Source organism: Bos taurus, chromosome 9 (genome assembly GCF_002263795.3).
Source record: "Bos taurus isolate L1 Dominette 01449 registration number 42190680 breed Hereford chromosome 9, ARS-UCD2.0, whole genome shotgun sequence".
In the NCBI taxonomy this organism is placed as follows: Eukaryota; Metazoa; Chordata; class Mammalia; order Artiodactyla; family Bovidae; genus Bos; species Bos taurus.
Genome location: NC_037336.1, coordinates 52,957,630 through 53,101,808, shown reverse-complemented (window position 1 = coordinate 53,101,808; position 144,179 = coordinate 52,957,630). Strand labels below are relative to the sequence as shown.

General features: G+C 39.2%; 1 protein-coding gene and 1 non-coding gene across 2 annotated transcripts; one reads left to right on the top strand and one right to left on the bottom strand.

Moving 5' to 3' along the window:
• Positions 1 to 48,656: 48,656 nt before the first annotated feature.
• TRNAC-GCA (transfer RNA cysteine (anticodon GCA)) lies at positions 48,657 to 48,728 on the top strand. Its single transcript has one exon. It is a non-coding gene; the product is annotated as a tRNA-Cys (tRNA).
• Positions 48,729 to 75,106: 26,378 nt separating this feature from the next.
• On the bottom strand, positions 75,107 to 143,502 carry GPR63 (G protein-coupled receptor 63). Its single transcript, XM_005210862.5, has 2 exons — positions 143,270 to 143,502; positions 75,107 to 80,603 (listed from the first exon to the last, which is right to left on the bottom strand). The coding sequence occupies exon 2, from the start codon at positions 80,448 to 80,450 to the stop codon at positions 79,191 to 79,193; it is 1,260 nt and encodes a 419-aa protein (XP_005210919.1). The 5' UTR covers positions 80,451 to 80,603; positions 143,270 to 143,502; the 3' UTR covers positions 75,107 to 79,190.
• Positions 143,503 to 144,179: the final 677 nt, after the last annotated feature.

The window sequence follows — 144,179 nt, the reverse complement described above, 5'->3', positions numbered from 1 at the left end:
GGCTCGATTGTTAATTACCTAAGTTCTTAAACCGCTTAAAAACCATGCAATTCTCAAATTGTGGCTAAATTCATGGAAGAGTGGTATATTTCATTAATAAATAAAAACGTAAGAATGTGGCCTTTAATACAAAGACATATGCTACCTTCTTGGGTTCAAAGAAATATCGCAAACATAGATGGCAATTCAAAAAGCCTGTGCTTGGAACATTATGCTTCTAGAAAACAAGTTTGCTCAGGAATCAAAGAGAAATTGAGAGCGATTAAAAAAAAGTTGATTTAGTATTATACTCAGAAAAAGGGCCGTGGAAGAATGAAAACAAATCAAGGAAGATAGACTGATTAAACTGAAGGAAGAAAGAAATTTCTTCAGGAGAAAGGTTAAGATCTGAGGAAACAGATGCAGATATTAAAGGAAATATGAGATTTTGAAGGCCAGAATAGATCAATAATGAGAATATTATAATAAGTAATATATAATTATAACAAAAATAACAAGCATTATACCAGTAAAGAATAAATAATATATTATACCAAAATATAATTCAGTTCAGTTCAGTCACTCAGTCGTGTCCAACTCTTTGCGACCCCATGAATCGCAGCACGCCAGGCCTCCCTGTCCATCACCAACTCCCGGAGTTCACTCAAACCCATGTCCATCGAGTCGGTGATGCCATCCAGCCATCTCATCCTCTGTCATCCCCTTCTCCTCCTGCCCTCAGTCCCTCCCAGCATCAGAGTCTTTTCCAATGAGTCAACTCTTCGCATGAGGTGGCCAAAGTACTGGAGTTTCAGCTTCAGCATCATTCCTTCCAAAGAAATCCTAGGGCTGATCTCCTTCAGAATGGACTGGTTGGATCTCCTTGCAGTCCAAGGGACTCTCAAGAGTCTTCTCCAACACCACAGTTCAAAAACATCAATACTTCAGCGCTCAGCTTTCTTCACAGTCCAACTCTCACATCCACACATGACCACTGGAAAAACCATAGCCTTGACTAGACGGACCTTTGTTGGCAAAGTAATGTCTCTGCTTTTGAATAAGCTATCTAGGTTGGTCATAACTTTCCTTCCAAGGAGTAAGCATCTTTTAATTTCATGGCTGCAGTCACCATCTGCAGTGATTTTGGAGCCCAAAAAAATAAAGTCTGACACTGCTTCCACTGTTTCCCCATCTATTTCCCATGAAGTGATGTCATGATCTTCGTTTTCTGAATGTTGAGCTTTATGCCAACTTTTTCACTCTCCTCTTTCACTTTCATCAAGAGACTTTTTAGTTCCTCTTCACTTTCTGCCATAAGGGTGGTGTCATCTGCATATCTGAGGTTATTGATATTTCTCCCGGCAATCTTGATTCCAGCTTGTGCTTCTTCCAGCCCAGCATTTCTCATGATGTACTCTGCATATAAGTTAAATAAGCAGGGTGACAATATACAGCCTTGATGTACTCCTTTTCTTATTTGGAACCAGTCTGTTGTTCCATGTCCAGTTCTACCTGTTGCTTCCTGACCTGCATATAGGTTTCTCAAGAGGCATGTCAGGTGGTCTGGTATTCCCGTATCTTTCAGAATTTTCCACAGTTTATTGTGATCCACACAGTCAAAGGCTTTGGCATAGTCAATAAAGCAGAAATCGATGTTTTTCTGGAACTCTCTTGCTTTTTGCATGATCCAGCGGATATTGGCAATTTGATCTCTGGTTCCTCTGCCTTTCCTAAAACCAGCTTGAACATCAGAAGTTCATGGTTCACATACTGCTGAAGCCTGGCTTGGAGAATGTTGAGCATTACTTTACTAGCGTGTGAGATGAGTGCAATTGTGCGGTAGTTTGAGCATTCTTTGGCATTGCCTTTCTTTGGGATTGGAATGAAAACTGACCTTTTCCAGTCCTGTGGTCACTGCTGAGTTTTCCAAATTTGCTGGCATATTGAGTGCAACACTTTCACAGCATCATCTTCCAGGATTTGAAAGCGCTCAACTGGAATTCCATCACCTCCACCAACTTTGTTCATAGTGATGCTTTCTAAGGCTCACTTGACTTCACATTCCAGGATGTCTGGCTCTAGGTGAGTGATCACACCATCGTGATTATCTGGGTCGTGAAGATCTTTTTTGCACAGTTCTTCTGTGTATTCTTGCCACCTCTTCTTAATATCTTCTGCTTCTCTTAGGTCCATACCATTTCTGTCCTTTATTGAGCCCATCTTTGCATGAAATGTTTCCTTGGTATCTCTAATTTTCTTAAAGAGATCTCTAGTCTTTCCCATTCTGTTGTTTTCCTCTATTTCTTTGCATTGATTGCTGAGGAAGGCTTTCTTATCTCTCCTTGCTATTTTTTGGAACTCTGCATTCAGATGCTTATATCTTTCCTTTTCTCCTTTGCTTTTTGCTTCTCTTCTTTTCACAGCTATATGTAAGGCCTTCTCAGACAGCCATTTTGCTTTTTTGCATTTCTTTTCCTTGGGGATGGTCTTGATCCCTGTCTCCTGTACAATGTCACGAACCTCCATCCATAGTTCATCAGGCACTCTATCTATCAGATCTAGGCCCTTAAATCTATTTCTCACTTCCACTGTATAATCATAAGGAATTTGACTTAGGTTATACCTAAATGGTCTAGTGGTTTTCCCTATAATTATTATTATAACACAATATAGTATTATGACAAAAATAATAACAAAGAAGGTGATATGAGGATAAAATGAGTAATTACAAGAGAAGTCTTTAAAAAGAAGTCTTCAGATAAATGTCTGCATAGGGTAACGATCTTACTACTCTCTATTGTCATTATTATCATTACTGTTGAGAGGTGTAAAGACACTAACATAGCAAGCAGAATAAACAGTTAGATGCCACAGAGACTTCCTAAAAGAGGAGCAGCAGAAAGGAGAAGGAAGAGCAGTTAACAGAAACAAATTCCACTTGGACTGAAAACAAGAGGGTGAAATGGCTAGTCAAGGTCTCTGATGTCTGAACCCTGAGAAGCAAAAATGTAGATGTGGATCCTCACACGGCTTCTTGAAGGAAGCTTCTATGCAGAAACAGGGTTCTCCAGCTGAAATAACTGTGAATTTGATGGAGAAATTTTTCCTAAGAATCAGTTTTCATGAATGAAAGCAACTTTATAAGAAGAGGCAGAGGCCACAGCCCCTGAGGCAAAGGACTGAAATGGCCACTCACAAAAGGGAGACTCCACCCTTGTTACAGCACTGAAATCCAGAAATACCATTCTGGATAATAGAGACCTGTACTGTTTTTAAAAAATAATTTCAATTTTTTGGTCACACAGCTTGGCACATGGTATATTAGCTCCCTGACCAGGAATTGAACCTGTGTCTCCTGCATTAGAAGCATGGAGTCTTAACCACTGGACCACCCGGGAAGTTCAAGTTGTGTAATTTTTTTTTTTTTTTTTTTTACCCTAACAGCCTATGGCCTTTGATTTCATTATCTAGTCACTATTTCTGCCCATATCCTGCCCTAGATTCCACTGGGACATAAGTCTATCTTATTCATTCCCAGATTTCTAACATTTAGCACAGTGCCTCGTATATATTTGTTGGACAAATAAATAAATTGATAGGTGTGGAGGATACTAAAGAGTTCACTTTTCTTTTGGTTCTGACCATTACAAAGCATATAATTAGAAGCATAAGTATCCTTTGAAATTTTAAATGTATATTGTTTTCCCTTGTCCTACTGTATATTGAACACAGGCCTCATGTTCTAAGGAGGGTGGGGCACAATCACCGTTGTCTGCAAGGACAGCAAGTTAACACAGATGCCAAAAATTGTCTGCCCTAAAAGATCACAACAGAAAAACTCTGCCTGGTACCAAACCTAATATCTGAGTAATTACATTTTCCTGCTTCATTGCATGTCTTTCCCTATCTTTTTTTATTGCAGACATTTGCATATAACAGGATAGCAGTAATTGAAGTCAGTATTATCCCCACCCACATTCTTCCAAGAAGGCTTGCCTTTTCTCTGTGCAGCAAATGAAGTGAGGTTGACCCCCAGGCTCTCAGAACTGAGTTGACTCAAGATGGATGGAGTTTTAGATACAACTCAGTTCATCTTAGTGTCAAATGTCTGAGGCTGAACCTGTGTTTATGACAGCCCCATGGCTCCAGCAGAGCTTTTTTCTACTGAAGCCCCAGCAGACTGGGAAATTTCACTTTACTTTTCAGTCCAGGCCCCATCGTGCCTGTTGCCCTGGCACTTGGGAGATCCCTGCATTCACAGTGTTCCTCCAGACTCCAATTCAAGTCATCTCATTGTCAGTCACTCCATTCCTTTGACCAAAAGAATGTGAGAGGAATTTATGTCAGTTAGTTACAAGCAGAAACTTTAAAAGTCACTACATGCTTCCTCATACATACTTTTCCTTCTTCCATGAGATTGGTGTGACTGTATTAGTTTCCTAGGGGTCTCATTACAGGGAGCCAGAAATGGGGGGCGGGGAGGAGCTGCTTAACAGAGTTTCTTGTCTGACAGTTCTGAAATCTAGAAGTCCAAAGTCAAGGTGTTGGCAGGGTGCGAGAGAAGGATCTGTTCCAGGTATCTCTTGCTGGATGACAGATGGCTGTCTTCTTGTGTTTTCATATCACTTTTCTCTCTGTGCATGTCAGTTTCTATGTCCGAATTTCCCTTTTATAAGGACTCAATCACATTGGATTAGGGCACACTCTAATGATCTCATCTTACCTAATTACATCGGCAATGTCCCTGTTTCCAAATAAGGTCACTCTGAAGAATTCAGGGTTAAGATGTCAACATATGAATTTGGAGAGACATAATTCAATGCATAACAATGTTCCACACTGTTGCAGGAAGGCAGACCCCTTCCAGGGCCCAAAACTGGGCTCTTGTCTAACACTCGGAAATGAATTGTCCAAGAAGACACATGTGCTGACAAAGCAAGAGATTTTATTTGGAAAGGGCACCCAGGCAGAGAGCAGTAGGGTAAGGGAACCCAGGAGAACTGCTCTGCCGCGTGGCTCGCAGTCTCGGGTTTTATGGTGATGGGATTAGTTTCCCGGTGGTCTTTGGCCAATCCTTCTAATTCAGAGTCTTTCCTGGTGGCGCTCGCATCGCTCAGCCAAGATGGATGCTAGCGAGAGGGATTCTGGGAAGTGGACGGACACACGGTGTCTCCTTTCAACCTTTCCCTAAGTCTTCCGGTTGGTGGTGGCTTATTAGTTCTGTATTCCTTATCAGGATCTCCTGTCATAAAACAGCTCATGCAAATGGTTACTATGGTGCCTGGCCAGGGTGGGCGGTTTCAATCAGTGTGCTTCCCCTAACAACACCACAACTGCTTTTTCATCCTGAATCCAAGAATGAAGGAGATACATGAAGGAAAGCCTTGTCGCTCCATAGTTGACATTCAATACAAGCCACAAATAAATCTTTATTATTGTATGTCACTGAGATCTCAGGGCTGGTTTGTCATCACTGTTCTACTTAACAAAAGCTGACCAACTTAGGCTCTAGTATGCATTCATTTGATGTATTCCCCTGGTTTCAGATAGTGTGGTATGTTGAATTGTGTCCACCCCGTCCCCCAGAAAGCAAGTTTAAGTTTTAATCCTCAGTGCCTGTGAATATGACCATATTCAGAATTAAGGTCTTTGCAGAAGATGAGGGCATATTGGAGAAGTGTTGGCCCTAAATCCAATGACTGCTGTCCTTTTAAGAAGAAAAGGACACACAGAGATACAGATGCAGGGGAGAAAGCTATGTGAAGGCAGAAGGTTACGTGCAGAGGCTGGAGTGATGCATCTAAAGGAACACCCAGGATTATTGGAAGCTAACAAAAGCTAGCAAGAGGGAGAGGAGAATTCCTCCCCGGAAACTTCAGAGGGAGCACAGCCTTGCCAACACTGTGATTTGAGACTTCTATTCTCTAGAACTATGAAAAAAATAAATTTACTCTGGCTTAAGCCACCCAGCTTGTGGTATTTTGTTATGGCAGCCCATTATGTTTGTTCCAGTGGGATCAAATGTTATTTTCATGGCAAAGCTTTTTTAATACTCTGTCTCATGAAAGCCAGTAATTCTTAATGCTGTTTCCTCATCTTTTTCTCTTAATGAAATGCCACCAAAATATGGCAAGAACTTGTCTGAAACTGTCTTAGTGGTGGTGTATGCTTTATTTTGTCTTTTTGCACATTTCATGGATATTTCAGTGGGAAGTTAAAAATGCATGCCAAGTACTCCTAAAGCTAACACTCTATTAACTCTCAAGTCTAATATGTTTAAGCATTGAGAAAGAGATCTTCTGTTGAAAAGTTAATCTCCTAAACCAACAAAGGAGAAGTAAAGTTGACAGTGTCAAGAAAGTCCAGTAGGAAACAAATACCTAAAAACCAACCTCTCTGAATCTTAAAATCTGATGTGCTCAGCTATAAAGAAATTCCAACTGCCTGCACAGAGCTGGCCTTACCTACGATGCCCCTAAGGTACTAGAAGAGAAGGAATCATTTTATCATTAATTTTATAGCAGTGGCTCAGGGTCACCATTTGGTGTGCACTCAGGGTAGACTCTTGCCAAGATAACTCCTGTTAGATCTCAAGGAGGGCCGAGTGGGGAATCTAAACGTGAAAGCCAGAGTCACCTCATTGACCTCTCATTGAACTGGCATCAGCAGCAATAAAAAGCATCAGCATTTACCACAAGTGGGAAGGCACCTGTAACCTTTGCAACCTTAGGGAGAGTGATTCGACAACTGGGGGCTGTGTTGAGCAGCAGAAAGTGACAGGCTGACTATGCCCCTTGCAGAGGCAGCAGGAAATAAGGATTTGCAGCTTTGGAAGAGTAACCCAACAAAAGGGACTAATTACTGGGGATGGGATTGCTTATTATTTATATATTTACCATACTTAATACTTATAAAGGAATGATACAATCATTGAAGAATCAAACAACACAGAAATTAAGCCAGCATAATTCCCAGAAGTTATCTGTTAATATATATATAGATGTCTAGAATTTTTCCATTTCTCTAATAACATAGTTTTCCCTCTCTGTTTACTATTTATTTATAAAATGGGATTATAATATATTTTTTTACAATTTGTTTATTGGATTTAACAATATGGAAATACTTTTACAATATTATACATCTACTTGTCTTTTTTTTACTTTTTAGAGCAATGCTATTATTTTAATAAATATGAAGCATTCTCATTCCAAAATATTGAAATTCTCTAAAAAGTACAGAAACAGTAGCAAAAAATATATACAAAATGTAAACAACTAAAAATAACTCTCAATAACATTACATGAGCTTCATTCTAGATATTTATTTATGTATAATAACCTCGTGATGTATGTATGTATGATACCTTATGTATGATATGCAGATGACACCACTTCTTCTGGAAGAAAGTGAAGAGGTGCTAAAAAGCCTCTTGATGAAAGTGAAAGAGGAGAGTGAAAAAGTTGGCTTAAAGCTCAACATTCAGAAAACGAAGATCATGGCATCTGGTCCCATTGCTTCATGGGAAATAGATGGGGAAATAGTGTAAACAGTGTCAGACTTAATTTTTTTGGGCTCCAAAATCACTGCAGATGGTGATTGTGGCCATGAGATTAAAAGACGCTTAACCCTTGGAAGAAAAGTTATGACCAACCTAGACAGCATATTGAAAAGCAGAGACATTACTTTGCCAACAAAGGTCCATCTAGTCAAGGCTATGGTTTTTCCAGTGGTCATGTATGGATGTGAAAGTTGGACTGTGAAGAAAGCTGAGCGCTGAAGAATTGATGCTTTTGAACTGTGGTGTTGGACAAGACTCTTGAGAGTCCCTTGGACTACAAGGAGATCCAACCAGTCCATTCTGAAGGAAATCAGTCCTGGATGTTCATTGGAAGGACTGATATTGAAGCTGAAACTCCAGTACTTTGACCACCTCATACGAAGGGTTGACTCATTGGAAAAGACTCTGATGCTGGGAGGGATTGGAGGCAGGAGGAGAAGGGGATGACAGAGGATGAAATGGCTGGATGGCATCACTGACTCGATGGACATGAGTTTGAGTGAACTCCGGGAGTTGGTGATGGACAGAGGGGCCTGGTGTGCTGCAATTCTTGGGGTTGCAAAGAGTTGGACATGACTGAGCGACTGAACTGAACTGATATATAAAATAATAGAGATATGGATATATATACAAAGTTTTTAATGTATGTAATATTTTAAGAAATATTTTACTTGAATTTAAACAACAGGATAATTTTTAAAACTGAAACAAAATAGAAGAATGATGAAATAGACAAATATCCCTTCTGACAAAGGGAATTAGTTGGTTAAGTTATAAGGAAAAATATAAAACCATTAAAGAAGTTAGTTTTATTATGTTTTAAACTACCTACTTCAAACAAGCCTACAAATATTTAGCTTTAACTCCACATACAAATGCATTTAGTGATGTAGCAGACATTATCAAGCATCTATTTCTGCTCCCTCCCATCTTCCTCTCCCCCTAAAATCTGTTTATTCCAGTTTCCCTCCTTCTCATAACCATGTGCTTTAGGACAGGACAGAGGGTGAGTCTTCATTGGTCAGCATGGGGAAGCCCATTCTCCCCACCAGTGATTGGTGAGCACTGTAGGCATGTGATCTGACCAATGAGACATGAAGGTAACTTTGCTGGAGGACTTCCAGGAAATATTTCCTAATTTTTAGAAGGAAACACATAGAAGCAAATATTCTATTCTTCTGAACATTGTTGTATTTGGTTGTAATGACTGGATTGTTGCAGCTACTTTAAAGCCTTAGAACAAATCTGGTTCTTTTAAGAATAGAAGCAGAGAAAGATTCAGAGAATCTGGGTCCATATCATTGTTGGATTCCCATATTAGAGAGTGGGCTTCCCAGGTGGCTCTAGTCATAAAGAATCCACCTGCCAATGCAGAAGACATGAGAGACTCAAGTTTGATCCCTGGGTCAGGAAGATCCCCTGGAGGAGGTCATAGCAACTTACTCCAATATTCTTGCCTGGAAGAATCCTATGGACAGAGCAGCCTGATGGGCTACAGTCCACCGAGTCTCAGAGAGTCGGACATGACTAAGCAATTTAACACACACATACACTAGACAGTATTGGGAAACACTGCTCCTGGAACCTCTTGTTATATAAAGTTATAAGCACTATTGTTTAAGCCATTTTGAGATGGATTTCTGTTTCTTGAATCTAGTATTATCTTCAAAGTTATCCTTATGGACATAAGCATTTCTCACTGATCATTTCCTGATCTTGTGTGTGGATGTGTTTGTGTCCAGGTCTATAATCTAACTTAATCCAAAATAATCTAATTTAATCCTGGGGTGATTTCAAGGCAAGTTTATTTTGGGGTGGGAAAGTTCTAGAATTACTCATATAACCAATCCATGTTTTATTATTCATTCATAAATTTTTTATTAAAAATGTGCATCTGTGCATGCATATATGCATAAGCATGTATTTACCATATGTAGTCAGACACTATTGTTAATGCTATGACATAACTGGCATAGTTAAACATGAAAAATCTCTGTTCCTATGAATTCATAGCTGAGGCTGTGGGGGAAGAAAAGCAATAAAGTAAACAAGGATATTGTATTATCTATAAGAATGTGATAATTCTTATGGAGGAAAAACAAGAGCAAGAAAAGGTAGGGAGAACCACAGACAAAGGATGGAGTCAGGGTTGCAATTTTAAGTAGGGGGGTTGGGCACGTCCTCCCTGTTCTGTGCATTTCTCTTCACTGCATGCCATTTAATCACATGACTGTTCTGTAGGTGAACAAAGTTAGCTACAGAAATGAGGCCGTATCATGTGAAACTTTTTTGTTGTTCAATTTTAGATTATAAAAATCCCTTGAAATGAGAACTCGGGTCCACAATACATCATTTGAGCAGGTATATATTTATCACCATCTGACAGCTTGTGCCCATCAACACAGCCTCCTGAGAAGGTAATTAGATGTTTGATAGAGACACATTTGTGTGTATGTGCGCGCCTTGAAAGTGAAACACAATCTCGCCCCTCCCACCCAAGTTCTGTTTCCAGTGTCAATCCAAAGACAAAAGAATGTAATATGTGCTAGTTTGTCCACCTGGTTATTTACCCTTAAATACATTATATAATAGCTATTATTTTTGAGGATAAGATACGTCTCAGATGAGGTAGCAAACTTACTGCAAGATCCTTCTACATTATTACAGCTATTTTACTACCCTTTATACTTATCTCTCTCACACAGAATTCTACAAAGATTTTGCTCAATAAAGCATTTATTTTCCTAAAAAGCCATAGCTCTCTTTTTGCAATTCATATTACATTGCTTCCATATTATTTAATTAAACAATTACAGTAACAAGTCTAACTGATTTAAACCAACAAATGAAACCCCTGATTATTTCACAAGCAAATAAAGAGTACGACTGGACATTTTTCTTTGGATAATTAGTGCTTATTTCCTAGGACTGTGTGGCCCCATCACACAGTAGAACTAAACGTGAAAGCACTAACACTGATAGATGCAATTTGTCAACCCCACCCCCTTCACCACCCTGACTTTTTCCTCCCATCTGGCCACTATTCATGTGGGAAGCTTTGCTCCATAGGTTAGCAGTCTGTTCTTTACTGTCACGCTGGACTGTGGGGAGGGTGAGCCTCTGTTAGCCTCAGGCAGGGAGAAGTTATGGTTTATGACAGAAGAACAGAGAAACACCAGGATTCAGGAGCTGGCTGACTTGTCACATACATAAAGAAGGTTGTAAGTACAAGCACAGTCAGATAAAGTGAGCCAATCTGAAATCTTTTACGGGTGTATCCAATGATCAGGCTTAGAGAATATTTCTTGAAGACTGGACAGAAACCAGGAAGTACAAAAACAAAAGAAGACAAAGCCAGGGATGAATGGAAAAACACATCAAGTCAGTGCCTTGAAGGCTGAGGCAAGTTGGATGCCACCATTTAGTCTGAATCATTCTTTCCATATAGGAGAAGCCAATCCCTATGATAGAAAACGCAAGGAAGCAAACAATGAGCTCTGCGTAAGCTGATAAAAAGGAATACATCACACACTGAGATTTACCCCAGTTAGATCAATAGCGGTTCCCTTTCTTCCAGGAAAAGAGTATTGTATCTCTGTCCAACTTCACAAGCAAGGCTTTCTCTAGTCTTGGTAATGATACTTGTCACCAGTTAAACACAGAAGTTGAAAGTGTTAGTTTCTCAGTTGTGTCTGACTCTCTGCAACCCCGTGGATTGTAGCCTGTCAGGCTCCTCTGTCCATGGGATTCTCCAGGCAAAAATATTGGAGTGGATTGCCATTCCCTTCTCCAGGGGATCTTCCCAACCTAGGGATTAAACCTGGGTCTCCTGCATAGGGGAGAAGGCATTGGCACCCCACTCCAGTACTCTTGCCTGGAAAATCCCATGGATGGAGGAGCCTGGTAGGCTGCAGTCCATGGGGTCACTAAGAGTCGGACACGACTGAGGGACTTCACTTTCACTTTTCACTTTCATGCATTGGAGAAGGAAATGGCAACCCACTCCAGTGTTCTTGCCTGGAGAATCCCAGGGACAGGGGAGCCTGGTGGGCTGCTGTCTATGGAGTCGCACAGAGTCGGACATGACTGAAGCGACTTAGCAGCAGCAGCAGCAACAGCAGCTCCTGCATTGGAGGCATATTCTTTACTGTCTGAGCCACCAGGGAAGCCCGTAGTTAAACACAGAGGAAACAATGTTTAATATTATTTTGTATATGCTTGCTGAAGCTCAGAAATAGAAAGAAAATCACAGGAAAAATTAAATTTACATTCTCAGGAATACAAAACATAGAGGTATGAAAGGTAGGGGTGGTCCAAAGGAGAAAATTTGATATTCAAACACCTTGCCTTCAGAATACTGAGAGACCTACATAAATATTTGTTGGATTATCAGTTTCATCTGCATCTATTCCTCCCATGGCCATGTTAAGACAAGGCCACAAATACTTCCATCTTTCTCCAATCAAGAGGAGGGGTCTATGTTCCCTCCCCTTGAATGTGGTAGGTTGCAGCTTCTTTGACAAATAGAGCATGTAGGAAGAGACACCATGTGACTTCTGAGGATAAATCACAAAATCATGGCACTTCAGTCTGATTTGCTGGAAACTTTCCTGGGGGAGCTCTCACTCATCAGGTAAGAAGTCCAGCTACCCCAAGGACACCATGAAGACACTACATGGAGGGGAGCAGCTCCCCAGACACAGCCTTTGAGCCCTCCCTGGTGATGCACCAGATATGTGTCTACAGCCCCAGCCATTTGAGTCAACCCAGCTGAGGTCCCAAAGCAAAGACAATGCCTTGTGTGAATTCCTGACCCTTAGGAAGTGTAAGATAAACAAGATGGTTGTTGCTTTATCCCACTAAGTTGGAGGCGGAAGGTGTTCCCTTGCACAGAAAGAGATAACTGGAATAATTTCTAATCCTCTGGGATAGTGGAAGAGAAAAGAAAGAAAAATACTATTTTTGCTGAGTTTTCTCTATAACACTTTTGCAGTTGTAGTTATGAGGAACTACTCAGGAGTCTTAAAAACAATATGTAATTAATTTTTAAGGAATATAAGTTCTTCAAACTGGACATAATTGGGGCTTGTTACAGAAACCAAAGGTTAAATTAAAAGATTCTATCATTTAAAGCACTAAAAGATGAGAGGAAGCACCCATACACTCTTACATCTTTCTGTCTGCCTTTCCCCTGCTCTTCTCTGCCTCTCAGTAAACTTGATCAAAGATTATCTGCCACTCTCAGTTCTGCAAGAGACAGAATTCACCTGTGTCTTATACCTGGATTTGGAGCTGCCAATACTTCTTACTATGAACCAAGCAGAAAGCCACAAACCCAAAACTAGGGGGAAAATGGCTTTGTAGAAAAGCTACTTTTAAATCATCCAATATGTCATTTTCCTATGGGTGACTTTCTTACAAATATTCTCAGCAACACCTTCATAGATAACTTTTTAAGAGAAAGCTGAAAGTATATTTTCTTTTTAAATTTAAGCTCAAAATAGATAATCTCCAAAAATATGAAAAAGAATCATTTTGCTCTACAGTAGAAATTAACACAATATCAACCAACTATACTTAAATAAAATATATAAAAATAAATGATCCAAGATCTAGAAGATTGTATGACTTTCCCATTTTGTATTTCTTGAAGAAATATTTTAAAAGTAAAACAAAGATCTTTCAGCTAATTTAAAAATCCCTATGTGAGAATAAATATTCCTAAGCTTTACTCAGATCCACCAAATGTTAAAAAGAAATATTTTTTTCACTCTAAATTAGAAGTTGTCAATTTCTTTCCTTCTTGAATATGAAGTATACTATTAAATGAAATTGTATAAAAATAATCCAGGTTTCATTAAGAATTTTATCAATATCTCTGCACCATACAAAAGTAAATACTGGGACTCAAACACTTACAAATAAGAAAATTAATGAAGTTATTTTACCAGCTTTATATTTACTGGCCAAAAAAAAAAAAAGTGCTAATGGGTTTTAAGTATCAGCTTAGCTAAACTTCTTAATTTGTCCATTTGTGATGGTTTTGACAAGTCACTTCAAACTAGTTGGCTCTCTGCTGTGCATTCAAGGCAGGATATGTGGTGTGGCTTTTGTTGGTTAGAAAAGGCACCTCAGAAGCACAGGTGAAGAGACAGCAAGGGACAGGATATCCCAGACCCTGCCCCAGCTCATTGAACAAAGGAAAAAGTGATGAAATCTGTGAATATATTTTGATGCACATGCCAGTATTGCTTCCCAAGGCTGAACCGTCTGAAGAAGGTGGAATTTCCTTGACTTTTGAAGTCTTCCATCCCTTAGGATTATCCTTTAGGATAATCCTTGACACAAACAACATGTAAATTTCAGCAGCTTAACACAAAATTTCTTGCTCAAGTAACAGTATGGTGAGGGGAGGTGGTAGACTCTGTTTTATGGAATGATTCCAGAACTACATATACTTCTCTCCACCATCTTTCCTTTGCTAGGTCCTCTCCATCTGGACAACTGACAAGTGATAAGAGAAAGAAGGAGACACCTGCTCTGATCATCTCAGCTTCAATAGTGATACTTACAACTTCTCATGTTCCAGTGGTAAGAATCAGTCTCATGATAACCAGCTAAATGCAGGCTTTGCCACATATGTCAAAAAATAGTTTTCTATATTTCCCCAATTCCATGACCATCTTTCTTTTTTTTTCCACTTCTGGAGTGGCTACTTCCCTAATCCTGAGTAACATTATTAATTTAAAATTTTATGTATCCTTTAAGATGTAGCTGGATATGGGGGAAATATACCAAGTAACGTTTGATGTAGATACCATTGATATCCCAATAACTTGCTTCCATTATCTGCGAAAAAATGCAAAATTTTGGCTTAACAATTATACAAGGCATTTAAACCTTTTTATCTACCAACCTCCAGTCTTAGAAATCATATTTAAAGAAAAACTCTCAACATGTTACGCTATTCTTAGCTCAGATAGAAAATGATGCTGATTATAGCAGTGTAACTATGGTGTTGCCATGGTTATCTACCTATTAATGATTAAACTTGCTTCCTTATGCTGGTTAGAAAGTATATTTTAAAAGTAGAAAAGAAGTTTATTAGCAGATTATAAGACCCAAAGTTCTCAAACAAAAGTTTGGATATCAGAAACCAATTCAGGCTCTGATATCCAACAGATTTTTCTCTAGTGTCCATGATGTGGGTTTTTTTGCCCTTCATCAACTCAGCAGTCAGTCGTCAAAGAAATAAGCATTTTATGCATCATACAGTCATTATGACTTCCTGGGCAGAGAGAAACTTGATGAGAGATAGTATGAATTATGCAAAATATAAAATTGTTTAAAACCATAAAGCATCAGCAAATTGAATCTGTTTATTCTTTTCAATTATTTATGAAACCCATCCTCCTGAGTCCATATACAAAACTATCACCATAAATTATCAAAGCACTCAAAGTTTCAGAATCATATGAAAAAGATAAATAGCTAATAGTTTTTCACAGAAATGACTTTGAAATTTAAAACACAAGATATTTCTGTTTACTGTATTTTTAATAGCACTCAAATGTTTGTAGGTATTTCCAGCTTCCAACACAATAGATAATTTATCTCTTTACATTTATAGTCCTCACTATTTGTTTTTAGTAAGAGCGAAAACTTGGAAAAGATATACAAGTTATCTCTGTCTTCAGATAATTTTGTTCTGTACTAGAGGAAAAAATAATAATTATATGGTAATGTTTATCTTCCTGTGCTTATCTATTTGTTTATTCAATAGACATCTCTGGAGTGCTTAATTTCATGCCAAGCTCTGTCCTCATGTGAAATGCACAAGACAGATATGGTTCCTATCATCATAGAGCTTTTAATAGTATAGGTAAGAAATGATGAAGCCCTAAACAAAGGCTTCTGAATGAAATCACTCTTTTTTGACAACAGGATGAACCCTTAGCCCATCCTTCAAATTCTTCAGCCTATATTTTAAGCGTTACTTGCAGAAGGGTACTGTGCTTACGTGCTGAACCCCCCTACACACACACACAGAAATGTTTGTTTGCATACATCATTTGGAACCAAATTTCCATGTCCAGGATTGTGTTATCTATCTCCAAGAAGTAAATTATATCCAGATTTCAAGTCCTAACTCAAATCTCACTTTCTCCACAAAGCCTACCCTGACTGATTGAATGGTCTCTCTGTCCTCTGAACACCTGTAGACTTTTTTTTAAGTGTTAAAAACTTGCATTGGAAAATTTATTGAATTGATATTATGAACCAGATATTTAGTTTTATGACAATTAGTTTTTTTTATTTTGAATCTTAATGGTGAAAAATCTGTATTTCACAGATGAGAAGACTTGAATTACAGTGGAGATAAATAAGTTGCCCCAAGTTAGAGCTATAATTCAACTCATGATGTTATGATGAAAAAACATCTATGTTCTTTCCCAACACATCACATTGGCCTAGTAACATTTTTTTATTTCTTATCAGAGTATAAATTCTGTTAGGTCAGGAATCACCTTTATATATGTCTACATTTCCCTTAATATCTAAACTTAATGTTTTATCCATTGTATGTCTTGATTAAATTTTTTCATGATAATTATAATAAAAATGCAAGATATAATACAGAAAACACCTTCATTCACACATGTATGAAATAACAATTACAAGAGGTTAGAAAGACAGAAACACGGTGGGTTGAGGTAGTGAGAAAGGAAGCTGAGAACTAAAGGATGAGTGGAATTTCAGTGGCTGCTGCCATTAAATAAAAGCATTCATTCCAGACATGGGAAAAGTAAAGAGCAAAGGTGTTGAATTGAGAATGCACAGGGTCCATCCATGGGACGGTAGTTGGAAGTCTCTGGCTACAGCAGAGGTTGATACAGTGAAAGACAGCTTAGAATAGTCAGTGTGGGATACACAAAATAAGGGCCCCCAAAAGACATCCATGTCCAAACCCTGAAACGTGTGTTTGTTACCTTATATAGCAAAGGGACCTTACAGAAATGATTCAAAGTAAAGATTTTGAGAGATTATCCTGAAGTATCCAAATGGGCACGGGGTAATCACAAGGGTCCTTATAAAGGGATGTAAGGAGATCAGAGTGAGTAGAAAGAAATGTTACGAGGAAAGCAAGAGGTTTAATGATAAAAGACTACTACTACTACTAAGTCACTTCAGTCGTGTCCGACTCTGTGTGACCCCATAGATGGCAGCCCACCAGGCTCCCCCATCCCTGGGATTCTCCAGGCAAGAACACTGGAGTGGGTTGCCATTTCCTTCTCCAATGCATGAAAGTGAAAAGTGAAAGTGAAGTCCCTCAGTCGTGTTCGACTCTTCGCAACCCCATAGACTACAGCCCACCAGGCTCCTCCATCCATGGGATTTTCCAGGCAAGAGTACTGGAGTGGGGTGCCATTGCCTTCTCTGATGATAAAAGAAAGGACCATAAACCAAGAAATGTAGGTGGCCCAGGTGACCTCTACAATCTGAAAAGAAAAGGGAACAGATTCTCCCACGAAGGAACCCAGCCCTGCCAACCCCTTGATTTTATACTTCTGACCTCCAGAACTGGAAGACATTGAATGTCTCTTTTCTTAAGTCACTCTGTTTGTGGTAATTTGTTACCTAAAAAATAAGGTATCAGGAAATTTGAGGGCTGTACTAAATAATCAGGAATATCCCCTGCATGCATTGAGCATTTCTAAGATAGGGATGGAAATAAAATCATATGAAGATAAATCATGATGTTACATTTATTCACAGCTTTCTAAACAATTGTGGAAGCAATGAGAAAGGAACCCAGGGAGATGCTTGGAGATTATCTCCGAGGAACTCAGAAAAAGAAAGAAAAATTCAAAGAAGATACATAAATTATGAGTGTAAGAAGATCAATTGAAGTTACAAGGATTTACTGCATAGCACAAGGAACTATTAATATATTCAATATGTTATATAACTTATACTTGAAAATAATCTGAAAAAATATATATCTATATATATTTGCCTTGCATCTAAAACTAATACAATATTATAAATCAACTATACTTTAATTTTTTTAAGTATAATTAGGAGAATAAGAGAATTTAGGCAGAATAGTAAGTGCTAAGGAAGATTATTAGTTAAGTGTTGCACACATTGAGTTTAGCATGCTGATGTCATACCCATTAAACAAATAAGACCTTACTACTAGAGAGACAAAGATGACTTGGAAACAGTGCCAACTAACTGTGAACTCCATGCAAGCAAGAATATAGTCTTTTTCTCTTTACCACAAATCTAAGTACACACAGCCAACTACACATAGTAGATGGTGGACATGTTTGTGGATGGGGAACATGTCTGCTCTTGTTAATCAAATGTATTGTAGACATTTCTGATTTAAAAGAGCCTCATTGGGATAAAAATCTTGGTATAAAGATTTCTCTCTCTCTTAGTTGATCTCCTTTCCAATTTTGCATCTGGATTCTAGAATCCATATATATCCATGTGGCTTTGACAGGGAGGAATGCCCAGTCCTTATGCCACCTCCTGAGTCTTCGTATGTCCGCTGAACTCTGCCATGGCCCACCAGGTCCCTGGGTGTCTTTAACTGATGTCTGCTGAGTTGAGACCATCCCATGTGGACATCTGAGCATCACTATGGCACTGTTGCAGGTGCCGTGGCCTCCAGCTGCAGGATGATGCAACCACTTCATGCTCATTCTAAACACCTCATATCTCATCCTTATGAAAGGTCTCCTGTGTTCCTCCCAGCCCTTCTATGTCCTCTGCCTCTTAGAGACCTTGGGATTCTCAGTTGCTTTCTCTGCATCATTACAATGTGTACTCAATCCAGTGTAGTTTTTATCAGGCCCAACTGCCTCGGCCACCTGCCTTCATCTTTGTTACTATTCATTCTAGTATTCAATGTTGACTTTTCTGAGACTCATGCAGGTTCCCTTAGGCTATACATTTGGGAACCCTGAATTTTCCAGATTTATCTGAGTTTTTAAAAACAATTCCTTGGCTTTTAAACCTATTGCCTCTCTATGGCTTTTTAAGTGTCAGATTTGAAATTAAAAGGTGAACAAAGACATTTGAGTTGTAGACAGTATCTCTTCCTTCCTTCCTTAGAGCAATAATTATTGGTCTCTGACTTTGCCTTAGCAAGACTGGACCAGAGAATGAAAAAGAAATATTTGAGAAAGGAAAATCCATTGAAAACCATTTCAAAAGCTTTATATATAGAAGCAAAAGAGAAAGCTGAAGACAAGTGCATGAATGACAGCTGAAGGAGTGAGAAAAAGAAACAGTAATGGTCTGAGGGCTTAGCTGGGCAGCAGCTACAAAGCAGGACCAGGAGACAAAGAGGAAAGAATGCAGAGTGAAAACGCAGTGGTAGAGACAAGGAGAACCACAGTGTCAGAGACCCAAGTCCAAGAGAAAAAGAACATTTCCCAAGGAGGAGAGGAAGAGAGAAGTAAAAAAGCAGAGATCAAGGAGAACAGACATCTAAATGGAGCCCCAGGATCTGACATATGCAAGGTAACTAACATTTGACAGGTGTGGGTTAGGGGTAGGGTTTGGATTACAACCTCAGAGACTACCCAGGTAAGGACTTGATAAAAAAACATCATCCTCTTAGTCTACTCCTGTGCCAAAATATTAATAAACCATAATAGATCTTATATATATAAACAATATATATAAGCTATATATTAATAAAGCTGGATATTTCTTTTTATTATCCCTATGGAAATATCACTCATTATTAATTTCATGTTTACCGCTAAACTGGTATATGGCCACTCTACTAAAGTGCATCCTTTTCCTATGTGTAGAAATTCATTTTTTACACATGTTTTTACATGTTACACAGAAAAAAAACATGTTTTCTGTACATGTTACATAATTCTCCATTTAAAGCACACCAAAGTTATTGTGAGTTCAAAAGATAGTCATTGTAGTTCCTACTATAAAATTCCAAGGCTGGAAAAAATTCTTATTGTTCTGCTGAGCTTACTAAATATAAGAAACACTTTTGCTGTCTCAAGAATTGCTAAGCTTTAAATAAGGGAAAGATGTCAGTTTGCAAGTTCAAATGAGGGCCTATGCTACAAAAATACTGTATCAGTTCCAAAGAGAACTAAGGAGAAAGTGGACTGTATACCATGTGTATGTAAAGCTCACTTCAACAGGTACTCAAAGAACTGAATTTTATACTTAAGTTACTTTATTGGTCACTGAAAAGTTCACTATTATATTGTTTCCATTAAGTATTTCATCAACAAAAATGTGCTCAATAAAGCAGGCAGATTATAGTTGTGTGTATATATATATATATATAGAGAGAGAGAGAGAGAGAGATGGATATCAAAGAGAAAAGGATCTCTCTATGGGACTTTATATATTTTTAATAAATATAAATATATAATTTAAAAGATACATATTAAAAAATAAATAAATAAAAGATACATATAAAGTAAAATGGCCCAGACTATAAAACTACCTGAAAGTCACAGTGATCAACCTAGCAAATACTTAAATAAAAAGACCTGAGTTCTAGATGAAGTGACTACAGGTACAATGTTTAAGTTTTCTGAACCTCAATTTCTCCATCTATTAAATACATATGAATACTATAAATATTTAAAAATAGTGATAGGCATAACACATATGCTCAAGCAAGATATGGCATATTAATCTTAAGTGGTAATATGCTACTCTTTTACTGCTGGTGTTACAAAACTGTAGAGCTGAAATATAGCTAAGTCATGGAGTGAAGAATCAGCAAAATACTCCTAGATTCCTCCAGAATAATTTTCTCTCCATTTAATGTAATCTCTTCAGCATGTCATTCCACTGACATATTCTCTGAGTATACAGAATATCAATGAAGCCTCTGTGTCAGATTTTAAAAAAATAAAAATTGAAGCTGTTTTCCATTCTCTTTCATTTATTTAATTTCTGCACAAAAGCTCATCCTCCTGATCCATAGGACAGTTAGGACTGTCAATCTCATTTCTTTCACCAAAACTGAATAAAGCCCACCTGAGCCTTCACAGCAACAAACAAACATTAGGTTTTGAATAGAAAGTGTATCTGAGGGTGATGGACTCATCCAAAGCTTGGCACATTCTCGAGAGGCAGGCGGGAGCACAGAGGAAGACCCTGTTACCAAATCTGGCAGGCAGAAAGAGGACACAAGATTTGCAGCTGATACCATCTAATTCACTGACCTGATTGCACTTCCAGAGGAAGACTCAGATTTCTGAGGTAAAAAAGACTAAGATAGAACAAACAGCTCGGGTAGCCCAGGGCATGCAGTGCTCTGCGCAGGAACACTAGCATCCTGCAGCACCACACTTAATGCGGAAGCCAGCTGGTGAAGGCACAGAGTTTAGTCTTACATAATTATTGTTTAAAAGAAAAGAAAATAGAGATGTATTTTTATGGACCTCTCACTGATGCATTCTGCACTTAAGTAAATAAACATTCATGGGTGATAATAAATAAAAATGGTTTTCTTCTCATCAAGTGTCCAGAGGTCCCAGGTGGAAAAAATAGCCAAACACATTGTCAGAAAAATGGCAGACAACTAACTTCCTCCTCCCCAGAAAAATAATTTGTATGTGAGGAAAACACAATGAAACACATATTAATAATGTAAAATTTAGATTCCAAAATGACTCCAGGGCTTCCCTGAAGGCTCAGTGGTAAAGAATCCACTTGGCAATGCGGGAGGTGCAGGTTCAATTCCTGGGTCGGGAAGATTCCCAGGAGAAGGAAATGGCAACCCACTCCAGTATTCTTGCCAGGATAATCCCACGGACAGAGGAACCTGGTGGGCTGCAGTCCAGGGTGTTGCAAAAGTCAGACACGACTTAGCAACTAAACAACAAGAACAACAAAATGACTCCAGCTTTCATCAGACAGCAAATTATTATTATTAGTTTCCTTCTATATTATCAGAGAAAAATCTGGGAAAGAATTCAGATGCACATTTTCTATCCATCAAATACTATTCATAAGTCTATTTTGCATACCAATTCAAGTTTTACCACATTTTAGACAGAGGAAGCAAATTAATTCATTTTTATATGATTGTTTCCCTCTTTTCTTCAGTTTTCCCCTTGATTTGGACTTATTCTCTCCCCAGTTAAGAACATTCTATTCCCCCTCAAGATGGTCCTGGCGATGCTTCTGTCTGGAGCTATATTTCTGTCCTTGAAACGAAGAGTGATTCAACAATTGGTTTTGTTTGCTTACTTGCTTGTTTGTTTCCATAACATACTGGAATAGTTCTTAACAGAAAAGCCATCTGGATTTCCTCTTTCTTCTGAACTTTGCTTCCCTTTCCTTTAACTCTTTCTATTGTGCTTCTGGCTGTGCAGCTGAAGTATTACAAATACTATTTATATTAGTTGTAAAAAAGGACTATAACCTTCCAAGATACTGTCTAATGATAAGATCCTATGAAAATGTAAGGGCTTCCCCAGGGGCTCAGCAGTAAAGAATCTACCTGCAATGCAAGAGCCATAAGAGACACAGGTTCAGTCCCTGGGTTGGGAAGATCCTCTGGAGGAGGGCACGGCAACCCACTTCAGAATTCTTGCCTGGAGAATCCCATGGACAGTGGAGCTGGGTGGGCTACAGTCCATAGGGTTACAAAGAGTTGGACACTACTGAAGCAACAGCACACGTAAGTGAAAATTTAAACCTTTCTCCCTAGACTCTGCTGCTACTGCTAAGTCGCTTCAGTCGTGTCCGACTCTGTGCGACCCCATGGACTGCAGCCTACCAGGCTGCCCTGTCCCTGGGATTCTCCAGGCAAGAACACTGGAGTGGTTTGCCATTTCCTTCTCCAATGCATGAAAGTGGAAAGTGAAAGTGAAGTCGCTCAGTCGTGTCTGACTCTTAGCGACCCCACGGACTGCAGCCTACCAGGGTCCTCCATCCATGGGATTTTCTGGGCAACAGTATTGGAGTGGGGTGCCATTGCCTTCTCCCACTGTACCTCAAACAGATTTCGTTGTTCTCTTGGTAATTTATTCTGTGCTATAAAATGAGAGCTGTGGAAGCTTGTGAAGTCTGAGCCTGTATCTAACCTTATACATATAGCATCAGAGCTGGGTGGAAGTTCAGGCATCATTTTGTCCTGGGTTCTCAACACTGGCTGAGTATCCCAACCACCAGAGTGAGCTTTCAAATACTGCTGGCCCAGTCCCATCCAGACCTGATATTTCTCAAAGCTCCTCAGATCATTTTAATGTGCAGCCAGGGTTAAGAGTGGCTGGTCTCATCTATCAGACATTACCAAACTGAAGACCAGGAAGCCCCAATCACTAATCTACCTACATAAAATAAAAAACAGCAAAGAAAGGATTAAAGACCCATGTTTTAGTGCAGGGTTCTTTCAACTTCAAGGACTACAGGACTGCAAAGGTCTGAATTTCTTTCTAGCTTAGCTCAGGCCAGAACCAGCTATATAATTTGCAGTGCTAGTGCAAAACAAAAAATGTGAAACCCCTTTTTCATAAATTGCTGAGAACTTCAAAAAGCTGGCAGCAGAGATTTAAACCAGGCTCAGGGCCCTTCTAACACAGGGCCTGATGCTACTGCACAGGACACACACACCCATAAAGCCAGCCCTGGTCCAGGTTTTGAAGATCTCCTGTTCAGTAACAAGGTGAATGAGAAAAAATAAAGTTTTTCTAACTCCACAGCTCCAATACTTTGACCACCTGATGTGAACAACTGACTCATTGGAAAAGATCCTGATGCTGGGAAAGATTGAGGACAGGAGGAGAAGGGGAAGGAAACATAGGGTAAGATGGTCGGATGACGTCAATGACTCAATGGACATGAATATGAGAAAACTCCAGGAGATAGTGAAGGACAGGGAAGCCTGGCATGCTGCAGTCCATAGGGTCGCAAAGAGTCGGACATGACTGAGCGACTGAACAGCAGCAGCTATAAACTGGGAAACAGTGCTGAACAAGTCTTTAGTTTTGTTTCTTGTTTGTGTGCTTGTTTTGTTTGTTTTTTTAACTGCAGGAGTTCTCAGGAGACTTCAGTAAGGTAACGTACATCATGACTGCCCTAGCCTGCCTCTCCCCCTGTCCAAAGCGGAATCTGTGACACAAGGGCTTTAACTTGGGGGAGTGATCCCAGAGAACCAGAGGATGGGAATAGTAACATAGTGAAGGAAGAAATCAATACAAGGGTATGTAATGGAGCCAGCCACTGCAGTGGGAAAGTGGGCTGGATCTCCCTGGAAGCCTCTGAAAAGCCACATAGAATAAGCTTCCCCAGTTCCGAAGGGTGGAGAACAGAGCCCTTATCCTTTAGGTTCTGTTGCCTGTTGGCCCTGAGCATGGCCCTGTAAGGGGTTAGTCCCCTGGCCTCTCCAGACTGCATGTGTCAGGAGAAACTGGATGGTCTATCAGGGTGATACCCTGTAAAGCTGGCTGCCCCAGCCAGGGCCAGAGGGACAAAGAGGCCCTGAGACCGTGACTCTCCAAGCTGGTATTCAGTCAGCAGCAGTCCAGACTGATTTTAGCTAAAACTCTGTACTTCCCCAGAATACCTATTAACATCGTTCTGGACACATGTGCTATCTATGGAGCACACTTTGGAACAAGTAGAGGAGCTATTGTTACAGTTAGATATTCCTTTTCAAAGAAATCACATGCTGAAGAAACCAAGTTAGGTGTTGGAAAGATCAAAGGCCTGATTAGAACAGAGAATCAAAGCCTGCCTCCAGCTGAAGGGCAGTAATTGTTTTGAATGTCCTCCCACAGGTATAAGCTCAAGGATTCAGGTCCCCCCAGCTCAACTCTGTGCCAGCTCTCCTGAAATTCTTTAATGTATATCCAGAGAGTTTTAATAGGGTTGTCATTTGTTATGACATCTAAGTCAGACATTTTTCAAATGAATGCTAGATGAAACAGAAAGCACTTTTGGCCTGAAAACTGGTAACAGTAAGAGGTTTTAAGTGAACTTGGCCACAGCTCACAATTACACAGAGAGAAATCCTTTCCTTGTTCAAGACAATTCTAAACACATGCACTCTCGGTCACTGAGACTGCTGGCAGTCATTTGCACAGACATATTGTGAATAAATGTCTTCTTACTATATTTATTTAGCTGTGACAGCAGACTCGGAGCAATCCTAGCACTGAGAGGAAAAACTCCCTAGATATGTTTGGTAGACATGACACAGTTAACATACAAAAATAGCACAACAACAACAAAATCTTTACATACCCAAGTCATAATTTCTATTTTTACTTAAGAACTCTATACGTTAATTTTTAAAATAGTTTGCTATTTAAAAAAAAAATCCTTTCAAACATCTCTACATCATGTCTCCTATTTTCTGTCAGTCAGGCAATATTTATTTCATGTTGATGATGTCCAGAGCCCTGAATGTGATTGTGTGTATCAGCAGGATGTTTATATAAATTTAGAAAAGCACAAAGAACTCTGTCTCTCAGGGAAGCTAAATTGAAACATCAGAATGACAAAATATCCGGTGTTGCAGAACATTTTTATAAGGTTTTCAAAAACAGATTCGTCTTAAGAGTGATTCAAATTCTTAGAAAGAATGTTTTTATCATAATTTTCAAAATGTAATTGTCTTACTCTGAAATGTTTGTATGTGATTGGAAAACATGACTTTAAATATTTAGTTTTCCATCTGTTTTAAAATACGACCACCCACAAAGGCTGTATGCTGCCAGTTTTCTCTACGTTCCTTTTCATTGCCACACTTATAAACCTGGAAAATTTCACACAAAAACAACTCAATAGCCTGGACTTGCAGAGCAAAATAATTTTAAAATGAGTAATGTAACTCTAAAATGTGTAAATGTGTATATGTAAAAAAAAAAAAGAAAAAGAAAGAAACTAAACAAGGTATCGTTCCATTGCTGTATTATATCTAAATTTATTCTTAGATACAGTATTTCAGTACCATTATTTATATCAGTAGGGGTATTTCTCTGCTCATATCACATTAGCAGAAATTTTCCTTAGGATAAAGGTCACAAAAAAAACCCCTTAAACAAGTATACCTCAAATTTACATCTTTTATACCTCATTTTATTTCTATATCTCATATTTTCTCTTTGTCACATCTCTATTTGTCATTCATTAATATAAAACAAATATGATACAGATTCTATCTCTGAACCTGGGTTACTCTCAGCCAGCGAATGATAACATTTCTTCACCTTAGTTACCTGATCTGTAAAATTAGGATGTTATACCAAATAACCACTATTCTCTTTAAATCTTAAAATTAAATGTAGCTTTAAAATAGGCCTTCTTGTGAAAGAGATGGGCTGAAAACCTTCCTGTACATTCCAGATTAGGACAGCAGATTGAAAACCTTCATCTGATTTCACTCCTTCTCCAAACTCTACTAAAATTACAGTAACTAAATGTTTAAAGAAAAGGAGGCTAAAACATTCCTCCCAATGAATATTCAGGGTTGCTTTCCTTTAGGATTGACTGGTTTGATCTCCTTGCTGTCTGAGGGACTCTCAAGAGTCTTCTCCAGCACCACAGTTTGACAGTATCAGTTCTTTGGTGCACTGCCTTCATTATGGTTCAACTTACATTCATAGATGACTCCTGCAAAAACCATACCTTTGACTATACAGACTTTTGTTGGCAAAGTGATGGCTCTGCTTTTTAACATGCTGTCTAGGTTTGTCATAGTTTTCCTTCCAAGGAGCAAGTATCTTTTAATTTCATGGCTGTATTTACTGTCTACAATGATTGTGGAGCCCAAGGAAATAAAATCTGTCACTGCTTCCCCTTTTTCCCTATTATTTGCCATGAGGTGATGGGACTGGATGCCATGTTCTTAGTTGTATGCTTGTTTTTCTTTAATATTTATTTAAAAAGAAAAAGGCTGAAGACATGAGGCAGAGTGAAGTGCATAAAGTATAGGCAGATTTAGTAACTTTGAACCCACTGAAATTTGACTGCAGATCCCACTTTCCCCTGATCTCATTCAGCTTCCAAAGACTCCAGCAGCTAGGCTTTCACTGTCCAGGCAGAGAAATCGACTTTCTTAAAGGAAATACCTAAGAGAGTTCCCTAACAACAGACTCACTCAGGGTGAAATTTGAGGTTCAAATATGAAAACAGCATCCATGCATTCAAAATCATGAATCATCTTTTTACTCCTTTATCATAAATCACGACTAGATAATCAAGGACTACTAAATATCTAGGCAAAAGCTCAAACAAGAGTGGAAGAGATAAAACAAACAACCTGACATAAACAGCTAGGAGGAAACACAATCTAGGCAACCATCATTGAAAACCTCAGAAATATAAAAGAAGATGCTGCGTTCATGAAACAAGACCAGGAGAACATTTTAAAAGGGAAAAAAAAAAAAACCTTCAAATTTAAAAATATTCTAGCAGAAATTTTTTAACCACTATTGAAAACTTAGAAGATATCTACCCCATAGAGTAGAGCAAAATGACAAAATAATAAAAAAATAATAAAGAAAAAATAAGAAAATGGAAGTACAGTTCTTGATCAAGTGGACTTGGGATGCAAGAATAGTTCAAAAAGAATGAAATTTTGCCATTTTCAGCAATGTGAATGGGCTAGAGAATATTATGCTTAGTGAAATAAGTCAGAGAAAGACAAATATTGTATGATATCATTTATATGTAGAATCAAAACAATAAAACAAATGAATTTATATAGCAAAACAACAACAGACTCACAGATATAGAAAATGATCTAGTGGTTAGAAGTGGGAAGAGGGAAGGTGCAGAGCAAGGTAGGAATATGGAATTAAGAGATACAAAATACTATGTCTAAAATAGAAAACAAAAAAGAAAAAATAGAAATAAAAAAGTGAAGACAAAGAGAAAATTCTATAACTTTTTGTGAAGGCAGGAAAGAAAAAAAGATCACATTAAAAGAAATGAGGCATCATACAGTTTTGAAGTTCTAAGCAGCAACACCAGTAGCAATAATAAATCAACACCTTCAAAATTTTGAAAGCAAATAACTCACTATCTAGAATGCTATACCAAATCAAAGCCATCAATCCAGTGTGAGGTTAGAATAAATATGTTGTTTTAAATTTATTTTTTTATTGAAGGATAATTGCTTTACAGAATTTTGTTTTCTGTAAAACCTCAACATGAATCAGCCATAGGTATACATATATCCCCTCCCTTTTGAACCTCCCTCCCAGCTCCCTCCCATCCCACCCCTATAGGTTGATACAGAGCTCATGTTTCAGTTTCCTGCACCATACAGCAAATTCCTGTTGGCTATCTATTTTACACACTGTAATGTAAGTTTCCATGTTACTCTTTCCATACATCTCACCCTCCCCTCCCCTCTCCCTATGTCCATAAGTCTATTCCCTAACTCTGTTTCTCAATTGCTGCCCTGTAAGTAAATTCTTCATACCATTTTTCTAGATTCCGTATATGTGCGTTAGAATACAATATTTACTTTCTCTTTCTGACTCACTTCAGGCTGTATAATAGGGTCTAGGTTCATCTACCTCACCAGAACTGACTCAAATGCATTCCTTTTCATGACTGAGTAATATTCCATTGTGTATATGTACCACAGCTTCTTTATCCATTCATCTGTTGATGGACATCTAGGTTTCTTCCATGTTCTAGCCATTGTAAATAGTGCTGCAATGAACAATGGGATACATGTGTCTCTTTCAATTTTGGCTTCCTCAGGGTATATACCTAGGAGTAGGATTGCTGCGTCATATGGTGGGTTTTTCCCTTAGTTTTTTAAGGAGTCTCCATACCGTCTTCCATAGTGGCTATATCAATTTACATTCCCACCAACAGTGCAAGAGTGTTCCATTTTCTCCACACTCTTTCCAGCATTTATTGTTTGTAGACTTTTTGATATTGGAGAAGGAAATGGCAACCCACTCCAGTGTTCTTGCCTGGAGAATCCCAAGGACGGCGGAGCCTCGTGGGCTTCCATCTATGGGGTCACACAGAGTCGGACACAACTGAAGCGACTTAGCAGTAGCAGCAGCAGCAGCAGACTTTTTGATAATGGCCATTCTGACTGGTGTGAGGTGATATCTCATTCTGGTTTTGATTTGCATTTCTCTAATAATGAGTGATATTGAGCATCTTTTCATATGTTTATTAGCCATCTGTATGTCTTCTTTGGAGAAATGTCTGTTTAGGTCTTTTTCTCATTTTTTGATTGGGTTGTTTGTTTTTCTGGTATTGAGTTGTATGAGCTGCTTGTATATTTTGGAGATTAATCCTTTGTCAGTTGTTTTATTTGCTATTGTTTTCTCCCATTCTGAGGATTGTCTTTTCACCATGCTTATAGTTTCCTTTGCTATGCAAAAGCTTTTAAGTTTAATCAGGTCCCACTTGCTTACTTTTGTTTTTATTTCCATTACTGTAGGAGGTGGGTCATAGAGGATCTTGCTTTGATTTATGTCAAAGAGTGTTCTGCCTGAGTGTTCTCCTGCTGAGAGGAAAGAAAAGAAAGAATAGCTATGCAAAGTTAAATAGAGGTAGATGAAGAAGGTTTATATAAAGACTAACTGTAAGGGGAAAAGAACAGCAGGAAAAGTAAATAAAGCAATAAATTTAGAAAAAAAAGATAATATATGTTTAAGAAAATTAAAAATTAAAATTTAATTTAATTAAAAATTAAATTTAAAAATTAAAATTATAAAAAAGAGAAAAGAAAATGGAAGAAGAAAGAGAAAAGGAAAAAAAGGAAAACTCCACAGAACTGCAAAGGCCCAACGTAGAAGCAGAGGTTTATAACAACAATAAAAAGTGTGATTGAATATACACATATACATATACACGCATAAGTAAAATCAAAACAGTCCAACAAAAATAAAGTACAACAGACTGACCTGGCAACCAAAGGGAACCAAAAATCATGTCTACCAGAACAACAGTAACTAAAGCACAAACTGGAAAACAAAACTAAAGCAAGGTGCCAATTGGGATATAAAGCAATGAAAATAAAACTAACAAATATGTTAAGACTAAAGGTGAAAAAGAAAAGACAGAATAGATATGCAAAGTTAAACAGAAGTAGATAAAGAAGATTTATATATGATAAAGATTAACTTCAAGGGGAAAAGAACAGTAGGAAAAGCAAACAAAGGAATAAATGTATAAAAAATTAATAATAGGTCTAAAAAATTAAAACTAAAAATATGGGGAAAAAAAAAAAAACTTCCAGAACTGCAAAAGCCCAACATAGAGGCAGAGGTTTATAGTATAGCAACAATAAAAATGTGACTTGAGGGGGAAAAAAAAAAGCTCAAAAGCTTAGATTTCATAGTGCCAATAAAATAAAAAACTACAATAGAAGGAGGGGAAAAGGAAACAAAAGGAAAAAACCCAAAAGAATCTACAGAACAAGTCAAAACATAAGGATAATAAATGTTTTTCTTGAGTCACTGCTGTCAGAGTCTCTTCCCTCGCTGGGAGTCACAGTCCACCTCACCTCCCTAGGATGCCCTCTAACACTGTGCTGATCTCTGGATCTGCTGTGGGGGCAGCTCAGATTCTAATCTGCTCCTAGTCCTCTGTGTTCTTGCCTCCAATGTCCACAGCTATCAGAACTAGTGTGTTTTCCTTTGTGGGAGCTCTCAATGACCTTTTATATATTCCATAGGCACAGAGTCTGTCTAGTTGATTGTGTGGATTTAATCTGCAGCTTGTACAGCTGGTGGGAGGGTTTTGGGTCTTCTTTCTTAGCCACACTGCCCCTGGGTTTCAATTGTGGTTTTATATCCACCTCTGCATATGGGTTGTTAACTGGGATTTGCTCCTGAGGCTGCCCTGAAGAACTTGGGTTTGCCCCTGTGAAGAGCAGGTGTGGAGGTGGTGCAGCTGCTTGAGTCACAGGGGTTCTGGCAGCACCAAATACTCAGGGGAGTTGGCAGCTAGCGCAGCAGGAAATATAGTGCTCTAGAAGGGAATGGCAACCAGTATTGGCCAATACGCTCCAGTATTCTTGCCTGGAGAACCCCCCTCCCTGACAGAGAAGCCTGGCAGGCCACAGTCTACAAGGTCACAAAGAGTCAGACACTACTGAAGCGACCCTACGCACATTGACGCAAGAGTTTTTTAGCCTATGGCAGCTCTGCCCCAGTGAGAGCTGAGTGTGAAGATAGGGCAGCTGCTTGGCTTGCGGGGACCCTGGCAGCACCAAGTGTGCAGGGACATGGACTGCCTCTGCTGTGGGAATTATGGCCCTATCAGAGTCTTTTTTCGAGCCTCTTGTAGCTGGTGATCAGAAGGCCTCTTTGGCCAATCTTTCTCTGTAGCTCCACCCGTTCAGGCACGTAGAGGGCTTCCTGGCCTGGAGTCCTTCTCTGTTGTTCGGCGCATCAGGCGCACCTGGGTGAGGTCCTACTCTGTAGTTCAGTGTGACAGGTGTTTGATGGGCCAGCCTCTCTATTGTTCAGCTGCCAGTGCTGGTGTGTCCGGGGAGAGAGGCTATGGTCATGGCTCCATCCCCTGTGCGTGACTGGGCATATCGCCTCCCTTCCACGGCTGCCTGGCTTTCCTCCACAGGCTTTTCCCACCACAATCTCCTCCTTCACATCCCTCTGTGAAGGATTTGTCTCTGTGTCTCTCTGTGTCTCTGTGTCTCTCCTCAGTCAACAGCAATCCTGCCTGGGGATTGCTCCACAATCCCTAAACTCCAGCTCCCAGCCACTGCACTGTCTGGGATATGTATGGCTGTCACAGGACTGTCTGATTCTCATTCCATTTAGGCTGCCCCAGATCAGCTGCTTCACTCTCAGCCTTAAATGTTTCTCCTCTGATTCAGGAAATTGCCCTGAAGTGGGGATCATACCCCTGCTTCAGTTCCCCCACACGCCAAGGGCAGGCTTTCCCCCCTAGTTCCTTCATCCTACCGAGTTTGCATGGTTCCAAAAGCCTCTTGAGGAAAGTGAAAGTGGAGAGTGAAAAAGTTGGCTTAAAGCTCAACATTCAGAAAATGAAGATCATGGCATCCGGTCCCATCACTTCATGGGAAATAGATGGGGAAACAGTGGAAACAGTGTCAGACTATTTTTCTGGGCTCCAAAATCACTTCAGATGGTGACTGCAGCCATGAAATTAAAAGACACTTGCTCCTTGGAAGGAAAGTTATGACCAACCTAGATAGCATATTCAAAAGCAGAGACATTACTTTGCCAACAAAGGTCCGTCTAGTCAAGGCTATGGTTTTTCCTGTGGTCATGTATGGATGTGAGAGTTGGACTGTGAAGAAGGCTGAGCGCCGAAGAATTGATGCTTTTGAACTGTGGTGTTGGAGAAGACTCTTGAGAGTCCCTTGGACTGCAAGGAGATCCAACCGGTCCATTCTGAAGGAGATCAGCCCTGGGATTTCTTTGGAAGGAATGATGCTAAAGCTGAAACTCCAATACTTTGGCCACCTCATGCGAAGAGTTGACTCACTGGAAAAGACTCTGATGCTGGGAGGGATTGGGGGCAAGAGGAGAAGGGGACGACAGAGGATGAGATGGCTGGATGGCATTACTGACTCGATGGACGTAAGTCTGAGTGAACTCCGGGAGTTGGTGATGGACAGGGAGGCCTGGTGTGCTGCGATTCATGGGGTTGCAAAGAGTCGGACACGACTGAGCGACTGATTTGATCTGATCTGATATATTCTTTTCCACTGGTCAGGTACTCCTGTCCGCTCTCAGCTGGTGTTCTGCATGCACTTCTGTGTCTGAAGGTGTGTTCCTGATGTATCCATGGAGAGAGATGTACTCCACGTCCACCTACTCCTCTGCCATCTTGTTCTCCTCAAAAATATTTTTAATGTATGCTTGGTATCAAAGTATTTGTCACCCATGACCTATTCTTAAGATGTCCTTTAAGGATGTACTTTACCACAATGAGGAAAAAAAACACCAAGAGAGACAAAAAAAGAAATGGGATGCAGGAAACAGGAGATATAATACAGAACAGAGAAATAAAACACAAGGGAGGATAGAAAAGGAAGACCCAAGGATTTCAGCTATGACCAGTTGTCAGTGTGACTTAAGAGACAAACTAGAGCTGGAATCACCCAGACACCCACTGCTACATCTTTGTAACCTGAGACAGAACGTATCTGTGAGGCTGATCCAGATTTTTATCCAAATTTGGATGAGCAGGTACTGATGAAGCTCTTCTACCCCACACCAGGTCCCGCTGCAGGGATTAGCACAAGTACCTGTTTCCCCTACAAAAGTGCTCTTCTCAAACCTATTCCTAAGAGCTAGAGATAGACCACGATGAGTACAGAAACACCAGCAGAGCAGCCCTTTCCTGCTGACTATATTTCTGCTAGACATTAGGTACCTGCCAGCCAGTTGCCTTGAGTATATGAGAGAATGTATAAGCTATGGCAACAGGAACATTCTGTGATATGTGGCCCTTGTCATTTATTATACAACTCAATCAATTGGAATTTTTCATTATGAATTACTGTTCAGAACTTGGTTACTACACACTCACCCTTGAAAAACTAACCTATTCTAGGGGGTACTGACAAGTCAGGCTTCTAACCCTTTAAGGGTGAAGGCCACTTTCTGATAAGTTCACCAAAGAAATACTCATAAGAGCAGCCTTGTAACAGAGGCCAGACCACTAGTTCCTCTTGATGTCTTTTGAGGGTCCCCTTTCTCCTTATTTGAAAACCTCATCTCCACCAAAAACAACAAACCAGCCAAGCAAAATCCCCACTGGGACTACGGAGAATAGTAATACTTTAAATGAGACTATCATAAGAAATCACTTTATTTAGGTTGAGTGAAAAAAAAAAATGCACATTATGTGTATGCAATGCTCTGTGGTGTCCTCAGTGGGAACGATATCCAAAAAAGAGGGGATATATGTATACATAGAGCTGATTTACTTTGCTGTACAGCAGAAACTAACACATTGTAAAGCAACTATACTCCAATAAAAATTAATTTTAAAATGCATATCATGGCCACTAATAGGTAAGAGAAATAAAATACATCTCTGTGAAGATTTCTCAGACCACCAGTGTCCCCCCAAATGACTGAGAATCAAAGTGTTATGAATTCTTCTTTCTCCATGGCAGACAACCTTTCCTTACAGGAGCTAAAGTTAAGAGAACGAGAGACAAAGCAGAAATTGCAGTGAGGTTTTTTGTGTGTGTGTTTGGTACATTTATTTTGCATTTTTTGTTTGTTTCATTTCAGTGATGAGAGAAAGGAATTGAATTTCTAGAAGAGGTTATTTACATTGTAAAAAACAAACATGGAGAGATGGGGGAAGGCAAATAAAGGTGAATAATAAAGATGCATCAAAGATACTTTAGCTGAGCAGGATAATTAGTAGGTTCTAAAAACCAAGTTTAACTTAATAAGAAAACTTGGTCAAGAAGAGATGCCTAACTCCTCATTGACAGATATAATAGCAAAATTCTTATGATCTGCACAGAAAAACTCTATTTCCAACAACTATTATTATTATTACTAATCACATTCATCCTTTTATACAAAATGTTTTGCTCATTCAGCATTATAGTCCAAATCACTGATGGAACATTTTGCTTTTATTCAGAAATATAAAATCTCAGTGTCTCCAATTTTAAATGATAGTCAAAGACATTAATCAGTAGATTATGATTTAGATAAGGCTAGTAGATATTTCAAATTTTCCTTGACTTCTTTCTTCATTATATAAACAAAGTCATGCTCAGAAACAAAAGCACGTGTAAATAAAGAGTGTAAAGAAGGCTAAATAGCTTTCTAAGAACCTTTGTTCTTCATGACCTGGTTGCTTTTCATTCTGTCCATTTACAAATGTGCATGATACATCAAGCCAAGAAATGAGCCCATCGATAGATTCAGTGAATAAAATGATAAAGAACTGTTTCTGTAATACTTAGCTGAAGGTTATTACAACATGCTCCTTTTTATATCAAAATCTGTTCCAATACTATGTCTATTCATGTCAGAAGGCCCTGATGAAGTCCACCTTTCATTTCAATATTAATGGCAACAACAGGAAGGAACTGTAAATTAGGTTTGCAAAACTATTATCTGCTGCAATCAGAAATAGCTTTAAATGACAGAGACTCTTGTTACTCAAGGCTCTGGGGGAAAAGTAAAAATCACAAATACATTTCTCCTAGCAGACTGGACTTTTCCCTTTGTTTTCTATTCCTCCCTAACCCTTCTCCATTTGTCTAAAAAGTGCACTGATGCCTTTCTCTGAGTAAGAAATAGGATGAAATACTCATGGATAATTGGAATTCTGTTGGCCATCACCTTACTACATTCTGAGCTTTGCAGCAGGAACTCAGTTCGTTTTAAGATCAGACTCACATTTCCTTAGTGGTTATTTGCTGTTCCAGTCCAGTGACTACTATTCACTTGGAAGTTGTGAACATTTGGTGACAATAATAACAAAGGTGTCTTAGAGCCCATTTATACATAAACTGGCCTAGTTCACACAGGTTCTCAAATAAGAACAGTCAGGACTCTGTGGCAGGAGGGTGAGATCATCTTTCTGTCATCCGAAAGAGGAGAGTCCAATAGTAAGCCAAACATGATTAGGACTCCAAATAATACCTAAAGGTAAAGAGGCTATCAGCCCCTGGCATGCTCTCATTCTGGCCTGTGATGAACAAGGCTTAGTGTCTTCTGTTGATCTGTGAAAGCTACCGAGGCCATGTTAAAAACCACTGACTCCCAAACACTAAGGTTGACAGTGGTTCTCTCTATATATCAAGCTCTGATTTACTCAGGTATTCCACCGCTTTCCTTTGACATTTGCCAAGTTTCAGCAGTAGAAGCTTTTTTATACCTCAGAAAGCTTAGGAAATGCAAAGAAGACATAGGAACTATGTTTATTCAAAGTTAGCTTTCTAAAAGCAAATAGAAGGGCTTCTGGAGAATAGTTGTTGTTGCCTCTGACCATGGTAGCTTACTAGGAAAGATTATTCACTATTCATTATTAACCTAGCATCACCACACAACTCCCTCCTTCTGTAAAAAAAAAATTCAGGTTCTTGATAATTTATCTTAGGTAAAGGGATGGTGGTGATTTAGTCACGAAGTCATGTTTGACTCTTTGTGACCCCTTGAACTATAGCCTGCCAGGATCCTCTATCCATGGGATTTCCCAGGCAAGAATACTGGAATGGGTTGCCATTTTCTTCTCCAGGGGATGTTCCTGACCCAGGGATCAAACCCACATCTCCTGCATTTCAAAGGAGGCAGATGCTCTGCCACTGAGCCATTGGGGTAGAGGGAGGAGAGTAAAATGTGATTAATTATGCAAATTAAATCCATTTTTAATTATCTACCTATAAAATAATATTTGAGTTGTATTTTCAAAGCAATCACTGGGCTAGGGTACTATAAGTCTTTGTTGAATGTAAACAAGCCAAAATCCATATCTTACCCTGCAACTGATGTAATTTCTAAGCAGTAAAGAGCCATTTAAATTCTCACCATTGCCACTGTCCTACTTCTCAAAATTCCATTTAAATTCACACATCAACAACATCATTGGAGTAAATGAAACCATTGATTAGAAGAAAAACAGATGGCATCCATAATGTAAGAATTTTCTAAACACCATGTGGCCTTGGGTTGATTATTAGCAGTGGCTTCATTACTTTACAGAATAAGACAAGTACTTTATTAGAAAGCAGGCAACCTGGATGTCTAAGAAGTGTGGGAATTACCAGAGAGGATACTTCTAAGGTAGACTACAGTTGGCAATTACAAAGACAAAATTCAAAATATTTACTCAGGGTCCACCATATGTGGGTAACTAGGCCATATTTGATAAAGTCAGGGAAATAAAATTAAAAATCAAAAATCATCTCCCACCCTAGAAATCCTCTTCCAGTAGATAAAGAAAATACTTTATCCAAAGAAGAAACAAATTTCTCATGTTTTTATGACAGGAGCAACTTGGAGCAAGGTGCCCACTGCAGTTGGGCTCCTACCCTCCCTCAGAAACTGGGGAGAAGCTATCTGCTTGATGTTTACTTTCAAAGAGATGGCTCCCAAAACCTTGAGAAAGATATTCCAGGATCATATAGCTGACAAAAAGCCCTACACAGTCTCTAAAAAGATGTACATACTTTTCAAAGAGAGGAGAAAGTACTTAGAATTTTTTAAAGTGAATGTTCTAAGATAAATGAGGAGGGAAAAGTTTCTTCAATTATTTCCAATAAAATTAAATTTATTTTTAATTTTTATTTGTCCCTAAAAGACTAATTCTCAACACAAACTCCGATTTCTTCCAGTATTTCTTACTGTCACATAGATTTCAATTTTGTTCTCCAAGTCACATGTCTTCATCCCTTCCCATTAGTTGCTAGTAAATTTGAGTTTCTTGATGTCTCATCACAGAAACAATTCAGTGAGAGACAAAGTGATAGATAAGAAGTAGATTTATTTAGACAGAAACACACCCCACAGGTAGAGTGTGGGCCATCTCAGAAGGTAAGAGAGAGCTTCGAAATATGGGGTAGTTGTATTTACGGCCTGGGAGGATTATTCCTATTATTCTGGAGAAGTGGTGGGGATTTCCAGGAATTGGGCCACCACCCACTTTTTGGCTTTTTATGGTCAGACTCAGAACTGTCATGGCACTGGTGGGTGTATCATTTAGCATGCTAACATATTACGATGAACTTACGATAAGGCTCAGGATCTGCTGGAAGTTGAATATTCCACCATCTTGGACCCAGCTGCTTCTATGGCTGCTTTTAAATGTTGTGCCCTGCCGCCTTCTTTCCTGTTTCACATTCAAACCTTCACAGTGTTCACTTGCCTCGGGGCTTTTATGCAGCAGGGCAAAACTCAGCAGCTGGCCTGTGCCAGTAGGAAAAAGGATAATGCAGTCATTTACTCAGAGACTGGGCAAAGGATTGGTTGTTGGATCCAGAGTCTGTAGAGTGTTCCAAGTATTTGGGAAATATAATTAAAAACAAAATCTCTTCTTAACCGAGAAAACCTCTCCACAAAGACTGAAGAGAAAGAAAACAACTTTATTATTGAATACTCATTAGCCAGAATGTAATGCTCATCACAGGCAAAAGAGAATCCATGAGATCCATATGCTTGTTCTCTATGTCTGTGTCTCTAATTCTGGTTTATAAATAAGATCATCTATACCAGTTTTTCAGATTTCACATATTTGTATTAAAATACACTTGTTTTTCCCTTTCTGACTTTCTTCAGTCTGGAAACAACCTAAATGTCAATCAACATGGGAGGGAATAAGAAGGTGTGGTACACATATACAATGGAGTATTACTCAGTCATAACAAGGAACAAAATTCAGTCATTTGTACAGACGTGGATGGACCTAGAGACTGTCACCACGACTGCTTCTGATCACATCCATTTAAAGGTAGCTAGCTATGTATTCTTACAGTGTATATCTTCAGCTCTCCCCTCACTTAAAGAAAAAAGGAATAACCTACTGACAGTCTCAGAAAAAACTTTTTTCATGTGCGTAGGTACATTTTCTACTGAAAACTCTTTTTTAAAATTAAGACAATATTTTGCCTCTGTTTTTAATTTAAGGGCCTCCCTCATGGCTCAGACAGTAAAGAATCTATCTGCAATGCAGGAGACCCGGGTTTGATCACTGGGTTGGGAAGATCCCCTGGAGAGAAGGGAATGGCTGCCCACTCCAGTGTTCTTGCCTGGAGAATCCCATAGACAGAGAAGCCTGGCAGGCTAGAGTCCATGGGGTCGCAAAGAGTCAGACATGACTGACTCACAACTTTAATTCAAAGATGAGAGGAACTATGGACAGAATACTGTAATTCAAAATCATACAAATGTCTTTAATAGGTATTTTCCTAATAGCTTAACCTGGAGAAATAAGTCCCTTATTTCAGTTATTCATTCAATTATTTTATTCATCATATCCATAAACATTTACAGTAGAAAAAATTCTCAGAAAGAGAGTGATACATTGTTCCATTTGAAAGAATCATAAAGTCAAATGTGCTTAATTCATTGACTGGAAGTTATATAAAGTATTCTTAGATTCCATAGGAAGTTCTTTAGTTGAGTTTCTGAAAGTTAAATATTAATGTGTACTGATGCTACAAGGAGATCCAACCAGTACATCCTAAAGGAGATCAGTCCTTGGTGTTTATTGGAAGGACTGATGTTGAAGCTGAAATTCCAATACTTTGGCCACCTGATGTGAAGAGCTGACTTATTCAAAAATAACCTGATGCTGGGAAAGATCGAGGGAAGGAGAAGGAGATGACAGAAGATGAGATGGTTGGATGGCATCACCGACTCAATGGACATGAGTTTGGGTAAACTCCAGGAGTTGGTGATGGACAGGGAGGCCTGGCGTGCTGCGGTTCATGGGGTCGCAAAGAGTCGGACACGACTAAGCGACTAAACTGAACTGAACTGATGCTACATATCACAGGGAAATTAAACTTTAAGTTGGAAATTTAGGCATAATTGCAACTAATCATTTTAATTGTGTAATTGCCTAGCCTAAATAAGCTGCATGTTATAGCTGTGTTGTCAGTAACTTTGTAATTAGATCTGTGTCTTGAGAAACAAAGTAATTCAACACCATGTTATTCACTAACAGAACTATTATGCAATGAAATCAAAAGGAATAAGTCCATGCAAATATGCTAAAATAACAGTTCATAGATTGCAATGGTTTTCCCAAATCCCTAGGCTGTCTATTAAGACTATTACCTCATTCAAAATGAAAATAGTTTTCTCTTTTCAGATTATAAAATACTAAATGTTCAGTTTAAAGAATTTCCATGCAATTCAGAAACTATTTCTAAAAAATAAAAATAAAATCAGCCTTAATGTCTCCATGAAGAAATAACCACTAATATTTTCCTTTTTATCTTCCAGATTTTTTACTATACCTATATATAGATACTTTTACAAAACTGAATCATTTTTAAACAATGTACTTCATCTTGTTTCATTTACTTATTATATTATTACAATATTTTGCTGTTCATATACATTACATCTTCATTAATGTAAATATTTTTCAAAATATATTTTCCTTATTTATTTAACCAATCCATTTTTAAAATGCACTTAGTTTTTATGTTTCTTTTTTTATATTAAAAGCAATATTTTAATGAACATTCTTATTATACTTTTATGCCCTTTATTTCATAAATTTCTATATTGCAATTGCTGGGTCAAAAAGGACATATAATTTTTAAACTTTTGTTAAATATTTCTCCAAAAGTTTATACCAATTTATAGTCTCATTAATAGTGTACAAAATAACCTTTTCCCTGACACTCTCACCAACACCAGTTCTTAACAGTATTTTTAATTTTGGGCACACTGGTTTTGTTTTTCAAGTTTAAGGAGGAATTGCAAAGAGGAGACTTTGGATATGTTCACTGGATATGTTCATTTTCTTTATTATAATGCTACTTCACAGACCTATACATATGTCAAAACTCATCAATTATATACTTCAAATACCTGCATTTATAACCAATCATGTCATTTATAACTAATAAAGGCTGAAAAAAAAAATAAAAGGATTCGAAACAAAAATAAGCCAAAAAAATTTTGGTTTTCTATTTCTCTGATCAATATTAGAGAAGTAAAATATATTTTAAGTGCCTGCTGACCAGTAGGTAATTGTTTTTTATTGCGGACTTGTGTATTCTCTTTAAAAACTAAAATAATAACTCTTTGTAAACGTCTTTTCCAAGTTTGCCTGGTTTGATTATGCTGCATTTGGTCACTGTATGTGCGTGCATACTTGCTAAGTCACTTCAGTCATGTCCAACTCTTTGCGACCTTATGGACTATATAGCCCGCCAGGCTCCTCTGTCCATGGAATTCTCCAGGCAGGAATACTGAGTGGGTTGCCATGCCCTTCCCTCCAGGGGAATCTTCCCAACTCAGGGATTGAACCAGTGTTTCTTACATCTCCTGCATTGGTGTGCAGGTTTTTTACCACTAATGCCACCTGGGAAGCCCACATTTAATCACTAGAGGTTTCAAATATTTAAGTAGATAAACCTGTCTTTCTCTTGTTGGTCAGGGCAGGGTCCTGTAGCAATGTTTCTGAACCCATAACCTGTTCCCATTTTTAATGTCAAATCTGTATTAAAGGCAGTCTACCCTCCATTTCCTGCCTGTTTTAGAAGCTCAAATCAGAACCAAGGTGGGTTCTGGTGGCTCAAGGAGACACTCAACCTTTTTCAAATTTGATTTTTTTTAAGAGCACAAGTTCTTATGGCTCCCACAGAGAGTCACACACATCACTTTACAGACAGCAGGTATGTTATGTTAAATCATTAAGATTAAAGTTATTTGACCATTTTTGATCTATGAAAATGACCATTTTGTATGGTTCAGTTTAGCAAGCAGACTCGGGTACATGTATGTGTTTGCGGAGCATGGATCACTCAGTAACATCAACCTTCAAAAAGAGTTGGATTTCTTGAAGGCGAAGTCCCATGTGGAGAGAACAAAGCTCCAACAGCTGAGAAAAGACTTTGATCTGTACAAGTTGTATGGTATTGGCAGGGATAGAGACTATAAGGACAGCTGCAGGTCTGATAGATGTGCCACTTGTCTCTATGGCCAATGCAAGCCTAACACAGCCCTGCGGATCTTCAGTGCACCAGCTTTTAGATCACTGATGACCCAGCATCTACTTCTTCATTATCCAGTTCCCCAGCCATACGCCAAAGGAAGGGGATGGCAGAAAGTGATATTAGTGCTGCCCTCAAAACAAGGACACTTATCCAAAACCGAAGGAATTCAAAACAGGAAGAAAGGCCAAGGTTTGGGCGAGATGTGGCACATCATAGAGGGCATACTGGTCTTCACTGGGTCCCAAAGTGTGCCGGCTAGGGAGACAGCACCAACTGGGAGCTCCAGTTTAAAAATATGTCTAGAAACTGGATACAAACATGGAAACAAAGGGCAAAGCTGTTCAGGAAAGCAAGGGTTATAAACCCAAAGAACTCCACAGCAGAAAGTGGAGACAGCACAGAATGGTGAGGGTTTGGGGTTTCCCTTAGGCTTTGTGAAATACCACAAAGATCCATGGGGAAGATAAGACCACCAGCTGTGATAGGAGAGTTGCTACTATCATTGCGGGGGGACAGGGGGAGGTGGAGGGATTACCTTCTCTTTATAAAGTGTAGAAAGTGTATTCCTGAATAGGTGGCACTAGATTTAGCATTGGCTTCAGAATACAGAGATCAAAGAAAAGACTCTGAAGGAAATATAACAGACTTTAACTCAAATAATATTGTTGAGTCAGGGAGACTAAACATTTTTAAACTTTGACTAAAAGATAGGAGTGTTTTAGGTGATATTCTATAACAAATGAAGCAGTCAATATGGGTGATGGATTTTTTTTTAAGGTGAAATGAGATAGTGTTATAGTTAATCTCCTCACAGGTGATTTTCACCAGTTGACTTTGAGAACCACAAGAGGTAAATTTTAGATCACTGGAATGCATTTGGGGGCAACCTAGCAAAGCCAAACCTAGGACACTTCCACTTTCTCGTTCTTCTATTTTTTTTCTGTTAAACCATCCTCCCTCTCCCTTCTCAAACTGAACTTCCATAAATTACTTTTTCCCCCATTTTTAATCAAAGGCATACTAACTTGCCATCTGATACACACCACATAATCAATGCAATCATGCCAACTGCCACACTCAGTCCAAGGCCAAAAACAATATACTTTTTGACTGGGCATTGTCTCTTCCGCAGTGTCAAAGTGACAGGTGTGAAAATTTATAGAGCTTTGTGAATAGTTAAAGAACCTCAGGCAGAACCTAAGATTGAAAGCCCTGCTTCCAGGGAAAGAATCCTTCAAATTAAATCTAATACTGATGCCCCTCTACCTTTATAAACACTTATGTCTAGAATTCATTATAAGTTCCATATATGAAGTCCTTTAGAAGAAACACTACATAAAACCTCCCAGAGATACAAAACCTGAACAAAAACGCAAAAGTGCACACAGTCCTTTTCTTACACCTTAGGAAAACAGGAACATCTGGTGTTTAAGCTGCTCGTTTTTCAGCCATCCCTGTCTCCGCAGGTCTCTCTGTCAGTTCAACACCCACTGAATCCCAGCTACTACCCCCAGGCACTTTATCTCGTAGCATTTCATCTTCACCACAACCTTATAAGGCAGGCATGATTATCCTCATTTTAAAAGATAGAGACTGAGCATATATCCAGAGAAAGCCACAATCCAAAAAGATACATGCACCCCAATGTTCACTGCAGCACTATTCACAGAAGCCAACACACAGAAGCAAACTAAACGTCCATCAACAGATGAACGGATAAAGGGGATGTGGTATGTGTATCTACAATGGAAATTTGTGGCAACAAGAACAGACCTAGAGATTATCCTACTAAGTGAAGTAAGTCAGACACACAGAGACAAATATCAGATGATATCAATCATATTTGGATCTTATTTTTTTTAAATGATACAAATGAACTTATTTATAAAACAGAAACAGTCTTACAGATATTGAAAATAAACTTATGGTTACCAAAGGGGAAACAGGGGAGAGAGGGATAAATCAGGAGCTTGGGATGAACACACACACACTACTATATATAAGAAACTATATATAAGACAGATTACCAAGGACATACTGTATACCACTCTACTTAAGGAAACTCTACTTAATATCCTGTGATGATCTATACGAGAAAATAATCTAAAAAAGAGTGTATATATGTAAATGTATAACTGAATTACTTTGCTGTACACCTGAAACTAACACAACATTGTAAATCAACAGTTTGCCAAGAAAATTAAAATTTTTTTAAATAAATAAAGGACAGGCACATTGAGTTTCATAGAAATCAAAATAGTTTGCCATAACTAATACCTAGTCCATCTGAATGCAAATTACATACCTTTTGAGTCATTAAATCATTCAGTGAATATAATTGAGGGACTGGGCACTGGGAATATAGCAGTAAACAAAGTGAAGTCCTTGCCCATATGGGGAATATACTCTGGTGCTGAGCACCATTTGTTTTCTTGAATCCTGTGTGCAGTTAATTAGTTTACTTTGAGGCAGTTGTAAATAGAGGTTAGCCATAATATTATATTATAGCCACACACTCCTAACCCCACCACCCACTAGGCAATAGCTGCTGATCAGCATCTTTACCAGGAGGAGGCACCAGGAACTGGATGAGTAAGTGGCTTGAGCACTAGACCTTGCTGAGCCAGTTCTGTTTTGTTTTGATCCTTGATATTTTTCATGTTTTTTATTATCTTACCTTGCTGTGCATGCTATGCTCACTCAGTGTGTCTGACTCTTTGCGACCCCATGGAATGTAGATCTCCTCTGTCATGGAATTTCTCCAGGCAAGAATATTGGAATGGGATGCCAGTTTCTTCTCCCGGGGATCTTCCCGACCCAGTGATGGGACCCGTGTGTCTTGTGTCTCCTGCATCGGCAGGCAGATTCTTTACCACTGCGCTACCTGGGAAGCTATATCTTATGTTAGTTGGGATCAAAGGGTCAAACTGATATTAGCCTGTGTAATAAGGCTTTTCTTTCACAGAAACTTTATTTTTTCTTCCCTTTGAAAAAAGAAATCCATGCTAGCTTTATAAAGATTGAGGATGCAGAATACATTCTGGCTCAAAATTATCATGAATCAGCAATTATTTTTAAACTATTCAAAATGGCTTGCAAATGTTTTGAGTTTTACTATTTCTTGCCTGGAAAATTCCATGGACAGAGGAGCCTGGTAGGCTGCAGTCCATGGGGTCGCAGAGTCTGACATGACTGAATAACTGAGCACGCATGCACGGCTAAACTTCTAAGTTAGACTGACATAATGGAGCCGAACATCACTGAACCCTCATGGCTCCAATTGGATGCAGAGGAAGAAGTAAATCAATGAAGAGTAATCACTCACTTGTCAAACATCCTCATATATTGCTCACTTCTTGTACAAATGCTCAGAAGGACATTTGTTCAGAGGAGGCCTCTGCAAGAAGGGAAAACTTTGAAACTCATTTTACAAGTGTCCCAAAGTAAACTAATTAACTGAAAATAGAGGTCCAAGAAAGCAAGTGGTGCTTTACGGGAGCTATTGATGCCCTGCCCACCTCCATCCAGGAAAATAGTCTCGAACACGAGGATCTAGCAGATGGGGTCTTTTATTTTCCTCTTCTGTGGACTGGTGTTCAAAGAACATAATTTTTTGAAAAATACCTGGATAAATGGAAAAGCTATCTATAAATTAAACTAGTCCAGCAGTCACTCTGTACTAATTCACAAGTTGGAACACCCCTATTAAGACACAAATGTAAACATTTAATGAAATAAATTAAATCAAAATGTCTGACACAAAAATGTTACACAGTATAAATGGTCACCAGTCAAGGGAAAAAAGGGGACAAGCTATACAAAGACCCTTAATCCACACTCTGAATATTCAACCTCTCAGTTATAAAAATCTGCTAACCTTGGAAAAAACAAGATGATTGAGTGGGAGGAACTGCCTTTTACATAGCAAAAAAATCACCTTTTGATTAAATAACCACCAACTAATTTCTCATATATTAATATTAACTGCCACAATTCTTTAACTCTAGTGCAATTCTTTCTCAAAGAATAAATACATGAATAAGAATAAAATTACAGTGATTATATTTATAATATAATCACAGTAGTAATTATGCTCAATTTATTTGGGAATATGGAAAGCAATTTTGAAAGGAAACAATTTTAAACATCTCATATTCTCTTCTGAAGATGAATCAAATATTTTAGAAGACATTTAATTGAGCAAGAGGGATCAAGAGAGCTTCAACACAATAGTCTTAACAACTATTTTCAACCATCCAAGGATTTTTTCCATGTTGTTTCATTTCATCCTGCCCACGATTTAAATAGCTACTTTTGCTCTTCACCTGGGTTATTGCCACCTCAATAAGATACTAACATTTTTATATCATATTTTTTGAATTTAACCAAGAAAGTTACTTGTCAATGACCTAACTACAATAAAATCTCCTTTGATTGAGAGCATTTTTAGAGGTCAGTAAAAAAAACAAAGACACTTCAAATGATACCTACCAGTCAGTGAGCTAACAAAATCATTTTTAGATGAAATTTTAAAGTGCTTCAAAATAGTACAGTGTGTTTGGATGTAAGACCATAATTCTTCCCATGAGTCCTAAAAAAAAAAAAATCCCTCTTTTCATGTTTAACATGTTGTATGCTTAAGCAGCTGCTCTAAAGGAGTACATATATTTAAGTTAATTTCCAGGTTTCTTGAAAAAGCTTATTCACATAGGACATCACCCTCTGATTTAGATTAAGGATTGTTACAGATGTTCATTCAATTATTTCAATGTTAATAGACTACAAAAATTACACTGCTCTATTATAAGCATCCCCACGTACAATGACTTTTACTTGGAAGTTTTAAACATATGGATATTCAATATGCTCCAAAGTCATAACTATTCACTCTTATTCAAATGACTTCAGGGAGATTTTCAGCAGACCCTTATGAGAAGAATTTAAGTAAATTAAGGATTTCACAGTCAGTAGTTTTTGGGGCTGTAGGTTTTTCAGCTCTAGCCAAATCCCTAGCCTAGTCTTTTCTGAAAATTCCCCTTGTTTACCCAAGCTTTTCAAAAATTTTGTCCTAAAAAGCCTGGATTTGAGGTATGATCACATAGAGAAGCAGGAGAAAATGACCATGTGAAGCATTGTGAAAAGTTTTAAACTTCAAGAGAGCAGATAGAACAATGCTGTGTGTGTGTGTTAGTCACTCAGTCATGTCCCACTTTTTATGACCCCACAGACTGTAGCCCACAAGGCTACTCTGTCCATGGGATTCTCCAGGCAGGAGAATACTGGAGTGGGTTGCCAGTTCCTTCTCCAAACAGAACAATCCTAGCCACCTACATTTTTGCATTTCATCAAATTTCAGACTTCATACTATTTGACAAATTTCCTAGGTGTTTTTCTGTATCTCATTGTTTCCTAAGTTCATTCAATAGAAAAAATCACAAGACCTCAATTACTCTTCAGTTAGGATGCCCAGATCACACTAACCTCAATCTCTTTGACTAGTACCAGAGTTCCCAAAATACAATTTCACTTTACTGGGAAAGATGAAAGGCACATTTGGCATTTGCACTGCAATGAGAAGTCAGTAGTAGATGAAAAGCTATCAGTCTCTAAGGTTTTTTTTTTAAATTTTATAAGTTATGTGCTAATCTTAAAAGGCTTGCAAAGTGAGTTTTCCAAACAAAGAAATAGAGGATTAGCAAATTCCTAGAAACATCCCAATGGAAAAGCATGAGTCCCTGTTTCTTCCAGACCTCATAACTTAATTAACCCACAAATAAATATCTCACAAAATATAGAGAAACTTCACAGAAGAGAAGAAAAGTAAAACATTGTAAAAGATAAAGCTGAAAGAGATCCAAAATCTAATATTCTCTTGGCTTCTTGCTCTCATCACTCCAATGCTCTTCTTCCAACCTCAGTATCAGCAGATGATTCCTACTTAGTGAGAAAATTAAACACTATTCTCATTAAATGTTAAAATTTAAATGTTCATGAACTGTTTAAAATGTAAAGTTTTCAATTAAAAAATAGAAATTAAATGTATTAGTCACAAACCAGTAGAGAGAAAATAAATAGTAAGGAACTAGTTTAATTTTGCAAAAGGAAAAATGCATAGTAAATAGAAAGCACTATTTGTTATGAAATAAAATTTAAAAGTGACATAAACAAAACTATATGTATTAGCAACTTTATAAATAAAAGTGGAATAAAATTCCATTTAAATGGCAGATTCTTCAAATTGGACTTTGAAACTTTAAAATCTGGCTGTGTGCAGTTTATAAGAAATATACCTAAACTATAATAATAAAGATTGAAAGTAAATTAGTAAAAAACATATACCAGATAAATAACAAAAAAAGATGGTAGATTTATTTCACAATAATTTGAAACTGAGTTTAAAGAAAAAATCATCATTAGGAGTGAAGAGTCAGTACATGATAAAAGAAAAATTCACTAGGATGACATATCAGCTCTAAACTTTTATAAACCTAACTTACTTCAAATAAAACAGTAAAAATGGACAAAACTATAAGGATGTACTTGAAAATCTGCAATTATAGTGGGGAAATTTCTGTTAATAATAATAATCATTACTTATATAGTATTCTATAGCATTAATTAATATTTTAGACACTAATCTAAGCTCTATACTTAGCATGTCTGATAGACTCTCATTCTTAACACACTCCAAATCAAAGTCCTGATTTCCACCCCCAAATTTGCCCACACACATTCTTCCCCATCTTAATACTGATGCTGTATTTTTCCAGTCACCTGGCCCAAAACCTTGGAGTGATTTTTATTCCTCATATTCTTTTATATCTCATATTCAACAGATCAGGAAGTCCTGTCGAGCCTGTCTTCAAAGTATATATTAATGCAATCGTCTCTCACCCCCTCCTCTGCTACCCTCTAGTCCAAACCACAGCCATCATCTACCTACATTTTTTCAATAGCCTTGTAACTAGCCTCCCTGATTCCATTTTTCTCCCCATACCATTCTGTTCTCAACACAGCAGCTACAGTGATTCTTTTAAAATGTATGTCAGATCACATCACCCCTCTGCTCAATATCCTCTAACTTCTCAACTTACCTACAGTGAATAGCAAAGCTCCTCACAGTGGCTTATGAGGCTCTACAGATGTGAACTTTTACCCCCCAGACCACTTACTCTCCCATGCTCTTCTCTGCTCACACCTCTCATGAAACTGTGGAATCTCATGCCATGCCACGCATATTCTAGTCCTGGAGCTTTTGTATTTTCTTCTGCCTGGAACACCCTTGCCCAGATATCAACATGCCAAGTTTCGTCACTTCTTCTAGATCACTCTTCAGATATCATCACCATGATAAGGCCTGGCCTCCCTATTGAAAATAGAAACTTACCTCTCACCTCACTCTCCTCTGCTCTATTATTTGCATGGACTTATCATCTAAGATACTATATAATTTACTTATTTATCTTCTGTTTCTCCCTGGTGGCTCAGACGGTAAAGCATCTGCCTGCAATGCAGGAGACCCAGGTTCAATTCCTGGGTTGGGAAGATCCCCTGGAGAAGGCCAATGGCAACCCAATCCAGTTCTCTTGCCTGGAAAATTCCATGGACCAAGGAGCCTGGTAGACTTCAGTCCATAGGGTCGCAAAGAGTCGGACACAACTGAGTGAATTCACTTTCACTTTCTCCCTCAATACAAGCTCTAATGGGGGAAGGGGATGTTTGTATGTTTTATTCATTGGTGTGTTACATATGGCAAGAACATAACTGGCACATAATGGGCTCTCAAAAAATATTTGTTGAGGGAATCCTTGTGGTCAAGTGGCTAAGACTCCACGCTCCTAATGCATAGGGCCTGGGTTCCATCCCTGGTCATGGCTATCAGGCCATGAAAATAACATCAGTTCAGTTCAGTCACTCAAACATGTCCGACTCTTTGTGACCCCATGAATCACAGCACACCAGGCCTCCCTGTCCATCACCATCTCCTGGAGTTCACTCAAACTCATGTCCATCGAGTCGGTGATGCCATCCAGCCATCTCATCCTCTGTGATCCCCTTCTCCTCCTGCTCCCCATCCCTCCCAGCATCAGAGTGTTTTCCAATGAGTCAACTCTTTGCATGAGGTGGCCAAAGTACTGGAGTTTCAGCTTTAGAATCATTCCTTCCAAAGAACACCCAGGGCTGATCTCCTTTAGAATGGACTGGTTGGATCTCCTTGCAGTCCAAGGGACTCTCAAGAGTCTTCTCCAACACCACAGTTTAAAAGCATCAGTTCTTCAGCACTCAGCTTTCTTCATAGTCCAACTCTTACATCCATACATGACCACTGGAAAAACCATAGCCTTAACTAAACGGACCTTTGTTGACAAAGTAATGTCTCTGCTTTTCAATATGCTATCTAGGTTGGTCATAACTTTTCTTCCAAGGAGTAAGTGTCTTTTAATTTCATGGCTGCAGTCACCATCTGCAGTGATTTTAACATTGAGGTACCTTAAACACAGATTACTAAGTGGAAGAAGTGAATCTGAAGGGGCTGTTTACTGTATGATTCTAACCACAAGACATTTTTGGAAAAGAAATTATGGAGATAGTTTAAAATATCAGTGTTTGCCAGGAGTTAGAGAAAATAAAGGAATGAATAGGTAGAGCACAGGGGATTTTTAGGACAGTAAAACTACTCTGTCCTAAAATGGTGAATGTAAGTAATCATAAATTTGTCCAAACCCACAGAATGTACAATATAAAGAGAAAACCATAATGTAAGCTATGGACTATCAGTGATAATAATGTGTCAGTATAGATTTATCAATTATACCATTCTGTAAGTGAATGTTGACAATGAGTGAGACTATGCATGTGTGTGGGGACAGTTGGTATATGGGAAGCCACTGAACTTTCCACTCCATTTTGCTGGGAATCTGAAACTTCACTAAAAAATAAAGTATTAAATTTTTTCTAATGTATCAAGAAATCTTAATTCCATCCCCATTCCTATTCAGCTTGTCCACTCATCCACTACAAGTAGTATAATTAAAATTAATTTAATTAAATCTAATCAAAACAAGTTTCTTAATCATTCTAAAACATCTTTGTTCAAATATAAACAAACACAAACATACATTCCTATTTTCTCATCTTTGTTAGATAAAATGTAGCTTGGAATGTGCACAACACCGCTCCTGGCTTTTTCAGTTAACAGTAATATATTCTGGAGATTTCACATCAGCACAATATGGATGCCATGGCCTAGTCGGTAAAGAATCTGCCTGCAATACAGGAGACCCCGCTTTGATTCCTGGGTCAGGAAGATTCCCCCAGAGAAGGAAATGGCAACCCACTCTAGTATTCTTGCCTGGAGAATCCCATGGACAGAGGAGCCTGGCAGACTACAGTCCATGGGGTTGCAAGAGCCGGATGCAACTTAGTAACTAAAGAGAGAGAGAAGAGAGATTATTTTCTTAAGTTAATTAATTTATTTTTATAATCCTTGTAAAATTTTTACTGTTTTTTAAATTTTCTTTTTAATTAGAGGATAATTGCTTTACAATATTGTGCTGGATTCTGCCATACATCAACCTGAATCAGTCATAAGCATACATATGTCCTCTCCCTCTTGAACCTCCCTCCCATCTCCCACCCCGTCCTACCCCTCTAGGTTGTCACAGAGCACCAGGTTTGAGCTTGCTGTGTCATACAGCAAATTCCCACGGCTATCCATTTTATATACGGTAATGTATATGTTCCAATGCTACTCTCTCCATACATCCCACCCTTTCCTTCCCCCACTGTGTTCACAGTCTGGAGGCCCTCATTCTTTATGCAACTGCACAGTACACCATTGTGTGGTGAACCAGGTCCCCATTACTGGGCACTCATGATGTTTCCCCTCTTTTGCTATAGAAAAACCAAGATATTGGAAACTAAACTAAGCCATAATGACCAGGTTTATACATGTGCCATTTTGTATTTGTGTACATATAACTATATATACTGTGTACATATAATGTATAACTCCTGGGAGTCCCTTGGACAGCAAGGAGATCAAACCAGTCAATCTTGAGGGAAATCAACCCTAAATATTTATTGGAAGGACTGATGCTGAAGCTGAAACTCCAGTATTTTTGGTCACTTGATGCAAACAGCTGACTCATTGGAAAAGAGCCTGTTGCCGGGAAAGATTGAAGGCAGGAGGAGAAGGGAACAACAGAAGATAACTGGATGGCATCACCAATGCAAAAGACATGAACTTGGGTAAGCCTTGGGAGATGGTGAGGGACAGGGAGGCCTGGCGTGCTGCAGTACATGGGGTTGCAAAGAGTCAGACATGACTGGGTGACTAAACAAAAACAGCATATAACTATGGGCTTCCCTGGTGGCTTAGTCAGTAAAGAATCCACCTGCAATGCAGGAGACTTGGGTTTGATCCTTTCATTGGGAAGATTCCCTAGAGAAAGGCATGGCAACCAACTCCATGAGAATCCCATGGACAAAGGAGCCTGGCAGGCTATGACAGCCTTCAGAATGGGAGAAAATAATAGCAAATGAAGCAACTGACAAAGAATTAATCTCAAAAATATACAAGCAACTCCTGCAGCTCATTTCCAGAAAAATAAATGACCCAATCAAAAAATAGGGCAAAGAACTAAAGAGACAGTTCTCCAAAGAAGACATACAGATGGCTAACAAGCACATAAAAAGATGCTCAACATCACTCATTATCAGATAAATGCAAATCAAAACCACAATAAGGTACCATTTCATGCCAGTCAGAATGGCTGCTATCCAAAAATCTACCAACAGTAATTCTGGAGAGGGTGTGGAAAAAAGGAAACCCTCTTACACTGTTGGTGGGAATGCAAACTAGTACAGCCACTATGGAGAACAGTGTGGAGATTCCTTAAAAAACTGGAAATAGAACTGCCATAAGACCCAGAAATCCCACTGTTGGGCATACACACTGAGGAAACCAGAACTGAAAGAGACACGTGTACCCCAATGTTCATCACAGCACTGCTTACCAATAGCTAGGACATGGAAGCAACCTAGATGTCCATCAGAAGACGACTGGAAAAGAAAGCTGTGGTACATATATACAATGGAATATTATTCAGCCATTAAAAAGAATACATTTGAATCAGTTCTAATGAGGTGGATGAAACTGGAGCCTATTATACAGAGTGAAGTAAGCCAGAAAGAAAAACACCAATACAGTATACTAACACATATATATGGAATTTAGAAAGATGGTAATGATAACCCTATATGCAAGACAGAAAGAGAGACACAGATGTATAGAACAGTCTTTTGGACTCTGTGGGAGAGGGCGTGGGTGGGATGATCTGAGAGAATAGCATTGAAACATGTATATTATCATATGTGAAACAGATCGCCAGTCCAGGTTTGATGCATGAGACAGGGTGCTCAGGGCTGGTGCACTGGGATGACCCAGAGGGATGGGATGGGGAGGGAGGTGGGAGGGGGGCTTAGGATGGGGAACACATGTAAACCCATGGCTGATTCATATCAATGTATGGCAAAAACCACTACAATATTGTAAAGTAATTAGCCTCCAACTAAAATAAATAAATTTAAAAAAAAAAAGACAATCCTATGGACAGAGGAGCCTGGCAGGCTACAATCCATAATGCCGTAGAGAGTCAGACAAGACTGAAGCAACTGAGCACACACATATATATAACTATAGGAGAGATACCCAGAAGTGAGATTTCTGGAACAAAGAGTAAAATGCATCTATAATTTTGGTTGCTATTGCTAGATATTCTTCCACAGTTATTGTAGCATTTTTGCTATATCTGCATCCAGCAAATGATAGTGTGTTCTCAAGCTTTTAGATTTCGACCAATCTCATATGTGAGAAATGGTATCTCATGTATTTCATTTTTATTTCTCATGAGTGGGGTTGAACATTTTTTCATATGCTTATGGACATTCCTATTCTTTTTCTATAACTGCTCCTGCCTTTTAATAATCTTTTATGGGGTTGCTGGTATTTACAGTTTTAGGAATTCTTTACACATCAAGAAAGTTACACCTATGTATAACATGTGATCACATTGTCTTTCAAACTCCATACAACTCTAGATGGTAGCACAATTACTCCCACTTTAGAGACGAGGACACTGGAGTAATAGGAATATTAAGTAAATTGTTCAAGAACACACAAACCCAACCATAAACCTGACTTTGAAGATGGTATAATATCCATTTACCACACTGCTCTCATGCCACAAAGACAAAAACTAAGGAAAGCAATAATATCTAACACTATACATTAACTACATTTTTATCTTCACAACAACTCTATAAAGTTGACATTATTAGCATCATCTTACTGATGAGAATGTGAGATTTCAAAAAGATAAATACGTTTTCCCAGGAAACACTAACTTGTTCATCAGGGATCAAGTCCCCACAGTCTGTTCAGAACTGGAGTGCTTTATCTGCAAACTCTTCAGTTCTTGTCCTCAAGGAACTCACACCATCCAGTAGCAGAGACAGAAAAGCAACCAGCCTCAAAAATAGAGGTCAACTAAAAATAAAATAGAACTGCAAGCAGGTACAGTTGCTATCACTCCATTTACTGGGAATCTTAAGCTGAGTCTCATTTGTTTTAGAGATAATGATAAACTGTGAGGCTAGTGTCCAAGAGATTGGGCAGTTTTTCACCTGATGCTGTCATTACACCCAGCCAAGGCTCCTAGCAATGCAGTTAATGAAACACAAATTGCCATGATTCAGCTTAGGGAACATTACTTCAAATTCACAGCGTTCAGAAGTTCTTTGGAAAGGAGCGCTCTTTATGGAGGACTTCCTAAAGGGTCAGTACACTATCAATTCCCCTCAGTAAGCACTAGCTCCAGTATCTGCCAGACTAAGAAAGGAAGGTACATGTCCAGCTTCGTAGTTCTCCCTCCTGAGCAATTGTTCTGGCTGAAATTTGATCTTAAATGATGCTTTTGACCAATAGTGAGAAAGTTTTAGAAATTTCTAGGAAACTATGCTTTCTGTTAAGGTGATATTACGGATTCTATTCAAAATGATCTCGTGTCTTCTCTTTGAAAGAAAACTGTAAGTGATTTCTGATCTCAATGTCAGGAATAGTTTTATTCCTACTGAGACTGAATTTTGCTTATTTTGTAGACTCTGAGATTCTCCTAAATGATATTTCCCTCTTTGAATTGACTGTAAGAAAGCTCAGATTAGAGTTTGGCCACGCACACACACTTCGTATACTCACTTTACTCCCAATTCCATCTTACATCCTTAGCCTTCTTGTCCTTTTACTCCCTTAAATTATTTTATCTTATTGAATTTTGTGTATCATATTGTCACCTAAATGAATTTTAAAGGAGAGCAGGTATAAATATATTCAAGGTATAAAAATATTCAAGCTACATATTTTAATCTCAATTTCCATTCTTTTAAACATTACCAAAACATCATGATTGGAACTCTACTGAATCTAAATTGTGATGCAAATTAAATGAGTAAGTAAAGACAGACTACTCCAGGGACTTCCCTGGTGGTCCAGAGCTTAAAACTCCATGCTTCCACCATAGAGGGCATGGGTTCAATTACTGGTCAGGGAACTAAGGTCCTACATGACTCACAGTAAAGCCAAAAAAAAAATTGCTCCATCTGCACCAAAATTTCACTAAATTCCTCTTATCTTCTGCTGACCTATAAAATTTAACCAGAAACTTGTGGTAATTTGTGTCTCTGGTAAGAGAAGGGTCAGAGCATGACAGAATTCTTTTTTAATTGCAGATTATGCAGTCTGGCATGCTAATTGCTACCTGATTAAATCAAGTTTAAGCTTTTAAAGATAAATTTTCTGCTGTTAACTGCTTTGAAGCCAGTAAACATGGAGCCTTTAAAATAAAGTAGATATTGGTGCTCAAAATGCAATCTTCCTAGAAATAGGCCCCTATATGCTATAATAAAATCATGCAAAGAGCAAAGTAAAATTACCTAGAACATCATTTTAAAATACTACTGGCTCCAAAAAAAATAAATAAAATAAAATACTACTGGCTCCAGATTAGAAAATTCTGATTATGTCAAAAAAAAGGATTCAAATGAACCCCAGAGTACTTTCTTAGTAACTTGTTTTTATTAACCTCCAGTGGATTACACGGAGAAGGCAATGGCAACCCACTCCAGTACTCTTGGCTGGAAAACCCCACGGATGGAGGATCCTGGTAGGCTGTAGTCCATGGGGTCGCTAACAGTCGGACAGAACTGAGCAACTTTGCTTTTACTTTTCACTTTCATGCATTGGAGAAGGAAATGGCAACCTACTCCACTATTCTTGCCTGGAGAATCCGAGGGATGGAGGAGCCTGGTGGGCTGCCATCTGTGGGGTCGCACAGAGTTGGACAAGACTGAAGTGACTTAGCAGCAGCAGCAGCAGCAGCAGATTACAGATTCTAGGCTATTAGTACGATTGAGAGAGAATTTCCCTCTGTTCTCAAGCTTCTCTCTTTATCACTCCACCTACAGGAAGACTATCAGCATATTCCATCCAGGAAAAAGGGTATTTCAAAAAATAAAAACTCAGCTCATTGTGATTTAAAAAAAAAAAAAAAAAACTAAGAAAACTCAAATATGTTGACATTTCTATCCTAAGAATAAAAGTAAAAGGATTTTTGGTCTTGCTTTGTTCATCTATTGGCTCATTTCTTTCTGTTTTCAATGACTTAATGAATACGTCACTCCAAATCTTTGTTGTGACAAGACAAAAACTGAGGAGCATACACTCTCACACTCGCGTAACAAATAGGTCAGGATTGATTCCCCCTAAGCTTTGGCTCATTTAATACTCAGACAAGCTGAATCCGGTTATCTCAGGAAAAATCATTCTTTCGACTTTTGCAATATTTCTAACCTCAGAAAATTACGCATGTTCCTGGAGTCTAAAATGACTATACCCAGAGGAGCTAATTTTCATCTGTGCTTTGAACTTACACAGAAACCACAGCTGCCTTTATCTCTTTGGCTTATAGGTTAATTTACCACAGGGTGTTCACTTTGGCTCTCCTTGGTGTTAAGCTGATAAAAACTGCTTGGAAATATTTTGACTCCCTGTGTCTTGCCCTTATTATATTGTCCAATTCAGTTCATATCATCCTTCTTCTCTCTCTTGACTCTTTTTTTCCTCTCTCTGAAATTATGTTTTGCTGTTGTCAAGAATGAACTGCTCCTTAGGGAAACCAGGGAAAATCCTGATTGCACGTCACCTTGAGCATAACTGCGTCAGGTCATTTTAGTTTCCCCTCATTTAAAACCACTGTTCCCTCTTCTTCCATATCTTTTTCACCTTCCAAGGGAGGTGGAGAGAAGTGCCATATAACTGACATCATAAACTCATTTACTAGAGCATATCTACTAACAAGGAATTAAACTATCCCTAGTCGGCAAGAATTGATATTAAACAATAAAAGGTGTGTCCCCCGGTGATGACAAATAAAGTAATATACCTAAGACTTAAATATTCAACTCAAAAGAAGAACATAGTCCTTATTTGCTGGGTTAGGCTTAAAATATTGGATCTTTCTGTCTTTTATCTAATTTCTGGATCCCTTATGAAACCATTACTTCATAGTGGTAGCTGAAGTCTCCCTGGGGCTGTTCCTCAGGTGTAGTTTCTTACAAAAGGCACAGAGAAAAACAATTTTCCAATTATAAGCAGAAGAAAGGACAACCTGTCTTTTAATAAATAAACAAAATTCCAAATGGTAAACTAATTGTCTTAATGCTGTGAAGTTTACTTACCTTTCCCTAAGTGACCCCCATCAATTACTGTTTTCTTCTAATGCTCCAAATTCAGAGGCAAAATTAAAGTAGAACGATAAAAGAGGAAACAGTTAAAGGCCCAGACTTAAAGAAAAGAAATAATTTGAATAAAAGAAAATAATTTGAATAAAACTCTATGAGAAACATTTGAGCAGAGCAAAGATGCAAAGAGATAGTATGAAATTATTAAGAAGAATGAGTTATATCCATGTAGACGGACCTGTAAAAACAGCCATGATCTAGTAATTAAAAAGATATTCTACAATAATGTATATAGTATGACCCCAGATTTTATAAAATAAGCAAACAAAACTAAACATAATAGACGTTTATAAGTTTATATAATCATAGAAGAAAATATATAAGTACATATAACTAATGGTCAACATTGGTTACCACTGCTGCTGCTGCTGCTGCTAAGTTGCATCAGTCGTGTCCGACTCTGTGCGACCCCATGGCTGGCAGCCCACCAGGCTCCCCCATCCCTGGGATTCTCCAGGCAAGAACACTGGAGTGGGTTGCCATTTCCTTCTCCAAAGCATGAAAGTGAAAAGTGAAAGTGAAGTCACTCAGTCATGTCTGACTCTTCATGACCCCATGGACTGCCGCCTACCAGGCTTCTCTGTCCATGGGATTTTCCAGGCAAGAGTACTGAAGTGGGGTGCTGCAGAAAGGTGTAATTAGAAAGAAGAAAGTAAAGTTTTTTTTCTATATGTCTACATTGCTTTGACTATTAAAATGAATACTTATTATCTTATAATTAAACAAAACAAAAATGTAAGGAAATAAATTATATACCAAGGAAAACACATGTATCATATATGGGTGAGAAGTTTCTGTTTGAGCAAGTTTTTGTTGAGTATTAAGAATGGTCATATAGCTTAGGTATAGTGCATTTGGCTGCAAGCAGTAGAAAAGCCATGACTTAACTAAAGACGTGTATTGGCAGGCATAACTAGAAGTCCAGCAGTCATGTGGGTTTCAGGAGTGACATAATCTATGAACACCAGCTCCATTTCACTGAGATTCTCTTGGCTTTCCCTTCTTCATGCACTGACTTCATCCTCAGTCTTGCAGAAGAATCAGATTTCTACATATCACATGTCCAGAAGAAGACAGGATTGTGTTCTGGAAGTTCCCAAGAATACAAAGTAAATACTCCCATCAAATCTCTCCTAGTGCCTCACTGGTTCAAAAGCGACACATTCCCAATCTTGAAAAATGTATTGGCAAAGGAGATAGATATTAGGTCAATCAGGGCTGCTCTTAGGGTGGGGTGTGCACATAGTCTACCAAGGAACATGGGCTGAGTTGGGGAGGGGACAGGGTAGACACCAGAATAGGGTTCCATTAGCAAAGAAAGCAGAGAAGTGATGACTCTGGCCACACAAAAGTAAACAACAGTTATACAATCCTTACCCTGATGAAGTTGACACTGTTGCAGAAGGGAAACAATAAACAAGGAATTATGACTGTAAATAGCATTAGGAAAAGTAAGTATAGAGGGTTACACTTTGGGAACAGACTGCAAAGGATTTATCATTGACAAATAGGGTTGGAGAAGTTTACAGAAGACTTCCCTAAAAAACGCTCATGATCTGAAAAGGGGGGAGAAGACAGAACACAGGAAGACAGGAACGTCAACAAGTAGTTTAAATAACCAAAAGCAAATAGCCAGAGCCAAGAAAAACTGATGCAAAGGCTACATCTTCTGTACATCAGAAAAACTCTTACAAACTGCCAAGGCAAAGACAGATGCCGAGAGGGGAAAATGGGCAATGTAGAGCACAATAAATAGAAAAGGCAAATTATATATTATTTGGTTCACTAATAAAGACTCTGATGCTGGGAGGGATTGGGGGCAGGAGGAGAAGGGGATGACAGAGGATGAGATGGCTGGATGGCATCACTGACTTGATGGACTTGAGTCTGAATGAACTCCAGGATTTGGTGATGGACAGGGAGGCCTGGCGTGCTGCGATTCATGGGGTCACAAAGAGTCGGACACGACTGAGCAACTGAACTGAACTGAATAAAGAGGAGTTTTCCAAGTGTCTCAGTGGTATAGAATCCACTGGCAATGCAGGAGTGCAGGAGACACAGATTCAATCTCTGGGTCAGGAAGATCCCCTGGAGGAGGAAATGGCAACTCACTCCAGTATTCTTGCTTGGGAAATCCCCTCGACAGAGGAACCTGGTGGACTACAGACCATGGGGCTGCAAAGAGTCAAACATAACTTAGCAACTGAGCACGTAGATGTAGCAATGATCAGAGTAATACATTTTGAAATAAATATTCCACTTTTCACCTAACAAAATAAAATAAATAAAATGAGAGGGGTCCCAAAATGAATTGGGGATACATTTCAAATGGATAACAAGAGGATGATTCAGTCATTCTGAGGTCATTGCTCAAATTTTATTTTTTAATATTAATGTTTGGAATGTATAAAACATGAGATTTCAACACAGACACTTGGCATTTGTAATACTGCTAAAGGTTTCTGCTTTGCAAACAGGAATTCTGATATATTCTCCTTCACATTATTCCCATCTCCAGAGAAACTTACATGTGAACTGAATTTTCAATTGTATTATTTAATATGTTCCCAACAGAAAGCTTCTCTTTTTGCTAGGTTTCAGTGAGAGCTGAATTCTCTACTTGTAATTTTACATTTGTGAAGATTGGAAGAACTTTCTACAGATTAGCTACTGGCTCCAAATACTGCAAATATTGTTTCTCCCCCACTATCTTCATAATGCCTGTGTTAGGCACCAAAACATGCATTTTCACAGCACTTCCACGTCACAGTTGAGTGTGAGTCAGCACAGGGAGTGGGAGTCCTGGAAGCCATCCCTACCCTAGGCTTGCTAGCAGTAACTTAATTGTATAGGCTTAAGTTAACTTAGCTTAACTTAACTGTATATCTCACTAAATCTAAATTAAAGTATGTCCCCAATTCAATTTGGATCCCAAAATGCCTACTTCCTTCCAAAATACAAAGCAATGTGATAGAGGTAAGTCAAAGTGGAGTCAGTAGTCCTAGAGTGACTGAGAAAGAATACAGAAATATTGCCATTAAAATATCTTACTTTTGCACAAATACATATGATCATGCAAATATACCACTAAGGTCTCACCCAGAACCTTGAAAAGGGCTCAGGCAAATGAGAAGCCCTGAAGATTATTTAAGCTTCCCTGGCTTTGTGAAAAGTTAACTGAGTAGGACTGAAGTCAAAATAAAATTGAAGAACATGAACTGTCACCAGTCTTTAGAGTTGTGTGATAATCTCCAGCAGCATTCAGCAGCTCAGTTGAGAAACCAAATCTAATGGAAATGTGTTGATTTTTAATCACCCAATATTCATAGACCATCATTTTAATCACTGTACCCCAATTTCTCCCTTGGAGAACCACCCACTTCTTCCCCTACTTTTAGCCCATGCATTTCTGGGCTCCAGAGTACAGCATGTTCCCTAGACCTAAACCAGACCATGTGGTATTCTGTCACTTAAAATGGAAAGAGTCCTCACACAATTTTTAAAAAATTAAAAAGGAAAGAAACTGGAAGCATAAGAAATGAGGAAAACAAGGATAGAACAGGGGCTTCCTTGGTGGTCTAGTGGTTAAGAATCTGCCTGCCAATGCAAGGGGCACTGGTTCAACCCCTGGTCTGGGAGGATCCCACATACCTCAGAGCAACTAAGCCCTCAAGCCACGACTACTGAGCCCACACACCCTAGCTGTGCTCTGCAACGAGAAGCCACCAAAATCAGAAGCCGGTCAACACAGCAAAGAGTAGCCCCTGCTCACCACCACTATGGAAAGCCCGTGTGCAGCAACAAAGACCCAGTGCAGCCAAAAATAAATAAATAAATCTTAAAAAAACACAAAGATGGAATAAGCAAACATAGGATAGAAAGCAAACTTTCCATCTTGGGCAAGAAAGCTAATAATCCCTGGTAAGGAGTAGAGTAAAACATTTAATCTTATTTCTTGGAATTGAGACCATGTGCCTCTTGGAGTTTTTCAATAAAAAAACTTGATAAGGAAAGAGTTAAGAGTGCTGCTGATTGTGGCCTTCTGTAAGGTCCTGCAATGCAAAACCTCGCTTAGGCTCAGCTGAAACTGGCCCATTTCAAAGCACAAAGGAATGAAAATTAGGAATATGCTGATGGAAACAATTTCTGCCTGTGGCCTGTGATCTGAGTTGGCTAAGAATCCAATGAAATGAAACCAGGGACTGGAAAAGATGGAATGCTCTGCTGTCAGTTAAGGTTCTTGCCAGAAAAGGCAGGGAGGAGTCATCCCAGGAGACAAAATTGGGATGTGTTCCCACTCAACTGTCTGCTGTCATGCACTCCAGGAGTGACTGACAGAGGGAACAACTGACTTAAAAGGAAAGCAGCAGCTGGTATGGAGCCGAGGATCAAGAGGCAAATTACTGGTGGCTCAAGGCACAGTTGTTGCTTAATGTTATTCCTAGGCAGAGACCAAAATGAGAACCATTAATCTGAGACTCAAGTGCATAAACTAAAGTCTGAGACTAAGGCAATGCCAGCTACTGAGATGTCTTGATATGATGTCTGACTTTGGGTGTCAATTCATGGAATCCAGAGAATGAAAGGGAGGTAATGGGTGGGAAGCCGTCTAAGCTGTTAAAAAAGCTGCTTTGCTTAACTCTTAATCAATTCCTAGGCCCCTGATACTTAACTAGTTCAAAGTAGAATGCTGCAAGATAATATTAATATATAGCTCCTTCTGTCCAATATCTAAGATATCTTAAGATATGCCCAATATATAAGATAGCTATGCAAAACAATGAACAATGGGCCAAACTTTCCCAGTAGGTCTTGGTTGGGGTTCTGTACTTTTAATAAATTAAATGGGCTTACCCCACATACACTTAAATATTTGGAATATAGTAATTTAGGGAAAATAATCTGAGATATAGAAAGGCAATGCCAAAGAATGCTCAAACTACCGTACAATTGCACTCATCTCACATGCTAGTAAAGTAATGCTCAAAATTCTCCAAGCCAGGCTTCAGCAATATGTGAACCGTGAACTTCCAGATGTTCAAGCTGGTTTTAGAAAAGGCAGAGGAACCAGAGATCAAATTGCCAACATCCGCTGGATCATCGAAAAATCAAGAGAGTTCCAGAAAAACATCGATTTCTGCTTTATTGACTATGCCAAAGCCTTTGACTGTGTGGATCACAATAAACTGTGGAAAATTCTGAAAGAGATGGGAATACCAGACCACCTGACCTGCCTCTTGAGAAATTTGTATGCAGGTCAGGAAGCAACAGTTAGAACTGGACATGGAACAACAGACTGGTTCCAAATAGGAAAAGGAGTATGTCAAGACTGTATATTGTCACCCTGCTTATTTAACTTATATGCAGAGTACATCATGAGAAACGCTGGACTGGAAGAAGCACAAGCTGGGATCAAGATTGCTGGGAGAAATATCAATAACCTCAGATATGCAGATGACACCACCCTTATGGCAGAAAGTGAAGAGGAACTAAAGAGCCTCTTGATGAAAGTGAAAGTGGAGAGTGAAAAAGTTGGCTTAAAGTTCAACATTCAGAAAACCAAGATCATGGCATGTGGTCCCATCACTTCATGGGAAATAGATAGGGAGACAGTGGAAACAGTGTCAGACTTTATTTTTTTGAGCTCCAAAATCACTGCAGATGGTGACTGCAGCCATGAAATTAAAAGACACTTACTCCTTGGAAGGAAAGTTATGACAACCTAGATAGCATATTCAAAAGCAGAGACATTACTTTGCCAACAAAGGTCCGTCTAGTCAAAGCTATGGTTTTTCCAGTGGTCATGTATGGATGTGAGAGTTGGACTGTGAAGAAGGCTGAGCGCCAAAGAATTGATGCTTTTGAACTGTGGTGTTGGAGAAGACTCTTGAGAGTCCCTTGGACTGCAAGGAGATCCAACCAGTCCTTTCTGAAGGAGATCAGCCCTGGGATTTCTTTGGAAGGAATGATGCTAAAGCTGAAACTCCAGTACTTTGGCCACCTCATGCGAAGAGTTGACTCATTGGAAAAGACTCTGATGCTGGGAGGGATTGGGGGCAGGAGGAAGAGGGGACAACAGAGGATGAGATGGCTGGATGGCATCACTGACTCAATGGACGTGAGTCTGAGTGAACACCGGGAGTTGGTGATGGACAGGGAGGCCTGGCGTGCTGCGATTCATGGGGTCGCAAAGAGTCTGATACGACTGAGTGACTGAACTGAACTGAACTGAATCTGAGACACAGGCAACTGAGGGCACTGACTTTCACTGAGGATTTGTCCTATCTGTTCAAATGGTCACATATGCCCATCTTCAGTTCCTGAGGCCCAGGAAGTCCCAGCAAGAGAGCTGCAGATTAAGGCTTAGATAGTTGACAGGAATCTTGGGGAAATCTTGAGCCAGGTAAAATATTTTTCCAAGGAAACTTGCAACCTTGATTCCAGGGGTAGAATATGAATCATAGTCAAGAAGTTACAGTAAGAATTTATGACCAACAGCAGATCCTAAAATTATAGTCATATTTATAAATAGAAAAATTAAGAACTATGGGTGGAAGGTAGGAGAATCTCATTCATGAGTTTTCACAAATCCTAAGGTCATAGACACATGAGGATGTTTATGATCCGCTTTTACATGTTGCACTTGTATGTCACATGGTTGACCTCCAGCACCATGGGTTCTATGTGATCTTCGACCCAGATGTACATGGGTCAGGAGCCCTTCCCCAGTGCCCATCTCTCAGTGGGAGTCAGGGGTATTTACTCAGACTTGCACAAAGTTGGGGCAGTTTAGCAGCAAGGCCTATGCACCCAGGACCCAGAAAACAGGATTTTCTACAACTACCATTCTATGGGATTGTGCCCAGTCCATTGCAGTCCTACAAGCATCCAGAGTCCAATATGGAACACATATTATTAAAATAAATATAGAAAATGGAAGGAGAGAGAAGAGCACAAGTTAGAGGAAGAGAGAAGAGAAAAACCAGCAGTTGCACTTACTAGAGCAGAATGCACATTTCTCATCATTGAGTAAAGGGCCCTTTGAATAGAAGGAGGGGAATATTCACAGAATTAGCTGGTTTCTCTAGGATGCAACTGTAAACATCCCCACTGATTGCACCTTCACACGGCAATGACACACTTCCTTCACTCACATAGTTTATCTCCAGTCTTCAGCCAACAAGAATGTATGGCTGGCTTGCCAACTTGCCATGCATAGACAACTGATTTTGTAGCCTACACTAATAAATCACACCTTTACACACTGTTCATGGGGTTCATGCTTTCAAACTGTGGTGCTGGAGAAGACTCTTGAGAGTCCCTTGGATAGCAAGGAGATCAAACCAGTCAATCCTAAAGAAAATCAACTCTGAATATTCATTGGAGGGATTGAGCTGAAGTTGAATTTCCAATACTTTGGCCACCTGATGCAAAGAGTTGACTAATTGGAAAAGACTCTGATGCTGGGAAATATTGAGAGCAGGAGGAGAAGGGGGACAATAAAGAATGAGATGGTTGGATGGCATCATCAATGCAATAGACATGAGTTTGGGTAAACTCCAGGAGTTGGTGATGCACAGGAAGGCCTGGCGTGCTGCAGTCCATGGGGTCGCAAAGAGTCGGACATCCCTTAGCGACTAAACAACAACAATAAATCATGAAAATATCGTGTAAGTTTCCATAAAGCCTTCCTGAGACATTCAGGTCCTCCTTGCCCTTAAATAAAACATATACCAACAACCAGAACTCCTTCCTATAGCCAGCAACACATTGTCTGATGCTCTCATAGAAATGAGAGGTGATGGAGGCAATTACTGCCAGGTAGGATGATCTGACATGGCCCAAAACTCTTCCAGAAATCCTGCATGGTGCTTTAGGAGGAGTCTGGTTGGTCATGAGTGTGGGACTGTTCATCCATTTGTCTCTCTTCTCAGCCAGGATATCAAGATAGTCACTCATTCTGGCTCACCCATAAATTTCACAGCCTTACATACAGAGTTCATCAACAGCATAAGGAAATCAAGGGGCCAGACTATGTCAGGGGAAATCTTAAGGAAGCTGGACCTGCATGTGGGGCAACTATCCAGGGCCACTACCAAACCGGGAGGGAAGTCCAATGTTCTTCAGTGGTTTCTTCTTTTTAGGATACTCTGGTCAGAAATGAAGAGGTCACTGTTGGCTCTACTGAGACAGAAAACACTGTGTTTTCACCAAAACTTATATCTTCTTCATCAGGAGTACACGACTAGACCACATTTCTCAGTCTCCATTGCAAGAAGGTATATCCAATGTGGCCAAAATTTTATCCAATGGAATATGGGGGAGAAGCAATGAATGTTACCTTCAAGCTTGGCCCTTAAAAGTCTCCCAGGTGTCCAGGCATGGTAACTTTATCCAGTCTATTGATATTGGCACATTAGAATTCACAGGCTGAAGATAGCAGAGTTTCTATCATCTTGGCTTCCTGAATGATTACTTGGAGCCAAACCAGGAATGTGTAAATTAAATCGTTATATGAAAAAGAAATAAATTATTGTGTTAAACTACTGCTCTGAGGACTTTGTTGTCAAAAAATCTAGCACTACTTTAATGAATACATGCACTGATGTTCACGTCACATTTGTGGTGCTGGGATAATAGCACTCAGAGTCATGGTTGGATCAGGGGAGACAATGGCCCAGGGTGGCCTGATATAGATAAAGAATTTCAATTGCAGAACAAGAAGGAAACAAACCTAACTGCTAGAAAAGCATTCCCAAAAGTCAGCGTCAAGGAAGGAAGCCATTCACAACAAAGTAAGTAATGGGGATTGAGCCAGGAGGCCTGTGAGTGAGTTGGGTTCTGGGGATGAAGACAAACAGAGCCCATGGTGTAGGATTTGGGCAGAGATATGAGGGCAGCAAAGGTCCATTTTCTGTGCAAATTCAGACAATGTCTGTCACTATCTTTAATAGCCAGCTCTTTATCCATTAGCTTCCTAAAGACTCTACTCACTGGTCTCATTTCTGCAAACCCCATTTCTCAAGAGCCAGTCATTTCCCAAATTCTTTTCTTTAACTTTGTCCTGTACCTGTCACACAGTGATGGTATTTTGATATTCTACTTCTTCACCATATCTGTGCCTTAGATTTCTACTTTTTTCATAATCTGGTAACTGATTGCTGAGTATGTTACTGGGAGTAGAGAAAGACTGCTGTTTTCACTCTCATGTTAAACTTTTACTGGCATAAACACTAGTGTGTGTCAGCCCGCAATCTGGGATTAAGTTGAAAGCACCCAGATGAGCCCTCAGGCTGCAGAAGAGGGCAAATGCTCAGGAAACCCTGCTTCTGAGACATCAGGACCTCATGACAAAAGCCACATACCTCTAGGCAGTCCATGATCTCTTGGCCAACCTAACATTCCTGAGGAAGGAGGTGTCAGATGTGGGTTGAAGTTCTGAATAGGAGCTTCACCAGCCTGAGTCCCTCTCCACTACCCAAATCTCACCTGCCTCTCTAGTGATTACCATGTCTGAACCTCTTCCCAGGAAGAACCCCAATGCAAAGAATCATTCTTTGTTTATTGTTTGGACTATTTAGATCTCAAAAGACTTCCGCTGGCCCCAGCCTCTAAGAGCTGTGTGCCTGCTTGGCCCATCTGGATTTCTGCCCTGTGTTAGGAAATGCTCTGAGGACATACAGGCCAGTAAAGCTTCATAAGGCTCTGCGGCTTTTTATGCTTATCTGCAAGAAACACATGACTTCAGGCCATAATAAGGATATTCATCTTGTGGAGTGGCACCTATGCAAATGATCAACACAGAGGAGTTCTCAGCCTTAGTAATGCTGAACCGAGTATCTACCAAAATGAAGGTGTGATGAATGCAGGCAGACCACCAAAGCCAGGAAATCATAGAAGAGTTGAGAAAAAGCTGAGGGCAGGACCAGAGGCAACAGGAGGAATCATGAAGTCCAAATTAGGTTGACCGGGACAATCAGGTTCTAAAGGACAATTTTTCATAAGTGAAGGAGAAATAAGGTGAAGGAAATAAGAATGCATAGGTGAGAAGTTGGATAGATAGCACCACAATGTGAAAAAAAAAAAGCCTGAGTTTTGGTGCTGACAAAGAGTTGAATTCCTGCATCTCCACTTTATATATCCTGTGGTCTCTTAAATTCATTCAACGATTAACTTAAAACCTTGAAGGATTTGTAAAACAGATTGATAATGTCTATTTCCTAGAATTATTATAAGAATTAGAGGCTTCCCTGGTGGTTCAATGGCTAAGACACCACACTCTCAATGCAGGGAGCCCGGGTTCGATTCCTGGTCAGGGAACTAGGTTCCACATGTTACAACTACGACCCGGTGCAGGTAGTTGCTAGCTCGCTAAGCAAGTAAATACTTTTTAAAAAGAATTAGAGATTAGTACTTGCACCATTTAACAGGCATCAAATAAATGATGGATGTCATTAATATGATTACTTGTGTGTGGACTTTCTATAGGCTTTAAACAGCAATCACAGTCTTACCCAAGAGCCAGTGACTGAAATCATTCTTTATAATGCCTATCCTGCTCCAATCAAAAATGAATCTTTACTTAGTACTTAGACCTTTTAGTATTTATTCATTGAACATAGTAAGTAAACTCCTTTTATACATAAAAGGCTGAGCTAGCTGCCAAAAACACAGCACTACCCATGCACATACCATATTGTTACCTGTTTCTATGTGGCTATACATCTTGTTTTAAACTGTCAGTATTTTAAAACTATGTTACTAAATATAAGTTTTCTGCATTTCCACACAACACTGTACTGATGTGGCTGCCTTTTTTGTTCGCCTAACATTTCTCTTTTATTGAATCAACCGTTTGTTCTGGCACCATGTTAACGCACCTTTTGGTATATTTATACATGTCATGTCTTGGATTGACTTTTTATTCCAAGTTTCTTCCTGGCAAACATAATGAGCACAGTGAGCTTGCTTAATAAATGTTACATAATAGTAACTATTAAATGTTCCTTTAAAATCTCAAGCCGCTTTTTATCTTTTGCTTCTACTTTGAGATAATTATATACTTCTCCAAAGCTATTTATAGCCCCCATCAGGAAGAACAGCTGAAAAAAAAAAAAAAAATGTGTTCCCGGTCCTGCCAAAACTATGGTGAAAGTGATTTAAACTCCGAATTTCTGTTGCAAATGTTCCGATGGCACTCAAAATATGGATGTCTAATTCTAGCAATAGGAAACTTCTTCCAACCAGAGTCTCCCCAATGGAGGTGGTTATTAAATACATCTTGTCCATATCACCATCATCATTCATTTACCAACAAACTGAGATCACACAAAACCAGTTATGAAACACACCTTTTATTTGTTATCGGTCCATCTGCATCTGCTTCTCAGCTGCACAGTGAGTCACGTCCTCCTCTACCCTTTGAAGTCTGAACCCCAGCATATTTAGTCAAGACCGCAAGATGTAGCCACAGACCAGCCTCACAAGAAGAGCAGAGGACCTCCTCCGTGGCATGACTTGCACATTACAGGGTCAAAAAAATTATATACATATGCACACTACTCTGAGGGTTGCCAGGTTTAGCAAATAAAAATTTAGCAGCCCTATCCATTCCACACAATCGTCTCCCAAACTAGCCTTAAAACCCTCTAATTAGTTTCTCCCCTAAGTCAAGGCAGCAGGTTTATACAGTGGGCAGCTCGCTGGACTTGGACACTGAGGCTCTATGTGCCGACCTTAGTACTTGCTACTTGGCTTGGGTAAGTCCATTCTGATTTTAACCATCAAGATTTTATCAAAGGTCCATTTCCAGACTTGTAGGAGCCACCCCTCTCTGTGAGCCATGGCACTAGGCACTGGAGAAGCAACAAGCAAGCACAGTGCCCCGCCCTCGCCCCCGGGGAGCTTAGAGCCTAGTAGGAGAGAAAGGTGAGAAGTCCAGGGAGAAAGGGAGGGCTAGAAATCAAGACCAAGCTGATTTTGTTTTTTGGTTGTCAACACATCTCTGTTAGATTCCATTCCTCTATTTCTCTATTTCCCTTCAGCGTGCAGCTTGTTTTACTGTAAATGTTTTCATGAGAAGCCTTTTGCCCTGGAGAGAGATCTAACAGAACCTGTTGCTTGGCAATTGCAGCCTTCACAAAGGTGAACATATAATATTGTGATGTCTTGGAATCCAAGTTAATCACAGCATCAGCATTTGTATAGCTTTGGGGAAGCTTAAGAAAACTCCATATTTCTTCCTGTCAGAGGCAAATGTCTTCTGAGCCATTTGCAGTTGCTTTGCTCATTAGATGAATCCTGGAAGGTGGGGTGAGAGCACGTGAAATTCTCTGGGTACTAACAGTTTCCCAAGGAGTCCTCGGCACCCATGAAGAAAAGTCCTGCCAGCCTAGGTCCAGAAAAGCAAAAGAAATAGCGATACTTACCAGACAAGTTTGGGATATGTACATCCTGGGTAGGTCCCAGTTTGTGTCCAAACTGAGAACAAAATGCTCGACCCACGCTGGGAACCAGCCGCTCCTGGCCTGTGTGCCTTTTGTCCTCAAGCTCAACCTTTTTAGCGGTAAATCTTGGATGATGAACTAAAAAAAATGTGCTTTCTTACAAATATAAACATTCTATTGTTCTTTCTACTAGTGAAAATGCACATATTCAATTAAAAGACATTCCAAGATTATTTATTTGGCCTCTGTTTGCTTGGTTACTGTATTTTTTCCAAAACTGGAAAGCTCATTTTCCAGCCCTTCGTTCTCTGATGCTAAAATCCCACTAAGTGCTTCTGAGCTCTAAAGTTGGGAGCTGATGAGCTGGGCTTGAGTTCCTGTTCTACCTCCTAACTGCTGTGAGACGTTGGGAAAGTCATCTAATCATTTAAACCTGTTTCTTCATCTGCTTATTAGTGGATACAGCTGATCCCCGAACAACGGGTTAAGTATCTTCACCCTCCAAAAAGTGGGAAATTCAGGTAGAACTTAAAGGTCAGTGCTCCAGCCCCGTAGCTCTTGCAGCCAAGATTTGACCAACCACGGATCTTGTAGTCTAGTGTATTTACTATTAAAAAATTTCAAATGTGAGCATACCTGAACAGATGCTCAATAAGATAAATTACACAATTAAATTCTTTTCATTGTTTGCAAAACTATATAAAGAGGGCTTTTATATATAATATATATATATATATACACACACACACAAATGCTGTTGTCAACTAATGAATTCTATTTACTATACCAATCATAAGTTAAGAGGATGTTAAAACACAGCCATTTTATGTCAGGCTGAAGGAGTCCTGGTTGGCAACATAACAGGAGTGTCAAAGCTGGCAGCAGGACCTCAGGGTTCTTGACTTTATCACTTCCACCTTCTCTTCCAAAATCTGGGCTACTATAAATCCTGTGGAACTTCAGACAAACCAATACATTCTTGAACTCCAAGTGCACACCAGCATGAAACTCTTTCCAAAAGGGGTTGTGACATCTGTGCAGTCTAGGAAACTGTCTGGGTAGCTAAGTATTCCCAAAATTTCTGCCACAGTCAGCAAGTTCCTGAAGGTCCTATGATATTAGAGATGGTATACCCAGGGCTCCAGGGGCCCAGATAGCTTGACAACTCGATTTTGATTCAGCCTAATCTACTTAATGACTTAAAGAATAAACCAATCTAGGTTTTGTGCTAATACCTACAACTTTGTGTATAGGTTTTTCTGCCATGATTATTTTATCTAATGCACGGAGAGGAATAATCACCTAGTATGATGCTTAGTAAGTATACTAGTCACACTAGAAACTCAGTTCTATTATTGGGGAATAATAGGAGCAAGGTGTTCTAAAAAACTGTGAACTTTAGCATTAGGCCTAGATTTGAATCCACCTGAGAAGTTACTTAATCTCTTGGGAACAGAATTGGAAAAAGGAGAAAATACTATGGATTGAAATAAAGTGTATTTTGACTATGTTAAGTGGCCAAAATATGGCATGCATGCTTAGCCTCTCAGTCAAGTCTGACTCTTTGTGACCCCCTTGAACTGAAGCCCGCCAGGCTCTCCTGTCCATAGGATTCTCCAGGCAAGAATATTGGAGTAGGTTGCCATTTCCTACTTCAGGGGATCTTCCCAACCCAGGGATCAAACGCGTGTCTCTTGCATTTCCAGTATTGGCAGGTGGATTCTTTTATCACTGAGCCACCTGGGAAACCCATTTAAAACATGGCACTCATCATCATTATTATTGTTAGCATGTTTTTATTTTGTGGTTAATATTGTCTTAACCATTTATGCTTTCAAATTTCTTAGAAGAAAGGCATCATCCTTGCTAAGTATCACTATAATTAAAGTTTATATAAGAAGAAAGTTAATTTATGAAATCATCTGATCAATTATTATTACTCCCTTTTGAGAAGTTTCACAGTGCTGTGAAATTCACAGATACTATGTCCTGTGATTATGTGAATTTGAATATAATGCAGTCAGAATGTTTCCCATCCTCTTCAACATACTTATCTTGGTCATGACATTAATCTCAACACTGAGATTTATGCGACTGAGTTTTTTACACTAATACTATAGCATTATTTGTTGCTGTTGTTTAGTCACTAAAAGTGACAGTTTGCAACCCCATGGACTGTAGCCCACATGCCAGACTCCCCTGTCCTTCACTACCTCCCAGAGTTTGCCCAAGCTCATGTCCATTGAGTCGGTGATGCCATCTAGCCATCTCATGTCTGCTGCCCCCTTCTCTTCCTGTCTTCAATCTTGCCCAGCATCAGGGTCTTTTCCAATGAGTTGGCTCTTTGCATCAGGTGACCAAAGTATTGGAGCTTCAGTTTCAGTATCAGTTCTTCCAATGAATATTCAGGGTTGATTTCCTTTAGGATTGACTGGTTTGATCTCCTTGCACTCCAAGGGCCTCTCAAATCTTCTCCAGCACCAGAATTCAAAAGCATCAATTCCTCAGTGCTCAGCTTCCTTTCTGGTCCAACTCTCACATCCATACATGACTACTGGAAAAACCATAGCTTTGATATTTTAAGTTTGGATGTTATCACTGCAATGGTCTTGATGTCTTGAAGGTCCATGACATTGTACACGATGCAGGGATCAAGACCATCCCCAAGAAAAAGAAATGCAAAAAGGCAAAGTGGTTAAGGAGGCCTTACGAATAGCTGTGAAAAAAAAGAGAAGCAAAAAGCAAAGGAAAAAAGGAAAGATATACCCATTTGAATGCAGAGTTCCAAAGAACTTCAAGGAGAGATAAGAAAGCCTTCCTCAGTTATCAGTGCAAAGAAATAGAGGAAAACAACAGAATGGGAAAGACTAGAGATCTCAAGAAAACTAGAGATACCAAGGGAACTTTTCATGCAAAGATGGGCACAAAAAACGACAGAAATGGTATGGACCTAACAGAAGCAGAAGATATTAAGAAGTGACAACAATACACAGAAGAACTACGCAAAAAAGATCTTCACAACCCAGATAATCACGATGGTGTGATCACTCACCTAGAGCCAGACATCCTGGAATGTAAAGTCAAGTGGGTGGGCCTTAGGAAGCATCACTATGAACAAAGCTAGTGGAGGTGATGGAACTCCAGTTGAGCTATTTCAAATCCTGAAAGATGATGCTGTGAAAGTGCTGCACTCAATATGCCAGCAAATTTGGAAAAGTCAGCAGTGGCCACAGGACTGGAAAAGGTCAGTTTTCATTCCAATCCCAAAGAAAGGCAATGCCAAAGGATGCTCAAACTACTGCACAATTGCACTCATCTCAAATGCTACCAAATTAATGCTCAAAATTCTCCAAGCCAGGCTTCAACAGTATGTGAACCGTGAACTACCACATGCTCAAGTTGGATTTAGAAAAGCCAGGGGAATCAGAGATCAAAGTGCCAACATCCGCTGGATTATCGAAAAAACAAGAGAGTTCCAGAAAAATATCTATTTCTGCTTTATTGATTACGCCAAAGGCTTTGACTTTTTAGATCACAACAAACTGTGGAAAATCCTTCAAGAGATGGGAAAACCAGACCACCTGAGAAATCTGTATGCAGATCAGAAAGTAACAGTTAGAACTGGACATGAAACAGCAGACTGGTTCCAAATTGGGAAAGGAGTAGGTCAAGTAGGTCATATATATACACTTATATGCAGAGTACATCATGAGAAATGCTGGGCTGGATGAAACACAAGCTAGAATCAAGACTGCCAGGAGAAATATCAATAACCTCAGATATGCAGATGACACCACCCTTATGGCAGAAAGTGAAGCAGAACTAAAGAGCCTCTTGATGAAAGTGAAAGAGGAGAGTGAAAAAGTTGGCTTAAGGCTCAACATTCAGAAAACTAAGATCATGGCATCTGGTCCCATCACTTCATGGCAAATAGATGGGGAAACAGTGGAAACAGTGAGAGACTTTATTTTTTAGGGCTCAAAAATCACTGCAGATGGTGATTGTAGCCATGAAATTAAAAGGCACTTGCTCCTTGGAAGAAAAGTTATGACCAACCTACACAGCATATTAAAAAGCAGGGATATTACTTTCCCAACAAAGGTCTGTCTAGTCAAAGCTATGGTTTTTCCAGTAGTCATGTATGGATGTGAGAGTTGAACTATAAAGAAAGCTGAGCACCAAAGAATTGATGCTTTTGAACTGTGGTGTTGGAGAAGACTCTTGAGAGTCCCTTGGACTGCAAGGAGATCCAACCAGTCCATCCTAAAGGAAATCAGTCCAGAATATTCATTGGAAGGACAGATGCTGAAGCTGAAGCTCCAATACTTTGGCCATCTGATGTGAAGAACTGACTCATTTGAGAAGATCCTGATCCTGGAAAGATTGAAGGTGGGAGGAGAAGGGGACGATAGAGGATGAGATGGTTGTATGGCATCACCAACTCAATGGACATGAGTTTGAGTAAACTCTGGGAGTTGGTGATGGACAGGGATGCCTAGCATGCTGCAGTCCATGCGGTCACAAACAGTCGGACATGCCTGAATGACTGAACTGAACTGAACTCTGCCCAGGCTACAGTCCCTAGTTTTTCCATCAAACACTATCTAAGTGGTGCTGTGAAGATGTTTTGTAGATGTGGTTAAAATCTACAATCAGTCCACATTAACTGAGAGATTTTCCTAAACAATCTGGATAGGTCTGACTTAAGCAGTTGAAAGGCTGAAAGCAGAAGGGAGGCTGTTCTGAGAAGGAAGAAATTCTGCCTCAGCAGAAACTGACAGCAACTTCAGCTTGTGCCTGTGATTTCCAGCCTGTCCTACAGGACAGCCCGCCCTCTGGCCTTCAAATCTGCACAGCCAGCCCCACAACCATGTAAGCCAACTCTTGCAATAGATCTCATAATAAATACGTTTTACTAGTTCTGCTTCCCTGGGTTAAATCCTGACTGATACACCCGTGAAATATTTATTTTTTTCTTTTTGCATTAAATCTAACTGACTGCACCTTGACATAGAAGGTAGACACTTCTCCTAAAGGTTCTCTTTATTATGAATTGAGTGCAGCTAATTATTTTCACAGTAGATGTGAACATGCTTTTAATTCAACATTTTCCATTTTGCTATATCTTACCTTTCCATTTCAAAAGAAACTATTAGATGTAGATTTAATGACAACCTTCCTTTGTAAATCAACCTTCTATTGTAACTTAAAAATAAATATATTTATCTTTTGCATATAAGTGAAAAGGAAAATAAAACCCTCGTGTCTAGTTGGCAAAAATTGAAACTCATCTAAAAATGAATGATATTTTCTAAAGATTTAAAAGTAGGTTTTAGAAAGGCCTTAGATTTTAGAAAAGTACAGTATGAAGTCATTCCATCAAAACAGAAGCAAATATTGTCACTGATTTGCCAGTGACAATCTGATTTCAAATGACTTAGCAGGAAAATTTTTATAACTCTCCTAGACAGAATGTCATTAAACTGTCTCTTAATACTAGTCTTTTGCCAAGTTTCATTTCATCCTTAATTGCTCTGAGAACTTCTAAAACCAGAATACAGTTACACACATAAAGGCTTTGAGAGCTAATTTGAAAATAAAAACCCAGAGGAAGTAGGATTGAAACTAAACTCAGATTTTAATTGAACAGAAAGTATTATTCATGACAATTTTTTTTCTAAGATAAATGAAGTAGTCCTTTAAAAATACTCCACTTTTAGAAATGTTAGACATTTATTCATTTTCTTACTGGTAGCTCTTTTCCTGGCTGTAATAAGAATATGCACAAATAATTGTACATTTTGATTTTGAATATTACAACCCAAAATTCAAAGTGATTTTTTCATATAGGTTAGGTACCATTGTAAAATAAATTAATTTTAATTACAAAGGACTAGTACCCATTAATATCTAAGAACTGTATTACCATTTACTTGTAATAACAAACATGTGCTTTGACATTTTCATTTATTATTATAAAAACTGAGTTTTCAATGAAGACTATGGTTGTGAAAATCTGAATTAAACAGTCCTTTAAACATTAAAAATCATGGAAGTATAAAATAGCAAGCAAGTGAACATTTTTCCTGTGATATATACATAAATATTTTCATGTAAACAAAAGCAAATATTAAGTTAAGTATCCTTGTCAGCAACTGAAATACATAGATTTAAATGGTTGTTTTATTTTTTCCATGCTTCCATTGAACACAACTGGCGTAAAGAGCAATAGGAATTGGATGAATCTTTGCATTCCCCTTACTCTTCAGGAGGTTACATACAATAAAGATACCTCTCATCTAGAAAAGAAAATATGAGAGGAATCAGATTCCAAAAGGCATCACTTTCAATTGTGAAGTCATCTTTTCACTCTACTTTGAAACTATATGTTTTATCAGAACTTTGCGGGTTGAAAGATGATAAAGCTGACACTGGAGCGATCCAACACTAACACACGTGGCAGCAAATTAGGCCAATGATATACAGATTTTCCTCTAAATGTGGATTATCCATGCACTGGGAGATAAGGGCTTCCAACACAAATCAAACATTTTTTGGACAAAACAGACAATTTTTAAGTGGATATATTTCCCACAGGAGTGTTTCTTGAAGTATGCCCCACAGACCATCTGAACCAGAATCAGACCACATACTCAACAAATAAAAGTGGGCCTTGGTGGGCCCAGTGCCCCTCTGGGGCCCTGGTGACCTGTATTTATTGTTAACAAGCTCCCCTGGGAAGATTTAAATGCAAATGAATATTTGAAAGTTTGAATATCACTATTTCAGATTATTAAGGATTTCTTTTGACTCTTTCTTTTGACCACAAACACTTCATTATCTCTTTCCTGCTTCTTACTTATTAGCCTGAAGGAAAAAGAAAAACATTTCTGATGATGTCAGCCAGTGGTGATAACTCATAGTGGCATTTTTTTCCATCAAGAAAATACAGAATAGGCAACATATGATACTACACCTAAATTCTTCAAAGCTATACCATAGCACTTTTTTTTTTAAGCTTTCAAAATGTATATGTGATAAAAATGTTCAAAATGTTTGTAAACTGTCATCTGATCAATCAAGACAATCCAGTAGAAAGAGAACTGCTGTTTGGTGTGGGTGCTGAATTCTCACAAAGGACCCTCTTGGTCATCTTTCACAAACGCTGAGCCTCTTAGCAGTGAGCTCTTCCCAACGCTGCACTGCCTACCAGCAGAACTGAAGTTACCTGAGGATTGCTCATAAAAACAGGACAAAGGAAACAGCTGTCTCAACTCCAGCGATGAAAGGTGTCTCAAGATCTACTACCAACATGTAAGATGAATACAGATCACACTGACTTTCCTCAGATAAAGTCTAATTTCAAATAGACTTATTAATATCTGCCTAAAATCTAGCTTATATTGAAAATGGAAACCATGATACACTTCAACGTGCTACTAGTATCTACTACAGTGTTTATGCTCTATAAGATCCCAATGGATAAAAGCAATTTTACCTGTGAATAATATAAACAAGAAACCAAAGAGGTAGGTGAGTCTCATCAGAAGATGATCTCAAAACATGTTGAATAACATGCTTGAGTCCCCAAGGACAAGTTAACTGGAAAATGAGTCCCAATAACAAGATCACTGCCTCAAGAACAGTGTTTCTTGGGTCTTTCATGATGACATCCACCTCCCAAACACCTAACTCCTGCCATGGTGCCACATGCTCTTCAGACATTCAATTTTAAGAAACATCTAAAGAAGTAAAATGTAAGAAAAAATAATACTGGAGACCAAAGAGTGATGCTGATGTCAGCTGAGCTCTTCAAAAAATCTCTACTCTCACATTACAATTGGAAAAGATCTTGAAGATTCATCTAGTCCAACTCTCTGGTTGTACAGCTAAAGAAACAGAGGCTCACTTCCCACTGGTGACAAAGCATGACAATTCTGAAAACATGCTATAAATCCAAAAGAAGTTCATGGTTAACTTGACTATTTATAAAGTCCATGATGTAGCCAGCAGGCTACACTTTCAGCACTTACGGCCTTAGTCTGAAGCCCCATCTCTGGGGGCTGTCTAGTTCCTAGAATTGGAGAGAGAGGACACCGAAGGCCCCGGATACACGTAGGGCAGATTATCAGCAAGATAAGAAGAATTTGAAACCCTAGACCTGCCCCAATGAAAACTTGCTCAAGGCTCAGACCAGGGTTTCTGTTCACCTCTAAGTATTCACATTCTTCAACAGCCAGCTCTGCTCTGGGCGAGCACTGGGGCAACCACAGCATTCTGTCCAGAACATTGAGAAATACAGCTGGACAACTGGAAACATCCAAACCTACAGGGCAAAGACCTATAGACAGCTGTATTTAACTGCTCGATAATGGTCACTTGTTTTGCAAATCAAAAATCTGCCTTATTTCCTTATACCCTTATCTAAGATTTTTAAATTCCACTTTATAAAGGAGGTTATGAATGATTTTATTTTTTTCCTTTCTATTTTCCAGACTTTCTGTAATGTAATTCCTTTTGGTAATTAAAAGAAAAAAAATGAAGCTATTTTTTTTTTAAAGAAGGTTTCAGTCTAAAAAAAAAAGAAAGAATACACATAGTTTCCCTGTTGGTCATGGAACTTCCAAACCTGAAGGAGGTGTCTGTGTGGTATAGCAGAACAGCAGTCTCAGGACTCAGATGGATTTTCTGACCCCAGCTCTACCACTAACCTTGGGCAAGGTTTAAGTCTCTTTGAGACTTGCCTTCTTCGTCTGCAAAAGGAAGAAATAATAACCTCCCTCACAGCACACTGTGAGGATAAAATGATGCACAGCGCCTGGCTCCTGGTAGACGTCTAATTAAATGGTGACCCTTTTCCCTACTGAACTCAGAGAATCGGTGAGTAAAAGGAATCAGCACAGCCCCCACCAGCCACAGGCTCTCTGCATTTCATTTACATTTTTGAGGGTGCTCCATCTTCTCAACTCTGCCCTATTTCTCTAAAGATTCACTATTGTGCTTAGAAAAAGTTCTCTATTTTTATGTTCTCTCCTTTAAAACTGTACATGCAGATAAAACATTTTTTTAACTATCTTGCTAGAAATAATGCAATGTTTCCTAAAGCACAACATGTCATGTATAAAAGCAATTCTGAAAAACATGACTGAAATAGTCTGTACATTGTTTCTTAAAGTGCACCAAAGTAAATATTAATGACCTTTAAAATGTCACTCACCCCCTTGGGTTATTTTTCTTAAATAAAACTAACTATCTACTGAGATGTATGTGGTTTTTGGCTCCGATGTGATGGCAAAAAGCAGCAGTGTCTTCCAGGAAAAAAAAAATTTGATAAACTCAACTAAGCATATCTTAGCAGCATACAATATACCTAAAATTCAATGTAACTTCAGGCTCAATAAAGCACAATCCTGATTCCTGCTACAGAAACAAAATCAACTGAAGTTACAGAAAACCATCTCCCCACCCTAAATCAAGGATTTCTCTTGAACCCTGGAGGTAACACTTGGGATCACTTCCCTATTGTGTATCCCTGGTAACAGACTTATAACTAATCACCATCCTTTCTTTACATTGCACACATACACATATATACATACCCTATGAATAAAACAACAAAGTTTAAGTGGAGAAGCCATGAGAAAGAAAATTCAAAGTCAGATAAAGAACAGCCATCACCCAAAATGTCAGGCAGTTCCAATATTCACACCACCGTCCGATGTTCCCCACACACATAGACAGCACTGGGGCGTATCCGTCGCCGTGTGTGACCAGGGAGCCGCGGCAAAATCTTGAAGGACTTAGGCATCATGTCCAAGCAGGCATCGTGGAATTTCTTAATCCTCCAGTAGTAAATCAGTGGGTTCAACGCAGACTTGAGGTAGCAGAGCCAGAGTAGCCAGGTGCTGATCTCAAAAAAGTTGTGCTGATAGTAAAAGTGCTTGCTGAACGTTGCCACAAGGCTGTAAGTGGTGAATGGGGCCCAGCAGATGATGAAGACAGCGAAGAGAATCAAAATGGTTGTGAAGGCACGCGTTTTAAAGCCCATGTCAATGCTCATCTGGAAGGGTCTCTGGAGACTCATGAGACCCAGTTTGCTGGCCTGGCTGAGGCATATACCTTCAGGGTAGCTGTGGATCCTCAAGGCATTGTGCCGAAGAGTATTGAGGATGCCCATAAAGGAATACAGGATCACCAGGAAGGGCAGGAAGAAAGAAATGAGAGAAATCAAAATCACATAAGCCTGGTAACCCGGATCGGTTGTGTACCCAAACACACACTGTGGGGCTCGGGAAGGTATCTGCAGGTCAGGGTTCCCTACTGCCAAAGGAAAAGCTACACAAAAAGAAGTTGCCCAAGAAACTGCAATGAGAACCTTAGCCCTGTATGGATTTAGCTTATCCTGCCTCTGGACTATAATAAGAAACCTATCAATGCTAATGATGAGCAGGATGGCTACTCCCTCTATGACAAACAACCAGAAAAACATAGCAGATACCCTACAGAAGAATTTCCCGAAAATCCATCTGGTGGTAAGAATAGTGACCAAGGCCAAAGGCATGTTCAGCACTGCAAGCAACATGTCTGCAAAGGCCAGGCTGGCCAGGAGGATGTTAATGGCGGAGCGCATGGCAGCTTTTTGGTAAACCATGAGGCAAACAACCAAGTTGCCAAGAAAAGACACACACAGAATAAACATCATTAGAGCAGAAAGGATGATCTGGAGAGGCAGGTTGAGGCTCTTGGAAGCTGCTGGTGTTGGGGACACAGCTGTACTATTCACTGTTAAGGAACTCATCCCAGTGGGAGCCAGGCTTTCAACACTGTATCTAAGCAGTGGACCAACGCCAGGGTACTGGAATGGTGGAGGGACTGTAATATTCATGTAGGTGTTTTCATAAACTACAAACGTTGTGTTGGATGCCCCAGTATGGGATGCCGTCAACACTGCGGAGACGACCATGGTTTCAACAGGATGGAAGCTAGAGTTGTCAGAGATGTGAGTGTTCTTCAAGCATTTTAACACAGAGCAGCAGGATCAGGTTTCACTGATGAGCTTGGAAACATATTCTGGAAACGGGAGAAAGATGTCCATCTTCCATAGGAGTCCTTTTGCCTGAAAACAAGTCCAAAACACAAAAAAATAAATGGGAGTGAGTTTTGTACATATCATTTAACTCCTTATTCTTCATCCTGAAGGACCTATTTTACTTTTTTTAACTCTTTAAAAATATTTAAGTTTCTAGACTAGTCATCACTAAAATATTGTTCTGTTTTTAGTCAACTATAATGGAAACTTCATGACTTCCATATATAAAGTGAAAGTGAAAAGAATAAAAATGTAATACTGCCTCAAACGCCAGAAGTATTACCTTACAGTTAATTTTTCTTTCAAATTTCCAGGATCAGCATAGCCTTTTCACAGTTACTATTAATACAGATTTTATTATCTGTTTGTCCTGAGAGTATTAACAGTTTTCTTGATAGCTCTTTGGTACGGGTTTATATTCCATTCTTAAACTAGCCCGAAGCTAGCTGACAAAGAACCCTGAAATCAGTTTCCTATTTAATACATGATAATCAAACACTTTTGCTTCCCCAGCTTCACAAGTAGACACTACCCTTATTTTCAATGAGGGTCTGAAGCAGTTTTCTGGCTCTCTATTTTATTTGTGTTTTTTCCCAGAATCCTACCACTCTACTGAAGAAGTTCTTCAAGAAAAGAAGAAAAATTATCTGTAAAATGTCTTGGTCATATTTTGAAGACTTCCTTTCTTTTTCCAAAGCTCTCTTTGATCCTCATATTCTCTCTTCTTTCCCATGCCCACCCATTTCCATCCTTTATTTTCTGAAACAAATACTTCTATCTTCTCAATTTCTTTTTCCTAAGATCAACCTTACTGTAATGCCAGCAACTCGATTAAAATGTCAACCAAGAAATAAAGGATTCTAAAGAAGATGACTGGGAAAATATTCAGGTGTGAAGAAGAATGCACTCTAGAAAACTTACAAAGATATTTCACTTCTTGCTCCAAAAAGCTTCTTATCACCTTTCTCTTCTCCTTACCCCCAACTTCTTAACAATTCCTGTAACCCGTGAGTTTTCTGTAAACAACTTTCTTAATCTATTATCTTCCTAACCTACTTTTGTGATGTAGGTTTTTCCTTCCTTACTGGAGAGGTAACTTAAACCTTTCTAATTATAAAGAACTCTCACTGGATGTCTGTGTAGATTCCTTTAACAAATCCAAAGATTGGGGATGGGCGAATTACACAGTAGTTTGCATGCATGTGTGTGTGCTAAGTCACTTTAGCCGTGTCTGACTCTTTGCAACTCAATGGACTGTGGCCTCCCAGGCTTCTCTGTCCATGGGATTCTCCAGGCAAGAATACTGGAGTGGGTTGTCATGCCTTCTCCAGAGGATCTTCCCGACCCAGGGTCAAACCTGTGTCTCTTGTGTCTCCTGAATTGCCAGGCAGGTTCTTTTCCACTAGCACCACCTGGGAAGCCCCATATTAATTGTTTAAGATGATGCCATAATTTTCATTATTTGAACTTACAATTACTGAATGATTTTAGGAGTAAGTGCCAGAAGTCCATTTATTCATTTCTTGTAGTATAGAGGGTAGAAGCATTTCATTTGTGAGACCCAAGATCCAGCACTTTAACCAAATCATGGGCTCTCTAACATATTCCTCTCTCTCCATAATCCCCAATTTGCTGTCCAGGGCTAACCATATGAATAAGAATATTCACCTATTTGTTCAAAATATTAATTTTACTATATACTTTCAATGTTATGGGCTTCACTCATACCAGCTCGGATGATAGAGAATCCACCTACACTGCAGGAGACTTGGGTTCAATTCCTGGGTTGGAAAGACCCCCTGGAAAAGGGAGTGGCAACCCACTCCAATATTCTTGCCTGAAGAATCCCAGGGACAGAGGAGCCTGGCAGGCCACAGCCCATGGAGTCACAAAGAGTCCGATACAACTGAGTGACTAACACTTCACTTCACTGCTATAGCTTAATTTCTTTGTCTCTACAAACAGGTATATTTTCTAAGGAAAACATACCTGGATAAGATGCCCCACTAAGCCAGTGACTCTCAAACTTTATTAACCACAAAGGACCGTGGGGAAAGTCTCTTTATAACTATATAATCAGCCCAAGTCTCTTTATAACTTCACAAATATACATACAAATAAGCATAAAGACTGTGCTTACTGCATACCTCAGCCTCAATATGATTCTATCTCTAGAGAAAAATCATAAATGTATATCTTAGGCAAATGTGTATCTTTAAGCCTAAAGTAATAGCTGTAACTGCTTGATTAAAAAAGCAAATATATCCATCCTGAAGGAGCACACACTTAGCTTTCTAAAACTCTTATTTTCTAGACCATGCTGAGAACAAAACCAAAACCAAACAGAGCCAAAACAAAAATTTATTGTAAAAGATGCCTTTTAGGTTGTTCTATGTGCATATACAGTCACAATATTTTACTGCTGTTTTAAAAACTTCTAACTCAATTCACTCAATTATTCATCCATCAAATATTTATTTCAGAGCCTACTATGAGCCTGCCTGCCTCCTGAGACACCTGTTTGCAGGTCAAGAAGCAACAGTAAGAACCGGACATGGAACAACGGACTGGTTCCAAATTGGGAAAGGAGTACATCAAGGCTCTATGTTGTCACCCTAGCTTATTTAACTTCCATGCAGAGTATGTCATGCAAAATGCTGGGCTGGAAGAAGCACAAGCTGGAATCAAGATTGGCAGGAGAAATATCAATAACCTCAGATATGCAGATAACACCACACTTATGGCAGAAAGCGAAAAGGAACTAAAGAGCCTCTTGATGAAGGTAAAAGAGAGTGAGAAATCTGGCTTAAAACTCAGCATTAAAAAAACAAAGATCAAAGCATCTGGTCCCATCACTTCATGGGAAGTAGATGGGGAAACAATGGAAACAGTGACAGACTTTATTTTCTTGGGCTCCAAAATCACTGCAAACAGTGACTGCAGCCACAAAATGAAAAGATGCTTGCTCCTTGGAAGAAAAGCTATGACAAACCTAGACAGTGTATTAAAAAGCAGAGGCACTACTTTGCCGACCAAGGTCCATCTAGTCAAAGCTATGATTTTTCCAGTAGTCATGTATGGATGTGACAGTTGGATCAAAAAGGAGGCTGAACACTGAAGAATTGATGCTTCTGAATTGTGGTGTTGGAGAAGACTCTTGAGTGTCCCTTGGACAGCAAGGAGATCAAACCAGTCAAGCATAAAGGAATATATGCAGATGTCCTGATCAGAAAAGATCCTGATGCTGGGAAAGATTGAAGGCAGGAGGAGAAGGGGACAAGAGTGGAAGAGATGGTTGGATGGCCTCACTGACTCAACGGACATGAGTTTGAGCAAGCTCCAGGAGACGGTGAAAAGACAGGGAAGCCTGTCATGCTGCAGTCCATGGCATCGCAAACAGTAGGACATGACTGAGTGACTGAACAATAAAAATGAGCGAGGCACTGGAGAAACACTGATGAACAAATGATTCCTGAATTTCTGCTTAAACTAGACAAACGAACCATAGACCCTGCTTCTCAAAATTACACCAAAATGACAGTATAGGGATATGAAAGATGCATTAATGGATAGAGTTTTTGTAAATGTTTTAAGGCAAAGGCAGATGGTGGTGTGGTAACTGAACAGAGCAGAACAAAGAACTTTTTATCTTCAATACTTCCTAAGAAATATGCTTAGAAGCTGAAAAACTCTGTAGATCCCCAGAGAAGCTGTAGGTGAGGAGATACCAGGAAGTACTTTAAGTTTGGGTGGGGCAGAAAACTGGGAAATTGACTGAAAAATCTATATACAGAGCTATTGGAACCCCACTCTAGGTTTGTGGCTCATCTCCAGCAAACATATGAAAGAAGATACCCCCATGCCAGCAGCCCAAGTCGCTGGCACAACTGAAGCCAATAAGCACAAAACTTTAGCGAATCAGTGCACGGCTGATCACAGCAGGACTGGATGGGTGTCTACACATTCAGCATGAGATCCTAGCCCCCTTCTCCACCCTGTTGCCAGAGGCCAGCAGCCAGGCATACATTACCAGGCAGGACTGAAGCACTCATCTTTTCCAGTAATTAAAAACTCCCAGAGGAAAAAAAAAATACTCTAGATACTAACCTTTCATGGAGCCTCAAGAAAAATGCCAGCTTGGTGCCCAGTTACCTTGTATACTGAAGCCCATTTACTGTCAAGCCCAACCCATGCACACAGAGCTTCCAATCAGCTTTTCAATACCCATTAAATATAAAAGTTGAATTTCCCAAATATATAAAGAGTCTATGAAAGGCTTATGTAAAAGCAATGTTAAGGTAAACACTGAGGAAGATCTGAAATTTCTAATGTCAGAGAGCTTAACATACATGAACTTAATAACGCTTTTGCCCTGGTATCTATATGCTCTTCATTCATTGTACTCCTGGCTGAAAAATTAGGACTTCTGAATACTCATTGTAACTATGTCAAAAGATTCTTTCCTCTTAGAAATTCTTATCAAGTACATTGTGACCTGCAGTTTCTTTGAATTTCACAGTAGACTAAATCAAAGTTTTATACTTAAAATTTGCATTTCCAGAGGAAATGGGACAGTAGCAACATAAGAACAGTAGAAAATTAGCTTAGGTTGGTAATACTTGCTTAGCAGTCCTAATGTTTAATCTGAACTAGTCTTTATTTGCCATTTGTTGGGTACTCTTATTACATATTCCAAGAAAAAATTAAAATTATATGTGAAGGTGCACGTTTATATATATATTCATACACACATACATACATATACACACCCCACATGTAAACCTCAGATATGGCAGAAATTATTGAATTTATGATTCTTTCTCTTGTCTCAAGTATCTACAGAAACAACGCAGGGGCAATCAGGTTAGTGATACTGTAAAGTGTTTCATGTTTGGAGAATGCGGAGATGTCACAATTAATGGGGCTTCAGGGGCTGGAACGGAGAAGGCAATGGCACCCCACTCCAGTACTCTTGCCTGGAAAATCCCATGGATGGAGGAGCCTGGTGGGCTGCAGTCCATGGGGTCGCTAAAGTCGGACACGACTAAGCGACTTCACTTTCACTTTTCACTCTCACGCATTGGAGAAGGAAATGGCAACCCACACCAGTGTTCTTGCCTGGAGAATCCCAGGGACGGGGGAGCCTGGTGGGCTGCCGTCTGTGGGGTCACACAAAGTTGAACACGACTGAAGCGACTTACAGGGGCTGGAATGGGCAGTGAAGGCCACAGAATTCTTGCAGTCTTCATCCTTCAGTCTTAAACTGCTATTTCAGTGCTTTAGATATTTGTTTCATTGAAAAGAGTATATTCTCCTTAGAAGGCAGATTGATTTTATAAATCTCATTGTCCCCTATGGCTACTATGCTTTGCACACAGCTCAATACATACATGGTAAATTAATCTGCCCTGCGTGCGTGCATGCTTAGTTGCTTCAGTCGTGTCCAACTCTTTGTGACCCTAAGGACTGTAGCCCTCCAGGCTCCTCTATCCATGGGATTCTCCAGGCAAGAATACTGGAGTGGGTTGCCATGCCTTCCTCCAGGGAATCTTCCCAACCCAGGGATGGAACCCATGTCTCCTGCACTGCAGGAGAAGTTTTTACTGCGGAGCCACCAGGGAAGCCCTTATTTGCATTATGTTTTATCAAATCAGAGAATTTCTTCTTTTCTCTTTTTATTATTTATGTTATATGCACATAATTTCATTTAAAAAATCATCAAATTGAGTTTTAAAATGACAGTCAAATCTTATACTACCTTTCACATTCCACATCTGGTTTTAGAGGTAGCCATTTTTAACTATTTTAAAGTTTTTTTTCAAAAGTACTTATGTACCTAAATAACATGAAGAAATTGATACTTTAATCAATATTATATATGAACTCCTGATTTCCTGTTAGGATAGTAAAGGTTTAGCTGCCATAGCACCTCCCAACTTACTTCTTATCTCTTCATACTACCAAAATATTTATTTGAAAATTCCGAAGGACAGCAGAAGTTAGTGCATCTATTAATATATTTGCACAAATAGTATATTTACTGATAAGCCAAAAAAATTTTTCTTTCCTGTATAAATTTTGCATTTTATAGAATTAATAATTTATATACTTCTAATTTTATTTTTTTTAAATACCTGTTTGTTTAATCTGCTCTACCAGACAGATTTTACATCTAGAAGTATCATATTTCAGAAAGTTAGATATATCAGCTACATATTTTATCTTGAAGTTATTCATTCGGCTTTATGTGCCTCTCTGGAGTGACACTGGGTCAGTTGCACAGAAGCCAGCAGGAAGCATCTCTTTACTATCATCTTGGAATCCTCCTTTTTGCCTTGGGCTCTTGGCTTCCATATTTCTTAGGTCCTTTCTCTTCCACTTCATTGCTTCCTTTGTTGACTTCCTTGTTTCCATGAACCAATTGTTTTTGAATAAAGAACACAAGGGACATAAATTTTGAGTCCTTATATGTGTCTGTCTTTATTTTTATCCACATTAACTGTCTTGGCTTAGAATTCTCAGTTGAAAATAATTTTCTCTGAGAATTTTGAAGGTGTTGTTCCACATTAGCGTTTCTCAAAGTTGAGCATGCATAAGAATCACCTGAAAAGCCTATTAAAACGGGGGCCCCAAACCCCAAGTTTCTAAGTCTGTAGTCCAGGGTGGGGCCTGGAATTTGAATTTCCAGAGGAAAGAAAAAATTCAATTGAGAACGTTAAATTCCAATCTCAAGGATTAGAGGAAGAGCCAGACCATAGTGACCACAGTGAAGAAAACTTATCTCCTACTGCCCCAGAGATGGGATTTCTAAAACTAGAAGTCTAACCCTATGGGTGGCAATATTGCAATGCAAATTGAATTCCCAAACTTACAGAGTCTCTTCAGTTAAAGTTAGGATTCTGGCTGGGAAGCAGAGGGGCCTGAAAGCTGGGATAAGACTCAGTTCAGTTCAGTCACTTAGTCATGTCCAACTCTTTGCGATCCCATTGACTGCAGCATGCCAGGCTTCCCCGTCCATCACCAACTCCCAGAACTTGCTCAAACTCATGCCCATTGAGTCGGTGATGCCATCCATCTCATCTCATCCTCTGTCATCCCATTCTGCCCCTGCCTTCAATCTTTCCCAGCATCAGGGTCTTTTCCAGTGAGTTAGTTCTTCACATTAGGGGCAAAAGTATTGGAGCTTCAGTTTCAGCATCAGTCCTTTCAATGAATATTCAGGACTGATTCACTTTAGGATTGACTGGTTTGATCTCCTTGCTGTCCAAGGGGATTTTCATGAAGCTGAGGCTGAGGACCATGTGCTGCAGTTTTATCTGCCAATAGTAACAGCTTTTCCTCCTTGCTTGATGAGGTTGGTCTCTCCTTGCCTGAAGAATCAGTAAGAGCCTTACCTACAATGGCATCTTGCCAGGGACTTTGGCCTTCCTTAGGACCCTGCCCCAACTATCTCTCTTGCTTCTAGACCTACAACCAGAATCAAGTCCCAGCAGAATCCAGTGTGTAGTGTGAACTGTGAACGAGAAAGAAAGAAAATTTATATCAAAAGATATGCAAGATAATTCCAATTTATATAGACAGAAACCAGGGAATAGGTATGAAAATAGATGCAGAGGGTATTAAATCAGGTTGGAAGGAATATAATGTTAGAATAGATCAAAAATTTTAATATGGGCACACTAAACTGAGATTCTGGATTTTCTGTGCTATGTCAAACGGCTGAAAATGGCTCTAACAGTTTGTTCACTTGGTTGATGGACGTCTGGTTCTGAAGGTAACCTACACTACATAAAAATGAGATGACACTACCTCCTTGGTAAACAGGGAGCTATGCAAAGACTTCAGCAGATAGGAATGCTGACCTGGATTTATCATGTAAGACCTGCTCACCTGCCTATAACTATATCACCTGGTAGGATCCAGAGGGCACTGCCTTCACCGATACTGAGATACACTGGTTCAAAGGATCACCAGCGTACTTGAAGATCTCTATAGCCGCTATTCTCTGCAGACCAGGAATGACAACAGGCAATGGTGCCACCCAAGAAATGGGTTCCTAAACTGAATGGGGATCATAGTATCCCAGAGTGGCAGGGGCTCAGTGACAGTACTCAACAAAAGATGAGATAGCATGCTTACCAACATGGGCAGCAAGCAAAGGCTGAAATCGGAATAGTCTAACTTGCAGAGATCACTGGTGCTTGATCATGGTATTTCTAAGAGAGAAATAGTTACAAACCTACCAAGTCCTACTTTTTCTATATAAGGAGCAAAACTATAAAATAGAAAAATGCCATCCCTCAATCAATTCCCAAACTTGAACTAATACACAGATCTAGAACCTCTTGAATAAGAGTTAAACAGGGGACTTTCCTGGTGGTCCAGTGGCTGAGACTCCCCCCTCCCAATGCTGAGGGACTGGGTTCAATCCCTGGTCAGAGAACTAGATCCCACATGCTGCAACCAAGAGACTGTAGATTAGGGTCACTATCAAGGACTGAAAGGATGAAGGTCACCACCGTCATTCCTAACACAGACATATTCAGCTTGCCGATTTGGCCTTTAAGAAAAGCAGACAGATCTTGGAGAGTGCAGATACTATACCAAATGTGACTTCTCTGCTGGAGTAAATCAGCACATTCACTGGCATCTGGTACATAGCTGTTGATGGGCAAAAACACATTAGTTTTTTTCTTTATATGTGCTAGCAAAGAATACCTGAGCAGTTTGGCTCCAGCTGGCACCCTACTACCCTACCTCAGGGCTCTATCAGCTCCCAGCACACACTTATAGTCTAGTCCACAGGGACCTTGACTGCCTCTCCATTCCATAGAATGTCATGCTTTCCATTGCGTGCTGACTGAGCAGTAAGCAGTAACCACTCTATACTTGGTAAAACACAGATGTGCCAAAGGTGAGGAAATGGCCTTAAGGACTGAAAGGATGAAGGTGATGATTCCTAACACATTCATATTCAGCTTGCCTATCTGGCCTTTAAGAAAAGCAGAAGGATCTTGGAGAGTGCAGATACTGTGCCAGATGTGACTTCTCTGCTGGAGAAATCAGCACATTCACTGGCATCTGGTACACAGCTATTGTACCCACAGAGGCCATTTTGTTTTGTACCAGGTTGTTCATCTTGAAGGAGACATGCCAGAGGGACTGATTTACATTCATTTATGGACTGCAGCTAATGGTTTGGTTGGCCATATAAATGCTCACCAAATAGCAACTTCACACATATGGAGCTAAATAATCAGGTAGACAAAGGTCAACCAACCTTTTTCTCTACTGTTGTTCTTCTCAAAAGGGATTACGAACAAAGTGGCCGTGGAGTACGGTTGGAAGTTGTACGTGGGCTCCACAACATGGATTTTCACTCACCAAAATGACTATGGCTATATCCACTTAGTATCAATGTGATAACATTAAGGCCAAAACTTGACTCAGTAAATGTGGCATCTTTCTCTGGGGTACCCACCAGCCATCTGGTGGCAAGCTGATTACATGGACTACTTCCATCATGGAACACTTGGTTCTCATTGGAATACGCTCATATCCTGGATAATTTTTATCAAATTAAGCTGTCAATCATAAGATCAGTATGTTTAACATCTATACTTCCTTTCACAGAATATTCCACATGTAAACAGAAAAATAATCAGAAAGTTAAAAATCTCTACCTTTTTAGTTACACATTTGGAATAAAACACTGGATATGCAAAAATACAACATTTATATTTTGTTTAATTTATTTTTTAATTGAAGGATAATGATAATTGTTTTACAGAATTTTGTTGTTTTCTGTCAAACCAACAAGAATCAGCTATAGGAACAGCCATGTTCCCTTCCTCCTAGATTTTGTTTTTAAGTAGTTAGAAGCATATCAAGATATTTAATCAGTATTCAAAACAGGAATGTGTATTCTTAAAGAGAATAACTTCTTTTCTCCTGACTTTTTCTAGAAAGCAGAGTGTCGAAGAATGTCTTAAGCAGTTTTGGTATAAATCAGCTTTTAAAAAATTTCACAGCAACTCTGAGACTATTACTAGTAAAATCCTCATTTTAAGTATGAGGAATTAAATGTCAAAAAAACTAGATAATTCAGAAGAAATGGACAAATTCCTAGAAACACACAACTTACCAACATTAAATCAAAAAGTAATAAAAAATCTGAACAGACCAACAATGAGCAGGGAGATTGAATCAGTAATTTTAAATCTCCCAACAAACAAAAGCCCAGGACCAGAGAGCTTCACTAGTGAATTCTATTAAACATTTAAAGAATTAATATCAGTCCTTCTCAAACTCTTCCAAAATACTGAAGAGGAAATAATACTTTCAAACTCATTTTATAAGGTCAGCATTACCCTGATACCAAAGCCAGACATAGATACTACAAGAAAATAAAATTTATAAACCAATATCCCTGATAAGAGACTTCCCTGGTTGTTTAAATGGTAAAGAATCCATCTGCCAATGCAGGAGAAGCAGGTTCAATCCCTGGGTTGGGAAGATCTCTGTAGAAGGGAATGGCTACCCACTCCAGTATTCTTAAATGGAGAATTCCATGGGCAGAGGCCTCGTGGGCTACAGTCCATAGGGTGGCAAAGAGTCAAGACATGACTGAGAGACTAACACACATACCTGATAAACGCAGATGCAAAAATCCCCAACAAAATACTAGCAAACAGAATTCAGGACCACATTAAAAGGATCATACACTATGATCAAGTGAGATTGATTCCTGGGATGCAAGGATGATTCAACATATGCAAACATTAAAAGAATGAAGGATAAAACACATATGACCATTTCAACAGATACAGAAAAAGCACTTGACAAAATTCAAGGTATTTTTCAAGATAAAAACTCATAATAAATTAGGTATATAAGGAATGTACCTCAATTTAATAAAGGGCATATATGAAAAACCCACAGCTAATATCAAACTCAAGAATGAAAAGCCTTCCTTCTAAGATCAGGAACAAGACAAGGATGCCCACTCTTACCAATTCAACATAGTACTGGGAAGTCCAAGCCACAGCAAACAGGCAAGAAAAATAAATAAATAAATAAATAAAAGGTAATCAAATGGGAAAGAAAAAAGTAAAATCATTGCTGTTTGCAGATGACATGATCTTAGAGAAAATTCTAAAGACTTAGTTTATTAGAACTAACAAATAAACTCAGGCAAGTTTCAGGATACAAAATCAATACACAAAATCAGTCATGTTTCTATACACTAAAGACAAACTACCTGCAAGAGAAATTAAGAAAGCAATCTCATTTACAACAGCATCAAGTATAACCAAGGAGGTGAGAGATTTGTACAAGATTTCTTTGATAAAGAAACTGAAGAAGACACAGAAAAATGGAGTTCACGGAAGAGTAGATGGAAGAGTACTATTAAAATACCCATACTACCCAAAGCCATCTACAGATTCAAAGCAATCCATATAAATGCAGATATAAAACCATACCATATGGTGGTTGTGAGAAATCAGATTGGAAGAGGATTATAAAATATAAAGTGCCATCAAAATATGACATATAACCATGATCTTTCTACAGCACTTCAACTATGTTCTGCAATTCATATCTTTATTGTACACCTTTGTGGGAGTATAAACTGGTTCAATTTTTTGGAGGGTAAAAAAGAAATATTTTTCAATATCAAAAACAAACAATTTAGAACCTCCCTGATGGTCCAGGGGTGAACCCACCTGCCAATGCAGGGGACATGGGTTCAACATGGGTTCTTCCTGGTCTGGGAAGATTCCACATGCTGCAGGGTGACTAAGCCCATGGGCCATGACTACTGAAGCCCCCGTGCCTAGAGCCCATGCTCTGCAATAAGGGAAGCTACCAAAATGAAAAGCCAATGCACCACAACTAGAGAGTTATCCCTGCTCGGCACAACTAGAGAAAGCCCACACGTAGCAACAAAGACCCAACATAGCCATAAATAAATAAATAATTTTAAAAGGTTAAAAATAATAAAAATAAACAATTTAAACACCATTTGGAATTCTGCATTACAGAAATAAAGGCAGAAACATGCAGGTAAGAATATTTATTACAGCATTAAGAGTTGAAAAAACTAGACCCCTTCTAAATCATCATCAATAAAAATAATAGTTAAATGAATTAGAGTACACACATGCTAGAGAAAGAAAACCATTCAACTATCACAAACAATAGCTAATCCTTAATAGTGACACTAGAGAATATTCATCATACACTGAGTAAAAAAATCAGCTTGCAGAATGACACACAGTCCTATTGTTGTGTATACATGCAAATGTATGCATGTATGTGACATACAGGTATATCTGTATGTTTATACAAATAGAAGAATTCACACAAACTGACAAGAAGGATTTTCTCTCTGGTGTGAAAATAAAGGTGCAAAATATATTTTCCTTCCTTCCTTCTGGCTTTTTAAAAGTTTTTTTCACATTAAATCAATACTGATGTTTATTATTCAGTGGAACTTTCCCTCACTGTTTCCTATATAAAACAAGACACAAGTTGCAGCCTATCTTTTTTATAACCTATCAGCCCGAACACAAAGCTGTGTACCCTAGTGATACTAACAATGCAATAACCATTCAGAGTACCCTTTAACCATGGAGAAGAGAAGCAAGCCTTCTAGTCTGGATCTTTTTGACAAACTGGGCCCAGTGAAAGTCCTGGGTTCAGGCTTCTCAACGCTCCCAGAAGACACCTCCCACCTCCCCAGATCATAGCTAACTGCATACACTCTAAAGGTGACCTTGGGTCCACTGAGCCCAGGCTGCTGGGAAAGGTCAAGCAAATAAAACAACTGCTGCTGCTCTAGAATTCTTCTGTTGCTTAAGAAGGAGTGAAGTAAATACATCTTTGGCTCGAGTAAAGATCAGCATAAGACGAATAGGATAATCAGTGTCCTACCAAGTTCATAACTTACACAGCAGAATAAAAACAGGTAAGAATTTGAATACTGGCCTCACTCAGACTTTTACCTGCTTTTGTCTTGAGCAAAGTGAAAATCTAAAAGAAAGGAAAATGTCTAAGAGAAAGAAGTGCTCGTGTCCTGGGTTACTGAGCATCTCTTTCCCACTCTGGGCCACAGGTGATGCTGGAGGAGAAGAGGTCTCACCATGGTCCTCCTGATACTCACTGCACTCAGCTATGAAGTGAGCTTCTTTCAAGTGAACTTCTTCCTCCAACTCAGCAGTGAAGGAACAAAGGCTTCCTCCCTCCACCCTATCTTTCCTCTCACTCAGGAAAGAAAAATAAACTAAAACTGAGAGAGGAAAGAGACCATGCATCACACAGAAATCTATCTCCTTTGCCTGTAGTAGGCCCTTCACACTTTTCTAGAGATTCTAGTTAGAAATGTGTACTGGTAGAAAAAGAATACACTGGAATGGATGCAAATATACTGAGTCTACTTTTGAATTCTCTAAAAGGGTAGGTGGAGACAGAAACAAAGAACCAGTCATTTCACTTCAGAAGTAGCCCAAAGTTCAACTTCATTTCATTTTTACAAAAGCGATCATCTTCATCAAGCATCCTATTTGAAAATTTTAAAAAATAGTCTACAAAAAAATTTATATCACTATAGCAAAGTCTACTTTTTTGGGCTGAATTGCTATTTTGTTGTTGTTGTTTTACCTGTAGATAGAGTAAAAGGAAGCTTTGAACAAACTAATCAGAAGAAAATAAAATTTTTTTAATTCATTAATTTTTTTGGCTGCACTGGGTCTTCGTGGCCGTATGCAGGCTTTCTCTAGTTGCAGCAAGCAGGGGGCTACTCTTGGCTGCAGCGTGCCGGCTTCACTCGTGATGGAGCACAGGCTCTAGGTGCACCAGCTTCAGCGCTGCAGTATGCAGGCTCAGGAGTTGTGGTCTGCTGGCTCATTTTGCCCTGTGGTGTATGCGATCCACCCAAACCAGGGATCAAACCCTTGTCCCCTGCATTGGAAGGCAAATTCCTATCCAGTGTACCACCAGGAAAGTCCCAGAAGGAAATATTAACAATCAAGTAGAGTGGACGGGGTAGGAGAAGGCTTATTTGAAGTCATTTGTATACAGAGACAATCACCATTGCATCAGAATTTCACCTGTTATCAAGGTATCTCTAACTTAAAACCTATATGCAATAAAGCTAAAGGGGAAAAATGCTGTGTGCACATTTTAAGTATGAACCATAGCAATGTTCTATTTATAACACTGTTCCATTCCTAATATATTTCTAATTCCAACCAGAATACCCACCACAAAAAAAAGAAGAATTTTTCTCATGAATGTTTAAAGGAACATTTAGTTTTTCCATGGACATTTTTAAAATTAGATTGTTAAGCATGAGGATTTATTTGCATTTGTGTTACTTTTTCCCGCAATCGCCAAGGAGAAATTAAACTAAATGTCAGCAAGGGCTTTGTTTCAGAGGAAAATATTCTAACTGACTACCGATGACAAAACTGAAACTCAAGTGGCAAGAAAGGTCAACATTTAATAGAAAAGTAAATTAATTATAATTAAAAACTAGGAAAATGTATTTTTAAAGTGGCTAATAGAAGATTAACCTTCTAGAACTTTTCTATGAATACAAAAAGCAACAGAAATGATGCGCCCTATGGGTGATAGGTTTTATTCATCTCCTTTTTGTCTCCTATTTCTAATTCTCATTCTTTGGCTCACATTCATTAGGTCACTGTTCTGCTGAGAAATCTTTACCTGCCTTGAATATTATTGGGGAAAATGTCAGCCAATTTAATTTTGTCAGCCTCATTGAATAATTCTGACACATTATTTACCTACCACTGATGTTTCTCAAAGAGGTGTTAGATTATAAATTCAAGGAAATAGCAAATCTTATTAGGTAATGAACCTGGAATTTTATTCTCATAGCTCTGCCTAGAATTATTGCTGCTGTGTTAAAATTTGAGTATTTTCTTTTTTCACCTATAAACTACTCACATACAGCAAAAGGTGAAACCAAGTTTTATTTTGTTTTTTACACCTAAGAGAATACATGGGCACTCACATTAAAATCCACATGCCAATTAAAAGCAGTATAATGTAGTCTGATTTTGAGAAACACATTAAAAAAAAAAGATTTAAGTTTGGTTCATTTCTTCTCATACCATAAGCAATCTCCTCCCTACCCACCCCTTCAATTACTGCCTGAATGCAGATACCTGACAAACATGTTTCAATGGCCTAAACCTTACTTCTGAGTTCTAGACTCATGTACATAACTGCTCATTTAACATCTGCACTTGGATATCTCAAAGGCACCTCAAACCTTGAATGTTCAAATTAATCTTACCCCACACCAGAGTTTCCCATGTTCAATGACTGGACTGCCACCCATCTGGTTATACAAGCCAGAAACCTAAGAATCACCTTGACAGCTTCCTCCCTCAGCTATATTAATTCCTTCCCCCAAGAACTATCAATTTTAACTCCTAAACATCGTTCCTATCAGGCCACTTCTCTCCAATCCCTCTACCATCATCCTAGTCCAAACTGCCAATAAGTCTCATGAGGCAGGAATTTTTGCCTGGGTTATTCACAAATGATTCCCAACACCTAAGGCTGTGCCTAACACATGGTCCAAGTTCAGTAAACAATTTGCTAAATGACTAACAGCCTCCTGCTAACTATTCACCCATCCTCACAGCCCATTTGCTTTGTGAACTCTTTCTCTGCCATTACTATGGGAATCTTCTCTGGCCAAGACATGGCCAGCCAACATTCCTGCTGTCTCATCCCAACATGTACTTCTTTGTGATAAGACTGCATTGGTAGTCACTTTACAGTCATCCATCACACCCCTAGATACATATCTGTGCCGAGGCCTGCCCTGTCCTTGCCCCAGCTGGAGAGCAAACTCTAAGGAGGCAGAGATGTCACATATTTTTTCCTCAGGATTGTATCCTGAAACCCAGTTAAGAGCCTAGCATATTATAGTATACACTCAATAAAAAGCTTGTGGTTGTTCAGTCACTGTCACGTCTGACTTTGTGATTCCATGAACTGCTGCATTCCAGGCTTTCTTGTCATTCACTATCTCCCAGAGTTTGCTCAAACTTATGTTCATTGAGTCAGTAATGCCATCCAACCATCTCACCCTGTCACCCCCTTCTCCTCCTGATCTCAATCTTTTCCAATAAAAAGCTACTGAGTCATTAACTTTTAAAAATCTGTCATCACATTCATAACCCAATGTCTTCTTGTTTTATTCCCTTTGTGAAACCCTTTCCTAAAGTTTATTCTATAGTATTGCCTTTATATTTCTTTATTAAAATATTTGGTGAATCTTGTCAACTTGGGAAGCAAACTACAGTGATTAGCATAGTAATACACAATGACTAGTTGAAATCAGGTATCTAGAAGCATTTGCAGAGAAGGCAATGGCAACCCACTCCAGTACACTTGCCTGGAGAACCCATGGACAGAGGAGCCTGGTGGGTTATAGTCCATGGGGTCGCGAAGAGTCAGACTGAGCGACTTCACTCTCACTTTTCACTTTCATGCACTGGAGAAGGAACTGGCAACCCACTCCAGCATTCTTGCCTGGAGAATCCCACAGATGGAGGAGCCTGGTGGGCTGCTATCTATGGGGGTCGCACAGAGTTGGACATGACTGACGCAACTTAGCAGCAGTAGCAGCAGCAGCAGAAGCATTTGACCCTCATCTGTTCTCTAAGTAAAGAGCCAGAGACTTGCTATAGTCTGAACATTTGTGTCCCCCAAAAACTCATATGTTGAAAATGTAATGTATCAATGCTTTCAAACTGTGGTGCTGGAGAAGACTCTTGAGAGTCCCATGGACAGCAAGGAGATCAAACCAGTCAATCCTAAAGGAAATCAACCCTGAATATTCATTGGAAGGACTGATGCTGAAGCTGAAGCTCCAATACTTTGGCCACCTGACGCAAAGAGCCGACTCACTGGAAAAGATCTTGATGCTGGGAAAGTTTGAGGGCAGGAGGAAAAGCAGGCAACAGAGGTTGGATGGCATCATCAGTTTGATGGTCATGAGTTTGAGCAAGTTCCAGGAGTTGGTGATGGACAGGGAGGCCTGGCATGCTGCAATCCATGGGGTCACAAGGAGTTGGACATGACTGAGTGACTGAACAACAACAAAAAACCTGGGAGTCAAACAATTCCTTCTCACCCCTCTAAGAGCACACCAAACCAGCCACTCTAGCTTTCCCATCTTACCTCCTAAGTAGTTCTTTAACTCTTTCCCCTTTTCCGCACCCCTATGACCACATCCAGGTAGGAGGAGCCTCCTAAATGGAGGCCTTCTCAGTCTTGCCCTTTCCTTTTAAATCCATCCACCAAACTGTAGCCAAGTGAACTTACTTTTAAATCACAATCCCAATCATTTAAACACTTACTGTATCACCATCAACTATATAGCAAGGATGATCAATCTTTTCTTTCCTCTCAACAACCTGAGGGATCCAACATACTCATAAGAATTCAGGGGCTGAGGGTAATATGGTCACCTCCAAAACATGGATCAAAATTTCTGAAGGATGCATGCGTAGTTAGGCAAAGTTTCTTTCCTCTGGGCTCTCCTAGATTATAATGTATCTACATGTTTTGTTGTTGCTGTTGTTTTTCTGACTTCTCCCATCATCTGGTAGGGACAGGATCCCTGGGCCGTGCAGGCAGCCATGTGACTGTCAAGCATGCCATCTCCTGCAGTGACAGCTCTGGGGATGGACAGGCCCATGACACCTGCTAGTCCCTCTACCCAGAGCCTTCAACATTTCTAGGTCAGGTCACTCTTACACACACATACACTTATTCTAAGATCTCATTCTTTCCAGGAACCCTTTATAAGGCTGCAAATTGGACTAAGCACCTCATCTCTGTGCCCCAACTGCACTCTCTGCACACCCCAAGGCAGCACTCTAGACCAGGAGCAAATCATCTGCTGGGAAGTTTCTACTAGGTCTTTCACTAAGGCCAGATGGTGAAGGAAGGCTGATTTTTAAGTTATCTGGGATTCCCTTGGATTAAATACATTATGTTAAGTATAACTACCCACCAACTCAAATAACCTATCTCTGTGAATCCCTGTAATAAAGTAACAGAACTGTCTCATGCTTTAGGATTTAGAGATATTTTTAAACCTGGCCGGGGTGGGGGTGGGGAGGGGGAAGCTACCAAAAAGAAAGAACATTTCCTTTTCCTACTCATCTGCTTCTAGCTCCCATTCCCCCACATACATCCAAATGCTGACAGCTCTTTAAGACTCTTTCAACCCAAATGACCAATATTTAGAGGCCTAGTTAACTCAGTAAGACATGATTCAGACATTTTAAGTATTAATTAAGACTGTAAAAACATTCAGAAATTCTTACAATGTAAAGTCATAAAGCACAGGGTGGAATATTGCATTTTATGTACTTAAAACTATTTTACACACACGCACACAGACTCAAAGGAAATAATCATCCAAATGCTGAAATTAATATGTTAACAGTGGTAGATTGTGGGCTTTTCCTTTTCTTTGTACTTTTTAATGTGCTCTTATTATTTTTATGAGAAAATAAAATTAACTTGAATCCTAAAGAATATTTTCAATGTATTTGAAAAAGCAGCATAAAGCCATGCCTCATTGAAATTCTAATACAGTAAAACCTCAGTCTGTAAGAATCATTCATTATAGCTCAGCGGCCCAACTACCACTGAGGTGAGTGGAGGAGCTTTACCCTCTTGATAACAGACATACTTTGACAAGTACTACTCACTTCTCTAGCCTCTCCAATTACGTTGGGAATGTCATTAAAAATACAGATGTGCAAAACACAGGGCTCAGCTTCATGGCTGGTCTGATACTGTACATCTTGAGAGTTCCCAAGACTGCCGAAAGACAGGTTCTGAATGGTGGCTTTCCATGGTAGGGCACGTGGTTGTCTCTGGGGTGACGGAGCCAACCTTATGTGACACCCACACAGGGATGCACATTTCAAAGAGGTTCCCAACACCTGTGCTTGCAGCTAAAGCAGAGAACAGCAGTTCTTCCCTACTCTCCACCACTATCCTAGCAGAGTTATTCCCACATCTGCTTTTTAAAAAAATGGTTGATTTATGGGCTTCCCAGGTAGCTCAGGTTGTAAAGAATCTGCCCGCAGTGCAGGAGACCCTGGTCCGATTCCTGGATCAGGAAGTTCCCCTGGAGAAGGGACAGGCTAAGCACTCTAGTATTCTTAGGCCCTGGTGACTCAGATGGTAAAGAATCCACCTATAATGCGGGAGACCTGGCTTCAATCCCTGGGTTGGGAAGATCCCCTGGAGGAGGGCATGGCAAACCATTCCAGTATTCTGGCCTGAAGAATCCCCATGGACAGAGGAGCATGGCGGCTACAGTCCATGGGGTCATGAAGAGTCGGATACAACTGAGCAACTAAACATACCCACACATAGTTGATTTATAATGTTGGGTAATTTCAGGTGTACAACAGGGATCTGGTGATTTGGTTAGATATATAGATATAGATGTATTTATTTTCCATTATAGGTTATTACAAGACATTGAATACAATTCCCCATATATAGTAGCATGTATCTGTTAATCTCAAACCCCTAGTTTATCCCTTCCTCCCATCCCCTTTCCCCTTTGGTAACCGTATGTTTGTTTTCCATGCCTGTGAGTCTGTTTCTGTTCTGGAGATAAGTTCATTTGTGTTAGATTTTAGATTTCACATAAAGTGATATATGATATTTCTCTTTCTCTGACTTCACTTACTATGATAATCTCTAGGTCCTTTCATGTTGCTACAAATGGCATTATTTCATTCTTTGCATGGCTGGCTGAGTAACATTCCATTGTGTATATATATATACACACCACATCTTTTTTATCCATCCCTTTGTTGCCCACATCCAATTTGACAGCTCCTCTAGCTTTAAGAGGCTTCTCATCTGGTGTTAATGCTGAGGAATCTGCCTACCAATGCAGGAGGCATAAGAGATGCAGGCACGTTCAATCCCTGGGTCGGGAAGATCCCCTGGAGGAGGGCATGGCAACTCACTTCAGTATTACTGCATGGAGAATCCCACAGAGGAGCCTGGCAGGCTATGGTCCACAGGGTCGCAAACAGTCAGACATGACTAAAGTGATTTAGCACACACGCACGTTTGCTTTAAGAGTCTTCAGCCTACACTCTCACCAAAGCTTCTACTTCCTGCAGTGCAGGCTGCTACTGATGCTCCCAGAAGGACTTCTCCATAGCCCTGCTACATGCTCTTTTCTCCTTCTTCTGTGTCTTTTATCTCCCATCATTTCACACATACTCTTTGATTTAATTAATATATAAGCCTTTACTACAAACCATTTTGACATTGCCTTTGGAATGTCAAAATGCTAACTGCTTTGACATGTTTTTCGTGTCAAATGAAATAGCAAATTTGCAATATCATCAAGGAATCTTCTGTTCAAAGGGGGGCCGACCTGTGGACCAGCAGCATCTACATCCTCTGGGAGCCTGTTAGGAATGCAGGGTATTTCTAGAGGCACTGACTCAGAATGGGCACTTTTAAAAGACCCTGGAGGTGATTCCTAGGTGCATTAAACAGACTACTGGTGCAGGGGGTCACTGGCCAGGTTGTTTTTATTTGCCAAACCTTTGTAGCTTTACCTACACATTTAATGCTAAGCCTGGTGGGTTGCAGTCCATCGGGTCGCTAAGAGTCGGACACGACTGTGTGACTTCACTTTCACTTTTCACTTTCACACATTGGAGAAGGAAATGGCAACCCACTCCAGTGTTCTTGCCTGGAGAATCCCAGGGACAGGGGAGCCTTGTGGGCGGCCGTCTATGGGGTCGCACAGAGTCGGACACGAATGAAGCGACTTAGCAGCAGCAGCAGCAACCTAAGGAAAAGTGCAGAGATTGTGCCTGACCTTCACCTTACCAGCAAATCAGGAAGCACAGCCATTACTCATAGTCTTGGAGTAGGGATGGAGCCATAAAGATGTGAAACTGTCCCTGTCTGTGCTCCGGGAACAGGGCTTTCTCCAAGGGTTGCTGAGGTTTCAAGTGAGTTTGGTGCTGATGCTAAGCCACTTCAGTCATGTCCGACTCCTTGCAAACTTATGGACTGTAGCTTGCCAGACTCTTCTGTCCATGGGATTCTCCAGGCAACAATACCAGAGTGGGTTGCCATGCCCTCCTCCAGAGGATCTTCCTGACCCAGGGATGTAATCCATGTATCTTATGTCTTCTGCTTTGGCAGGCAAGTTATTTACCACTAACACTACCTGGGAAGCCCTTTCCAGTGAGGTTAAATCAGCTCAACTCAGCACTGGCCAGGACTTGTGGAAACACATAACAACAGTTACCAGTTCCTAGGAATTCTCAGGTGGCACTAGTTGCAAAGAACCCACCTGCCAATACAGGAGATGGGAGAGATGTGGGTTCAGTCTTTGGGTCAGGAAGATTCCCTGCAGGAGGGCATGGCCACCCACTTCAGTGTTCTTGCCTGGAGAACCCCATGAACAGAGGAGCCTGGCAGGCTATGGGCCAGGCTACAGTCGGACACAGAGAAGGCGATGGCACCCCACTCCAGTACTCTTACCTGGAAAATCCCATGGACGGAGGAGCCTGGTGGGCTGCGGTCCATGGGGTCGCTAAGGGTCAGGCACGACTGAGCGACTTCACTTTCACTTTTTACTTTCATGCATTGGAGAAGGAAATGGCAACCCACTCTAGTGTTCTTGCCTGGAGAATCCCAGGGACGGGGGAGCCTGGTGGGCTGCCGTCTCTGGGGTCGCATACAGTCAGACACAACTGAAGCGACTTAGCAGCAGCAGAGTCAGACACAACTGCAGTGCCTTGGCACGCTCACATGTACCAACTATTAAAATGCTAGCTGCTTTGACATGTTTTCCAAAGTGCAGAAAAGTTAATTCTGTACTATGTTCCATCCTATATTTTCAAAATGCTTAGGTATATAAATCAAATATTCAGAAACTGGAGAAATGTAAAGGAAAGAATGAGAGGAAAGAATACTTTCTCATTGATTTGGTCATGGCTTCACTAGTTTCTAGGTGAGGTAAAAACTGAGGAAATATGCAAACAACTTCTAGTTCATGTTTTTGTATGAACTGATTATTTCCAAATAATGAAAATTTTACAGTGAACATATTAATCTTTAAATCAATTATGGAATATTTGCTTCAATTAAAAAAAAAAAAAAAAAAACCTCTCCAGCATTCAGAATCACATCAATTATACCAATGTGATCAGAATGTATTAGAATCTTGAGAAACAAGATGGTAGAGGAGTAGGTGAATGTGGAATACATCTCTCTCCACAGATACATCAGGAATAAACCTTCAGACACAGAAGTGCACGCAGAATACCAGCTGAGAGCAGACAGGAGTACCTGACCAGTGGAAAAGAATATATAGACCCACACAAACTTGGTAGGACAAAGGAACTAGAGGGAAAAACCGGAGTGTTAGTAGGACTGGACCTGTGCTCAGCGGATTGAAGAAGTGAAGCAGGGGTCCAATTCCCACAGCGAGGCAACTGTCTTAGTCAGAGGAGAAATATTTAAGGCTGAGAGTGAAACAGCTGATCTGGGGCAGCCTAACTGGAATGAGAACAGACAGTCCTTGCTGCAGCCATACATACGTTGGACAGGAATGCTGGTCTCCTGGAAGGCACAGCAGCTGGGAGCTAGAGTTTAGGGATTGTGGAGCAATCCCAGGGTGAGGGCTGCTGTTGACTGTGGAGAGACGGATTGAGGGGATGTGAGGGAGGAGAATGTGGTGGGAAATGCCTGTGGAGGAAAGCCAAGCAGCCATGGAAGCAAGGTGATACTGCTGAGTAAGGCTTAGGGGGTGGAGCCATCACCATAGCCTCTCTTTCCCCACAGGCCAGCATAGGCAGCTGAACAATAGAGAGGCTGGCCCATCAAACATCTGATGCACTGAACTACAGAGTAGGACCCCACCCAGGGTACCCTTTAAGTGTCTGACGCGCCAATCTACAGAATAGGACCCCAGCCAGGGGGGCCCCTCTATGTGCCTGATGCACGGAACAGAGAAGGACCCCAGGAAAGGGAGCCCTCTAAGTGTCTGAACAGGTGGAGTTACGGAGAAATAGTGTCCAAAAAGGCCTTCTGATTGCCAGCTACAAGAGGCTCGAAAAAAGACTCTGATAGGGCCATAACTCCTGTGGTGGAGGCAGTCTGTGTCCCTGCACACTTGGTGCCGCCAGGGTCCCCACAAGCCAAGCAGCTGCGCTATCTTCACTCTCAGCTCTCACTGGGGCAGAGCTGCCACAGGCTAAAAGTCTTGTGTCAATGCACACAGGGTCACTTTGGTCGTGTCCGACTCTTTGCAACCCTGTAGACTGTGGCCTGCCAGGCTTCCTGTCAGAGAGGGAGTTCTCCAGGCAAGAATACTGGAGCGTATTGGCCAATACTGGTTGCCATACCCTTCTAGCGCACTGTATTTCCTGCTGCCCTAGCCACCAACCCCCTCTGAGTACCTGGGGCTGCCAGAACCCCTGCAACTCAAGCCGCTGCACCACGTCCACACCTGGCCCTCACAGGGGCAAACCCAAGCCCTCCAGGGCAGCCTCAGGAGCTAAACCCCAGTGGACAGCCCACATGTAGAAGTGGAAATAAAACCACAATCGAAACCCAGAGGCAGTGTGGCTAAGGAAGAAGACCCAAAACCTTCCCACCAGTTGTACAAGCTGTAGATTAATCCACACAATCAACTAAGCAGACTCTGTGTCGATGGAATATATAAAAGGCCATTGAGAGCTCCCACAAAAGAAAATGCACTAGCTCTGATAGCTGTGGAGGTTGCAGGCAAGAACACAGAGGAGAAGGAGCAGATTAGAATCTGAGCTGCCCCCACAGCAGGTCCAGAGATCAGCACAGTGTTGGAGGGCATCTTAGGGAGGTTAAGGTGGACTGTGACTCCCAGCGAGGGAAAGGACTCTGACAGCAGTGACTCAAGAAAAACATTTATTATTCTTATCTTTTGACTTGTTCTATAGATTCTTTTAGATTTTGTTTGTTTCCTTTTTTTCTCCCTCTTTTGTAGTTGTCAATTTCATTGGCACTAAGAAATCCAATTAAGCTTTTGAGCTTTTTTGTTCTTTTTTCTCAGTCACATTTTTATTGTCATCATAAACCTCTGCCTTTATGTTGGACTTTTGCAGTTCTGTGGAGTTTTCCTCTTTTTCTTTTCTCTTAATTTTCATTTTTTAAACCCATTATTTTTTCTACATTTATTCCTTTGTTTGCTTTTCCTACTGTTCTTTTCCCCTTGCAGTTAATCTTTAACATTTATAAGTCTTCTTTATCTACCTCTATTTAACTTTGCATATCTATTCCTTCTGTATTTTCTTTCTTTCCTTTCAACATATTTGTTAGTTTTATTTTCATTGCTTTATTCCCCAATTGGCACCTTGCTTTAGTTTTGTTTTCCAGTTTGTGCTTTAACTAGTTTTGCTCTGGTAGATATAATTTTTGGTTTCCTTTCTTCACTGGGTCAACTATTGTACTTTATTTTTGTTGGACTGTTTTGATTTTGATTTTGGGTATAAATGTATATGTGTATATTTAGTCACACATTCTATTGTTATAAACCTCTGCCTGTATGTTGGACTTTTGCAGTCCTGTGGAGTTTTCCTTTTTTTTTTTTCTTTTTTTCTTTTTTCTTCCTTTTTTTTTTCTTTTCTCTTTATAATTTTAATTTTTAACTTTTTTAAACCTATTATACTTTTTCTACATTTATTCATTTGTTTGCCTTTCCTACTGTTCTTTTACCCTTGCAGTTAATCTTTTATTTTTATAAATCTTCTTCATCTACCTCTATTTAACTCTGCATATCTTTTCTTTCTTTCCTTTCCTCTCAACATATTTGTTAGTTTTGTTTTCATTGCTTTATTCCCCACTTGGCACCTTGCTTTAGTTTTGTTTTCCAGTTTGTACTCTAGTTAGTTACATTCTTACCTGGTAAATATAATTTTTGATTTCCTTTGTTCACCAGATCAATCCAATGTATTTTTGTTGGACTACTTTCACTTTGCTCATGGGGGTATATGTATATGTGTATATCCCATTATTTTAATTATTATTTGCCTGATTTTGCAACTGTGATTTGTTTTTGGTTTCTTGTTTTGGGATATTTATTTTAATCTTACTCAATGCCATAACACCCACTTGTGGAATCTTCATTCCTGACCAGAGATCAAGCCCTGAGGGTTTGGAGTAGGAGCACTGACTCTAAGACCCTAGACTACCAGAGAACTAACCCTAGGGAATCAAGTAGTGAGAGCTCACACAAAGGAAACCACTTGAATATAAGACCCTGCATCGCCCAACCACCAGCAGCACCATGTGCAGGACGCCTCATCTAAACAACAAACAAAACAAAAATACAAACCCAATCATCAGCAGGCAAGATTACCACCTCACTCAGCCTTGCCTATCAGAGGAAAAACAAACAAACAAACAAAACTCAGCAGAAATCTAACCCTGGACACAAACCACTGGACCAATCTTAGGAGGCAGAAACCAAAAGGAAGAAAGAACTCAACCTTCTTTAAGGAAAGAATTCAACTTTCCTTGAAGCCTGGGAAAGGAGGCCTCAATACAATAACTTAAAAAAAATAATGAAAAGGCAGAGAAATACTGCACAAATGAAGGAACAAACTAGAAACACAGAAGTCCAAATAAATGAAAAGGAAACAAGCAAACTACCTGAAAAAGAATTCAGAATAATGACAGTAAAGATGATCAAAAACCTTGAACACAAAACGGAGAAAATGTAAGAATCAATTAACAAAGACTGAGAAGAACTAAAGAATAAACATACAGAGACGAACAACACAATTACTGAAATTAAAAATACTCTAGAAGCAATCAGTAGCAGAATATCTGAAGAAGAAGAACAAATCAGTGAGCTGGAAGATAAAATGGTGGAAATAACTTCTGAAGAGCAAAATAAAGCAAAAAGAATGAAAAGAGCTGAGGACAGTCTCAGAGACATCTGGGGCCATGTCAAACACATGAACATTCGAATTATAGGGGTCCTGGAAGAAGAAGAGAAAAAGAAAGGGTATGAGAAAATTTCTGAAGAGACTATAAGTGAAAACTTCCCCAACATGGCAAAGGAAATAGTCAATCAAATCCAAGAGGCATGAAGAGTCCCATACAAGATAAACCCAAGGAGAAACATGCCAAGACACATACTAATCAAACTAACAAAGACTAAACACAAAGAAAGAATATTAAAAGCAACAAGGGAGAAGCAACAAGTAACATAGAAGAAAAACCTTGTATGCTTAACAGCTCATCTTTCAGCAGAAACTCTGCAGGTCAGAAGGGAATGGCAGGATATATTTAAAGTACAGAAAGGGAAAAATCTACAACCAAGATTACTGTACCCGGCAAGGATCTCATCTTAAAACTGATGGAGAAATACAAATAACTTTTGCTTGCCTGAAATACAAAGCTTTTCAGGCAAGCAAAAGTTAAGAGAATTCAGTACCACCAAACCAGCTTTACAACAAATGTTAAAGGGACTTAAATAGTCAAGAAATACAACAGAAGAAAAAATATCTACAAAATCAACCCCAAACAATTAAGAAAATGGCAATAGGAACATATATATCAATTACTTTAAATGTAAATGGATTAAACGCGCCAACCAAAAGACACAGACTGGCTGAATGAATACAAAACAAGACCCATATATATGCTGTCTACAAGAAACCCACTTCAGACCTCAAGACACATATAGACTGAAAGTGAGAGGAAGGAAAAATATATTCCATGCAAATGAGAAGCAAAAGAAAGCTGGAGCAGCAATCCTCACATCAGACAAAATAGACATTAAAATAAAGATTACAAGAGATAAGGAAGGACACTACATAATGATCAAGGGATCAGTCCAAGAGGATGACATAACAATCATAAATATCTATATACCCAACATAGGAGCACCTCAATACCTAAGACTAACAACATAAAAGGAGATAACGACAGTAACACAATAATAGTAGAAGACTTTAACATCCCACTCACACCAATGAACAGATCATCAAAACTGAAAATTAATAAGGAAACACAAGTCTTAAATGATACATTAGATGAGATGGATATCATTGATATCTTCAAGACATTCCATCCAAATGTAGAATACATCTTCTTCTCAAGTGCACAGGGAACATTCTCCAGGATAGACCAGATCTTGGGTCACAAATCAAACCTCAATAAATTTAAGAAAACTGAAACTGAATCAAGCATCTTCTCCAACCACCATGCTATGAGACTAGATAGCAATTACAAGAAAAAACTGTAAGAAATACAAACACATGGAGATTAAACAACATGTTTCTAAATAACCAGCAAGTTACTGAAGAAATCAAAAGGGAAATCAAAAAATTTATAGAAACAAATAACAATGAAAACATGACAAATCAAAACCTATAGGATGCAGCAAAAGCAGTCCTAAAAGGGAAGTGTATAGCAGCTGAATCCTACCTCAAGAAACAAGAAAAACGTCGAATAGAGAGCCTAACCTATACCTTAAACAACTGGAAAAAGAAGAACCAAAAAAAACGCCAAAATTAGTAGAAGGAAAGAAAGCACAAAGATCCAAGCAGAAATAAGTGAAAAAGAAATGAAAGAAACAATAGTAAAGATTAATAAAACTAAAAGCTGGTTCTTTGAGAAGATAAACACAACTGACAAACCTTTAGCCAGACTCATTAAGAAAAAAAGAGAGAAGAATCAAATCAACAAAATTAGAACTGAAAAAGGAGAGGTTACAACAGACAATGCAGAAATACAAAGAATTATAAGAGACTATTATGAGCAACGCAGAAGGCAATGGTAACCCACTCCAGTACTCTTGCCTGGAAAATCCCATGGACGGAGGAGCCTGGTAGGCTGCAGTCACTGGGGTCCCTGCCAGTTGGACACGACTGAGCGGCTTCACTTTCACTTTTCACTTTCATGCATTGGAGAAGGAAATGGCAACCCACTCCAGTGTTCTTGCCTGGACAATCCCAGGGATAGGGCAGGCTGGTGGGCTGCCATCTATGGGGTCACGCAGAGTCAGACACAACTGAAGCAACTTAGCAGCAGCAGCAGCATGAGCAACTATATGGCAATAAAATGGATAACCTGGAAGAAATGGACACATTCTTAGAAAAGTTCAATCTTCCAAGACTGAACCAGGAATAGAAATTCTGAACAACCCAATTACAAGCACTGAAATTGAAGTTGTGATTAAAAAAAGCTCCCAAAAAACAAAAGCCCAGGACCAGATGGCTTCACAGGAGAATTCTACCAAACATTTAGAGAAGAGCTAATGCCTATCCTTCTAAAACTCTTGCAGAAAATTGTAGAGGAAGGAACAGTTCCAAACTCATTCTATGAGGCCACCATCACCCTGATACCAGACAAAGACAACACACAAAAAGGTAACTACAGGCCAATATCACTGATGAACATAGATGCAAAAATCCTCAACAAAATTTTAGCAAACAGAATTCAGCAACACATCAAAACGCTGATACACCATGATCAAGTTGGGTTTATTCCAGGAATGGAGGGATTCTTCAATATATGCAAATAAATCAATGTGATACACCATATTAGCAAATTGAAAGATAAAAGCCATGATAATCTCAATAGGTGTAGAAAAAGCCTTTGACAAAATTCAGCACCCATTTATGATTCAGTTCAGTTCAGTTCAGTCTCTCAGTCATGTCCGACTCTTTGCGACCCCATGAATCACAGCACGCCAGGTCTCCCTGTCCATCACCATCTCCCGGAGTTCACTTAAACTCATGTGCATCGAGTCAGTGATACCATCCAGCCATCTCATCCTCTGTCATCCCCTTCTCCTTCTGCCCCCAATCCCTCCAAGCATCAGAGCCTTTTCCAATGAGTCAACTCTTCGCATGAGGTGGCCAAAGTACTGGAGTTTCAGCTTCAGCATCAGTCCTTCCAATGAACGCCCAGCACTGATCTCCCTTAGGATGGACTGATTGGATCTCTTTGCAGTCCAAGGGACTCTCAAGAGTCTTCTCCAACACCACAGTTCAAAAGCAAAATTCACCACAGTTCAAAATTCTTTGGTGCTCAGCTTTCTTCACAGTCCAACTCTCACATCCATACATGACCACTGGAAAAACCATAGCCTTGACTAGACGGACCTTTGTTGGCAAAGTAATATTTCTGCTTTTCAATATGCTACCTAGGTTGGTCATAACTTTCCTTCCAAGGAGTAAGCGTCTTTTAATTTCATGGCTGCAATCATCATCTGCAGTGATTTTGGAGCCCCCCAAAATAAAGTCTGACACTGTTTTCACTGTTTCCCCATCTATTTCCCATGAAGTGATGGGACCAGATGCCATGATCTTCGTTTTCTGAATGTTGAGTTTTAAGCCAACTTTTTCACTTTCTTTCACTTTCATCAAGAGGCTTTTTAGTTCCTCTTCACTTTCTGCCATAAGGGTGGTGTCATCTGCATACCTGAGGTTATTGATATTTCTCCCGGCAATCTTGATTCCAGCTTGTGCTTCCTCCAGCCCAGTGTTACTCATGATGTACTCTGCATTTATGATTAAAACTCTTCAAAAAATGGGCACAGAAGGAACCTACCTCAACACAGTAAAAGCCATATATGATAAGCCTACAGCAAACATTATTCCCAATGATGAAAAACTGAAAAACATTCCCCCTAAGATCAGGAACAAGACAAGGGTGTCCACTTTCATCACTATTATTCAACATAGTTCTGGAAGTCCTAGCTACAGCAACCAGAGAAGAAAAAGAAATAAAAGGAATCCAGCCATAAAAAGGAACGCATTTGAGTCAGTTCTGATGAGGATAAACCTAGAACCTATTAAACAGAGTGAAGTGAGTCAGAAAGAGAAAGATAAATACCATATTCTAATGCTTATATACAGAATCTAGAAAAATGGTACTGGAAGAATTTATTTACAGGGCAACAATGGAGAAACAGACATAGAGAATAGACATATGGACATGGGGAGGGGGAGGAGAGAGGGAGATGTATGGAAAGAGGAACATAGAAACTTACATTACCATATGTAAAATAGATAGCCAATGGGAATTTGCTGTATGGCTCAGAAAACTCAAAGAGGGGCTCTGTATCAACCTAGAGGGGTGGGATGGGGAGGGAGATGGGAGAGAGGTTCAAAAGGGAGGGGATATATTTATAAATATGACTGACTCATGTTGAGGTTTGACAGAAAACAATAAAATTCTGTAACAATTATCCTTCAATAAAAAAATTAATAAAAAAATTTAAAAAGGATGTATTAGAATCTTAGCCCAACACTAAACCAAGCAACATTTATCTATTTTTTAATTTTTATAGCCACACAGAATGTGGAATTTTCCTGACCAGGGAGCAAACCCATGCCCTCTGAATTGGAAGCATGGAGTCTTAGCTACTGAACCACCAAGGAAGTCCCACACTTTTCTTTTCTTTTCTTTTTAATTTTATTTTATTTTTAAACTTTACAAATTGTATTAGTTTTGCCAAACATCAAAATGAATCCGCCACAGGTATACATCTGTTCCCCATCCTGAATCCTCCTCCCTCCTCCCTCCCCATACCATCCCTCTGGGTCGTCCCAGTGCACTAGCCCCAAGCATCCAGTATCGTGCATCGATATCTTTTCAATTCAACTTTATTTTGAGATAACTGGAGATTCATATGCAGTTGTAAGAAAGAACACAGCATTCCCATTTTCCCATTGCTCAGAGTTTCTTACAATATCACAAACAAGATATTGAAAATGACAGTCAAGATACAGCACAGTTCCATCACAGGGATCCCTCCTGTTGCATTACTATGGTCAGACCCACTCCTCCCACTCTCCCACTGCTGTCCCTGCCCCCGGCAACCACTAATCTATTCTCTGTCTCTATAATGACACAACTTCAAGGATGTTACATGAATAGGATCATAGAGTTATGTCATCTTCAGGGACTAGTTTTTTTTACTCACCATAATTCTCTGGAGGCTCATCCAACTCAGTTCATATATCAATAATTTGCCTCTCTTTCTGGCTAAGTGGTATCCCACCAACCTCCAAGTCTGCTTGACCACTCAGCTGCTAAAGGATAGGTAGGTTGTTTTCAGATTTTGTACACAACACAAAAACTTCTATGAATATCTGTAATACAAGTTTTGTGTGAATACAAGTTTTCATTTCTCTAGCATAAATGCCTAAGAGTACAATTACCACGTCATATGGTAGTCGCAGGGATTCTCAGGTGGTGATAGTAGTAAGGAACCTGCCTGCCAGTGATAGAGACATAAGCAGACACGTGTTCAATCCCTGGGTTGGGAAGATGCCAATTCTTGCTTGGAGAATCCCATGGACAGAGGAGCCTGGTGGGCTATAGTCCATAGGGTTGCAAAGAGTCGAACACAACTGAAGTGACTTGGCAGGAATGCACACACACGTGCCTGTTTACTTGCATGTTTAATTTTATAAGAAGCCTCCACACAGTTGTCCAAAGTGGCTGACCCTTTTTATATTCCTACCAGAAATGCATATGTGATCCAGTTTCTCAGCATTCTCATTAGTATTCTAGTGTTGTCACCGTTTTTCACTTCAGCCATTCTAGTAGATATGTAGTAATATCTCTGTAGTTTCAGTTTGCATTTCCCTAATTACTAATAATGCTGACATCTTGTCATGGCCTTATTTACCATCTGTATATCATCTTCAGTGAAATGTCTCTTTATATCTTTTGCCCATTTTCTAATTGAATTGCTTTGTTTATTACTGTTTTGAGAGTTCTTCATGTCCCTACATACTGTCTTGTGGGATATTTAGTTTGCAACTAGTTTCTTCTGGTTTGTCTTGTCATCCTCTTAACAGTCTTGTGCAAAGCAGAAATTTCTAATTTTGATGTGGTCCAATTTATCAGTCTTCCTTTTTATGCATGGTGCTTTTGGTGTCAAGTTTAAGAAATTTTTCTTTAGCCCTAGACAATGAAGATTTCCTTTTTTTCCCTAAAAGGTTTATAGTTTTATACTTTGGATTCAAGTCCATGGCCCACTTTAGTTCATTTTTATATAAGGTATGAGGTTTATGGTGAGGTTCATTTTTTTACCTATATTCCCAATGGATCCAGCACTATCTGTTGAAAAACCTATCTTTCTTCCACTGAATTGCTTTTGCTCCTTTGTCAAAAATCAACTGAGCACATTTGTGGATATTTCAAACTGTGGTGCTGGAGAAGACTCTTGAGAGTCCCTTGGACAGCAAAGAGGTCAAACCAGTCAATCCTAAAGGAAATCAATCCTGAATATTCACTGGAAGGAGAGATGCTAAAGCTGAAGGTACTTTGACCACCTGATGCGAAGAACTGACTCACTGGAAAAGACTCTGATGCTGGGAAAGATTGAGGGCAAGAGGGATGTGGGGAGCAGAAGATGAGATGGTTGGATGGCATCATCAACTTAATGGACATGAGTTTGAGCAAACTCAGGGAGATAGTGAAGGACAGGAAAGACTAGCGTGCTGCAGTCCATGGGGTCACAGAGTCAGACATGAGTTAAGCGACTGAACAACAACTTTTGTAGGTGTATTTTTGGGTTCTATTCTGTTCCATTGTTCTATGTTTGTTCTTCCACAACTATCACACTGTCTTGATAATGTAGCTGTAAAGTATTAGGTAGAATGATTCCTCCCCACTTTTTTTTCAAGACCGCTTTAACTATTCTAGGGCATTTCCATCCCGATTTCAGAGTAAACTTGGCTAGGTCTACAAAAATAGAAGAAAGAAGGTTTTTGACCAAAAGGGTCCTGCTGTACAGCCATTCTTTTCCTCATCCTTTGGCTAAAGGAAGCAGGCTTTTTTTTTTTTTCCTGTCTGTTCCCAGGTTGCAGCACCCTTGTTCTATCGGAGACAATAAGGACATCCAAGGAATCCCAGTGCTTTATTGTTCAAGTCCCAAGGGCCCTAGGCAGCCCGCCTTCTTCCCGCTCTTCCAAGAACTCCTTTCTCTGCTTGTTTGTTGTGCTATATTCAGGAGGACTCAGAAAGAATGAGGTATTGATCATTGATGGAAGCAGAAATTCCAATGTGTATTTCTAATGTTACTTCTGGTGCAAAGAGAAGACAGAAGGAAAATAATGATGAACATAAGCAGAAATGAACTTCTTTACACTGTCCATTATTCACAGAATACAACCTTTTGGCCACGTTTTTACCATAGAGGTAGAAGCAAAGCAAAACAAAACCAAACCAAAAAAAAACAGGAACTGTATCATTCAACCCTGTGTCCCCAGGCCCCAGCACAGTGACAGGCACACAGAAGAGCCAATGCTCAATGAATATTTGTTCATTTATTTACTGATTCTCCTCATCTAAGGAAGTTTTGAAATGTCCCAGGCTCTCTTCGGAAATGAACTCTATATTCCTAAAACACATGGGAGAACCAGTATAATGACACAAGGGTTTGGTTCAAAGAAGAATGTGGCTTTGATTCAATTATTTACTATTTGTCAACATTACGTTTACTGAAAAACTGTAACAGCCCCTGAAGCTTTCCACTGTGTCTGCCACTAAAAAGAGTAACTGAAGAGAATACTGTCCAGACACAGACCCATACACAAACTGTCACCTGATTGACAACAAACATGTCACTGCAATTCAATGGGGAAGGAAGAGTGCTGCAGTAAATGGTGCTGAATCAATCAGATACCCAGAAAAAGAAAGAAGCCTTGACCCCTAACTCACAGCACACGCACAATCAACCTCAGATGCAATCTTAGCCCTAAATATGGAAGGTCTAGAAGACAATGTTGGAGATAATATCAGGACTTTAGGTAAGCAAAAATGTACTAAGCAGACCAAAAGATATTACCCTCAGGGAAAATATGGTTAAATAATATTTCATTAAAAATTAACAACCTCTGGTCATCAAAAATGATCACTGAGAGTGAAAACCCAAGCTATAAACAGAGAGAAGGTAATTATATCGTCCAAATCCAGAACCAGAGTTCAAATTGCCAACATCCATAGGACCATCGAAAAAGCAAGAGAATTCCAGGAAAACATCTACTTTTGCTTCACTGACTATGCTAAAGCCTTTGACTGTGTGGATTTCAACAAACTGTGGAAAACTCTTAAAGAGATGGGAATACCAGACCACCTGACCTGCCTCCTGAGAAATCTGTATGCAGGTCAAGAAGCAACAGTTAGAACTGGACACTAAACAATGGACTGGTTCAAAACTGGGAAAGGAGTACGTCAAGGCTATACATTTTCACCCTGCTTACTTAAATTCCATGCAGAGTACATCATGCGAGATGCTGGGCTGGATGAAACACAAGTTGGAATCAAGACTGCTGAGAGAAATATCAACAACCTCAGATACTGAGATGGTACCACTCCATTGGCAGAAAGTGAAGAGGAACTAAAGAGGCTTTTGATGAAGATTAAAGAGGAGAGTGTAAAAACTGGCTTAAAATTCAACATTCAAAAAATGATGATCATGGCATCAGGTTCCATCACTTCATGGCAATTAGATGGGAAACAATGGAAATACTAACAGACTTCAATTTCTTGGGCTTCAAAACCACTGCAGATGGTGACTTCAGCCATGAAATTAAAAGATGCTTGCTCCTTGGAAGAAAAGCTATGACCAAACTAGACAGCATATTAAAAAGCAGAGACATTACTTTGCCAACAAAGGTCCGTATAGTCAAAGATATGTTTTTTCCAGTAGTCATGTGCAGATGTGAGAGCTGGACAATAAAAAAGCCTCGGTGCCAAATAACTGATGCCTTTGAACTGTGGTGCTGAAGAAGATTTTTGAGAGTCCCTTGCATAGTAAGAGATCTGACAGAATGTGGTCCACTGGAGAAAGGAATGGCAAACCACTTCAGTATTCTTGCCTTGAGAACCCCATGAACAGTATGAAAAGGCAAAATGATAGGATACCGAAAGAGGAATTCCCCAGGTCAGTAGGTGCCCAATATGCTACTGGAGATCAGTGGAGAAATAACTCCAGAAAGAATGAAGGGATGGAGCCAAAGCAAAAACAATACCCAGCTGTGGATGTGACTGGTGATAGAAGCAAGGTCCGATGCTGGAAAGAGCAATATTGCATAGGAACCTGGAATGTCAGGTCCATGAATCAAGGCAAATTGGAAGTGGTCAAACAAGAGATGGCAAGAGTGAATGTCGACATTTTAGGAATCAGTGAACTAAAATGGACTGGAATGGGTGAATTTAACTCAGATGACCATTACATCTACTACTGAGGGCAGGAATCCTGCAGAAGAAATGGAGTAGCCATCATGGTCAACAAAAGAGTCCAAAAGGCAGTACTTGGATGCAATCTCAAAAACGACAGAATGATCTCTGTTCGTTTCCAAGGCAAACCATTCAATATTACAGTACTCCAAGTCTATGCTCCAACCAGTAACGCTGAAGAAGCTGAAGTTGAACAGTTCTATAAGACCCACAAAACCTTTTAGAACTAACACCAAAAAAAGATGTCCTTTTCATTATAGGGGACTAGAATGCAAAAGTAGGAAGTCAAGAAACACCTGGAGTAACAGGCAAATTTGGCCTTGGAATACGGAATGAAGCAGGGCAAAGACTAATAGAGTTTTGCCAAGAAAATGCACTGGTCATAACAAACACCCTCTTCCAACAATACGAGAAGACTCTACACATGGACATCACCAGATGGTCAAGACCAAAACCAGACTGATTATATTCTTTGCAGCCAAAGATAGAGAAGCTCTATACAGTCAGCAAAAACAAGACCAGAAGCTGACTGTAGCTCAGATCATGAACTCCTTATTGCCAAATTCAGACTTAAATTGAAGAAAGTAGGGAAAACCACTAGACCATTCAGGTATGACCTAAATCAAATCCCTTATGATTATACAGTGGAAGTGAGAAATAGATTTAAGGGCCTATATCTGATAGAGTGCCTGATGAACTATGGAATGAGGTTCGTGACATTGTACAGGAAACAGGGATCAAGACCATCCCCATGGAAAAGAAATGCAAAAAAGCAAAATGGCTGTCTGAGGAGGCCTTACAAATAGCTGAGAAAAGAAAATAAGCCAAAAGCAAAGGAGAAAAGGAAAGATATAAGCATCTGAATGCAGAGTTCCAAAGAATAGCAAGAAGAGATAAGAAAGCCTTCCTCAGCGATCAATGCAAAGAAATAGAGGAAAACAACAGAATGGGAAAGACTAGAGATCTCTTCAAGAAAATTAGAGATACCAGGGGAACATTTCATGCAAAGATGGGCTCGAAAAAGGACAGAAAGGGTATGAACCTAACAGAAGCAGAAGATATTAAGAAAAGATGGCAAGAATACACAGAAGAACTGTACAAAAAAGATCTTTATGACCCAGATAATCACGATGGTGTGATCACTCACCTAGGGCCAGACATCCTGGAATGTGAAGTCAAGTGGGCCTTAGAAAGCATCACTACAAACAAAGCTAGTGGAGGTGATGGAATTCCAGTTGAGCTATTTTAAATGCTAAAAGATGATGCTATGAAAGTGCTGCACTCAATATGCCAGCAAATTTGGAAAACTCAGCAGTGGCCACAGGACTGGAAAAGGTCAGTTTTCATTCCAATCCCAAAGAAAGGCAATGCCAAAGAATGCTCAAACTACCACACAACTGCACTCATTTCACACGCTAGTAAAGTAATGCTCAAAATTCTCCAAGACAGGCTTCAGCAATACGTGAACCGTGAACTTCCTGATGTTCAAGCTGGTTTTAGAAAAAGCAGAAGAACCAGAGATCAAATTGCCAACATCCACTGGATCATGGAAAAAGCAAGAGAGTTCCAGAAAAACATCTATTTCTGCTTTATTGACTATGCCAAAGCCTTTGACTGTGTGGATCACAATAAACTGGAAAATTCTGAAAGAGATGGGAATACCAGACCACCTGATCTGCCTCTTGAGAAATTTGTATGCAGGTCAGGAAGCAACAGTTAGAACTGGACACGGAACAACAGACTGGTTCCAAATAGGAAAAGCAGTACATCAAGGCTGTATATTATCACCCTGCTTATTTAACTTATATGCATAGTACATCATGAGAAACGCTGGACTGGAAGAAGCACAAGCTGGAATCAAGATTGCCAGGAGAAATATCAATAACCTCAGGTATGCAGATGACACCACCGTTATGGCAGAAAGTGAAGAGGAACTAAAAAGCCTCTTGATGAAAGTGAAAGTGGAAAGTGAAAACTCTGGCTTAAAGCTCAACATTCAGACAACGAAGATCATGGCATCTGGTCCCATCACTTCATAGGAAATACATGGGGAAACAGCGGAAACAGTGTCAGACTTTATTTTTGGGGGCTCCAAAATCACTGCAGATGGTGACTGCAGCCATGAAATTAAAAGACGCTTACTCCTTGGAAGGAGTTATGACCAACCTAGATAGCATATTCAAAAACAGAGACATTACTTTGCCAATAAAGGTTCGTCTAGTCAAGGCCATGGTTTTTCCTGTGGTCATGTATGGATGTGAGAGTTGGACTGTGAAGAAGGCTGAGTGCCGAAGAATTGATGCTTTTGAACTGTGGTGTTGGAGAAGAGTCTTGAGAGTCCCTTGGGCTGCAAGGAGATCCAACCAGTCCATTCTGAAGGAGATCAGCCCTGGGTGTTCTTTGGAAGAAATGATGCTAAAGGTGAAACTCCAGTACTTCGGCCACCTCATGTGAAGAGTTGACTCATTGGAAGACTCTGATGCTGGGAGGGATTAGGGGCAGGAGGAGAAGGGGATGACAGAGGATGAGATGGCTGGATGGCATCACTGACTCGATGGACGTGAGTCTGGGTGAATTCCGGGAGTTGGTGATGGACAAGGAGGCCTGGCGTGCTGCGATTCATGGTGTCACAAAGAGTCGGATACGACTGAGCGACTGAACTGAACTGGATAATAAGGAGATCAAACCAGTCAATCCTAAAGGAATTCAATCCTGAATATTCACTGGAAGGACTGATGCTGAAACTGACGTTCCAATAGTTTTGGCCACCTGATGCGAAGAACTGACTCATTGTAAAATACCCTGATGCTGGGAAAGATCAGGGGATAACAGAGGATGAGATAGGTGGTTGGATGGCATCACCAACTCAATGGACATGAGTTTGAGCAAACTCAGGGAGATCGTGAAGGACAGGGATGCCTGATGTGCTGCAGTCCATGGGGTTGCGAAGAGTCAGACACAACTGAGTGAACTACAACAACAGCAAGACACTTAATATTTGTGCATTTTGTTCTATAAATATGTTATACAGCAATAAGAAAGTTTATAAAAGGAATACCTACATAAGTCAAAAAAAAAAAGCAAATGACACTGACAGTTCACAAGAAAGGACACAAACAGCCCTCAAACATCTAAGATGGGCACCTTTGGTCTCACTAAAGGAACAGGCAAACAGCATACTCGCAGAGATACTATTACCTACATATGAGACTGGCAAAAAATTTTAAATATCCAACATTGGTAAATCTGTTCGTCAACTCCACATATTACTGATGGGAGTGCAAAATGATACAGCCTATTTGCAGGGGAAATTAGCAAACAAAACTACATATACATTTACCTTTTGCCCTAGAAAGCTCAATTCCAAGAATTAACCATGAAGAAATACAAAGCAATGTATGTAAAAATTACTCACTGCAGTAGTAATTATAAGAGCAAAAATACTGCAAAAAACCTAACTGCTCATCTAGGAGACTAAGTAAATAAATTTACTCATCCACATAATGGAATACTATGAACTTGTTTGAAAGTGAAGTCGCTCAGTCGTGTCCAACTCTTTGCAACCCCGTGGACTGTAGCCCACCAGGCTCCTCCGTCCATGGGATTCTCCAGGCAAGAATACTGGAGTGGGTTGCCATTTCCTTCTCCAGGGGATCTTCCCAACCCAGGGATTGAACCCAGGTCTCCACATTTCAGGCAGAGACTTTAACCTCTGAGCCACCAGGGAAGCAGATTGAAGATTTCAAACAACTAACAGTGATTTCCAAATACATTATAAACTGAATAAGGCAAAATATAAGAGTACATATAATGTGTTGTTCTGTGAAATAAAGGACAAACATAAATATATGCTTTTATTTGTTTACTTTTGAAAATAAGATAGACCAAAAACAGGGAGTTGGGGAGTATTTAGATGGAAAAGACAAAGCTATTAGTGACGCTTCTCTGAGTATATTTTTAATATAGTTTGCATATCTGAACCCCTTAAATATTTTACATATTCAAAAATTAATATTAACAGGACAGAAATGTAAGCCCTCAAGATTTAATCAATAAAAGTGAACTTAAACCTATTATCAAATTGATAGTTGCACTGAAGAATTTTTTTTTTATCTCAATAGAGTCACATTTTTTATTTTTTATTTTTTTAATTTTACTTTATTTTTAAACTTTTATCTCTGAACAGAGCGCTCTATTTTAAGCCCTTAGAACACCTTATATCCTAAGGACAAAGAAAATTTGCAAAAAAAATCTGAACTTTACTTAGCTTATTTACTATTAGTAGTGATATTGGTATTTGGTAAAACTATTTTGTTTGTATCATGGGATAAAGCATATATACATTTATCACCTCCCCACCCAGCTCTATCTACTGAAAAACTCTAGAGGCTACAATACTACAGATAAAATGAATGCCCAGGGTATCTTGGTTTCTAAACACATTCACCAGTAAAAGAAACCACAGCTCCTTAGAAAAATGGTGGACTCCAGGTCTAGAGTAGGAACAGTATGGGCAGAGGCTGAAGTACATTACTGGACCAGAAAGCAAAGAAGTGTTAAAAGATTAATGGTGACTTGACAATCTCCCTTTTCTCTCTAGATGTCTCTCTAAAAGATCTCTCTAGGATTTTTTCTTTATACTTAGTGTTCTTAAATTTCACAAGAATATTGCCTCCATCCATTTTGCTGGGTCCTCAGAACTTGTCAGTCCAAAGGTTTGGATTATTTCCCAGAGCACAAGAGAGGCTTCTATTATTTATTTGGTATTTTCAACTCCTCATTTACTCTGCTGTATCTTCTGGAATTCCAAGTATTCAGATATTAGACGAATTTGACTGAGCCTGTCTCTTTGCCTATACGTTTTGTGCCTCTCTTTTTGCACTGTTATAGGAAATTTCTAATATTCACTTTCAAGATTTCCATTTAATTATTTTAATTTCAGCAAACAATCCCTAGTTTTCAAGAGTTCTTCCTTACTCTTTGATGTTGCTATTTTAATGCATCCCATTATTTTCCAGATGTCATTTTCTTGAAACTTTCCTAAAGTTTTCATATATTCTTTTCTGTTCCTTAATTAGTCTGTCTCTTCCAAGGACAATTATTCTGTTTGTTTTATCACTCTTTTGTTTCTTGTCATATATCTGGTAGATATTTTTGAATAAAAGAGAGAGTAGCTTTTCTCTCTAGGGCTGGTGTGGATTTCCTCTGCTTTTTTGAGAGTCTCTTCTATGCATAAGGCAGCAGGCAGGGAGGTCTGTGTAGGGAAATTAGGGAAATGTTAGTCTTAACAAGAGACAGGCTTTATTTTAGGGTGAGCAGGGGTGGGTCTTCAAACAGAAAGAAGATAAGGGCTTTACTGGGGCATATGCACTCCCTTAATCAAGTCCATTCTCTCCCAGGCAGGCACTTTGATTTCTTAAGAAAAGAAGTCTCTGGTTTTCAACTGAGGGGTAGAATGCTAAGCTGTTCTGTCCTACAGGGTGGGTGTGCAGGTAGAAGAAAAACAGTGCACACGTGGATCACAGCTTAGCTTTTCATTTTTCCTCTTCCATTTACTGCAAATAGACAATTCTGTGAATCTTAGCTCTTAACTTAAAATCTGTACAAAGGCAATGGAAATCTGCAGAAAACAAGAGGTGGTGAACTTTCCAAAAATTCCCAGTCATAAAAGCAGCCTCAATGTTGATGCTAAGAAATTACTGAGTCCATCTGTTTTTATTCTTTCTCTTTAAACAAACAACAACAACAAAAAAAACCTCTAATGTTTGAGATGGAAAGAAAGATCACTCTGCCATAAAAAGCATTCCATATCTCATTTTAGAGACATGGACACATTCTTGGGTCTCCCCTACAAGTTTGTTTCACCTTTAAAATGTCTTTTAAATTCTTTGATGTCTCTTTGAGCAGTACCTATGGGTTTTTGTTTTTTTAATGTAAGTGTGAACTGTGAAGGACAGCAACATATAAACATCTATATGAGTACACCAGATAATTCAACTTGTATTAAAACAAATCCTTAGGTGAAGATTCACACTACCTGAAATGTAAGACATAAAAGAAAATTATTATAAAAATTCAACAAAAAAGACAATGCTGGTATTATTTATGCTAATTCAAAGCAAATGAAAAAAAAAATATTTTATGGGTATGACATTCAATGGTACTCAGAAAATAATCCTTAGATTTGTTCAACCACCAACTTTATACATGAAACATACTATTTATATACATATAAGTATATATATTTACCAACAAAAGGAGATGCTATCTGGCATTATGGAGTGCCAGTGTCAGCTGAGTATTGCATGGAAGTATTTTCTGCCTGAGTCATGTTCCCATTCCTTTAGGTCTTTTTCCTAATGTGGAGAACACAGCAGAAACCATTCTTGTGACATTTCTCTGCAGATTTTCATTAGAATGAGCTAAAAGCAAACATCTCCACCACTCTGATGTTCCCACTGATGAACAGCAGCCATCTGAACTTGGGACAGCTTCAGAGCTGCCAACTTTTATCTCACCGAACTCCTGTGAGTCTACTTCTCTTACCTGCGGGCGATCACTTATCACACAACAATGGTGCCCCAGACCTAACCCTAATCCCATTGCTTCTATTAATACTAATAACCAATTCATGTCAGCTTTGAGTGTTTACTTTCTTATGCCAAATTCTTACCTAGTGCTTACATATTAGCCAGACACTATTCTGGTACCTTACAAATATTAGTATCTGTAACAAATTTAGGAGGTGGGCATCCAAACCATCCTCGTGTATAGATGAGGAGGCTGAGCTACAAAGTAGGTAGCTTTCCCAAGGTCACACAGTGACTAAACTGCAGAGCTAGGATTAGCACCTAGGTAACCTGGCTCTAGTCCATGAATCACGATCATGAAGGGAGGGGGAAAAGTCTTATATCAGAATAAGAGAGAAAATTTAAAAATGTAATCATATCTCCCATTTCTTAACACCCACCATGTACCAGACTTTCACATGTTATTATCACTATTCCTGACAAATGAAGACAAGTAAACCGAAGCTCAGAGTGTGACTTGTCTCTAATCACAGGGCTGGTGGGACAGCTAGAATTGGAACCCAGGGCAGCCTGGATCCAAAGTCCCTACTCTTTTCAAAATGTTTCGCTGCCCCCCTTATCACCTGGAGAAGAGAGAGGTTCGTTTGTTCCCTTTAATACAGCAATCTGCGATGTTAAAAATGCTGTCCCTAGATCTGGCCCACATCCTAGGTCTGACACCTTGAGGATTTTATTTTTACACCAGCCTTCCCCACAGACTCCAATTTTTCTTCAGAATACCATTCCCCAAGGGCCAGAGGCAGAAGCATGAGAGCAAATATATAGCTTATGCAGAGTTGATGAAATGACCAAAAAAGGAAGGTAGGGCAGTGACTAAGACAAGGACATTTCTGGGAGTCAAATTATATTTCCACAATAAGAGAGACAAAGTATGCCGAATATGATAAGGAAAATTCCACTATCCCTCATCCTCAGACACTATTCTCATAATATGAGTAAAAATTAAACTGTCTGGATGATTTCTTAAAATCCAAACACTGGGTTACAGTGTGAATGAAGAATGCTTTAGATTTTTAAAAATTTTGTAATCATGCTTTAGAACTCTGAAGTCAGTCTAAAACTGTCTTATCCTTAAACCCCTTTAAAATGCAACTGGCAAGGCTGCCATTCAGCATTTATATGCTACTTCTAGGAATGACATTAATTCAGTTTCATGTGAGGAAGGTGAGACATAATCCCTCTTTTACATTTGTGGAGATTTATGAGGCAGATATTTGTCCCTAATAAATGTGGGACAGACAGCACAAAGGAGAGTTTGATCCTACATTACTGATGTGAAGCAATACGAGAGAGAAGATAATGACTCAAAAATGGAATAAGACTTTGAGGCCATGCTCCTAAATGAAATAACATAAATCAATAACCAAAGAAAATTTTCAAAGTGAACATAAGGAACAATCTTCAAGAGCTTTTTAATCCTATCTCTGCATTATTTTTTAATGTAATCTGCTTCATGATAACCTGGACTATTCCACTTACCAGAAACCAAAAAAGAACACAAAAGAGACACAACCCCTGCCTTCAAAAGTCTGGAAACATTATAAAGACCAAGGGAAATGCCAATTATTTTTAACTTCACTAAGGTAACAATTCTTTATCTTCAAATTCACAAATTCTTATTTATTAATAAAAGCATCATTACATAGTTCTTAAAAATCAATGAAAAACCATGGTGATTAATAAGCAAATCATAAATGGAAGATGCAAAAGGCCAATCATTTTTTGCAACAATGTTCTGTCTCATTAGAATAAAAAGAAAAATAAAAAGTTTAATAAAAATTACAAGGTTTTTTTTTTTTGCTTAGCAAATTTTCAGAGGTTTAAAAAAGATGAAAATAATTCTGACAAAGTAATACTCCATCAATGGAAATGTAGCCTTACTATAATTCAACAAGCTTATCAACAGCCTTAAAAAAACACTTCTAGGTTGGCACAACATTGTAAATCAACTATACATCAATTTAAAAAAACTCCTAGAGACTCCCTATCCTGGCAAAGAAAAACAAGCTGTGGCAGACCAACGTACCAAACAAAAACAACCAAAAGCGCCTGAATAATTTTTTTTTAAACCTCTTTGAAGTCACCTAAGAGATACCAAAGGAGGGATAACTTGAGAGGCCTAGATCTTATAGAGAAGTAAGTATGGAAAAGTGAGATAACTCAGCACTCAAAGATACTTCTTCCCTGGAGGCATGGGCCAATTCTAAAATGCCAGCTCAGGGGCTTTCTCAAGGCAGCAAGAAGCTGAGAGCCTGAAAACTGGCAGCTGAAAGGCTTAAAAACAGTTGAGAAGCTTAAGGTTGAGTAAGAGAGCCAGCTGGGAGGCTGAGAAACTGAGCAGAACAGAGTCCATATCAGTCTCAAGGGGCTGGAAGTTGCGCTCAGGGTCAGGGAGGGTGGGAGAAAAGACTTCTGCAGGATTTCAGCACTGGAAGAGGCATGGACAGGAAACTGGATGGTGCTCATAACACCAAACACCAGCTTCGAGTCAGCTCAAGTTTAAGTTTCTTAATCTTAACAAAGTCTCCATATCAAGTTTATTTTTAAAGTACAAATAAGACCCCAAAAGTACTAGCTATAAAGGAAAGACTGAAAAGCTGACCAAAAGAAAGTAAAGGTAAGCCAGAAAACAGAAAACACTTGCAATCATATAACTGACCAAGGACTCATATGGACAAATATATCAAAAATAAATAAATAAACCCAGTTGAAAGATGAGCAAAAGAACTGGAATAGAAACTTCACAAAGGAAGATATCCAAATAGCCACACACTCTCACACACACACACACACACACACACACACACACACACACACGCAAACACAGTAAAGGTGCTCTTCCTCATTACTCATCAGAAAAATGCAAATGAAAACCACAGCAAGACACAAATCCAACAGAATGGCTACAATTAAAAAGGCAGAAAATCAGCAAGTTTTGGTCAGGATGTGGTACAAACAAAACTTTCAAACACTGATGCTGGGATAGAATGTAACTGGCTATAGAAAACAGCTTGCCATTTATAGTAAGTTTGTAGTTAGGCCTGCTCCATAACCTAGTAATCCCACCCTTGAGTATACACTGAACAGAAAAGCTCACATTTGTGCACCAAAAATCAAGTACAAGTATTTTGCTAGCAGCACTATTAAAAATATCCAAAAACAGAACATCAATAGTAGAACTGATAAATAAATGTGATGTATTCATAAATGAAATACTATACAGCCATGAAAACGAGAAAACTACTGCAACAAACCACATCAATGAATCTCATCAATAAAATATTAAGCAAAAGACACAAAAATGTATACACAATATCATTCCATTTAAATAAAATTCAAAAAAGGCAAAATTAATTTATGGTGTTACTAACCATTGATTAACTTTGGGGAAGAGTACAAGTAATGACTGGGAAGGGGTTTATAGGAAGTTCTGAGAGGTTCCTGAGAAGCTAGCAACATTTCCTCCTGATTCATGTGGGAGTTACATACATGGATTTATTTTTTCAAATTTCAATTTTCACATGAGTCCCTTATGACTTGTCTATCTTCCTGTTGTATGTAATACTTTAAAAAAACGTTATTAAAAATGTACAGTCATCCACACTGCAATGAGAAGCCCATCACCACAACCAGAGAGTAGCCCCCAAACACCACAACCAGAGAAAGCCCACATGTAGCAATGGAGACCCAGAACAGCCAAAAGTAAATAAACAAATAAACAAAAATTTAAAAAATACATACAGTCATCTCTCAGGATCTGTGGGGAACTGGTTCCAGGACCCCCCATGGATACCAAAATCTGCAAATGCTCAACTCCTCTACATAAAATGGCACAGTATTTGAAATTAAGATATGCATATCCTCCCATATATTTTAAATCACTTCTCAATTATTTATATCTTATATTATACTTATAATGATACCTAACACAATATAAATGCTATATAAGTAGTTGCAAGTGCATGCAAATTCAAGTTTTGCTCTTTGGAACTTTCTGAAATTTTTTTCAGTTCTTTTCAATCCACACATCATTGAATCTGTAGATGCGGAAACTGCAAATACAAAATGCTGACTACTAAAAGTTTCTAAAACTTGTACTTCTCAGGATCCATTCTTTAGAAGTATTTTTAAATGTCCTTTAAAAGTTTAAGTAATGAAATATATATAAAATCTTCCAGACCTTGGGTTAGGCAAAGAATTCATACACGTGACACCAAAAGAATAAATTAACAATGTGAACTTCATAAAAATTCAATTTTTTGCATTTCAGATGACATAATTAAGAATTTTTAAAACCAAGAAACAGACTCAAAGTATTTGCAAAAACATATAAAATACCTGTACCTAGAATTTTCAAAGAACAGTTACAACTTAATAGCATTTAAACTAAATTGATAATTGAACAAAAATATGAATAGAATATTACAACAAAGAAAATATACAAATACATAATAAGCACATGAAAAAATATTCAACACCATTGCCATTAGGGAAATGCATATTAAAAACCACATTAAGATATTAACACCCACTAGAATGGCTATAATAAATAAGACAGACAACAACAAATGTTAGTGAGGATTTGGATAAATAAGAACCCTTATATATTCCTAGTGGGAATGTAAAACTATGGAACCACTTGGGAAAACCGTTTGGCAGTTTCTCAAATAGTTAAAAAAATAACACTCCTACAGAACCCAGCAATTCCACTTTTAAGTACTGACCCAAGAGAAACAAAAATGTGTGTCTACACAAAGACCTGCACGTCAATGATCACAGCGTTATTATTCTTTACAGCACAAAGCTAGGAGCAACCTAGATGTCTATCAACTGGTGAATGGGGATACACAAAATGCATTAGAGGCACACCCCAGAGATACTGTGGGTTTGGTTCCAGACTACCACAATAAATTTTAGCAAGTATCACAGGAAAGAGAGTCACACAAACTTTCTGGTTTCCTAGTGCATATAAAAGTTATGTTTACACTATAGGGTAGTCTATTAAGTGTTCAAGAGCATTAAGTCTAAAACACAAGGTACATATATTAACTAAAAAATACTTTATGGCCAAAAAGTGCTAACCATCATCTGATAACACAGCGTTGCCACACACCTTCAATTTATAAAAAAAAAAAAAAAAAAAAAACCAGTAAAAAACACAATGTGTGAAGCTTAATAAAGTACAATAAAACAAGGTGTGCCTGTATATCCCTACAATGAAATACATCCAGCAATAAGAAGTAATAATGTACTGATACATGCTGTGTCATGGATGAACCTTAAAAATATGGAAAGAAAAAGAAATCAGTCACAAGAAACCGTGTATTGCATAATTCCACTTAGATGAAATGCTTAGAAAAGACAATCAGAGAAACAGAAAGTAGATCAGTGGTAAGCTGGAACTAGGGATAAGATGACGAATTAACTACAAATGGACATGAGGAATCTCACTAGGTGGGGGAGAAAATGTTCTAAAACTGATTATGATAACAGTTGCACCACTTGGTAAAATTATCAAACACCAGTAAACAACCATAAACTTGAAATGACTGAATTTTATGATATGTTAAATAAAACTAATAAGGCTGTGAAAAATTCATGTACAGAGTAAAATGAAACTAAAGGTTCATATTAAGGAAACAGATTGAGTTAATTATGCGATTTATATAATAGAATGCTATGTAGCCATTAAAGCTGTATTTGAACAGTGTTTAATAAAGATACAAGAAAATATTATGTGAGCAGATTGAGTAAAGAAAACAGACTATGAAGCCATATATACTATATGCTCTCGATATGTTTAAAGTTTTTAAAAGGAATTAGAAGGAAATATCAAAATATGAACAGATGTTTCTGACCAACAAGAGCATCAGTGGTATCAGTGATTTACACTTTTTCTTACTCTTCTTTATTTTCTAAATCTCGTAAAATGAGTAGTTTTCTTACATTCAAGATTTCTCCTTGAAGAATATTTTCATGTATTATAAATACATGAAGTACAAACATTAACATTTCTGTTTAATGGTAAGACATTCCTTTAAAAAATAAAAAAAACTCTACTCCTTATGTGTTGACGGTAAGGAAGCAAAATAAGCATTCGCCTGCCTGTCTCAACATGTCTACTGTTCATGGGTAGAAGAGAAGACAGTGTTTAAAATTTTGGAAAATGGTGACAAAAAGAGTTACTCAAATGTTCCTTATCCTTTAGAAACCCTCCTACATTGTTGGTGGGAATGTAAGTTGGTGCAACCACCACAGAAAACAGTACAGAGGCTCCTCAGAAAGTTCAAAATAGAATTACCATATGATCCAGCAACCCCACTACTGGGCAAATATCTGGACAAAAGTCTAGTTCAAAAACATACATGCACCCATATGTTCATAATAGTACTATTCAAAGTAGTCAAGGCATGAAAACAATCTAAATGTCCATCCATACCCTACAGAGGAATGGATATAGAAGATGTGATACATCTACACAATGGAATACTACTCAGCCATAAAAAAGAATGAAATAATGCAATTTGCAGCAACATGAAAGGACCTAGAGATGATCATCTAAGTGAAGTAAATCAGAGACAGACAAATACCATAGGATGTCACTATATGTAGAACCTAAAATATTACTCAAATGAACTTATTTATGAAATAGAAATAGACTCACACACATAGAGGACATACTTGTGGTTGCCAAGGAGGAGGCGGGTGGCAGGGTAAGGATGGATGGAGAGTTTGAGGTTAGCAGATGCAAACTATTATACGTAGGATGGATAAACAACAAGGTTCTACTGTATAGCACAAGGAATTATAGTCAATATCCTGTGATAAACTACAGTGGAAAACACGTGAAAAAGAATGTATATATACATACAACTGAATCACTCTGCTGCACAGCAGAAATTAACACAACATTGTAAATCAATACACCAACACTGTAAATCTATACATCAATAAAAAGTGAAAGTTTTTAGAATGTCCCTCATCCTTTGGTCAAGTGTACTTTTGTTATGCAAGAAATGGACTCTGATCAGTAAAGGGCATAAGAAACATGAGAAGAACAGAATTTTGTTATACTTCAATGTGCAAAATTTAAATATGGTAATCTATCATCACTACTTTTAAAAGTACCCCATATTTCTTCCAATATTATCTATTAATTTAAAAAACTGTGCCTATCTTTTCACATTACTCTTTAGATCACTTTTCTGGTTCCCACAAACATCTCTTGGGAATCAATGAAATTTTAAAGAGCTGCTAATTATTGTTTGCTTTCATGCTATTCTGCAAAAGCTTTATTTTAATCCCGCTTTACAGTCACCTGAATTTCTGGGTACAGCTCAGCTTGCCACTCCACTTTTTAAAACTGTTTCCTTAACCAACTCTAAGATGGCTTAAAACTCAACATTCAGAAAATGAAGATCATGGCATCTGGTCCCATCACTTCATGGGAAATAGATGGGGAAACAGTGTCAGACTTTATTTTGGGGGGCTCCAAAATCACTGCAGATGGTGACTGCAGCCATGAAATTAAAAGACACTTACTCCTTTGGAAGGAAAGTTATGACCAACCTAGATAGCATATTCAAAAGCAGAAACATTACTTTGCCAACAAAGGTCCGTCTAGTCAAGGCTATGGTTTTTCCTGTGGTCATGTATGGATGTGAGAGTTGGACTGTGAAGAAAGCTGAGCGCCGAAGAATTGATGCTTTTGAACTGTGGTGTTGGAGAAGACTCTTGAGAGTCCCTTGGACTGCAAGGAGATCCAACCAGTCCATTCTAAAGGAGATCAGCCCTGGGTGTTCTTTGGAAGGAATGATGCTAAAGCTGAAACTCCAGTACTTTGGCCATGTCATGTGAAGAGTTGACTCATTGGAAAAGACTGTGATGCTGGGAGGGATTGGGGGCAGGAGGAGAAGGGGATAACAGAGGACGAGATGGCTGGACAGCATCACTGACTTGATGGACGTGAGTCTGAGTGAACTCCGGGAGTTGGTGATGGACAGGGAGGCCTGGCGTGCTGTGATTCATGGGGTCGCAAAGAGTCGGACACGACTGAGTAACTGAACTAAACTGACTAAGCAACTCTATAACCCATCTGACCCTACACAACTATCTATATGAAGATTCGACATTTAATTTTTCTTTAATAGTTACATGGCACAACTAAAGTTTCCAAGGCGTTAAGTTATCTAATTAAAACTAAATGTTTCCACCATCATAAATATTTCTTCTGAAAATGCTGCTCTCTCTTCTCCACGTCTCTTAAAAAACATATGATTCTGGCATGTCCTCTGGAGGGAATCAAAACTCAGCGTAAAAATAAATTTTTATTGAGTACTTTCAAGCCCTTCCTCCAGATGCCCATTGCGTCCACCGCAGCAGGGGTCAGAGTGCCTGGTTACTGCTTACTTGCTATGTGTCATTGAGCACGTTACTTACTCTCTCATTTTCTCAGATCCTCCTCAGAAAAATGACCAAGGGGTACCTTAGTTGCTAAAGCTGCAGTGGGGCCTTGTTAAATGAAACAGCACATGTAAAGAAGTGGCACACATCGGTTCCCAGTAGTTACAAGCTAGCAGTTCTACTCAGAAAAGAAAACCATGTTCTCCCCAACACCAGCACTTCAGTGACGTGGAGCATTCTATCCCTCACCCTCGGAAATGACTATTTTCCATATGATAAAGTGTTAGTCGCTCAGTCATGTCTGACTCTTTCTGACCCCATTGGACTGTAGCCCACCAGACTCCTCTGTCCGTGGAATTTCCCAGGAAAGAATACTGGAGTGGGTTGCCATTCCCTTCTCCAGGGGATCTTCCCTACCCAGCGATTGAACCCAGGTCTCCTACATTTCAGGCAGATTTCTTACCACCTGAGCAACCAGAAAAGTCAACCATATGTCACGCAAACTGAATTTAGTCTTGTTTTTCACCTCAAGATTCTACACTGTGATTTTGACACAATACCTTTGGTTCTCTTCCTCTGACCTTCTTCACTCCAGCTTCCGCCTCAATTATTTCAGAGAAGTGACCTTCAAAGTCTCTTTTCAGAACAAAAGAGATACAATTTTTCTGTCATTGCTTCAAATCTGGTCTAAGTCTGTATTCCTTCCTGCACCCAGAAACAGTCTACTACCACCATGCCCAGTTTATTCCTCTACCGCCAGATGCAACTATAGTATGGCTTTCTTGTTTTTCAGAACAACACTTGTTGTTGCTGACTACGACTACCCCTGAGAGGTGCAGCCAAGCCAATTCAACAAAAATGTTTAGGGCATCTACCACGTGCCAGGTAGTGTGATACTTAGTTGGAGATTTGTGGACACGCTATCAAAAACAAACAGGGGACATATACACTTACACTACGGTCTCCTCCAAGCATCATCTCTTGGTATAAGACAATGTTTAAAGATTCCCTATCCCCACCACCTTAGTATCCCACACACGTCAGCATCAATCAGACCAATTTCTCTGATGGTATAATAGAAATGTCACAGAATGTGGACCTGGAACACCTTAATGAATCACCAGATACTTCAAATAACCTCTTGAGTATATACTTGTATAACTAATAATCAAACATTAATATATATCTTACTTTTATCAGTTCAGTTCAGTCACTCAGTCATGTCTAAGACTGCAGCACTCCAGGCTTTCCTGTCCATCACCAACTCCCAGAGCTTGCTCAAACTCATGTCCATCGAGTTGGTGATGCCATCCAACCATTTCATCCTCTATCGTCCCCTTCTCCTCCTGTCTTCAATCTTTCCCAGCATCAGGGTCTTTTCCAATGAGTCAGTTCTTCGCATCAGGTGGCCAAAGTACTGAAGTTTCAGCTTTAGCATCAGTCCTTCCAATGAATATTCAGGACTGATTTCCTTTAGGATTGACTGGTTTGATCTCCTTGCAGTCCAAGGGACTCTCAACAGCCTTCTCCAACACCACAGTTCAAAAGTATCAATCTTACTTTTATGTATTCCTTTTAAAGATGCTAAAATCCTTGGTCCCTTGGCCCTGTAAACATAATTATTACCTGGCAAATTCCAATAATCAATGTGAGGGAAAATACAGAATTACTAAACATTTTCCTAAGTGGGAAGTTAGAAAATGGTGCAAGAGAAACAACATAGAGCAAAAGATCATTCTGCTCTTGGCATGCCATTTCAAAATAGGATCGCTGAAGAGCAAAGCTGACTCATCCTCAGAGATAATGGCAATTCTCTTTTGACCTTGATTCACTGCCATGATCAAAGTAATTTGTTTAACTTGGGAAGATTCTGAAAAATCTAAAGGTCATACTTCAAATTCTTGGACCTCAAAAATCTATTAAGACTTTAGTTTTAATATTTGAAGTGGCCACCAAATAAAGACAAAGGAAAAGTCAACAGAATCATCATATGCCAACTAAAATTACCTCACTGGCACATCTTAACATCCACCTGATACTCAGTCTTTCAACATGCTATTCATGTTATAAATCTTTGACATATACTTTCCACTTAACATATACTCTTTACATTCATTCCCTTCCTTTAACAAATCATTATTAATCATCTGCTGTCCACCAGTTTCTGATTAAGCATGGCATACAATGAAAAACAACAGGTATATCTCATCTTATGTAACTCTCAAGTCTAGTGGGGAGACTCACTGTGATGGTTAGCTTTATGTTAACCTCACTAGGACACAGGGTGCCTGGATTAAACATTATTTCTGGGTGCATTTGTGGTATTTCTCCAGATTAAACTGGAATTTGAATTATTAGATTGAGGAAAGCACACTGCCCTCCCCAAAGTGAGTAGATATCACTCAATCCATTGAAGGCCTGAATAAATCAAAAAGGTCAAGAAGCGGGGATTTGAATTCTGCTTGTTTGAGCTGGGAATTTAAGCATCTCCCTTCAACTGGTACTTACACCAACATCCCTCAGGCTCTCAGAACTACACAAACCGCTTTCTTGTGTCTCCAGCTTGCAGGTGGCCAACCATGGGACTTCTCAGTCTCCATAATCACATGAACCAATTCCTTTTAATAAATCAAATATACCTCATGTCGGTTCTATTTCTCTGGAGAACACTGACTCATACCAAACAGACATACAAACACAAAGTAAACACTGGATTATACCTTGTTGCTTGTGCTGTAAAATGAGGGCACCCCAAGAGTAGAAAACAGAAAATATAATTTCTCATTTGTCCATATTTTCTTCCAACATTCTTTAATGTTATGTCCCACGATAGTATGATATTACATACTAGCACAAATGCAAAAGTACTTGGCTGAAGACTAGTATAGGCCTGTGTGTGTGTGCTAAGTCACTTCAGACCTTTCTGACTCTTTGAGACCCCATGGACTGTAGCCCGCCAAGCTCCTCTGTCCATGGGATTCTCCAGGCAAGAACACTGGAGTGGGTTGCCATGCCCTCCTCCAGGGGATCCTTCCAACCCAGGGATCAAACCCAGGTCTCTTATGCCTACCTTGTTTTATTTTGCTTTGCTTTATTGTGCTTTGCAGATACTGCTGCCATCTTTGCAACAGTATTTGCTCACTTCATGTCTGCCACATTTGGGTAATTTTTGCACTATTTCCATTTTTTTATTTCTATAATTATATATATTATTATATATATTTGTTATGGTGATTTGTAATCAGTGACCTTTGGTGCTACTACTATGACTCACTGAAGGCTCAGATGATGGTTAGCATTTTTTAGCAATAAAGTATTTTTTAATTAAGTTAAGCACATTGTTTTTTTAGACATCATGCTATTGTACACTTAATAGACTACAGAATAGCATAAACATAAGTTTTATATGCACTGGGTAACCAAAAATTCCATGATTCAATTTACTATATTAATAATATTCACTTAATTGCAGCGGTCTATAACCAAGTCTGCAAAATCTCTGAGATATGCCTATATATTTTGATTTTAAAGTTATAGTTTATTTTTTATTCTGCTTTATTTTTTGATGGAAGGGTGGGAGAAAAGTAGGTCACAGGGTAAGAAATAAAAGAAAATAAATGAAGACTAAAAGCAGGAAGCTTTTACTACAAGAATTAAATTTTACTAAATGCATATGGTCCTAAAAAAGTCTTCTAAAACCAAACTGCTCACAAATAATTTTAAACTCAAGAAAATGTTTCTTGAAACCTCAATAGCTGAAGGATTCTCCACTAATACTTTTCATGAATAAAGGAAGGAGTTCATGAATAAAATAATTATCTCCTTTAATACAACCTTATTTCCATTTCTATTATTTCTAAATTTTAATTTTCAATCAAGTTTGCTGTGTATCCAACAATAGGGAAGCATTGATCTAAGTAAAAACGGTTACATAATTGTCATTCTAAATTCAAAGTACTGCAAATCACCTCCCAACACCTACTATGCTCCCTCCCTACCAAAAAAATCATGTCTTAGCAAAGAAAAATTTTAAAGAAAATCTGGAATGCTCATTTTGAACCTTTAGAAATAAAAAAATAAAGTTGATAAAATAGCTGTATTTAAACATGAAAGAACAATTTCTCATCATGCATCACAAAATCACAAGGGAGAATGAATTTGGGGTTTGGTGGTGATGCTTATCTGTTGCTGGGTTCCCCACTGGTAATGCCCTAATGACGGTGCCAGTCAGTAAGTACCTGATTCTAAGTCCTCTGGCCCACCACTCAAAACCCAAAGCATCAGAAAGCTTTGCAAGTTCACAAAGTATTGATTCAACTGACATATGGGAGTTAAGACCAAGGAACCATAGGGAATTCACTTACCCAAAGTCAACTGTACACATAATCACGAGAATTACAATTCCTAGACAAAAACACTAAATACTGCTGTATAAGCATCACTGTCTATGCTTCTGTGGATCTTCTGGTTTTATTATACTTCATTCATGCCTGGTTCTCATTTGATTTCTTCTACCAGATGTAGCCCATGACAGTGATATTTGAAAGTGCTGTATGAGTGTGCATATGTATATATGAGTATGCACATGTGCATGTGTGCTCAGTTGTGTTCAACTCTGCAACCCCATAGACTGTAGCCCAACAGGCTCCTCTGTCCATGGAATTTTTCAGGCAGGAATACTGGCGAGGGTTGCCGTTTCCTACTCCAGGGGATCTTCTCAACCCAGGGATCGAACCCATGTCTCTTACCTCTCCTGTATTGGCAGGCGGATTCTTTACAGCTGTGCCATGTGGGTGAATTCAATACAGATTTCATAATGGCAAGAACCACTGCCCTAGAATGATGCAAATATAGAGTTTATCTAATGGCTAATGAAACAAATGTGAAAGTTCCTCTTATATGCAGAATATTGATTATGTTGGAACTGAACAGAATAAGAATTTAACATAGACACTGGGAAGGACAGCATTCAATGCAGTGATCACTCCAAGTCTCAAGTTTATATTAGACAAACAGAAAATTTCCTTTCTACAAGGGCCACAAAGCAAATGGATGCTTTATGTTATGCAACAAGGCTTTTCATGTGAGTCTTCCCTGTCTATCCACTTAAAAAAAATTACCTGAAGGATCTTTTCCTAAAATTGTATTCCAACCTAGAATCCAGATAAGAGCAAAGATCTCACCAGAATGAGATTCTGTTATATGAGCCTCAGAGATCATTTCTATTCTGGTGGGTCCTTATGCAAGATGAGAGAAATTAGTAGGATGAAAAGATTTTAAAACTTGGAATGCAAAAGAAAAGTTATATCATAAAAGGAATACAGAAAATATTAAAAGCTTAGTTTTATGACCTGATGAATGAAATAATTACCCAAAGGTAATCAAGTTTATTACTTCAGTCATTTTTGTATTTGACTTCACTTTACCACTGTGTCTAAGTTTTTATAGCTAACCCACAGCAACTGAGTACTAAGAAATATAAATGCTGAGATTCTCGAACTCCTTATTTTTTATTAATAATCATTCATTACAACCAAAGATGCATCCACATATCTATACCACAAAGAGTGAAAGGGAAAAACTGAATATAATAACAACACATAACAATAACTCATCTAAACAAAAAATTTATTCAGAAATGCTAAAACAGGTAAGCACCCAGTAGGTAAAGAAACTGCCTGCAATGCTGGAGACCTGGGTTCAATTCCTGGGTCAGAAAGATCCCCTGGAGAAGGAAATGGCAACCAACTCCACTATTCTTGCCTGGGGAATCCCATGGACAGAGGAGCCTGGCGGGCTACAGTCCCTGGGGTCACAAAGCCCGGGAAGCTACAACCCATAGAGCCACAAAGAATTGGACACACTGAGCCACTAACACTAAAAAGGGGACAGAGAAGCTCGGCATGACTTAGAAAAAGGAGGAAAGGACATGCATGGTCTCCACACAGTGGAGAAGACAATATCTGAAAAAAGAACAGCTGACCCAGAAAATATGTTTGGGAGTGTGTGTGTGTGTTTATTTTCTGTTTCCTTTTTACAGCCAGAACTAAATTCTAAAAATGAAAAAGGTACATGAAAATACAAATGCCATTCTGCCATCATTAGGGTCATGTCTGACAGCTAAAGATAACTTTAGTCATAAAAATGAAGAAGAGAATTTCTCTCTACATTAAACTATCAATCCGTGAGTTTTTCACACAAGTCCTTTTCTTAGCTTTTGCCCATTTTATATCCTTTAAATTGTTCCCAGGAATAACTATGTTTTTGTGGTAGTCAGAGGGACACTTATCTGATTTCAAAAGGTAATTTCTGGCTATGATGAAGTTCTGTATTATTGACAGACAGCGAGAAAGAGATAAATATATAAAATACAGATATAGAGATATAAACACACAGAGGACATTAGGAGTCTATCTGTTGGCAGCAAAGGGTAGAAAATAGAATCATTAAAATCTTAGAGATGGCTATATAAGAAACAATATTTAATTACTCTACCATACAGCAATTATGGATATATCAGTGTACATGGCCAGTAGTTCAGATGGTAATGTAGTAAGGAGACTGACAGTGAAGAGAGGGATGTCCTTGGTGGTGCAGTGGCTAAAAATCCATGCCCTAACATAGGGGACTGGAGTTCGATCCCTGGTCAGAGAACTAAATCCCACATGGTGCAATGAAGAAGAGTGAAGATCCTGCATGCCACAGCTAAGACCTAGCACAGTCAAACAAATGTGTTAAAAAAATTTTTTTTTAAGAATAAGAGAGAATTCTCAGGGCATGCTATCAACTGCTATTCCTGTTTAGGTGGAAATAGCCTTTATAGCTATAACTGGGCACTATTGGATGGTTTGGTGTTGAGGCTGTACCTTATAGCTGAGTTTTTGTAAATATTATACTTAGCATTATTTACCTTGGATAAAGCCCTAGTCAGTCAGGTCTGAGTTCAAATGCAATCTGACTTAAGTCTTTCATATTAGACTAACCAAAAAGACCATAGAAGGTAATCAAGGAAAGCTATGATGAACTCTACAGATTTTATATTGGGACTAATAAAATGCCTTGAGGTCAATGAAAAACATCAGTGTCCTTTATCCCTATCCCAAAATTCTACTTTTAGGGTTTTACTCAAAGGGAATAACCATAGATATATACAAAAACTGAGCTTTAAGATATTTACTGCTATATATCAGCAATTTTAAAAAAGGAAAAACTGCCTGATATTATAGCATATCTCCAATAAAATATGATACATCCATAGAACAAAATACTATTTAGTACTCAAAACATGCTACAGAAGATCATTCTATGATATGGGATGTGATTCATCTTTGTATGAAAGTTTAAAAGAAACAAAATAGTAAGTATCATTTTAAGAAAATGAAAGTTTTTTCTTTATGCACATAAAATATATATCAAAATGTTAATAGGTGTAATTCCTCTTTTCCTTTTTTGGCCTGTCTGGATTTTCTAAATTTTTCACACATACGAATAAAGAATAAAGATTTGAAACCTTATAAGAGCAACTATACATGAAATATAGACACAAAAATGAGAAGTGACCAACATCAGTGCACCTTTAAGTAGAAGTAAATTAACCAAGGCCTATTAAGGAAGATGGAGGAACCTTAAATTCAAAACTCATAATGTATCATTAAAGAACTCAATAATTCAAAAGAAGGGAAAACATTTGGAAAGTACTGCTAGGAACAAGCTCAGAGTCTTAAAAGCTAGTCCTGAACAGTGTGAAACTTTAGAAGTGGAAGGTTAATCAAAAATGAAAACACCATATTTCATTTATAGCCTGGAGGAAATGGAAAAAACAAGCTAAAATGATGAAAAGTTGATTTTATTAGAAGTAGACACTCAGGCAAATATTTTTTGCTCTGGAAGGCAATAGATGCTATGCCTGGAATTAGCCCCTTTTCATCTCAACTCTCTTTGAATCTATAGCTTCCCAGGATCCCAACTTAGATCAGCAGCAGACACTCAGCCAGAAACTGTAATGAACACCTGGTGCAGACGTTGACTTATTCTTAGGTAACTCAGAGCTGAAACCCTTATTTTGATCGAAACTTCAAGCATCTTTAAATGCCTGCAAATGTTCTTTCTCTAAAATTACCTATGCATTTGTTTTTGCTTAAAATAAAAAGGAAGAGGTGAAAACGCCTTCCTTCGGAAGGTAAGAGCTACAATATAGAAATGAATCATGTCACTTCTGCTGCACTCCCTCCCCAAAGCAAATCCTTAGACATTTTCATGTTTAAAAAAAAAAAAATTGTGTAACGTATTTTAAAATGCTTTAATGAAGGGGCTTCCCTGGTGGTCCAGTGATTAAGAATCCCCCTTCCAATAAAGGGGACACAGATTCAATCCCTGGTCTGGGAATTAAGATCCCTCTTGCCCCAAAGCAACTAAACCTACTTACTGCAACTAATAGAAGATCCAACACAGCCAAAAAAAAAGCAGCTTTAATGATGTAGACTGGGCTCCATCAATTGATAGAAAAGAAGTTAATCAAGAAGCTTCAGTAAAAAACCAAAGGTACCTAAAGCTTATGACAACAATGACACATGAGGGTTTCAAATGATTAAGAATCAATTAATATATATGCTAGGTGATTGGCACAGTGGGGATGTTTTTAATCAAAGTTGGGCCTGGGAGGTTTATCACTCAAAGGAAATACTGTTAATAATAATGTCATTATTAATTTCAATAGAGTGACCGCTAGATGATCCTCCTAACTGCAAATATACACTCTTTTGCCCAGGACTTGAAAGCTCTGTTAAAATCCAACCTTCTCAAACCTTCATTACATTTTGAATTAACATGAATGAGTTTCCTAGTATATTAAGCTATTTCATGCTTGAGTTTTCTGAATCTATTATACAGAAATGGGAACAAAAGTACTTTTATTAGTAATACCAATCCTGTCCATATTTACTGGCACAGAGGCTAAAAGGCACTTTATCCTAAGTGTCAAACTCAAAGAATGAAACAGCTTGCTGTCAGCTTCAAAAACCATTTTTTACAAGCATGGCACACTGCCTCAAGCCAACTAAACACTAAAGCATGTTGGGCTACCCACACTGCAAATTATTTGGAATGTTCTCCACATTTTGTGGTTGCAAAAGTACCTATTTTGTAGATCATCCAGTTCAAATCAGGGCCGCGTCTGACCTTAAACAGAAAATTCCCAGGAAACTGAAACTGTAATGGACCAAGATCCCATCATTCTGAAAGTCTGTGATCTCACCCATATAGTCAAACATTTCAAATGTTATTTTTTAAGCTGAAAATACACAAAATAAACTCTGTGAAACACAGCACTGTCCATTTCAAGTAAACACTAAGAACTCATCCTAAATATACACATCACTGCTGCTAAGTCACGTCAGTTGTGTCCGACTCTGTGCGACCCCAGAGATGGCAGCCCACCAGGCTCCCGTCCCTGGGACTCTCCGGGCAAGAATACTGGAGTGGGTTGCCATTTCCTCCTCCAGTGCATGAAAGTGAAAAGTGAAAGTGAAGTCACTCAGTTGTGTCCGACTCTTCCCAACCCTATAGACTGTAGCCTACCAGTACTCTTGCCAGGGATTTCCCAGGCAAGAGTACTGGAGTGGTTGCCATTGCCTTCTCTGATACACATCACAGTAGCAAAAAAAATAAGGAAAAAGAAAAAATTGCCACAAGCAACAAAGTAAAGGAAACTTGCAGCAAATATAAACTCATTTCTGGTAAATGCCCAGCAAGTGAAAAAAATGTCTAAAAAATCATTTCATTTCTAATTTTCATATATATGCTGAGATGCAGCAGCTTCAGCTGTGGAAAATGTAAGAAATATTCCAAAGTTTTGTTTATTGAGATTGAAGCACTGTATCAAATGTATCATTTTCCCAAGTATAAATGGGTATCTCTCTCATATCAAATACTCAAGACATCACTGCACAAACTAGAGCACCAAAACTGACCCAAGGTTTATCTCCCATGCTATTGAGGTTTACTCTCTAAGTCCCAGACCAACAGGGAATACTTGAAAGTAATTAGAAGAAGAAAACACTATACTGACAAGCTAAATTTTGCCAGGATTCCTCTACTGAAGATAAATTACTGAAGCTTAAGAAATGCCTGATCCAATCAACCAATTGTATGATAACTCAGTCCATTTTAAAAATATGGAGTTAGGACCACTGGAATATGGCTCCCTGGCTCAAGCCTGGTGTGAGAACAAGAACATGCTGGAAAACACAGTATCTTTTAACTTATCTGATACTGATGAAAATTGCTAAAATCAATGACAAGCCCTAGCCAGAAACATGTTCAGTTTCTCATCTTTTAGATCTGCTGTTCTTAGTGCAGGAGTATTACTGAGTCCCTGAACAGTTTAACCTCTTATAGATATAAAGAGATGCAGAAATATATGAATATCCACATCTATAGATAGATAAGAATTTTGTGACATGTATATGTGATATATACGTGAATACACATTTAGTTTCAAAAAGAAATATTCACAAAACCATCATCTCAATCAAATAAATCACATACCAAATCTCAAGGTACTCATATTAATCCACACAGTTCTAGGAAATAAGTCACATCCACCTTAGAACCCCCAATTCTTTCTGAATGCAGTATTTTCTTGCCTGGAGTCCAGAAAACTTAAGGCAAAATAGTAACTGCAGTGTGGGTTTTAAGTATGTGACTTTTTCTAAGCAAAATTTTTCCAAGAATGCTCAGTTTGCTACAAATTTTCAGAAAATGCTTGAGATGAAGAGTTCTTTTTTCAAGGTTTTAACATATTTGACAGCAGAGTGACAAAACTGTGCTCAGAAATGAAAATCTATATCCCAAACAAAAAGTTATATTAATGTTTATTCTAGAATGATTTTCTTTCAAAACTTCCCCACTACAAGTAAAGTTGTCTCCTACCATACCCCCTATTTCTGCAGTACATTTTTCTACACACAAGTTACATGTAAAGCATATACCTGAGAATTTAAAATACTTCATGACACTTTTCTTTAAAGCTTTCACATTCTATTTTTATTTTTCAAAATAATCTGGATATAATCAATTACATCACTAAAATCTGGCTATTCAACACTTTACAAAGTATAGGGACTTGCCATCAGCACCTGTGATCTACATATGACATCGGATGTATAGAATGTGAGTGAAGAAGACAGAAACAGGGATAGACAGGGGTGGAAGAGAACTGGCAATGTGAGAAAATGGGCTTCCTTTACCCACAGGATACATGAAAAAAGAAACTTAGCCATTTGGGCAATAAATGAACTTATATATTAGGTTTCATCAAATAATTACATCTATTACATACTTTATCCAAGAGTAAAATTGCCTGAAGCAAGAAGGATTATGCAAGAAATATGAGGTTTTGCTTCAGATTCTTAGAAATACTACTCCTAAAATTAGTTGGAGTCTTAATTTAAGATATAATGAAAACCAAATTCACCAATAAACAAAAAAATCCTTCTTTAACAAAACATGCTTTAAACCTCATCTCACCACCAAAAAAAATACTGCATCCTACTACAGGGATACCTGCCTTTCATAAGTGTTAAGATCAAGACTAAATATTTCATGAGGACTAAAAAGATCACTTGGAACATTTCAGTCAGCCTTGGGGGTAAATTTCATAAAAATACATTGTTGGGTTTTGTTGTTTTGTTTGCTTGTTTATTTCAGCACCCTAATCCTCCAGGATTTTTTTTTTTTTTTTCTTAAAAAAAAAAAAAAAATCCCAAAAGGGGCGGAGGAATGAGGACTAAAATCAATGCAATGCTGAAGCCCGATCAAAGCTGAGAGACGGACCACAGCGCCGAAAGCTCACCCACATGTAAAAGGCAACCTCTCCGAACTGCTGGAGCTGGAAGGAGTCCTCCGACTTGGGCAAACCAGGTGAACTGCATCCCTAAGGAGTGAGGAGCCCGCAGTGTAAAAGTTCAGGAGGATTCCATCCCCTTCCTCTCACTCCCAGCACTTCGCAGCATCTCCAGGGGAGAGCCGGGCAGAGACAAACCCGGCACTGGGTGCCGACCTGCAGCCGAGCGCTTTCCTCGAAGGCCTCACGGTTCGGGCGGGCAGGGGCCCGGGGCAGGGGGCATCGGGAGGGGAGGCGAGGCGGGGCCCGGGGCCACCGAGTCCTGGCCGGGCCCCACCGTGTGGCGCCGGCTGCCGAAATCCCTCGAGTCCAGCTGTAAAAACCTTCCCGAAAACCCAAGCTTCTCCGGCACAACTTCGGTCTCACCGGCCTCGTCCCCCGCCTCACACTCCGCCCAACCCCACAACCCTTCCCACCGCGGGGAATCGAAGCGCTCCCCACGGACGGCTACCTGTCCCCGGGGGGCCGCGGACCCCACGCCTCACCTCGTACAAAGAGCTGCGCGCGGGCGCCTGCAGGAGAGCCCGGGGAGCATGGCCCCAGCCAGTCCCTCCCGGAACTTTCCTGACATAGCACTTCTCTCCCCGGCTGCAGAAAACGACGCTTCGAGGCGGAGGAGGAGGAGGCGAGGGTGGCGGCAGCGGCGGCGGGAGCAGGAGCAGAAAGTGAGGAGCATCGCGGAGAGCGCCGCCGCCTCGCTCTCTGCCGAGGGGCTCCCGCCCCCAGGGTAACCGAGCTCCCTCTTAAAGGCGCCCGCCGCGTTTTAGGACGGCGGCCAGGGGGAGGGGGCAGGGCAAGAGGGGGAGGAACCGCAAAGACTGAGAGGGCCGCCCCCGCTCTCCGCAGGGTCTGGTCGCCGCTCCGCCTGGACAAAAATAGGGCAAGTGCTGGGACCCGGCACCGGCCGGCTGCCCTCGCCGTTGGCTGGCGCCCCACGACTGTGTTAGAACTTCACCCCTTCTCCTAACCTCTCCCATCCTTTTTTGGGGTCCTGTCTTCCCGCCCCCTCAGCGGCGCCGCGCACACCTACGCCCCCAAAGCCCATGCGCGCCGCTGGCGACTGCCCATTGGAATAGCGTTTCGTCCTGTGTTTCCTGCTTTTTCTTCCTCTATCTCCAACAGAGTGATGAGAGTCTCACCCCAGCCCTGGGAGCGCAGGAGACTGAAATAACTGAAGATTTCAGAGGCCCCTAGACTGGCCCCTGAACGTGTCACTAATGTGTGGCATGGGAGACTTGCTAAATGCTCTGCTTTACTATGTGCGCTGTTCTCGTCCAGTAGTCAATGGCCAGGTGGCCTCCCACTGGACTTCTTGAACCACCGGCTTTTTTGCTTTACAGCAAAGACTGGCTGTAAAGAGCACCCAACTGAATTCTTGGAAGGCCTCTCAGAAAA

Excerpts from the sequence above, each read along its gene's own strand:
- GPR63 (XM_005210862.5), bottom strand. The coding sequence starts at position 80,450 with ATGGTCGTCTCCGCAGTGTTGACGGCATCCCATACTGGGGCATCCAAC.